The sequence below is a fragment of the Lithobates pipiens genome, unplaced genomic scaffold (genome assembly GCF_037356315.1).
Source record: "Lithobates pipiens isolate NorthernLeopardFrog02 unplaced genomic scaffold, aLitPip1_a1.2 Scaffold_1, whole genome shotgun sequence".
NCBI classification, from domain to species: domain Eukaryota; kingdom Metazoa; phylum Chordata; class Amphibia; order Anura; family Ranidae; genus Lithobates; species Lithobates pipiens.
In genome coordinates, this window is record NW_027507685.1 from 809,322 (window position 1) to 953,500 (window position 144,179).

Genomic DNA, 144,179 nt, shown 5'->3' on the forward strand with positions numbered 1-144,179 from the left:
CACACACACACACACACACACACACACACACACACACACACACACACACACACACACACACACACACACACACACACACGGACACTGGAGGGAGAATGCACACACACACACGGGGGGGACACTGGAGGGAGAACACGCACACACACACACGGACACTGGAGGGAGAACACACAGGGGGACACTGGAGGGAGAACACACACACACACACACACACACACACACACACACACACACGGACACTGGAGGGAGAAGGCACACACACAGGGGGACACTGGAGGGAGAACGCACACACACACACAGGGGGACACTGGAGGGAGAATGCACACACACAGGGGGACACTGGAGGGAGAACGCACACACACACACAGGGGGACACTGGAGGGAGAACGCACACACACACAGGGGGACACTGGAGGGAGAACGCACACAGAGGGACACTGGAGGGAGAACGCACACACAGGGGGACACTGGAGGGAGAACGCGCACACACACACACACACAGGGGGACACTGGAGGGAGAATGCGCGCACACACAGGGGGACACTGGAGGGAGAATGCACACACATAGGGGGACACTGGAGGGAGAATGCGCACACACACAGGGGGACACTGGAGGGAGAATGCGCACACACACAGGGGGACACTGGAGGGAGAATGCACACACACCGTGGGACACATGCGGGACACGCACACAGGGGGACACGCACACAGCACAGGGGGACATGCGCACACAGGGGGACACTGGAGGGAGAGCACACACAGGGGTACACTGATGGGAGAGCACACACAGGGGTACACTGGAGGGAGAGCATACACACAGGGGTACACTGGAGGGAGAGCACACACACGGGAACACTGAAGGGAGAGCACACACACACACAGGGGGACACTGGAGGGAGAACGCACACACACAGTGGGACACTGGAGGGAGAAAGCGCACACAGGAGGACATGCACATAGGAGGACACGCACACAGGGGGACACTCACACAGCACAGGAGGACATGCACACAGGGAGACACGCACACAGCACAGGGGGACATTCACACAGCACAGGGGGACACACACAGCACAGGAGGACATGCACACAGGACACTTACACAGCACAGGGGGACATGCACACAGGACACTTACACAGCACAGGAGGACATGCACACAGCACAGGGGGACATGCACACAGGGGGACACATGCACACAGCACAGGGGGACATGCACACGGGGACACGCACACAGCACAGGGGGACACTCACACAGCACAGGGGGACACGCACACAGGAGGGACACGCACACAGGGGGACATGCACACAGCACAGGGGGACATGCACACAGGACACACACTTACACAGCACAGGACAAGCACACAGGACACTTACACAGCACACAGGGGGACATGCACACAGGAGGGCACGCACACAGGAGGGCACGCACACAGGAGGACACGCACACAGGGGGACACGCACACAGGGGGACATGCACACAGGACACTTACACAGCACATGCACACAGCACACAGGGGGACATGCACACAGCACAGGGGGACATGCACACAGGACATGCACACAGCCAGGAGGAAACTGTGGGATGGGGGGACCCGGGGCCCATGCATCTGTCTGTACCCCCCCCCCCCCCATCATGTGTGGCGGCCCTGGTGTCTTGGCTTCACTCACCGAGTCACTGGATGCTGAGCCTGAGACACTTCTAACAGCGCGCTGCTCCCTGCCGGGCCCTCCACTCTTCTCGTCGGTCCCAGGTCAGGTGATGTCACGATGCATACAGTACAAGCACCTGGCCTGGGATGGACGGGGGGAAGGAGGGGCCGGCGGGGATCAGCGCACAGTTAGCATCTGCATCGCGGCATGTAATTCAGCCGCTGCAAGTGGCCTCTCATATGGCCGAGTCCGGGCCCCTAATGTCAGCGGGCCCTCGGGCAGCGCCCGAGTGACCGACTGGTCAGTCCGCCCCTGGACCCCATTAAATGTGTACAAATGTTATTGTTGTCCTTAAATTCATGAAGAGTGCCAGAGGCTTTTTTTGGGGGGCCCAAAATCATTTGGAACCCCCAACCGCTAAGTCAGCTGATAGCAATCCCCTATCTGCTGACTTTGCCAAACCCATACACACTATACCTAACTCTTTTGTGGTCAGATTTATGGAAGAATTTCTCAAAGCATTTAGTGCAAGGGCCTGCCTCAATACTTTCAAATGCTACTGTTTACATTTTTCGTCTCCTATTATTATCTTGATAGGTAATTGCAGAATCTACAAATGTGCTTCCATTTATTAATTTGTTTTGATGCCACTTCTTAATTACACTATTGGCAGCCCACTGGACAGGTAATAAGGAGGGGCTGGCCAAAGTAACACACATTACTTTGTTACTCCATTACATAGTGGAGAAGGTGGTTACCTGTCCAAAACATACCTCCCCCCCTAAAATATTTACAAGGGGGGAGGATCGGATAAGTGGACCTCATATTTTAGCCTTTAAATACTCTTTACAAGAAATGTTATACTGATGTTGGCCAACAATGTTTGTGTATAATATGCTTGTAATGTTTCTTTGCAAATTACTAATTTGATTTTTCTTGCTATACTCCACAGTTTCCTTCAACGCCACAGGAATGGCAGACTGTGGCCTCCCAGTTTGCCCAGCGGTGGTATTTTCCTAACTGCGGAGGGGTAATCGATGGGAAGCACGTCCACATCGCCCCACCACCCCATTCGGGCTCATTCTTTTTTAACTATAAGGGGTTTCATAGTATTGTGTTGATGGCGGTGGTGTCGGCGACATATGAGTTTCTATATGTGGATGTGGGGAGGAATGGATGGATGTTGGATGGAGGAGTATTTACCCGGACCGAGTTTTACCGATGTCTCGAGAGTGGTGGCTTGGGATTGCCACCCCCAGAGGAGAATGTCAAAGGACTGCCATTTGTCTTCGTGGCAGACGAGGCTTTCGGTCTGGGAAACCATGTCATGAGGCCATTCCCCCAGAGGACCCTCACCCCGGAGAAGAGGGGTTTTAATTTCCAGCTGGCCAGAGCCAGAAGAGTTGTGGAGAACGCGTTTGGGATTCTGGCAATCCGGTTCCGCCTGTTTCAAACGGCCATTAATATGGCGGAATACAAACTTAATACCATTGTCTTATCTTGTTGCATCCTGCATAACTTTTTGAAAAGAAATAACCCAAATGATGTGGTCACAGTTGGGCCTGATGCCGGACTTCAGCAAACAATGACGTCCCTGGAAGCGGCCCGTCCTGGCTTGCCCCCCAAATCGCCCATGAAGTGCGACAAAATTATTTGGAATATTTTTCAGGGAGGGGCGCCATTGCTTTTCCAGCACATTTTGAATACATTTTATATTTAATCTGCTAAAATCTGGTTTTTGATTTCCTGCTTGTGTTTCTTTTTTGTGTCTCCTAGTGCACTTGTAGTGCCAAGTGGTTTGTACATTATTATCTAACACCCATTGACACTGTAAACGCCAATGGTAAACGTAAATGGTATTGATCATTGAAAGAAGACGCCACACATTGTTGAGTAAAAATTATTTTACTCCATACACATTCACATGTGCGTTGTAAAACATTTTTTTGTAAAAAAGTATAAAATTTTGAGTTATCTACATATTCTTTTTTTTTTTTTTTTTTTTTAGGTTACATAAACAGCCATGTTTCAAAACAGAACATACAAAACTCTGGAACTTACAAAGTTCAACATTGAAAAACTTAAGGCAAGATCACACATTATATTGTCTAAAATGTGTGGATCTTGCCTTCAACAGATGGGGTGAAGTCACCCCTGTAAAAGCCTAATTTTGAAGATGCACACAAATTGGGACTCAAACTGGGGATTTGCATTCTGATCCCATGCCTAATGTCAACATGTGCTATCTCCCATCATGGGGGATAAATGGATGTGTTTTGGGGGTGCAACCCCTTCCTCTCACCTACTTGAGTTTTGAGGAAGGGGTTGCAGGCACAAAACGTGTACATTGATATCCCCTGATGGCAGATAGCACATGTTGACATACTGTGTGCATCTTCAAAATTAGGCTTTCTAAAATGTTGCCAAAATTTAACAAAAAAACACAAAATGGTGCCAATTTTTTGGTAAATTATATTCTTCCAAGGACATCAATCGTGTTCTTAAGTTTTACTTCAATATCCATAGTTTTTTGTTTTATAATGTCTAAATACTGACTACACCTCATGATGTCCTGGATTAGCCTTTGGGCACTGTCACTAGTGAAATGATGTGATTGTTCTTCCACATCACCTAAAAATCAAAAAAAACACACCATGTGTATTATAAATATGCAAGCATACATCTCTTATATTACCTGAAGCTGGGGTGTCAGACACTCACCTGTTGTGGTCTCAATCTCGACCACCTCTCCTTCCTCTACATCCTCTGGTTGTGACCTCTGTTCCCCTTGTTCAGGAGGTGAGGGGTCCCTGGTGACCTCATATTTTCAGATTCTTTGCTCCCCTATGAGAATGAAACAAAAGGTATACTTAGCACACAGATATTTGAGGCAACAAATATGAATGATAAACATTGCTTGGAAGTTGGTTACCATTGTCTGTTTGGGCAGAATTCAAAGCTGAAGATGTGATTTATTCCCTTACTAAAGCTGGAATACTTACCTTTTTTTGGACAAGTTTCACACCTGGAGACACCCCAAGTTTCCAATGGAGTACAGAAAACCCCCCTTCATCGCGGGGGTTACGTTCCGGACCCACCCGCGAAAAGTGAAAAACCGCAAAATAGAAAGACCCTATTTAAATACACCCTATGCATGTTTTGTTAATTTTTTAATAGCATTTAAAGGTCTTTAAACACACTTTTAAGCAATAGAAACACATAAAAGATAGAGAGAGAGGATTTTTAAAACACAAAAATATTGTGTTAACAGTATACTGTACAGTAAAAAATAGACTACAGTATTGTATGTACTGTACTCGGCAGAAAAGAAGATGACTACAGTATAAGCAGCAAATAAGAGCAGCTATTGTTCTTCTGAAGGTGCAGGTTCAGCAGGTGCTTTTCAGGTGTAGGTGGGTCATCATCTTGCTGCTCCAGAACCTCCACTTCTACATCAGAGGTGGCCATGGAGGTACTTGGGATGGATGTGGCCTTCTTCTGTTTTGTGAAGAATATAGTTATAGGCAGTTGCATTTCTTCTTTTGGGCGAGGAGGTTCTTGTACACCTGGATGGCTCCATCAATGCTGTTTTGAACGAACCATGTCAGGATCCCACTCAGCTAACATCTGTTTCAGGTCATTGGCTGTACGCATGACCCTGCCAAGGCAATCGATTGACAAGCCTTCATCTTCTTTCTCCTTCTCCTGTTCCTCCACATCCTCCTCACTCGCTGACTTGGTGAGTTCTATCAGATCCTCATCAGTTAGTGGAGCTGAATGGGTTTCAATTAGGTCATTGAAGTCGCCCTGGGTCATATCCTGAAAACCTTCACCTCCTAGCAACTTCGCCAGCCTAATTGCCCTGTCCACAGCTAAATGATGAACTTCGTCAGGAGAGAACCCTTCATAATCATGAGTAATTTCTGGCCAAAGCTTCTTCCAACAGGCATGCACAGTCTCCTTCTTCATCTCCTTGAGGGCCTTTTGTATGTTCTCCAGACAGGTTGCAATGGTGTAATTACGCCAGTAGTGCTTCAAATTGAAATTTTCATCATTGTTCATGGATTCTACAAGATGATTCAAGGAGTTGCAAGTGTACAGCGCCTTGAATGCTTGTATCACACCCTGGTCCATGGGCTGAATTAAAGACGTGGTGTTGGGTGGAAGGAACTCAACTTACACTCCTTCGTACGATAGATCTATAGCGTGGCCTCCTGCATTATCCATCAGCAGAAGCACCTTAAAATCAATGGCAAGGTAGACCTTGATGGCTGGGATGAAAAAATTATGGAACCACTCAGTTGTGAGGATTTTAGTCATCCAAGCCTTAGTGTTATGCATCCAATGAATCGGTAGCTGGTTCTTGTTTTTATGCTTCGGTGCTCTGGGGTTCTTGGCCTTGTAGAACAGGGCTGGCTTGATCATAAACCCAGCAGCATTTTCACACATAACCAAGGTTACTCTGTCCTTATAAGCCTTGAATCCAGGGGCTGGGGCTTCCTCCTTCATGATGTAGGTCAGTTTGGGCATTCTCTTCCAAAACAAGCCGGTCTCATCCATATTAAAGACTTCCACTGGTTGGTACCCACCCTCCTTGATGATACTCTTGAAGGTCTCATTGGTGTACCTTGCAGCAGCTTCTTTGTCGGCAGATGCAGCTTCACCTTGCAATGAGACGCTCTTCGACTGATAACATTTCTTCTGGAAGCAGTCAAACCATCCCTTGCTGGCAGAAAAACCTCCTGATGAAGAAGGCTGATCAGGAATTGTCGCTGTCTGACTGTTCCGCTGCGGCAGCGCCTCCTTCAGAGCCTCCTTGATTGGCAAAAGTGTCGTACAGCTTCTTTGCCTGAGTGCTGATGGTGTTACCATCCAATGTGATGCTTTTTTTTTCTGTAATCTTGGATCCAAATGGCCAACGCAGTTTCCATCCTAACAATGTATTTATTGCGGGAAGAAACATCTCTTTTTGCAGCTTGGTTGATGGACAGTGCAGCAGTTGCCCTGATATTCTTCTAATCCTTCTTGATGTAGCGAATCGTTGACTCATTCATACCAAAATGGCGGGTTACAGCAGCACAACTCTATCCTTCCTTTATCATATCAAGAAGTTTCACCTTCTCCAGAATCGTAAGGAACTTCCTCCTCTTTTTTGGCTCACCAGAAGCCATAGCCTTAGATGATGGGCGTTTGAGTGGCATCCTTGCGGCTATCCTTGCTTGGGGCAAAGTTACCACCCCCTCTAATGTCACCATGCTCAGTGCGGTCCACGAGCGAGGCATGCATTCCACCGCAGCCTCGCTCTGATTCACTACTACATAACTGCGGAATGGCGAAATATTACCGCAATATCAGAATAACAGGTCCTAATTAACATAGCGCGATATACTGGGACCGCAAAAACGGAACCGCGATAGAGCGGGGGTTTACTGTACCTGTGTTTGACACCCTAAAAAGTTTGTTCTTGTGTCCCACACTAGTGCACCTGAGTCCAGATGTGTAAACAGCTGCTGAGTGTCCTCTACATACATTACACTGAATTTAGTTTGCTATTCCTTCTAGGTTCAAACACATCTAGACAACAATGTCCTAAACCTCTTTTATTAAATAAAAAATTAGCATGAACAAATGTATTTAATCAGGTATCTGGGAAAACATTGTATTTATTTGGGAAAGAACGATGTTTACTACGACCGATTACTGTGCGTATGAACACGAAAGTAGACATTTTTAAATGTACAACACCATAAAGAAAAACACATGGCACAGCATGCAATATTAATAATAATTGAAAAAGTAAGTATTTGTCGTGTGTTCCTAAGAACTTTCTTGATCTTGCTATACTGATCCTGCTCCCTTAATTTAAGGTCTGACCAGCGTTTCCTCAGTTGATCCTTGGATCGTCGTACCATAAAAAATACCTTTACAGAGACTCTTTACAACTTTAGTCATGATCTTGGTCTTTCTTATATTTGGGTTTGGCTAAGGACCATAATTCCCATCATAGTCGTTCCTCCTCAAGATCTCGACCATCTCCAACATCTCAGCAAAGGACATATTTGTGACCTTAAATCTCCTGAGGGATCGGGGCGTTCCAGGCTCTGGGCTTTCCTCCTCCTCTTTACTGGAATTATGCACCTGCTGTGTCTCCGCCATGTTCCTCTCCCACTGTGGCGAAAGAGACCCGGGCGGGGAATATTCTAGAAAGAGTGTCAGGGGCGGGCAACGTGGGCGGAGTTTCACGCATGAGCAGTGTATATAAAGCTTAACACGTGTGTGTCCTAACTATGTTCTTTGTGCAGAGGAAGGAGGAAAGGAAGCAACGAACATTATAACGAAGGTAAGATTTTAACTTTGGTGACATGAGCGGACTATACTGAATCTAGATTGATGCCTATATTGGGTTAAAAGATTATCCTGAGATGAGTGTTTTTGTCTTTTGTTTGGTCTTGCAGAGAAAATGTATCCATTTAAAGACCAAGAATTCCTGGGCGAATTCCTGGGTAAATATCGTGATATGCGCAATTTATGGGAGGTGAAAAACCTGTTATATCACAATAAAGCAGCTAGGAAGGCAACGCTGGAGAATCTGCTTGAATTTGTAAAGACCCGGCCCCCAGTGCAGACATGAGGTCTCTGGAAACGAAAATTGGTAGCTTGAGAAGCACCTATAGGAAGGAGTATCAGAAGGTCCAGCAGTCCCTGAGGTCAGGAGCAGCAGCAGATAAGGTGTATATACCCAGTCTGTGGTACTACAACAGGATTCCGTTTTCTTGATTACCAGCTTGAGAGCAGGGAATCGCTTTCAACTCTTCCGGCACCCCTTCCCTCCAGCCTTCCATCCAGCCTTCCCTCAACCCCAGCTGAGGCTTCCGTGGACCAACCTGAGCCTTCCATCCAGGAAGAGATTGAGGAGACCAGTTGGAGTCAGGTATATGATTTTTATTATGTGAAAATGATTGTTGGTAACTAGATGTTATTATTGATAATAAAATTAATGAATTAACAAAAAGTGTTTCACATATCAATGTGACAGTAGTGGCCAAAATTGATGGGGGCAAGAATGAAAAATGCTGGGCTCAGAATGATAGTCTTTTCTATTTAGTAACATTAAATTTGCAACAGTCATGAGCTGAAAATTGTGTGTGTTGGATGAACAAAAAACTAAAACTATGTTGCTTTTTTCATACACAGGAAGACCTCAGCCAGGACGAGGCTCTGGTAAGTGGCACACAGGAGGAGGAGGGGGAAAGTGTCAGCCAGGAGGTGGAAGGGCCCAGTAACAACCAATCTTAGGTGCCTTCCCTCCTTCCATACAAAAGGCCCAGGAGGGGGACTAAAACAGGAGGTAGCACTGGCCCTCATCAAGGAGGCTAATGATGCCCTGAAATCCCCCCTCGATGCTGTAGAAGCCTATGGCATCTACATAGCCTCCAATTTACAGCAAATGGAGGAGGGCCAACGGCGCAAATGTGAGAAACTCATTTTTGCAACCATCCACAAGGGGTTGAGTGGCAAAATAACTGATGACGACCACCTGTGTGCACTCCCCCATCCTCCTCCTCCTGCCACAAGTCCACCTCCAGAGCCACAGCCTCCAGGGAAGGCTGTACGGAAGACAAGAATGTGATTGTCTGCCTTCAGTTTGGTCTGACAGAACACACAGCCTGTTGTAGTACCACAGCCTGGGTACATATATGTAATCTGCTGCTGTTCCTGTTCTCTGGGATTCCTGGACCAGATATACCTCCTTTCTATATGGACTTTTTAAGCTACGAAGTTTTTGAGCCACAAAGTTGATGTGTGCCTTGGGGGCAAAAGGCTTCGCAAATTCAAGCACTTTCTCCAGCGTTGCCTTCATTTTTATTTTGTTATTGTGATGGAAAATAAATTGTGATTTTTTTTTTTCATAAAATACTTGCCTATGTGTTTTTCTCAAAATAGCAAAAATAATTTTTTTTGGGTGAGTAGGCAGGTACATTTCAAAAATACAATGTCAAAATTAACAAGGGACACCAACACCCAACAGGTTTACAAATACAACATAATAATGGTGTTGTGGAAACGTGACATAAAAAAATAAAAAGGAGAGCACGAGAAAATAATACAATAATCCAAAAATAAAGAACTTTAAAAAAAACATATATATTATGTAGACCTGGCTTAAATTAACCAATTCAAAACCAGGCACTTAAACACCTTCCTGCCCAGACCAATTTTGAGCTTTCAGCGCTGTCGCAATTTGAATGACAATTGCGCGGTCATGCTACACTGTACCCAAATGAATTTTTTTCATTTTTTTTCCCACAAATAGAGCTTTCTTTTGGTGGTATTTGATCACTTCTACGGTTTTTATTTTTTGCTAAACAAATAAAAAAAGACCGAAAATTTTGAAAAAAAAATGTTTTTTTTTTTGTTTGTTTCAAAACTTTGTAAATAAGTACGTTTTCTCCTTCACTGATGGGGCTGCACTGACGGGCACCGATGAGTTGGCACCAATGAAGTGGCACTGATATGTGGCTCTGATAGGCAGCACTGATGGGCACTGATAGGTGGCAATGATGGATGACATGGATGGGAACTGATAGGTGGCACAAATTGGCACTGATAGCTGGCACGGTCTGGCATGGATGGGCATGGATAGGCGGCATGGATTAGCATGGATGGGCACTGATAGGCGGCACGGATGGGCACTGATAGGCGGCATTGTATTGTATTATATTGTACTAATGGATGGCAATCAGTGCCAAACAATAATGCATGCCAATCAGTGATGCCCGTTGTGGGCACTGATTGGCATCCATTGTGGGCACTGACTGGCATCCCTGGTGTTCTAGGGTGGCTTACCTGGTGTTGGGCATCCCTGGTGGTCTGGTGGCGTCCCTGGTGGTCCAGTGTGGGCATCCTCAGGGGAGCTGCGCTGATAATCGATCAGCACAGACCCCCCCCCCCCCGTCAAAGGAGCAGCCGATCGGCTCTCCTCTACTCGCGTTTGACAGACGCGAGTGAGGAAAAGCCGATCAACGGCTCTTCCTATTTACACTGTGATCAGCCGTGATTGGACACAGAGACTCTTTACCAAGATCGTAGTTGAGGGGTGTCAGACTGAATCAATGCGGGCCCCAAGGGGCACGCAGCAGCTTAATATCCTGATCACGTCATATGACGTCCAGTCAGGATATTAAAACCACTTGGCCACCGTCAATTTGCTATATGGCGGGCGGCAAGTGGCTAAAATAAAGATTATTCAGGGAATACCTATAAATAATAAAGAAATACGTTTATGATAACTGTGTGAATATGAGCAGCAAAACTACTTCATTCTTCTAGCATTATAAAGAAGAGAATGCGTGGTATTGAACAATTAAAAAATTTGCAGTGTGAAGAATCTGCTATCTCCATTACAAACGCTAGTTTAACCAGACCTAGCGGTTCCGTCTCGTACTGGATTCTGAGCATGCGTGATTTTTGGCGTGTCGGAATTGCATAGACATGATCGGAATTACCGATAGAAAGTTTTTCCGTCTGAAAAATTGAGAACATACTATAAATTTTTGGCTGGCGGGAATTCGGACAGCTAATTTCCAATGGAGCATACACACGGTCGCATTTTCCGATAAAAGGCTCTCATTGGTCTTTTTCTGGCTGGAATTCTGATCGCGTGTAAGCGGCATAAGGGTATTATACAGGTAAACTGAAATGCAATTTTATACATCTAAGGGTATTATACAGGTAAACTGAAATCAATGGTAAATGCGTAAACCTACATACAGTACTGTGCAAAAGTTTTAGGCAGGTGGGAAGAAATGCTGTAAAGTAAGTGCTTTCAAAAATATGTTTTAATTATTTTTATTAGTTTATGTAGCAAGGTCCCGTGCCTCCAGAAGCCTAATGGTGATCTCCAGCCTTAGGGACAGCTGACATCCTTCTGCGTAGAGTGGGTTACACAAGGCATGGTGTGTGTAATGCAAGGTAGATTGATGGGCGCCAGAACTGTGGAAGAGAGGGCTGGGGCCAAGACACCCTTAAGTAGATGCAATGTTAATTGTCAGACTCCTATAGGCAGACAGCCATGCAGGAAAATGCATCCAGCCCAACACCACATCTGCACAAGTAGGAACGCTGTATCCTATGGCAATAGTCTTGTAACAGAACTTCACTTCCACTGACCCCTCAGTCTTTCACTATACTTACTAATCCATTGCCACTGGATCCCTGGAGCTCTTCCAATTTGGCACTCGTTATCTTCCTTAAGCGTCACCCCCGCTTCACCGCTGGGTCCCTGGCTTGGCACTCGCAGATACCCAAGCTTCACCCCTGCTGACACATTAGGTCCCTGGCTGGGCACTCCACAAGCGTCACCTCTGCTTTCCTGCTGGGTCCCCGACTTTTCACTTGCTAAAGTTTTCCCACTTCTTCACCGTCCCCAGCTGGCGAGAAGTCTGCTCTGGTACTGGTCTCGGCTTTTTCACAGTGGTCTCCGGTAACAAGGTGGATGGTCCCTTAGTGGCGACAGCTTTCCTTCTACTTCCGACCACGACTGGTTCCCCGGCCAGTGGAACCGTTACCTTTGGTTGAACTGCAAGCCGCAATCCCAACCCTATGCTGCTCTCTTGCTTCTGGATAGGCCCTCAGGCAGTCTAGCAGCCAGATGCCCCCGAGATAGGCCCAAGGCCTATGGCCTAGCACCCCGGGGCATTACAACACACGTCCACCCAGACAGCCGTCCAGGTGGCACAGAACCCCGGTCACCTGACTCTACCCAAGTAAATAGGCTTTCCCAGCAGGCTAAAAGACCCATGAAAATCCCTGCCCATTGGCTGAGACACCATATTCATTCCTAATCTGTCCTTGCAATGCCCTTGTCTTATCTAATGTCACCAGATACCCGGCCATCTAGTGACAGAAGAGAGAAGTGCAGCAATTCCAGCATTAGGGTGAAATCAGTTGACCTATCAATTGGCCAAGGCAACTATCATCTGGCAGATAAATTGAATAGCCTCCCTGTCTAAACATTAGCGTGCTACATTTACAAAATTCAAAGCGAGTGAACAGAAGAAAAATCAAAATGAAATCAATGTTTTTGGTGCAACTTCCCGTTGGCTTCAAATTAGCATCAATTCTTACACTTCCACACTTTGTGCACTTGCACAAAATCAGGGATTTTGTACAAATAGTCAAGCGTATGATTAACCAGTTATACCAAGCAGGTGCTAACGATCATCAATTTCATATGTAGGTTTAAACGTGGTCTTTAACAGAAACAGCTGTGTAGGAGGCTTAAAACGGTGAGCAAACAAGAAATGAAATTGTGGCGCAAACAAATGCTAATGCTCCATCCACATAAGTTAGCCACTACCCCCTTAGATAAATGTGAACATACACTTTTGTAGAATAACTAGTTCATAAAAATCCCGTAGGAAGAGTATTGTACTTCAGTAGGCAGCTCCACCTGAGACAGGAACGAATGTCTGAAATTACAAAAAAAAAAAAACAAGGGGGCGCCAGCTAAGTGCAGCAACAATGAGTTTATTACGATTAATAAGTCAAATGCAAACTCACAGAAATATAAAATCAAAGAGCTTCTCTGCAGCCATGCCCCATTGGATGAAAGCCGTCCACCAGAAGAGCTGCTTGAGACAAGACAAGTGGCTCTCCTCACTTCCTGGAACATTGGACATGGTTTCCTGACTGAAAGCATGCTGTTTGCTGTCACAAGCGGCTCTTTTGGTGGACGGCTTTCATGCAATGTGGCTCTTTTGAAGGAGCACAAAGAAACGGCAATGTTGAGGACTGTAGGCGCAGTGGTCAGTCAAGGAATCCTAAAGTGATACTAAACGTAGAAGTGTTTATTGCCATAATTCATTCACATAAGTCATCCTTTTCAACACAGAGGAACCCTTGATATAACTTTCTGCTCTCGGGGAACCCCTACTAAAAATTACTATATATACAACTCATGATACATTAGTGTGATGGTCAGTGGGAAGAATGCTCCTTATACTTGTGGACACTGGGAAGAATTACCCCCCTTACAAATAGCTAAAAATATCAATGGTGTTAGTGGGAACTTATCTGTGAGGCCGCGTACACACGCGGGGACTGTTCGCTCAACTTTGTCCGTCAAACAGTTTCAGCGAACAGTCCGCTCAAAATTAGCATGGACGGACTTGCCCACACACGACGAACGAACAGTTTGCTGAAACCGTGCGCGATGACGTGAACGGCACGTACAACGGGACGGAAAATACGACGTCCTATACACTGCATTACAACTTTCGGCGTGTAAATCCTTTCTGAGCATGCGCGGAACTTAGTTTGACGAACAAGCCTACACACGAGGGGACTGTTCGCTGAAACCAAGTTTCAGCGGACAGTTTTTCGGAATTTCCGAAAAACTTTGTTCAGCAGACTGTTCGCTGAAACTGTCCGCTGAAAGCCCACACACGGGCGGACTGTCCGCCGAAACACTGTTCAGCGGACAAAGTTGGGCGAACAGTCCCCGCGTGTGTACGCGGCCTGAGAGACAGAAATTGCTCATTTCTCAAGTAGCCCCTAGCAACCATTGGAGGAACCCTGTTTGAGAAACCATGACATAAGTCATAAATAACACTCCACTGTATTGTGTGTGTGTGTGTTTTTTTTAATACTCTAGGTAACATTCCTGCAGCACTGTTGCGTGGTCACATGATCTTCCCCTGTTCTTTGAAGATCCTTGGGAGGGGATTCTATTATTCTGCTGATGTATGCTCTCTATGGTGTGAGTCTGTGTCTGCACAGCCCTGATTGGTGATGTGCTAGTCACATGACTAAAAATAACAGTTTCAGAAGAACAATTCAAATTAGATGATAAATATCAAATAACTGTTTTACAGCTCCCAATAAACCTTTATTGAACATCAAATGTGTATTTTTTGTGCAACACAGGTTTATTAGCAATTGCATTTATTTTATTTTATTCTGATTTGTACTCGAGTCCAGGAAACATAAGGGAGGAAGGTAGGAAAAGTGACCTGGGAGGTGCCGTTGTCATGAGGTCAATATGCCTAAAAGGGGGCAAAAATAAAAACAGTAGGATGAGAGAGAAAAGGGGGTTTATTTGAACAACTGCATAACAGATTAATTAGCCAAGTGTGAAAATGCATGAGACATCTCAACGTGTGGATCCGGGATATACCTGGAATAGCATGATGAATTCCACCTACCTAACTTTTTAATGATGTGAACGGGGACCCTTTGGTGAGAGGCCGCAGAAGCAGCGCCTATCCTGAAAGTATGGCCGGAGTATGATTTGGGGTCCAAACCTAGGTTCATCAGGAGGGTGTGGCAATGTTTGACAAATTGTGAGAGGGAACCTAGAGAATGGTAAGTGTGGACTAATCCTGGGTTTGTCCGATGTCTGCGCTATGACCGTATCTTGGGGGAATTGCTGCAGGCCTGTTCCGAGTGGATCTATGGTCACATCAGGTTGGGTGTCGGCTCTCCTTCTCCCTTAAAGAGGCATTCCACCTACAAAAAAAATATAAATACTACAGCTGCTGACTTTTAATAAATGGACACTCACCTGTCCCAGGGTCCAGCGATGTCGGCAGCCGAGACCGATCGATCGCTCGGCTCTTGGCTGCTGCCACCACCATTCTCGATGTGGGAATCAGGAAGTGAAGCGTTGCGGCTTCACTTCCCGGTTCCCTACTGCGCATGCAGAGTCGCGCAGCGCAATGGGAATGGCCCTCGCTGTCTCTGGGACCCGTGTGTGTCCCAGCAGACAGGGCGTCGAGACAGGAAACAGCATAGACTCTCACGGGAGTCTATGCCGGAAGTGGGTGCAAATACCTGTCTTAGACAGGTATCTGCACCCCCCTCCCCCTGAAAGGTGCCAACTGTGACAACGGAGGGGGGGAGGGTTCCGATGAGCGGAAGTTCCACTTTAGGGTGGAACCCCGCTTTAAGCATCCATATAGCAGCTGTCTGTACACAGGGTTCTTTGATTGGCTGGATGTGTGTCTATCTCTCTGAAGCTCATACAGGTGTGGACTTGCTTTTTTGAGCTTGGAAATACTGACCACCTGGCTTCATCACCAAACAACTGACTCAGGGCTTTCTTCAGTCTGGACTATGTTGGTGCAGTGATTTTCTGCACTATACAGTGGTCCCACTGATACAAGTTCCCATTTGGAGCTATTAATCTTCTATCATCACACAGTCCCCGTCTCTTCGGATCCTGGGGGAATCTCTGCGGGTCTGTTCCGAGTGTTCACATTGGGCTGGGTGTCAGGGAATAAAAATGCATGGCCCGCTGCGGGCTTATTTAAAGAGAGAGACAGTGCCGCCCACTGTCTCTCTCTTTAAACAAGCCCGCACTTTCTATACACCGATAACGTCTCATACACTCAAACAGTTATACTCTGTCTGGCAGCACAAAGTAACCTTCTGACAAGCAGCACTCAGAATACACACTGAAGCATCTGCTTCCTGATGCCTGCAGGCTACACTACATCTATTCAGACTTAACCGATTAACGCACATGGAAACAACCTGTTTATATTTATATAAAACCACAAGAACTACATTCCTCTACACTGGATAGCTGCAAAGCTAAGGAGTAATCATCACGTAACATGTGACTTCTCCCTACTAACCACTCCCCTTTCATGTTGGTCCACACTATATATATATATATATATATATATATATATATATATATATATAATCTTGTGTAGACTTATTATTGTTACTCAAGGCTCTGATGAAGAGGACATCCTCGAAACGCGTTAACCCACTTTTTGAATGCTTGTCCTTGTATGGGCATGCCTGTTTTTAAAAACAAGTTTTTAATGTGAATATGTTGTTAACCTGCTTTTATGAATACGTAGATACTTTGCATATGCTTTTATCATTATGTGAATAAACTGTATACATCTTTTGATCAAAGCGTCAGATCACGCGCCTTCCATCTTTTCTCCTTCACCTGACCAGCCGTCCTATTTATATTAAAACTAAGCATCTTTGTGAGTTTCTTAGCGATTGTAATCAGTCAGCATACTATATCCTGCCCCCAAAGTGTATAGCAATAGGAGGCCATTGAAGGAGGAGGGAGGGGAGTGTCATTTACCACTGTGTGTACACCCATATGTGTGACTCTATAGCAGGGATCCTCAAACTACGGCCCTCCAGCTGTTGCGAAACTACACATCCCATGAGGCATTGTAAAACTATGACACTCACAGACATGACTAGGCATGATGGGAATTGTAGTCCCTGAACAACTGGAGGGCCGTAGTTTGAAGACCCATGCTCTATAGTCATGAAGACTGCACAGATATAAAAAGGTGGAAATGACAAGCCTAGAAAAGAACTGAAATTTAACATGCTACGTAGAGAACACCAGCTGGTCTATGCATTCTTATCCGGCAATGGGGGCACAGAGAAGATGGGAAGGACCGCTGAATCAACCAGGTATATTTCACGCTACACAGAACACCTCCTTTAGTGCAGGGGTCGGCAACCTACGGCCCACCACCACTAAGGCTGGTTTCACAATGGTACAAAAAATGCTCTGATATTGGGAGCACATGTCACATGACATGTATAAATCAATGGTTCCCTAAGAGAAGCATCTTAACTGGTCTGACTTTGAAAAAGGTTCCTGCACTACTTTGGTCTGACTTTGATCCTACTTCAGCCCATTCAATATCACTGAAGTCGAATCATCGTCTTAACTGACCCGACTTTTGCTCTGAGGACCTAAAAGGGGAACCCCACGCCAAAATTAAAAAAAAAAATGGCATAGAGCTTCCCCTCCAAAACCATGCCAGACCCTTTGGTCTGGTTTGGTTTTCTAAGGGGAACCCCCCATGCCAAAAAAACGGCGTTGGGTAACCCCTAAAGTTTATACCAGACCTTATCCGAGCACGCAGCCCAGCAGGTCAGGAAAGGGGGAGGGGACGAGCGAGCGCCCCCTCCTGGACCATACCAGGCCACATGCTCTCAACATGGGGGGTGGTGGGTACTTTGAGTCAGGGGGGCCCTCTGCCCCCCCACCCCAAAGCACCTTGTCCCCATGTTGATGGGGACAAGGGCCTCCTCCCGACAACCCTGGGCAGTGGTTGTGGGGGTCTGCGGGCGGGGGCTTTATCAGAATCTGGAAGCCCCCTAGATCCTGGTTCCCCTACACCTAACAATGTGCACCCCATACTCATTCACATAGAGTGGGGAGGTGGTACCTGGGGGACCCCCTTGTTAAAGGGGCTTCCAGATTCTGATAAGTCCCTCGCCTGCAGACAGGGACAACATGGGGACAAGGTGCTTTGGGGTGGGGGGCGCAGTGGCTGGCCACTGTCTGGGGGCCAGCCACAAGGCGCCTCTTACATCTGAGTCCTCTTTACCTTAGTGTACTCACTCGCTTGGAGGCAGGAGAGAGAATGGAGGGAGGGTGGAGACTTCAGTCACAGACATTGAATGATGAGCTTACTCATCAGAGGATAGAGGCTCAGGCATCGACACTTTTCATCCACAATGTATCTGCCAGTTGCTGAGCTTCAAACTTCCAGTCCACACATCCAAGGCCGATGATAAGCCAGTACAACTGGCCCTGTTGTACCGGGCCTGGCCACCGGGGGGGGGGGGGGGGGGCGAGCAATCTGAAAAGATTGCAGAAGAAAAAAAAAAAGTATTTCTCCAACTCCCCCCCTCCTCTGCTCCTCCCTCAGCAGTTATTTAGCTGCTCTCAATGGGCACGCACTCTGGGCTAAATATTTCAGAGGCCAAGAGGTGGAGCCTGTGAGATACTGTAGTTTGAGTGGGCGGGAGGGGGTGTGGCCCAGGTTCTTCTGGTGTGCACACATGAGCTGCATTATGGTGGCAGTGGATCTGGATTCTCAGGGGACTGCAGGTTGGCCCAGGCACATTAACTGCAATGTAAAGTCTAATGTCTGTTTTTTTCATGTAGCACAGTTGTCCTGACTGTGAGAAATTGGGTTTTAAACTGCACTGCCTAATTTCTCACAGAAGTGCTACATGAAAAAGAAGATGCCATCAATGTCAGCAAACCACACTTTTTATTACTTCTATCTAAATTTTTAGATCACTGGATCACACCATGCCTGGAGCTGGATCACATAGGTGTAGCACTGACTCCTGAAGGAGCGGCTGGTTTTAATGGGCTTACCGTTACCTTCTTCCACTCACTCCTCGTGTCTAGGGGTTTCCCGTGGTAGATGGCCCAGGAACTTAGAAAACTAGAGACTGACGACAGATCCGCTTAAAGGGATTTTTATTTGCAAAAACGTAGTTAACAACAGTCTCTCAGTATAGGATCAGAGGGTTAGGTGAAAAGTCCAGGTACTCTAAGCCCTTGTACACACGGTCGGACATTCCGACGGAAAATGTCCAATCGGACCGTGTTGTCGGATAATCCGACTGTGTGTGGGCTCCATCGGACTGTTTCTGTCGGAATATCCGACGGACAACGTTTTAGAGCTGGGCTATAAAACTTTCCGACAACATGATCCGATCGGACTTTGTCCAATTGTGTGTAGAGAATTCCGATCGGACAAAGTGCCACGCATGCTCAGATCAAATTCCTAGACCAAAGCTATTGGCTACTAGCCTTAAGGTAGTCCCGTCGTAATGAAATAACGTCATCACGTTACGTACGATTGGATTTTCCAACAACTTTGTCCGACCGTGTGTATGCAACACATGTTTCGGACAAAATCCGTCAGAAAAAATCCGACGGATTTTGTTGTCGGAATGTCCGACCGTGTGTACAAGGGCTTAGTGTCAAAGTCAGTAATAAAGAACTTTCTTACTTTGAATAAATCCAGAGAATAGCCATTCACAGCTGGATGATCACTTTAGCTGGATAGTCCCTCTCTCACAAGGCCTAGCAGCCAACAGGGTGTTTGAGTCAAGAACAAGTCCCTGCCACGGATTTTGTTGTAGAACATGAATAAGGAAACTAGAAAACTTGTAGAACACTCGTGTGATACCAGTATCTTGCAGCCGGTCCGGTGATACCGTGGGAGATTGGATTCACTTAGGTCCTTCAGCTTTACCAGGCTCTTGCTAAGAAGCCAACCCTTGTGTGGCCTTCTTCTGAAGAGTCCTCCCCTGGATAACTACGAAATTGCTGGGCCTCTCCACAACTTGAGATGGCACCGGACCACTTCCGAATCCCTTCCTTTAGTTTCCCCGCCTCAGGCTAACCAGCTCAGAGACGTAAAGTTGGGTGGACCCGCACCCCAAGCCATAGACCTCCTGGGGGCTGGTTAGGAGGACCAGGACCATGGAGTCAGAACATACTTCTTGACCGGGAAACCTCGAACCACGTGACATTCACATCTTAAGTACCCTCTCCCAGAAAGCACAGCAAAAGTGACACTCCCACTGGGCTGGCTTCGAGAGAAAGTAACCTTAAAGCACCCAACCAGACTGTGTTTCCCTGCCTGCCAGAAGAGACAGCGCACCCCCATGGCCAGACTGAACACCCCATAGTCCAGTCAGACTGATGCTGAGGTCAAAATTTAGAATAATTATACCCAACCCAAACTACATTTCAGATGTAACGTTAAATTTCAAAAACATATTGTGTGCTCCTCAGGAGTCGGCGCTACACAGGAATGCACTGTGTGTTCCTGTTCAATTCAAATGCAGTCTGTGCAGTGCAATTTCAAGCTCATTCATTTTGAATGGGCTGAAATAGCAATGCACCAAAAGTAGTGTATGCACTTTTTTTTTTTTTTAACATGCACTGCAACCAGATCACATGGTAATCCAGGGCTGGCAGGTGCAGGGCAAACACACTAGGTTTACGACCTGCGTTTGAGGTGTCATTAACTTTTTATTGACACCTGCTGCAAATCGCAAAAGCGGTGCTTTTTGCATGCAGGTTGAATTGTACAGGAATCCACAGCACATTCCTTCGCAATTCAGATGCAGGCATGGTGTGAACCGCCCCTTAGACATAATATTACTTCTCATTAAAAGTTTAGAAAATATATATTTTTTTTAAAGTGGGCTTAGCCGACATAAATGGCATCTTCTTCTTTCATGTAGAACTGTTTAACTGTAACAAATTGGACAGTGCAGTTTTGAATGCAGCACAGTATCATCTGCATCCTTCACACAGTCATCTTAGACTCCAACCACAATCCCTTTAAGCCATGCCCAATAATTAAAGAGGAAGTAAACCCTTCCAAACAACTTGGACCTATAGGTAAGCCTAGATTAAGGCTTACCTGTAGGTCCAAGCAATATCTCCTAAACCTATATGGTTTAGGAGATATTTGCCCGAAAATGGGCACCGCTGTCTACGGCGCATGCGCCGTAGACAGCGGCGCGCAGGCGCACTAAATGCGGCAAATCCAAGAATGGATTTGCCTAATTTGTCGACTCCCGTGCGCATGCGCGGGAGTGACGTCATCGCGGCTTCGCCGTATGGCAGCGGCGGAGCTGCGAGACGCGACTCCCGTGCGCATGCGCGGGAGTGACGTCATCGCGGCTGCGCCGCTGTGATTCGTCGGAGCTGCGAGACGCCACCAGCAACATGGATGCGGCGGACTACAGGGGACAGCGGCGACTTCGCTGGCTCCTGTGTCAGGTAAGTGACACATAATGAGCTACTATGCGATGCATAGTAGTCCATTATGCTTTACCTTTGCAGGGAAAAAAAGAGGAAGTAAACCCATCAGGGTTTACTTCCTCTTTAAGCATCATTTAAACCAGTGGTCACCAACCCTGTCCTCAGGGCCCACTAACAGGCCAGGTTTTATGTATTTCCTTGGGGAGATGCAGACTAGAATACTGCAATCACTGAGCAGCAAATGATATCACCTGTGATGTATTTCAGTTATCTTGCAAACCTGGCCTGTTAGTGGGCCCTGAGGACAGGGTTGATGACCACCGATTTAAACCAGGTCCATTTTCCAGCTCTGTGTGATGCATATTTTAAAATTAGCCACGCCCACAATTTAGCCTTTATGTATACCCTAGCCGCTCTGTATAGGGGCAGTACCAATGGTGGGGCTGAAGGGGGCCCCATGATTTCTATTAGTGGCCCTGCACACATCCATTATCTGAGGCACAGAACACCAGGGATTGGAGTGTGGGTGAGCAGACAGAGGGGTAGGGGTGGAAGGAAGAGGAGCAGATGAAGCCCTCTCTCCTGTCTGTGTATGGGGGTGGGGCCCATGTGCACACCTATACACTCAGCGGTTGTGATACTTGGGGAGCCACAATCCATTCTGAATATTGGTGGTCTGAAACACGGACACATGATTCAAAACCTGAACTGTCCAGGTGAATCCTGGACAGATGGCAACCCTATTCAGATGCCCAATCTCATGTGTATTCTGGACCAATCTCTATGGTCTGGTGCTTGTCCTCTCTATACATCTTCACAATGCAATAAATAAAAGCAGAGATCTAGTCACAGTGTACATTTCCCAGTCTCCACAAACAATCCCCAGAGCATCCTGACCATTCCCTTGTTGTTGCAGTACAGCTGATGGCTCAGTGAAGAAACTTCAGAGAAGAAACCGAAGGATCACACCAAGCACCTGTCTTGGCAAAGCTGTGTCCTGCAGCAGTAGCATGATTTGTTGTAACTCCGCCTGTCCGCTGGGTGGCGCTGTGAGCGGGCTCCCGCCTTCCCCTGTACATACAATCCTTTAATTGACTCGGAGAGGGAAGCATAGAGGTGCTGGAATGATGGCAGAAGGGGGAGCGGAAACAGAGGCTGAAGTGAGGAATAAGCTGCAGGTACAGCACTTGTGTCTGGGAAAGCTGCCTGTAAACAAGCTGCAGAGGGCTGTGACCTGTGTGTAGCAAGCTCCATGCTGTGTGGGGGAGGGGGAGGATAAGCAGGCTGGTGTCATGTCTGCCCAGTCCTGGACATAGCTGTGTGTGTGGTAGTGGGGAGGGAGTGCACGTGGTGGCAGGGCTGGGTGCAGAGAGATGAGGGGGGTGTGCATGGCTCTGTCTTTTGCATTGCTCGCAGGGAAAGTTTGCTGCACACTTGGCTGTCACTTCTACCTGCTGTATGTTGTCATGGCAACAAGGCTTGTGGCCTGTCCTATAACCTCCATCCACTGTGACTGTGCATGTTATAATATGTTCTATGTATACCGGATCTTCACCTGACCTGGCTTCCTCCATATGTTCATTTCTTTTTCATCTATCAGTAATTGATATGCCATAGCTCCACACTATATCCTGGAGGAGCCCACTGCTATAGGACAGCATACTAATTCACTGTCTACATAATATACATTGCATACACCCATCAGCCATAACATCATGACCACTGACCGCTAAAGTGCTAACACAGATTATCTCTTTACAATTGCACCTGTCGATGGGATATAGTCGGCAGCAAGTAAACATGTTGCCCCCTGAAGTTGGTGTTTTAAAGTGGAGGGCAAACCTAAAAAAAAAACAAAACATTTATACAGTAACATTTTCTCTTCTCTCCCCCCTTAAACCCCTGTTGCTAGGCAGGCTTCCTAATCTGCCTCTTTCTGGTCCGCAGAGCTGTTCCATTACTTCCTCGTCTTTCGGCGAGCTCCCATGTTGTCTTCTAGGACCTGTGTGCTTCCCAGAAGACGGGGGCCATTCACAAAGCACTGCGCGTCAGGAAACGGCCAGTGAAGCCGCAAGCTTTCACTGCCAGTTTCCCTTAGTTGCAATGGCGGCGCCGGCACCTGATCCGATGGAAGGATCAGCCTCGGGGGGGGGGGGGGGGGGGGCTGGCGTCACGGGCTCGCTGGGCCGGTAAGTGCCCTCATTAAAAGTCAGCAGCTACAATGTGTTTGAGTTTTTTTTTTTTTTTTTTTTATTTTAACACTGGAACACCTGCTTTTTATTTTTACCTACAAGTAAGCCTATAATAAAGCTTACCTGTAGGTAGAATGAATATCTCCTAAACCTGCACCGTTTAGGAGATATTCATCCAGCTGCTGATGTTACCAGCACATGCGCTCTGAAGGTTCAGTATACTTTGCCAGAACCAAGGGCTCACACGTGTATGCGCGGGAGTGATGTCATTGCGGCTTCGAGCACTCACCGGGCCCCATGAACCTGGAAGAAAAGTCCATGGAAAGATGTCCGCTCTCTCAGCGGTGACAATGCACTGCTGGAAGGGCTTCATTCAAAAGTAAGTCATAATGTGCTAGTATGTGATGCATACTAGCACATTATGCCATTGTCTTACAGGTGTGCATGTGTGTTTAATTCTGCAATGGTTTATTACCACTTTAAAACAGAAAAAAACAAGCAAGTGTGAAATGCCCTGTACACACCATCAGATTTTCTGCTGATTTTTGTCTTCAGATTTCCCAAAACCATGTAGTGTAAAGGCCTGCCTGATTGCATACACATTGAGGCTGGTATGAGCTGATAGAGGAGCTATTGTAGCTCAAATTGCTGTTTACCCCTGCCCAGGAGTCCCCTTTAAAAGTTCCTAAAACCTGGGAGGATTGGCAATCATGTGGCCACTGTGATTGGCTGTCGCATGACTGGAAGCTGGTCCTGCCAGCTAACAATGTTTTTGCGGGCTTGAGAGCCGCTTTCGGCTGCACAGTCTTTGTGCAGGGAGCATGCTTCTAGTGCACAAACATTGCCTGCCCAGCGTCGTTACTGGAGAGTGAAGGGGTTAAAATTAAACTGGAAGTTCACTCTCAATCAACATTAACTATTTTTAACCCCTTCCCGACCAGCCAACCGTAGTTATACTGCGGCAGGTTGGTGCCCCTGGGCGAAACGTCGTAGCTATACATCGGCTCACCTTTTGACCACAAGGGGGCACTCGCGCTGCCAGAGCCGATGCGCGTGCCCAGTGGTCACCTTTGCTGCACACAGACAGAATGGAGATCTGTCAATGTAAACTGACAGATCTCCATGCTGTGGGGAGTGAGGAGAGTGATCTGTTGTTCATACTTAGTATGAACAATGATTGATCGCCTCACCTAGACAGTCCCATCCTCCACCCCACAGTTAGAATCACTCCCTAGGTAACACAGTTAACCCCTTAATCACCCCTACTGAAAACCCCTTCCCTGCCAGTGACATTTACACAGTAATCAGTGCATTTTTATAGTACTGATTGCTGTATAAATGACAATGGTCCCAAAAAGTGTCAAAAATGTCGATTAAAAATGGCTGATCATTGCCATTACTACTAATAATAAAAAAAATGCCTTTAATATTTCCCCTATTTTGTAGACGCTATAACTTTTGTGCAAACCAATCAATTGGGGTTATTTACAAAAGGCAAATCCACTTTGCACTGCAAGTGCACTTGAAAGTGCAGTCACTCTAAATCTAAGGGGTAGATCTGAAATGATTGAAAGCTCTGCTGATTTTATCATCCAATCATGTGCAAGCTAAAATGCTGTTTTTTTTATTTTATTTTCCTAGCATGTCCCCCTCGGATCTACAGCGACTTTACTTCCAAGTGTACTTGCAGTGGAAAGTGTTTTTTCCTTTAGTAAATAACCCCCAATACACGCTGCCTTATTGTGATATTTTTAGTAATAAAAAAAAAAAAAAAATGTAGAAGAATATATATCGGCCTAAACCTGAGGAGAAAATTCGCTTTTTTAAAAAATAAAATGTTTGGATATTTTTGATAGCAAAAAGTACAAAATATATCAATTTATATATTTTTTTTTTTTCAAAATTGACCCTATTGTTTTGTTTATAGCGCAAAAAATAAAAGCCACAGAGATGATCAAATACCACCAAAAGAAAGCTCTATTTGTGGGGGCGGAAAAAAGGATGTAAATTTTGTTTGGGTACAATGTCACATGGCCACGCAATTGTCAGTTAAAGCGACACAGTGCCCTGTCGCAAAAAAAATGGCCTGGTCGTTGAGCAGCCAAAACTTCTGGGGCTCAAGTGGTTAATGTGCAGGAATTTCCTCTCACTTCCTGTTTGGCTATGGGACATGAAGTAAGGGAAATTCTCTGCAATGGGACAGACAAAAGATCTGAAAAATGTTTTGCCTATAGTTGTACTTTAAGGCTGGGTTCACACTATTTGCCAAGTGGCTTGCAGCAGGGGCCCGGTGCATCCCTGTTCACTGTTTCGGGTCTGAGTTTTTGCCTGAATTTGGACCTGAAATGGAGCCAAAGACACACAGGACCCTTCTGCTGTGTGCTCTGTGGCCACCCAGGACATATGTGAACTGGCTCCATTGAGGGCCGGTCACACTCTCCTGTCATGTGAACTGGATGAGGGGGAACCTGCACCCAATTCACATAAGTGTGAACCCAACCTAAAGGATCTGCTACTGACTGTTTGGTTCCAGATACCACAGCATACCTTCAGGGATCTAGTGGTGTGCATGCCTTGATGGGTTATGGTGGGTGGTCAAAATGCTTTTGCTGATTGGAGTATGTTGTGTTATTACTTAAAGCGGTTGTAAACCCGCTGATGTGTTTTTTTTTTTTTTTTTTTCCTACCTGCAAAGGAAAAGGCATAATGAGCTAGTATGCACCGCATACTGGCTCATTATGAAATACCTTAGAACGAGGCCCCGACATCTGTTCTGATCCACGCCGAGGGAGCTGACATGTTCCCTTGGCGTTTCTTCTGGGTATCGCGGCTCCAGCGCTTTGAGTGGCCGGAGCTGCGATATCATCACGGCAGGGTCCAGCATCTGCCGGGATTTCAGCCGAGAATCCTATGCCCCATTGCGAGGGGAATATCTCCTAAACCGTACAGGTTTAGGAGATATTTTTTTTTTTACCTACAGGTAAGCCGCCTTTATAGGCTTTCCTGTAGGTAAAAGTCCCAAAAAGGACTATACAACCACTTTGATAAACAACAGTTTGTGCCACACTTTACAAACTAAAGTGAGACAGTAGAGCCCAATCCAATACAGGAGGATTAGGAGGACCCTGTTGATGAGTGCTTACAATCTTAGACCTCATGCACATTGGGCGTTTAGCTCCTGTATGTCAAATCCTGCTGTTTTCATACACCTAGAAGGCACAGGTGCAGTGTCCAGCACTGCTGCCTGCAGCCTGTCAGTCTATAACAGGCTAAAAAATGCTGCAGTTGGCGTGGTAAGTCATGTAGGGCCATATGTGTTCGGGGGCATACAGTATGTCCAGATTGCAGAACACATAGGGGCCTAAACACAAGTACACTTTGCAACGGCATCCAGTTGCAGCATATTGTAACCTGTCATTGACTGTGATATGCTTCAGGCAGAACACTGGCATTTGACACACGTGATGTGTCCTAGAAGCTGTGGGAGAGGGCAGGGCAAGTGGTGTCATCCTAGCCTGGGGGGGGGGGGGGGATTGCAGAAGTGGAAGCAGACCCTAGAAAATGAAAATGGTAACTTAGTTGCAGTCTCTGGGGAGGGAGCAAACCAACAGGACTTCACTTTTTGAGTGAAGTTTTTCTTTAAGGAGTTTAACCCAAATAAAATAAAAAAAACAGATCCTGTTCCCTAAGCATGTTTTACAATACAGTGATTGTGCTGTGTCATTTGGGTCCTCTGTATACCCTAAAAAAAAAAACCTGGCTTATACTGCCCGGCTATACCCTCGCCTCTTCAAAATGACCACGATAATCGTGGCTGCTGAGCCCTGACACTGTGGTCCCTTTGTTTGATTCTGTCATCCGCAGCCTGCTCTCTGAAGCTCTCCTGTGTCTCCTCTGTGAGCCTTTTAAAAGGAAAGTCTGCCTTGCCACAGCCAAAACAAGCCCCTCTCCTTCTCCGTCATTAACGGAAAGTGAGCAGTCTCTAGGACCTCAGAAAACCTTTCATAACAGAAACCTGAAGGAACCATTGCTGACTTCCTTCTAAAAATTCCTACTGGATGGCTGACTGGCTTCAGTGCTTTCAGGTGCTTACCTAAAACAAGTGGCTGACCAGGGAAATTGCAGAGAAGTCGAAACTTTTCTGCACACCTCCATTTCCTACTCCATCCAAAATGGTCTTTACATACTTTAAAGTGAAAATAAACCCTTATTTATTTATTGTACCTACTGGTAAGCCTATAACATGGCTTGCCTGTAGGTACAGTGAATAGCTCCTAAACCTGCACTGTTTAGGAGGTATTCACATAGCGTGCAGCTGGTGATGTCCCAGGTATATGTTCTCTGAAGGGACAGCATACTTGTGCCCTCCCTTCAGAGCACCATGCCGCAGTTCGTGACTCCCACGTGCAGCGAGGCCAATAGGACGGCTGGAGGACACACACCCAGAAGGAAGACCGTGTGGAGATGGAATCGGCAGTGGCAGCGCGCCGCAGAAGTGCTCCATTCTAAGGTTAGTATATGCGATGCATACTAGTACATTATGCCATTATCTTGCAGGGTTTACATTTTTTTTTTTTTTTTTTTTTTTAAGAGGTTTTAATACAAAGAATTTGCCTTTGGAATGAGGTTTTCTTATTTTCTCAGGTAAAAGTTGAATATTCACTTTGAACTTATTTAAAAATCTTGTGTGACCGCACATAACGTTTTACTAAAATTGACTATCCTGCTCACTGCATACATTGTAAGTGTATATCATTGTCAGCTGTAATGCTGCCACGGAGTTTAACACACGTTTCCTCTTTCAGGAACTTGTAGACAAGCTTTATTATTTTCGGGACCACTATTTTGACAGCCACAGTGTGGAAGATGCTATTCGTAAACAGTATGATGTGAAGCAGGAGATGGAGCAAACCATTTTTCTGATAGAGGAGATTGATGGTAATTAAATAGCAATCATGTGTATGCTTTTTGTAAGGCAATCCTTTTCCTGAAAGAAAAACAGTACTACTTTTTATTTTTGCTTTGTGTCCGTTCCTATAATGTAGATGTTTGGAAGAACAAGGCCTTCTTCTTGATGCTGAAGGGAAAAGCTCTGAATGTTACACCCAACTATTGTCCAGAAGCTGATGAGCTTCTGTCTAAAGCGGTTAAGCTGGATCCTGGGCTGGTTGAAGCTTGGAATCAGCTAGGAGAGGTGTACTGGAAAAAAATGGATGTATCATCTGCTAAGACCTGTTTTTCGGGGGCTCTCAACCATGTAAGAATCCATTTACCATGCCTGTCTTTCTTAGTTTTTCATGTAGTTTAAGGCTCTGTTCACATATATGCGAATTGGTTATGCAGCATCTGATTCGCATAACATGTGAACTGGCAGCCTTCTCAATGCATCCGGTTGACACATGTGCAGGATGGCTGCGGTGCGATTTTTGGGTCTGGTTCAGGTGCGATTTCAGGTAAAGATTTTCACCTGAGTCACACCTGAAAAGGTGACCAGAACCGCAAAGGACTCCTGCGCTAAAGCCGCGGCCGCATATGTGTGAACCCAGCCTAATTGTAAAGTTAAACACTTTTGTAAACCTAAGTAGACTTCTGGACACTTGTTTTTATTCCTTTGTAAGTGCATATGAAATGGTGTAATTTAAAAAAATTAACAGTTTAAGAAAAATTACCCAAAACCAGTGAATGTAATTGTTTAATGCATAATAAAAAGTGACGCACAAAAGAATATATGTAACATCAATGCATGACTCTCAGCGCATAACAGCATTCATCTAGAATAACACCTATGTGGTGATGACCGATTCAGACATAGATTGAAACTTCTGTGATAAAGAAGTCATGTGATCACGATGAAACGCGGCAGCGCTGAGCCTAGTGATGTCGTCATGCCCATCAGGAAGCACTTTGCTATACATGCTGGAATGGTGATGAGTCTTAGACTTAAGGGGACATACACCTGTATATACACCATTGCTTTTTAAGGAGTGTATTACTTTATTATTCAGGTGGTGTGGGAATTGTATATATTTATTATTATTATTTAATTTTTTTCCCCATACCTTCCTTTCATGTAATTGTTTGCTTAACTTCTACTTTACAGTGTAAGAACAAGGTCTCCTTGCGTAACCTGTCAATGGTGATGAGACAACAACGATCACAAGATGCTGATGAGAAATCCAGAAACATCATGGACAGCGTGAAACAAGCTAAGCAAGCTGTACAGATGGATACAAGAGATGGGACATCCTGGTGTAAGTATAAGGCAATCAATTACGTCCTTAAAGAGGAAGTAAACCCTGGCGGGTTTTAGTTCCTCTTTATTTCCCTGCAAAGGTAAAGCGTAATGGACTACTGTGCATCGCATATTAGTCCATTATGTGTCGCTTGCCTGACACCGAAGCCCGCAATGTCTCAGTTGTCCCCACTAGCAGGGAGCTCCATCTTCGCCCCTGTTCCTGTCCTTGAACCAGTTCAGTATTTTGGGTGTATCCAATACATCCAAAATCCGAACAGCTTGTTTGTGTTGCTCAGATGGCTCCTGGCTTTTGGTTTAGTTACCACCACTCCTGTGTATGTAAACATTTGCACATGTAAATGATTGTGCCACGTGCGATATATCATACACCAGTGAGAGCAGTGGCTCTCAGTTCCTCATTTACTGTTAACTCTAAATTAGTTGATGACATTTTAAACATATTAAGGCCTCATTCACACAATGGTCCAGAGACTTCCTTTTTTTTTTTTGTTTTTTTTTTTTTTTTTTTGCATTCTGCAAGGGCAAAAAAAATACAATTGTTCTCTATGTGCCCTGTTCACACCACAACACTGGTATCGCGTGCAGATTTTTTCTGCAAAGGAAACCTGCCATGACATCAACATTGGTGTGAACAGTGCGCAAAACTGATGCGCATGAAAACGTTTCTTCTTGCTGGAGGTTGCCATTTTGCTAAACCCCAGAGCCCCCTGAACAGCAGTAAATCATAAAGCAAAACTAAACCCATCGATTTTAATGGTTTCAAAAGCAGTTAAATTCCTGGAACGCTGGGATTACCCTCTGTCACATTTGCTTGTGTGCTTAACCAAACTGTCAAATCATCAAATTGCTGTTTTTCGATGGACAGTGGCGCTTTAGGAGCGGTGCATACACCGCTCCTACAGAGCTGCAAAGATGCGGCTTGCAGGACTTTTTTTTTTTTTTTTACCATCCTGCCAGTGCACAGCTCTAGTGTGAAAGCCCTTGGGCTTTCACATTGGAGTGAGAGGAGAGGTTCTTGCAAGGCGCTTTGCAGGCACTATTTTTAGCATTTATAGCGCCTGTAAAGTGTCTGTGTGAAAGTAGCCTAAAGGTGATGTAGCGCTACCCAATAATAAATAAATCTATTCAGTAGGACCTGCTTCTTAAAGTTATCCAGAGGCTAATCAGCCGCTCAGATCACTTGTGGCGATTAGAGAATCGCCGGCTGAAAAAAAACAATACCATGGTTATGGCATATTGCTGCAGCCATAACCCTGGTATTCCACTTCCAACCAAGGACATAATTTGACTATTGCCCGGTTGGGGAAGTGGGTAAAGCATAACCGATTCAAAATGTTAAAGCGGGACTAAATCCATCGATTTAACGGTTTCCCAAAACTTGCTTTCAAAGCATGTTGCACATAACTGTAATTTACTTGTGCTCTGTCAAGCCATCAAATGACTTTTGTCATAAATGAACACATATTCAGCACCATGACAACTGCAGATCTGTAATTTTTCATCATTTTATTTACCGTATTTATTTTTTTCCTCTTAAAATCAGGGGTAAATCACATGTTATACGGCAATCTCCGCTGATTGTGAGCGGAGCGATCGCCGCCAAGACACATAGCCGAGTGTGCTCTGCTCACAGTCACGCCCAGTTGGGGACCTCTGTTATGTCAATAATAGGGCCGGACTGGGCGTGACTGCGAGAGGAGCCGAGTACACTCGGCTATATGTATCTTGGCGGCGCTCGCTCTGCCCAATCCCTGCGATCTCCGCGGCACCAATTTTAAATCCATCCACTAATGCTGCTAAGGCTGCAATGACGCTGATGAGGCTGCATTGATGGGAATTTAAATGTAAGTGGTGCGTTTGCCTTTCGGGTGCGTTCTATACACTGATAAATACGGTATCTTTGTTTTTTGTTTTTTCAGCCAAAAATTGGGTTGCTGGGGGTTTATTTTTTATTTATTTTTTTGTGTGAAAAATGAAAACATTGCTTCAGAGGGGAAGGGGTTAATGTTCTTTTGGCCCTACTTGGATTGAATCTATTAATTATTTGAAGCCATGCAAAACTCTGTTGGCCAAATTTTGCCTGATTCCGCAGGGGTTGGCTGAATTTCGATCCATGTATGGGCACCCTGGTTGTACAGCAGTCAATCTGCCGATAGACTTCTGTACAACTAGCCTGTCGTATTTCTCTTACATTCACTGACTGACACAGCTCCTTTACTTAGACCATCAGGTTGTTATGCCACCTTCAGGAGAGGACTAGGCAGCCCCCAAGGGGCGGTCCTTTCAGTAACAACCCCCCAGCCTGCTTCCTGCAGCCCTGGTTTTTTTTTTTTTTTCTGCCTAGTGAAGAAGGACCCAGGAACCCTGCGGGCCCATCGGTCTGTGGATTATTATTTTTTTTTTTTTCTGCAGTAGTTTGCCTTTTTGCGCAAGATTAAGATCCTGTGATCTGTTATCAACAGCCGGCTGGGTTACAGGCTGGGTACCCTTATCCTTGTAGTCTCCCCAGCCTAGCCAGCGAGCGTGTGCAGACCAGAGCTCCGTGCTGGGTCAGCCACGACATGCCCCTCAGGCTCCAGGGGCGGCCAGTGAGCGTAATACTCCGGGGCACACATATATGACCAGACTGATGTCTGTGTCAGTGTACCGGGCCAGCAGCCACCCTGTACGGATCGGAGAGTGGGTCTGTGATGGAATGTTCCCCAGCTCATCAGGACTGGTAAGTACAGCTCTCCCTGCCTCCATGGGGCTGAGCAGCTGTGCATTCCCTGGGATGTCGATTCGGGGGTCCCTCTCCTCCCTCTCTTCTCTCCCTCTCTTCTCTCCCTATCTTCCCTCCCCTCCCCATGGGGGATGCTGCATGGGCTGCTGAGCGGGGTGTGTGCCACATAGACAGGGGCCCCCTGGTGGGGCTCTCACCTTGGGTGGGGGGGCTGCGCTTTATATGGCGGTGCGTTACCGCTTTGAGGAGAGCCTTCTCAAAAAATGGTCGGCTCCTCCCAGTCATGGGGCCCCCCAGTATCCAGGTTTAATAAAATAACCGCAATCCCGGTAGAGGGGACTCCTGCCTTTTAAGGACCCCACGGACAGGAAGTCCAAGGCAGTGGCCCGTTCCTTGTTTACAGTTGTGGGGTCAGCAATGCAAACCTTACTGGCCTCCGCACTTGCTGAGTGGGCAAAACTTTTGCACCACGAATTGGGGGAACAACTGGCTTTTCCTGTCTGCATGGAACTAGCAGACCAGTTAGTGCAAGGCCTTAAGTATTGAATAGTAGTTGTGGGCTATTGGCGCTACCTCAAACCCTATATTACCTTTTATCTTCCCTACAGACTCTGTGCAAACCAAATATGTGTTTGCTATAATGTCCCAATTTTTGTGTTTGTGTCCAACAGATTTTTTCTTGTTATCCTAGATTCAACCACGTGCCACTATAAACCATTTATATTGATTACCCTACAGTGGATAACCCCAAAAGAGATGGACACGTTCAATTATTCACCAACGTAGTCAATCAAAATCCCAAAGGGATAATTAATTAATTAAACCCTGAAGCACCCAAAACCACATATGAAAACCACCAAAAATTCAAGAGTACCAAGCAATATTCAAAATACTTTTGTGATACTAAATTTTTTTGTAATACTAAAAATATTTGTGATACTAGACAGAGACAAACACACTCTGTGTACAAAAAGCCCCTTATAGGGGAAAAAATTATAACACCTATAATTCCACTGCGCATGCGCAGTTCCTGTGCTGATAATTACTTTCACTGTGCGCAGTTTATATTTCCACTATAGTGCCCCAATAAATGAAAAAAGGGGGTATTGCAGTATAAAAATCAACAAAAGCAACCCAAAACATAAAAATTTAAAATAAAAATAAATGAAAAATAAACAGAATGTGCAGAGTAATTCTAACCCCCTTACGAATATATAAAAAATACAAAAAACCTAGGAAAAATGTGAATAAGGTCAGAATATTAATAAATGTGTATATATAGTCCACAAAATAGTCTCTTATGAGGTATTGTCAACTGTGCGATTATTCTTTTTCAAACAGGAAGGTGACTTTTGTGATTAAGCCTGCTTATTGGTGACTTCCGTGCTCGTTCCCCCTCAAGGGTCCCCACTCACCGAATCCACGCACCCCCTAGGATTCTTCTGATTGACTCTGTCTTCAACTGGTCCTTCCCAGGGTTTTTTGGAAGCGATGAGAGAAGGAGGCTTTGTTGTCCACCAATGGGTCCTCAAAATAGAAAAAATCTGCTCATGGTGTAGTATTTTGATAACTGGCCACTTGAGGGAAGGAAAGCAGGCTACAAAAAAGCTTCTTCAAAAAATATATAGCTTCTTCAAAAAATATATATGCCTTATTTATATATGTGTGTGTGTGTGTGTATATATATATATATATATATATATATATATATATATATATATATATATATATATATATATATATATATATATATATATATATATATAGCAGAGGACTGATAGCCACTTGAGATATGCTTTATTACAAAAAATGTATATAATTACAAAAAGGAGCTTTTACATATATTAAAAAATTATTTTGCAGCGCTTCGTACAAAAAGGTTCATTTACAAAAGAATCCCCTTATACCAAAGGTGTGATCTAAACCAATTGCACTGCAAGCCTGCAAATTTTATATATGTGTACCAGTAATGCAGCTCAAAAGAGTATGCCAATAAAAATGATGAAGTAAAAAATCAAATAAAAGTCAGAAAAAATTAAAAATAAAAATCAAATAAAAAATATATATTTAAAAGCAGCGGTACAATCCTTTTTTGTGCAAAACAGCACTATGCACAGTTATATGGAGCCTAAATCCCCAATTCTCTACCGTTTTTTTTAGGCACTGCAGGCTACCCATATACTGGATACAAAGCTACTTATCTTCATCAAACAGTTAGCCTCCTTGCATAAACGGAAGCTTGAAACACTTTAGCACCAGCCCGGTTCGCCAATCCACAAGGGTAGTCACCCTGATCGAACGGCGTGCGCTCCAGCTGCGCTCCACCGGGTCAGGCGCACCGGAAGTGACGTGGTGTACGTAATGACGCTGTATGCGTTTCGTCATAGACGTCCTCAGCAGCGATATCACGTACACCCATACCCACGTCTTTGAAGGTACCTGTACCGCCCATTCCCAGCCTCCAGCCAATCGCTGGTCTGGGTGGGGCTACAGGTTTGTTTGCATTTTGCGTTCCTCATTATATCAAGTGGGCCAATCCTTGTAACCATACTCCTAATTCTCATGTACCAAAAAAATGATGATTTCTGCCATCATAAGGGAACTTATAAGAATAGTGGTAGATGTCATCTTAATACTCCTTACTTTCTACATAATGTTTTTAAGGAGAAAGAGGACCGGACTTACACGGGAAAAAGAGGGGGGGTTTTTAATAGGATCTTTGATGTATCGACGTAGTTCGTTTATTTTAATTTTATTTCACAAAAGGGGAATTTTCCCCTTTTTTCTAAAAATATTTACTTTACAAATAGGTTCACAATTACCCTCACGGATTGTTTATGAGCCAGCATGGAACCATCCCTGCTTTATTTTACTACAGAAGATGCTCATCCCGGGTATCCCAGTTGTTTGACCCGGTATCGTTTTATAAATCTAGTAATGAACCGGAAAGGTACTGATTACAATATTAAATTCCCTAAGGTTTCTTGAATTCTTTTCCCCGGTTTGTTATCCCATTGTAATAGTTTCACGGGGATTCCTATTTTTTATTTTATATCCCAGATATTACCTTGTAAAACTGATGTTAATCAGGGAATTTTTATATTTTTATAAATTTTTTATATATTTTAAATATGAGCCTCTTATCAGTATTCGGAAAGTTCTTCCTGCTTGATGGCCATGTTTACCTCTTCATTTCCAGATAATAACCTATAGACCTCAGATGGGGGGCTCAGATCACCTGCTCTCATTATAATAAGTTATATTTATTTTCATAATATGATTATTCACATATCATTAGGATTTTAGGCCTCATCCCTTATTCCTATTCTATATTTCCGATGTTAAATGGTTGATATTCTATATATATATATATATATATATATATATATATATATATATATATATATATATATATATATATATATATATATATATATATATATATATATATATATATATATATATATATATATATATATATATATATATATATACATATACATATACATATACATATACATACATATATACATATACATACATATATACATATACATACATATATACATATACATACATATATACATATATATATATATGGCATATATATTTTTTGAAGAAGCTTTTTTTGTAGCCTGCGTTCCTTCCCTCAAGTGGCCAGTTATCAAAATACTACACCATGAGCAGATTTTTTTTCTATTTTGAGGACCCATTGGTGGACAACAAAGCCTCCTTCTCTCATCGCTTCCAAAAAACCCTGGGAAGGACCAGTTGAAGACAGAGTCAATCAGAAGAATCCTAGGGGGTGCGTGGATTCGGTGAGTGGGGACCCTTGAGGGGGAACGAGCACGGAAGTCACCAATAAGCGGGCTTAATCACAAAAGTCACCTTCCTGTTGTTTGAAAAAGAATAATCGCACAGTTGACAATACCTCATAAGAGACTATTTTGTGGACTATATATACACATTTATTAATATTCTGACCTTATTCACATTTTTCCTAGGTTTTTTGTATTTTTTATATATTCGTAAGGGGGTTAGAATTACTCTGCACATTCTGTTTATTTTTCATTTATTTTTATTTTAAATTTTTATGTTTTGGGTTGCTTTTGTTGATTTTTATACTGCAATACCCCCTTTTTTCATTTATTGGGGCACTATAGTGGAAATATAAACTGCGCACAGTGAAAGTAATTATCAGCACAGGAACTGCGCATGCGCAGTGGAATTATAGGTGTTATAATTTTTTCCCCTATAAGGGGCTTTTTGTACACGGAGTGTGTTTGTCTCTGTCTAGTATCACAAATATTTTTAGTATTACAAAAAAATTTAGTATCACAAAAGTATTTTGAATATTGCTTGGTACTCTTGAATTTTTGGTGGTTTTCATATGTGGTTTTGGGTGCTTCAGGGTTTAATTAATTAATTATCCCTTTGGGATTTTGATTGACTACGTTGGTGAATAATTGAACGTGTCCATCTCTTTTGGGGTTATCCACTGTAGGGTAATCAATATAAATGGTTTATAGTGGCACGTGGTTGAATCTAGGATAACAAGAAAAAATCTGTTGGACACAAACACAAAAATTGGGACATTATAGCAAACACATATTTTGGTTTGCACAGAGTCTGTAGGGAAGATAAAAGGTAATATAGGGTTTGAGGTAGCGCCAATAGCCCACAACTACTATTCAATTTTTAAACATAACCTGGTTAGCAGATTGTGTTCTTAGGGAGGCAGCAACCTCATAGCGATTAATCCAAATAGGTCCAACTTTCACATATGCATTTTGTATATTGTTACATTTCATAAGAACTGAAATTAATAATACATTATTAACAGAGCCTGGGGGAGGCACAAGCATTCACATATATCACTGTTTGACTGTGACCTACTCCATAAGCGCGGCCTTCCTTGTACAAAAGGCCTTAAGTATGTTTGTGACGCGGCCCTGGATACCCTCCCTCTGTTATCCAGGGCTTCAGTGTCAGCAGTGGTGCTGAGGCGCCTTATTTGGTTAAAATGCTGGTTGGCTGACCAGGCATCAAAAAAAGAAAGAAAAAGCCCTGACTGATCTACCCTTCCTTGGGAACGGCTCTTCGGAGCCTCGTTGGATGACATTAAGAATGCCACAGGTGGAAAGAGTGCTTGTACAACAGGCCAGGAAGGCTAAGGAGCCACGCTGAAATCAAGGGCCCTCTTTTCCCACTCACAAACCGCTTTTTCGTTCATCCGGGGCTTCGGCTAAACGTCCCCAGCCTGCTTGCGGGGTGATGGTACCTGTTCCGGAGCTGGAAAGATTCCAGGGGTTCTACTCCAATCTGTTTGTAGTCCCAAAAAAGGAAGGGGTACGTCCTATCTTGGACCTAAAAGCCCTCAACTGCTTTGTGAAAGTACAGAGGTTCAGAATGGAATCGGTTTGCTCAGTAGTTGCTGCACTCCATCAAGGGGACTTCCTGGCGTCCTTGGAAATCCAGGATGCATACCTGCACATACCCATATGCCTACGGCATCAGAAGCCCACTACCAGTTTGTGGCTCTCCCCTTTGGCTTGGCATCAGCCCCCCGAGTCTTTACCAAGGTATTTGGATCGCAATCGTAGGTTACCTAGACGATCTCTTCCTGAGAGCATCTTATGCCTCGGAATTAAAGGAAGATGTGGCGATCACCATGCAGACCCTGCAGGAATTTGGGTGGCTGTTAAACCTAAAAAAAGTCGGTGCTCATACCGACTCAGCGTTTGGAGTACCTAGGCTTACTGCTGGACTCCGTGGAAGCGAGAGTTTTTCTCCCTCCAGACAAGCTGCAGAATCTGAGCCGTGGTAAAACTGTTGATGAACCGCAGGTGGTCGTCGCTGCGCTTCTGCATGCGAGTCCTGGGGCTCATGGTGGCCTCCTTCGAAGCAGTGCCTTACACCCAGTTTCACACCAGAGTCTTGCAGAAGGAGATGTTGACGAAATGGGACAAATCTCTGTTATCCTTGGATCGGCAGATTCAGGTGAGCCAGTCAGTCAGGGACTCCATATGCTGAGATCCCTGGCACTTTGGTCCAGGAAGTCATTCCTACCTCTACAGTGGACGGTGATCACAACGGATGCCAGCCTGACCGGCTGGGGTGGGGTACTGGGGGTACAGCCAACCCAGGGCCTCCGGTTGGAGGAGGAATCCAAGTTGCTGGTCAATGTGCTCGAGCTACAAGCGATCAGGCGATGCCTCTCCACATGGTCAATGTCACTTTGAGGGCATCCGATCAGGATCCAGTCAGACAACGCCATGGCGGTGGCATACGTCTATCATCAAGGAGGAACAAGAAGCTCGGCTGAAGCATGGGAGGTAACTCGCATCCTTCAGTGGGCAGGGCGACATGTACCGGGCATTTACATCCCAGGAGTGGAAAACTGGCAGGTGGACTACCTAAGTCGCCAGATGCTGGACCCAGGAGAGTGGTTGTTGCATCTGGAGGTGTTCAGGCTCCTATGCCTACTATGGGGAGCACCAGACGTGTATCTACTGGCTTCCCGTCTCAATCGGAAGGTGCCAAGATTCGTGTCAAGGACAAGAGATCCTTGGGCAGACGCGTCAGACGTGCTGGTGGCTCCGTGGGGTCAGTAGCTTTAGTGGAGGAAAGGCGTAGATCAGTTGGTACTACCACGTCTGCGCCACAGAGTGGAGAACGAGGGGATTACAGTAATTCTGATTGGCCTCAGCGTCCCTGGTACGCCGACCTAGTGCGCCTGGTGGAGGACGCCCCCTGGCGACTGCTGTTACGAGAGGACCTTCTATCTCAAGGTCTGATTCTCCATCCTGCTTTACCATCGCTGGTTTTAACGGCATGGCTGTTAAGAGCCAGGTACTAAGGAACCGGGGTCTATGTTGAGAGCACGGAAATCTTCTCGGAAGCTATATCCTTGTACCTGGAAGGCCTACATCTCTGTGTGAGGAGAGAGGATGGCGTCCACGCTCCTATTCCATATCCAGGATCTTGCTGTTTCTACAGCGTGGAGTAGACCAGAAATTGGCTTTAAGCACCATTAAAAGACAAATTTCAGCCTCGGTCTTATTATTATTATTATTATTATTATTTTATTTATTTTTTTATTTTTATTTTTTCAGCGACCGCTGGCGTCTCGCTCTTTTTAGTGAGCACCTTTTTTGTTCAGAGGGTTCGGCATGTAGTTCCTCCTGTGGGATCTGAACCTGGTGTTATCGGCGCTCCAGAAACCGCCCTTTGAGACTATCCGAGAAATTCTCTTGTTGACTCTTTCCCAGAAAGTGGTCTTTCTAGTGGCCATTACATCGGCCAGGAGGGTTTCGCAACTGGTGACCTTGTTTTGCAAGTCGCCTTATCTGATTGTCCATAAGGATAAGGTGGTATTGCGTCTGCAACCTTCTTGTCTGTCAAAGGTGGTTTCGGCGTTCCACATCAATGAAGACATTGTGTTACCATCTTTGTGTCCTAAGCCGACACATCCTAAAGAGGTGGTCCAGGCTCTAAGGGTGTACCTGTCTGCCACTGCTCCCTTTCGGAAGTCAGACTCTGTTTTGTTTCGGTAGCTGGTTCGAAAAAAGGCATGGCGGTCTCATCGGCCACCATTTCCAGGACGATCAGACAGACTGTGGTTCAGGCCTACGCCTTGAAGGGGCAGGTGCCCCCCTTTCTGGTCACGGCCCATTCCCCCAGGGCAATTGGAACCTTTTGGGCCTTCCGACATCAAGCGTCTGTTGCTCAAGTGTGTAAATCGGCGACTTGGTCGTCGGTTCACACCCTTACAAAATGATACAAGGTAGATGTTGGTGCATCGGCTGATGCCTGTTGTGGCTGCAGAGTTTTGCAGGTGGCCCTGTAATTTGCGATTACACTATTATTATTTTTTTCTTTTGACAAACCGCTTTTTAAGTTAAATGCACTGTTGCATTGTTACTGCAAGTTCTGATACGGTTAAATAAGGTGGTGACTCCCCTGTTAGGGAGCACTCTGTTTTTTGTGGGTGAAGTTTTTATGCTGTTTCCCACCCCTCGTTTTGACACTGCTTGGGGACGTCCCGATGGTCTAAGTAAAGAAGCTGTCAGTTAGTGAATGTAAGAGAAAAAAGGATTTTTGTACTCGCAGTAAAATCCTTTTCTCTGTAGTTCACTGACTGACACAGCACCCTCCCCTCCTTTTTTACATTATACTGCTTGTTGACATTCTGAGGCTGCAGGAAGCAGGCTGTGGGGTTGTTACTGAAGGGACCGCCCCTTGGGCGGAACTAGAAAGTTCTTCTTTTTTGTACATGTTAACATGTTCTGCCTAGTCCTCTCCTGAAGGTGGCGGAACAACCTGATGGCCTAAGTAAAGGAGCTGTGTCAGTCAGTGAACTACAGAAAAAAGGGTTTACGGTGAGTACAAAAATACTATTTCCCCCCCCCCCATTAATTGGTGCCAGCAGCACTGATCAGTGTGTTCTGACTGAAGGGAAGTCTCCCTGCCATTGGAATACAGTAACACAACGGGAGCGGTTTAACCCATCCAACGGGAATGTGTGGATGAGGGAATCGGATTTTTTTTATTTTTGCTAGTTGAACAAAAAAATAATGATCCATGTATTGCCAGCCTAAGTTTTCTATCTAAGAGCTACATACAGACACGCCTATCAGACAGCTTAGTTAGGTTAGCGAGCTTGCTTTTCTGCTGTGCAGTTAAGTAATAAAGTTTTTAGTTACTTATTCACAGGTCGCTAATTGAGCAATCAAAAATTGTATCCACATTGACAAGACCACTACACTGCTCCCTACGCCTGTCTGGATGTTTTCACTGGCAGGCTTCGAGGAGCTACACATACTGTCGATTTTTAATATTAGGACACTTGCCTGTCCTGGAATCCAGCAATATTGGCTGGGGTGCCGACAATCTCCATTGGCTCTCGGGTGCTGCCACTGCTATTCGTAGTAAGGAAACCTTTCGGCTTCACAGCTGATCCCCCTCCTGCACATGTGCAAAGCGAGCTGTGCTTCGTGCCGGCAAAGGAAGGGGGGTGGAACTTTTGAGTGATCTCGCCGAAGTGGCGACAGTTACCTGTCAAACACCGGAGGAGGGAAGGAGGCTGATAAGCGGATCTTCCACTTTTTTGGGTGGAACACCGTTTTAAGCCAGGCATAGATGGTGCACTTTTCTTCACAGTCAGAGTGGGGGTGGCGGGAGGTGCTGTCCCTACCAGGAGAACACCATGATTATTGCTAGTGGCTATAATTGCATGAAAAATCTAACAGGCTAATTGTACCAAAGTCATATCAACTTGGGTACAGTCAGCCTGCCCATATATAGTTCAAATCTCAGCTAGTCTTAAGCCAGTATTAAGCTGCCTATGGTCGGCGTAATAGTGCTGTAAATTGCAGTGCAGTTGGCTTACAGTGCTTCCCTGCTCTCCCCCAGGCTGAGCCCTACTCTGCAGGGCATCACAGGAAGCAAATCTAGTGTGTGTAGGCTAGCTGTTTTTTTTTTTTAAATATATTTTAATGAATGCATAACTACAGTAGTTTCAGTTTATTATTTTCCTTTTTTTTTTTTTTTTTATGCGGACACATGCATTTGTTGGTGACCTATATTTAAAGTAGGGCTTTTTATGGGTGCAGTTAATACTAGATTGGTTATATCTTCTGTTTGTGTAGGAATGCCTTGAAATGTATTCAAAGATCTGCAGTCTCTGGCCAGGCAAAGCAAAACCTGTCTGCCTTTACTGAGCCTTCTGACCTTCACCTCCAGTAGAACATGTTGAGTGAAAGATGGGATAATTATCTGTGATTGTATAAAAGTATTACTGGGATTGTTTTCATGTTGAAAGTGTTCTCATTCAACCTGTGTTACACCAAAGGTGCCAAGACTGGGGAGCAATAGGCAGTTTGGCCTTAACACAAAACTGTTTATTACCGCTGTGCTATGTAAATGGGCACTGTGCTTGAATGGGAATTCAGACTCAATCAAAGCCCCATTAAAATTAATGAATTAGGGGAAGGGGGTACCTGGGAGGAGGAGAGCCTGGTCATGTAACCTGTTGGCCATCTGATTGCCTTTGCTCCAATCAAATAGAGCTCTTTGCTGCATTATGCACAGAGCATTCATGGGACACCACAGGCTCACATTTTTATGAATTCAAAATTCATCATCAGAAAACCAAACAATATACTGTTTTTTGTCTTCATGCCTCACACTGTCATTTTTGCAATTTTGCTTTCTCAGACATCCTGGGCAATGCATATCTCTCTCTGTTCTTCTGCACTGGACAGAACCCAAAAATTTCCCAGCAGGCTCTTAATGCCTACCTGCAAGCGGTGAGATTCTTTTTGGTTATTTCAATGATGAAACAGATTTTACGTTTTGTACATACAATAGTAATGGATGCAGGATTCGGGTCAACATTGTGTGATTTGTATTCTGAATGAAAAGTCTGCTATTACTATGCTCATTTAAAGGTACAGGTGGTCCCCTAGTTACAAGCATCCGACTTACAAATGGAGGGAGACAACAGGAAGTGAGGAAATCTACCCCTAGGAAGGCAAATTCACTCCTGTAAGAGTTATGGGGAAAAAGGTACCTCCAGTGATGCTTTTATCACCATGGCTTGTTTCCACAACAACCCCAAATTTTTAAAAATCCAATTGGGACAGAAAGTGAGGTAAAATCTTCTGAACAGGGGCACAGACAGCAAAACAAATGTTACAGGGGTGTTGACCCTTCCCTATGCTATCCAAAAAGCTTAAAAATATTTTTTTGGTCTGGAGTTGCATTTAAAAAATGTACCTGTTCCGACTTGCAAACAGATTCATTTTAAAAACAAACCTGATCTTGTTTGTAACCTGGGGACCGCCTGTATATTTCCTTAGTAATTTGCAATTCCTAAACATTACTTTTGACTCAACAAGCATAGGTATGTAACATCGGCAATCCAGACAAATAATATCCTAGACTCCGTTTTTACAACTGCTGTCTGAATGTGGCCAAAAATCAGGAAATATGAATATTATAGCCCATAGGCAAGTGTGGGAGGCATTAACTAATTTGTAAACCCAACATTTCATATTCGTGATATGTGCCTGCTGTACCATGTACTTGTATGCAAAAGTCTTCTTTGTGTTGCTTCCCTTGTGTGAAATCCCTGGTGTTCCCGCGAGTCCCTCTGCTTTCCAATTTATAAACTGACCACACTAAGCAGAACACATCGTGGTCAGTTCTCTAGACATGCTGGGAACTCTGCCTTCTTCAATGATCGGACTTGCTCCTTAACCACTTGGGATCCGCGCTATTGCCAAATGATGGCATTAGCGCGGACCTACTTTTCCGGGACTACGTCTATTGATTTTTTTTTTTTTTGTTTTTGTGACTGCGACATTGTGGCGGACACATCGGACATTTTTGGGACCATTGTCATTTTATACAGCAATCGCTGCTATACAAATGCAGTGATTCCTATGTAAATGACACTGGCAGTGAAGGGGTTAGCCAGTGGGTGGCAGTGTAGGGGTTAAGTGTTCCTAGGGGCGTGTTACTAACTGTGGGGCGCTGGGCTTTTTGTTAGTGAACACTGATCTCTGCTCCAATCACATGTAGCAGAGATCAGCGTCACTTGTTGCTAGGCAGAACGAGGAGATGCTGTTTACAAGCCTCCCCGTGCGGCGATCAAGTCCGCGGGACCCGCGACCGGACTCATAGGGGTCCCAACCAGCACGCAAGCGCGCCGCCGGCGGGATTTGGCAGGGCGGCATTTAAAATTGGATGTACCTGTACGCCAATATGCCTGCCCGTGCCATTCTGCCGACGTACATCGGCGTGCACCAGTCGGGAAGTGGTTAATAAATGTAAGAAATTTTCTGTCCCTTTTTATGAAGGCTGCTTTCACACTGGAGCAGGCAGGCGATTTTTATGAGATGAAGGGGGATAAAAGGGGAAAAAAAAAATCGGCCTAACATATCGTCCCAAAAAAATCGGCATCGTATATCGGCCACCATGATTTCTAAATATCAGCATCGGCCAGAGAAAAACCCATGTCGGTCGACACCTAGTCAGGAGTAAGGACCTAGTTCAGCTAGGGAATCTCCCAGAGGTAGATCTGATGGCATCCTGAATCTACAGGAAGGTGCAGAGGTTTGTTGCCAGGTCTCGGTACCCTCTGGCGAACGCCTCGGACGCTCTGGTCACACCGTGGGGGCCAGTATCATCTGATCTACACCTTACCTCCTCTCAAGCTTCTGCTGCGGCTTTTGCGCAGGATCAAGGCCGAAGGAATTCTAGTGGCCCCAGACTGGCCTCATCAGCCCTGGTACGTCTGGTCGCAGAAGCCCCCCTGGCTGCTGCCTCTCGCGGAGAATCTGCTATCCCAGGGGCCAATCTTCCACCCTGCTTTACTGTTGACTTTAACGGCCTGGCTATTGAAAGCCAGGTGTTGAAGGATAGGGGCTTATCTGCATCGGTAATCCAGACACTGCCCAAAGCTAGAAAGTCTACTTCCAGGAAGGTATATTGGCGTATGTGGAAAGCGTTTGTTTCATGGTGTGAGTCAGTGGGGTTTCACCCACGTTCCTTTTCAGTGACTTGCATTTTGACTTTTCTTCAGAGGGGCGTTGAAAATTTCGCCTTGAGTACTGTCAAGGGCCAGGTGTTCGCCTTGGTGGTTTTCTTTTAACGCTCCCTGGCTTAGCATTCCCTGGTGCATACCTTCATTCAGGGAGTGCGACCAGTGGTTCCACTGGTATGATCTCCCTTGCCACTGTGGGACTTGAATCTTGTACTTTCGGTTCTACAGAAGCCTCAATTTTTTTCAAATATTCCAGAAATTTCCCCGCCTCACACTATGAAACAAGGTGGCCTTCTTGGGGGCTATTACTTCTGCTCACAGGGTGTCGGAGTTGGCGTCGCTATCCTGCCGCACGCCATACTTGGTGATTCATAGGGTGCTTCGTCGTTCTTTCCTTCCAACGGTTGTCTCTGATTTTCCATTTAAATGAAGACATCGTGTTGCATTCTCTGTGTCCCAGGCCGTAACTTCTGAGGGAATTTGCCTTGCACACTTTAGATGTGGTACGGCCTGTCAAGGTGTATTTTGGCGGCCACTGAGTCTTTTTAAAAAAATCAAGACTCCCTGTTCGTGATCACAGATGGACCAAAGAAGGGACCATCTGCTTCCTCTGCGACCATTTCTAGATGGATCGGGCAGACAGTGACTCAGGCCTATTCTATCAAGGGTTGGGTTCCTCCCTTCCCGGTGAAGGCACACTTGACTTGGGCGCTGAGTGCCTCCTGGGCCTTCCGTCATCAGGCATCAGTAACACAAGTTTGCAAGGTGGCCACCTGGTTGTCGGTGCACACTTTCACAAAATTTTACAAGGTTGATGTACTTACATCTGCGGATGCTTATTTTGGCCGCAAGGTTCTGCAGGCTGCGGTCTAGGGGTTTTTTTTTTTTTTTGTCTGGTTGGCCTGTTTTTTTGTGGGCTGCCCCACCCTTCACGTTTGGCACTGCATTGGGACATCCCTATGGTTCTGAATAAAGAAGGCTGTGTCTGTCAATGAACAAATGGGATTTTGGACTTTCTCGTAAAGTCCGTTTCTCAGAGTTCAATGAAAGACACAGCACCTGGCCCTATATGGAGTTTTAATGCCTCTGATACCGATTGTTACATAACTGAAAGCCTATAGCAGAGAGGGCGGTGTATCACCTAGGACTGTCCATGGGTGTAGCCAAGTCTTTTTTATTTTTTTTTTTATTTTATTTTTTTCCTGCCTAGTTTCCTCTTGTAAGGGGCGATTTATAACCTTATGGTTCTGAATAAAGAAATATGTGTGTGTCAGAACGCAGAGAAACAAATTTTACGGTAAGTCAAAAATACTATTTTTTTTTTGGTCGGTTTTTCAGTTTATTTAAATCGCAACTTACCATGAACTCCAAAAGATGAGTTTACTTTTTGTTTGCCTGCAAGGATACAGTTGCCTATAATTGCCCTCCATAGTTAAAGCTCAACTCCAGACAGAAATGTTCTTTATGATATTTACAGTGGTGCTTTCATACCTTACACACGTGGTGCTGTAGGAATATTGAACACGAGATATCCATTGTTCTTCAGCTTTGCAGGTCTGATTTGCCTACACATCCGCTTTGTAAGACCGGTGGCTGCTGTACTCTCTATCCTTGCAGGCTGGTAATGTCCACACTGTAGTTCTTCTGCAGCGCACGGTGATGTAATTATGTCTCAGACTCCCGGTCTGATCCCCCCTACTGCACCTGTATGGTCAAATCTTGGCTCCGCCCTCAACTCGGCTCCAGCCCTGACCTCTTCTCAGCCCAAACCCCGTCCGCATCCAGCTGTCACTTCCTGCATTTCCCATTGCATTATGGGAAATGTAGTGCTGGTTCCCCACACGGATGCGACATGTGAGAATACAGAAAATACTCCTCCCAGGGCAAGGAAGTGCTTTGGAGGAAAAGATGTCACTGGGAGCTGAAACTTGAGAATTGATGGTAAAGTAAGGTTGTATTTCAAATATTTGGCAGCCATTGCTGATGTAGAACCTCTAAGTTTTTATAGTCCATAGTGCCTGAGAACATAAAGAAACACACAAAAAGCAAGATCCTGCAGCATAAGATATATTTATATTTTTGTCACACAGGCTTTTGCTTGTATAAAAACCAGTTTAATGTACAAACATTTACAAAACTTTTGCAGAGATTTCGGGAAGCTTTGTTAAAGCCTTTAAATCACCATAAAACTACTGTATGGGAATATGAAACGCAGATCTTAATGGAAGTGCTGAATGTTGCTGCTAGTAAGCTTCAGCACAAATTGAAACTTGTCAAAGCCTTTTGAAACCTGGCAGTCACTCGTTTAAAGTGACAATCTGTACCCTATTCGGATTCCTATTTGGTGTTCACAAGCTGAAACTGAAGAGTACTTTTAAGTCTACAATAAAACTTAAGCTTGTGGAAAGCTTTGCAAAACCTTGCTCTACACACTGATTTTATACAAGCTGATTTGAACTTCAAATATCTGTGCTACTACGTGCAACCAAAAAAATTTCTTGAATGCAATAGTGTGTGTGTGTGTGTGTTGTGTGTGTTGTTTTTTTTTTTTTTTTTTTTTTTTTTTCCATAAAATAGCTGCCAAAAAGACTAATACATTAGGCCTGGGTTCACACTGATGAGAATTTACAGTGGGTTTGATGCGTTTAGGAACATATTCCCCGGTCATGTAAAAAGCCTAGCACTCAATGGCGTTGGTTCACATCTATGCGTTGCGAATTGGGGGAAGGGGGGGGGGGATGGGTCCTGTGCGTGTTAACTTCGGGTGTAATGCAAATTTCTATGGTGCAGTGTGAATTCATAGGCTTCAACTGAAAAGACAGAAAGGGAGAGGCGCCTCTGGGTGTAGATATAGGACAATGTTTTAATGTAGATAAAGTCACAGGCAACTCACATTTGCATGGTTAAAATGAGCATTTGTCCCAACATATGGGGTCTAGTCAGTGCAGTCCCTTCCTGTTTTGTGGGCGCTCTAGGCCCGCTACAGACACTGCTGGGATGGTCATCGGCCGGCCACAGTGGAGGTTTACTCGGAAAGAGGCTTAAGGCGCAGATGGTTTCAGGTGAGGAAGGATAACGTCACTTCCTTGCCTGAAACCATCTGTGCCTCAGGCCTCATTCTGAGTAAACCTCCACTGCGGCTGGCCGACCACCATCCCAGCAGTGTCTGTAGCGGGCCTAGAGCGCCCACAAAACAGGAATGGACTGACTGCACTGACTATGTCCCCTATGTTGGGACCAATGCTCATTTTAACCACATAAATGTGAGTTGCCTGTGACTTTATCTACATTAAAACCTTGCCCTATATCTACACCCAGAGGCACCTCTCCTCCCTTTTTGTGTCTTTTCAGTGTAATTGGAGCATAGTTTCTGTTCCTGACCCAAGTGTGGGACCCTCATTCTTTCATCACCCCCATATGGTTTGTGGACTTTTATTATGTTAACTGCATATATTTATATATGCCCATACAGCACATTATTTAATACTGTGGGATATTTATTGTTCTAGTTCTCTGCGCCTTTTACTTTTGTGTGTGTGTGTGTGTGTATATATATATATATATATATATATATATATATATATATATATATATATATATATATATATATATATATATATATATATATATATATATATAATAGGTTTCAATAGAACTTGCAGCACACGGTTCACATCTCTGTGAATTGTTCACTGTCTGCCTCCTGAAATTTTGTGGTAAATTTGCACCTGTCCACCTTCAAAACGCAAGGCAAATTCGCACCTCACACAGGACAAAAAAACAGATCAAACTCGCAGTACATCGCATCGCAGTAGTGTGAACCTAGGCTAAGTCTCTAAAGAATATAAGAACAAATTGAAAAGCAAATAATAATCCTGTGTAGGAACAAATATATGTGCTTGTAACTCTTCTATCACTGTGCGCTAAATATAATGCGATGTTCCCCATATATAAATTTCACCAGTTGTCTTTCTGTGAACTCCAACAGCAGAAGTGAGACTCCTGTATGTGCCAGATCATCCACCACCATTGACTTGGAAGCAAAGGCTTACCTGAATGATGGACCTCAGAGCTTAAAGGTCAATATTTGTTTGAGAATACAGTCCATGCACAGGATTAGGAATATACCTTAGCTGCCTTTACAACCTCCAACACTATATCAGTCCACGCGTATCCAAAAAAAGATTCTTCAACAGTGTAGTTCATTAAAGTTTGCATGTCATCCACTGTTTGCAGCATGTGTGATCTCATCGGTTTTGACGTAGGAATTCACAGTAAGAGCACTGGTGGAAGTTATGCACATGGGACGTTGCGTTGCATTATATATATTTTTTTTATTTAACGCGAGGTGGTGGAAGAGTTGCTGGCATATACTTGTTTCTAGAACCTTTCAATATATGTACTGCAATAGCTTGAGGCTTCCATTTAAGGTGGTTGCAAATCTCAGACATAAAAAAATTATCAAAGCGCACCCTATATTGTGTACAAGCCTCAGTCCAAAGCACTGAATACGATTCCTCTCTTATCTGCATGAGTCACTGAGAGAATTCTAAGCTGACACAAAGACCTTCAGGGCAACAACACCCCCCCCCCCCCCCCCTCCTCCAACACACAGCAGGTGACTCATAGCCTCAACTGTGTATGTTTGTTTTTCTGAGCTTGTGTACAATTTGGGGTGTCCCTTCCCTCCATGCAGCCATCAGAACACAAGGAACCCTGTGCTCTAGTTTTGCAGTGTGTGTGCCACAAATCCCTGCTTTCTGCTGCTGAAAAAAATCCTTTGATCTGTGTGTTTTTTATAGAAGGTTCTACAGGAGAAGTGACTGCAGATAAACAGGTACAACACATGTAGGAAAATGTGTTTAAAGTGGTTAAGTCACTCTAACATTTTGTGCACCATCAGTGCTGTCTCCTATTGTAATATCCCCCTCTGTGTGTGATTTATAAAATAAATGCTGTAAATACCTAATTTCAGAGCCGCAATCACCGGCCGGCTCTCTCCTTTTCTCGTCTGGCAGATGCAGCAGGTGGTGCCGAGATTTCCCCACTGATGTCGTTTGGGAGGAGAGAGCTGGCTGGTCATGGGATCGCGGATCGCCGCTCTGAAATTAGGCCTTTACGTTTATTTTTCTATTATAGAACGAACACACACGCACACACACACACACACTACGAGACTGCTCTGATGGTGTATAAATGTTAGTTATTCAAGACGGGGTGGGGGGGGGGGCACTATAATTTGCTGACAAAGGCAGGGAGGGGGAATGAGGACAGACAGGAGAGCTGCGGATGATGGAGGCACATAAACTGACCAGTGTCAGGGCTCAGCTGCCATGATAAACCATTGTCAGTTTACATAGGGGGGGGTAGAAACTGGCAGTGTTCAAATGATGACATTGCACATGCACTGTATAACATACTTTAAAGAAGCAGGATCCCTGCCCCCCCTTTTTTTGTTTTGCTAACAAACGCTTTAATCTCCATGTTACCTGAGGCACAGTCGCTTCACTAGATATATGTAAGCATACGACCGATTACTTTCTAGTAGTCTAAAGTAGTGTAGCACCCATCTTGTCTTTAGTCAGGTCTAAGATGCACAACTGTTTCTAAACTACAGTCCACCCTGAATCATTGTTCTACTATCCTCTCTAGGCTATAAAGACAAACTAGTATTGAGGTCACATTCGAGTTTCCAGGTCTGTCCACTTTCTGCGGATGTTACAAGGGGTCTTGGTCTCTCTTGTTTTAGCTTTTATTTATGTTGAAAGGTCAGGTATAGAGACCTCATATTGCGGGGTGGAACAACTAGATATTCAAGGTATAAATATCTTGCTGCTGAATGTACAAGTAAGAGAAGTTGTGGATTATTTGGCACACTTTCATCTGCCCATAATAATTAAAATGAATAATAACTAGGGGTAAAAAAAGACACATGCATTCATACCATTTTATTCACTATTTTCTACTGCAGGAGAGAGTTGATAAGACCGCTTCCAGTAATCCAGATCTGCACCTCAACCGAGCAACTGTAAGCAATATGAGTGTGAATTTAGGATGATTTTACATTTCATCATAGCAATTTAATCCACAATAGTCATATACATGTGTAATTGTATGGTAACATTGGTGATTATTCTTGTTGATATTGTAACAAGGGGCCAAAATCTTGTGTGTATATGTATGTATGTATGTGTATATATATGTGTGTGTGTGTGTATATATATATATATATATATATATATATATATATATATATATATATATATATATATATATATATATATATATATATATATATATATATATATATATATAATATACAGAGACCTAAAATGTCCAAGTAAAAGGGTTGTGAAGAGATATCCATGTTAGTCTATTACTGTAAGCCTCTGACAGCTCTTACTAATGTGGGGCTAATTAAACGATACGTTCACCTTTTCATCATGTTACACCAATATTCGGGGTGTAACGTTATGAATTCACTGGCCCCCCCCACCTCCTGCTTTCCTGTTGTGACAGCTAACGGGGGATCATCTCCCTCCCCCTGCCTGGTAGTGTCACTCATTCACAGAATTCTGTAAATGTAAAGCTACAAGGTCCAGCAGTCTTTGCGGCTGTTGGCTCGTAGTTCTGTGGTAGTTACATTCTGACAGGAAGAACAAATTATCGGCTTCACTGACACTGACAAAATTGCAGCAGAACTGCATAGCATAAGTGATCTGCTGATTGCTGGTGCAGTGCCTTTTTTTTTTTTTTTTTTTTTTTTTTTTTTTTTAATCAGATTTTTTTTAAAGAACTTTCAAAAATACAGAGTGAAAGAAACTTGTGCATAGTTGTCAGACAATATAATTGTAACAGAATCATATGCAATAGAGATGAGTATTAAACAGGTATGCAAGTACAGTGCCTTGCGAAAGTATTCGGCCCCCTTGAACTTTTCAACCTTTTGCCACATTTCAGGCTTCAAACATAAAGATATAAAATTTTAATTTTTTGTGAAGAATCACCAACAAGTGGGACACAATTGTGAAGTGGAACGAAATCTATTGGATTTTTTTTAAACTTTAACTAATAAAAAAATGAAAAGTGGGGCGTGCAAAATTATTCGGCCCCCTTGCGTTAATACTTTGTAGAGCCACCTTTTGCTACGATTACAGCTGCAAGTCGCTTGGGGTATGTCTCTATCAGTTTTGCACATCGAGAGACTGAAGCCTGAAATGTGGCAAAAGGTTGAAAAGTTCAAGGGGGCTGAATACTTTCGCAAGGCACTGTAGTTATGCATACTGCATATATAGTATTCCAAAAATGAAACTATCTGAAGAAAGTCAAGATATACATATATAGCAATATAAATGGTGTGTGTGTGTGTGTGTATATATATATATATATAATTAATATTAATTTTATTTTAAAGGTGGTCTCTATTGAACATGGCCTGCTTGCTTAGTGCTTATGATTTTTCATTCACATGTTGTTATATTTGTGCACCCAGCATCTCTTCTGATTCCCTGTAGTCACCCTATTAACTTGTTCTCAGTGAATTTCCTCTCCTAGTGAGTAAGTGGGTCACCAGAGTCCTGAGTTTCCAAATGAAAAGATAGGGGCACACTTATATAATCTCTTCCTGAATCATTTATTTCAATGGCACAATAAAGAGGTTTTTGTCAATGAGGGGTCATTTCATACTACTAAACTGTTAGAAATGTTTGTGTGTAGATCAGCTTTTTGTTTTGAGCAGTGGAGAGTTTTTGATTGATGCAGGTCTTTCCTGCTAGTTGTGTAAATACGAAGAGAACTACCAGGGAGCTCTGGATGGTTTCTCACGAGCCGCTGCTCTGGAGCCTTCATGGACTGAACCTGTGATGAGGGAAGAACAACTGTTGGATTATCTGGGCAGACTGTGTGGCCTGCTGAACAACAAGGTATTGTCACTCGATCTTCACCGCATGCTTTCTACTTGCCTTAATAGTTTGCTGCAGGCTTTACTTGTCGTTTGTATAATCCTAATTCATGTGCTTTTGTTCCATTTTAATTTTGACAGGGAAAGATACGTGGGAAGCGACTACAGAACATGCTAAGTAGTTTAGGTCCTGTTCTTCTGGGTCATTATGGGGGCCTCCAGCTGAAACCACTTGGTGCTCTGCAGCCAGGAAGAAACCCCGGTTGTGTGGTTCTTGGAAGAGTTGTGTTCAGCCTAATGCCTGAGGAGCGAGTGCCATTGTGAGTATAACATTATCCCCGCGTGGCCTAGCTGGCTTTACATTCTGCGCTTTGTGTTGTAACATGCCCAAAAAAGTGATTTATAAAGAAATTCAATACTAATAGAGTGATGAACATGGATACGTTACCTTATTAGAAAGGTAAAGTTGTGTTGCTATTACAGATGTATTCGCTGCTATAGTTTCCACAGCATTACCGTTATGTTTTCTTTCACTTTTATAAATGCTACATGTTTTTGTAACATGTTTACTGACTGAATTTCGATCCACGTTTGGCTGTTCCCATTCATGAGAAGTCTATCAATTAGTGTCTCATGAATGGGCTTGTTGGCATATTTTTGCTTGATCAGCACATGCAGTCGATATGACACATCGCTGACCGGTGTATTCTGTTGGTAGGGGAGTTCCGCCGTCAGGATACAAAGACCCAGTGGGGAGGATTTCCTCATCCACCTTGAATGTGTGGTTGGGGAAATTGGTACAATTTTTGACAGGTACCGGCACCAACTTCCGCCCAGATCTCCTAGGCAATCTGAGTGGAATATTCAGTCCTCCAGCCCCTCCTCACCGGTCGAATATTGCAAAAGGTAGTGGTGTGTGTGTGTGTGTGTGTGTGTGTGTTGTTGTGGTGTGTGTGTTTTTTTTTTTTATTTTTATTTTTTTTTTATCTCGTCTGAATTCTGCTTTAAAGTTATTGTTGAAATAACCTTCCTTTTTTTCTTTCTTCCCCCCATTAGTACATTTGGGCTTGTGGATGCAGAGGGGACGTGTTATTCTATAATGGTTTACAACATGGTGGAAAGCTGGGGAGTCTTGATTGCTGATTCTGTGACCATCCCAGAGCCCCAGCTTAAACATCACAATGTACAGCATAAAGGACAGGTGAGAGTTCACTCCAAATGTTCTGTATATAAGCTCTGTCATGTCTTGGCAATGGAACACAAAATAGGAGGTATGGATGAATTCATAGCTGGCAGAGAAATGTGCCAATTTTTCAGCAGATTTCCTTCCCCACCATCTGATGTGTTTTCCCATAACCTTCTTTAGAGTCATGTCACAGAGCAATGAAAATTCACTGTCGAGCAGAAACTAGTTAATGGAAGGACAACAGTGTTGGCACCCAACCACTTGTCTAGGGATCAAGCGCTGCACTCTCCCGACTGGGTCTCTTCACTGTTGTTCGGTCCACAGCGCCGGCATCCTAGCTGTGGGCAGCTGACCATGACTGTTTGCAGCTGCACGGCCGGCTGCAAAGCCACATTGCGCCTTCTGACAGGTTTTGCAGTTTCTTGGGATCTGTGATATATCCCAAGAGGCTGCAGGGAGAGTGGTTGACCAATGTCTGCTCTGATTGCCTAGGTTGAAGTGGGCTTGGGTACCTGTCAAAACCAGTTACCTGCTCCTCCCCCACCCCATAAAAAAAAAAAGCCAATTTTGACAGCTGAACTTCCCCTTTTGGGTGAAGTTCTGCTGACAGTCCACTGTTCCTTAAAATAACACATCCCACCGGTTACTGAATATTCAAATGTCCAGTAAAATAATTCTATCCTAGGTACACCTTGCAGGATTTGTACGTCCCCTTTTAAAAAAAAAAAAAAAAAAAAAAAAAAAAAAACTTTCTGTGCATTATCATTGCACAGTGCAGTGTACAATACCAGCCTATTCTTGGCCTCTGTGAAAGTCAGGACAATGTAACTCCAGCATGCATGTGCATATTTAGTTTGTCGATGGCTGTCCAATGGCAGACCCGGAAAAAGACCAGAGGAAGATGTCAATGGAATTTGAATGGAGCTAGGGCACATTAGAGGGTAGGTCTGCCATAATGTGCAAATACACTTGATGTATCATACCGAATGAAAGGTATTATTGTAGTCCATAGCTGAACTGATTTATAAAGGGTAAACGAGTGCAAGGAAAGAAGTGACTAGCTACAATACCTAGTAAGTAAATTGGCATTCTAGTATATTGTGCTTGCTTTCCCTATATTTTTCCATTTGTGTGTTGAGTAAATTAGCAGGTTTGCAAGCACAATTAAAACTGAAAAAAAAAAGCAAAATGGGAACAATACAAGAGAGCACAGACTATTGGCACAGTACCTGTTTTTTTTTTTTTGTCCATTCATTTCTGCAGTCCAACTTGGCCACTTTTGGTAGTTTGAGCCTGACATGTACCTGTATGCCTTGTATTGTTGGAGCACCCACTGCAGGCTCCTTGTACATACATACATACATACAGAATGCCTAATGTAAAAAAGAACCAAAAACGCTACATTTGTAGTGATCTGCTTTAAAACGTGCCTTTTGGAAGTTTATAAGCCAAGAGGGAGGAAGTGACTTGGCAGAGACTTGTGCAGTAAATACTTTCTCCTTTCTCCTGACCCTGAATAATGCATTTGCTGTTGATTTACGGAGAAAGCATAAGGGTAAACTTGAACAAGCTTCATGACTGAGCTGCAGCGTTTACTTATTGGCATTAGGCATTTCTTATTGCTTTCTTATGTTGCCTGAAATTGCTCTTTAACTTACTGTGTTGTGTTTTTGTTTTTTGTTTTTCTTTGACAGACTTTTGTTTTCCAAAGTATACGAGTTGACTCTCCAGTTCAGTTGTTAGTGAATGGCAAGCCCCAGGGACCAAGCACACAGGCTAGTGCGACCGTGGCTTACAGACCCCAGAGCGAGTGATTTCAGGACTGTGAGATTTCCTGCTGTTAGCTGTGAAAACTAGGCATTAGAGCAGGATGGTTCAAGCTGGCGATGGCCCTTTATGTTCTGTGCTGAAGTGAAAACGCTCACAGGGATAGAAGAGACTTACAAAATGCACTTACTTTGGTACAATAGTTCACTTTTTCTAACTCCTTGTTGAAAGCCTATCCTCCGAGTAAGAGAAGTCTGTACCCCTCCTTTTTATAAGACCTTTCTACATTCCCCATTGCTTCTAATATGTGCCATTTCACTCAGCTCATTGTTGTTTTACTGGCTGGTAGATGTATTTATAAAGCAGATTCAGATTGTGTTTATTTATTTTTGCCAACGCCTTTCATTGCCCTCGCGTTTAGAGGAAGATTAATATTTCTTTTTTTGTAAAAAAACAAAAAATAAATTTTGCATTTATTTGCTAATAATTTACATTACATTATTGTCCATATTGATGTTTTAATGATTTCTGTCTCATCTTAGCTTTTCTCTGTTGTTCTCATTTATCATATGTATTACAGAGCTGTAAAAATATAAGCCTTTAAAAAACAAAAACAAAAAAAACCCAGATTGATATTTTCTAAATGGATGATCTCCTATAATTGTAACTTCCTAAGAAAAGGTATTGCTTTCTGTGAAAAGCCCTTTAGTGTTTATGGGTACTCCCATAATTCTTAAAATCATATGTTGCCCCTTGTCTTGTCTTGTTTGAGCAGGTCTGAATCTGGAACAAACAGCCCTGCAGTGATGGGAGCGATCTCAAAGTCTGGCTCCAATTGACTTCCACTGATTTTAAAGTAAACCAGTATACTTGAATTGCAGCTATAGGCATGTTGGATAGAGCATGGGAAGATTATAACCCCTGTCAGATCATTTTATTTTATTTATTTTTTGCCATCTGTCCTATTGCTGAGATTTCCCTTCACTTCCTGTCCCATAGCCAAACAGGAAGTGAGAGGAAATGCCTGCAAATTAGGAGTTTCCTTGGGGACCCCACACTCATTAGAACTAGTGTCCCCATTAAAAGATTTCCACTCTATTTTCTGGGGACAACCCAAAATTTGGGATTTTCCTTTACTTTCAATGGTAAAAATGGTAAACAAGACAAATAGAGAGGGGGAATCTCCCCAATGGGAGCAAAGACCGCAGTAAAGCTGACAGGTGTTCTAATCCTTCTGCAATGTATATGAAACTAAAAAACAGTTTTTTGCTTTTAGTTATACTTTAAGCCACTAATGGATCGAAATTTGGCTGGTTCAACAGAGACCAACTGATCGTCGATGCATCTAAGGCTATACCTGCTTGACAGAAGTCCATCTAATAACCAATTTCTGTTGAACAGGACTGTTGAAAAATGTATCTCGATCAGCTGGCTGCAGCCACTAGTCGGTGTATTGTCACAGTGGAGGATTCCTGCTGTGAGGTTACAATGGCAGCACGGGGAGGATTCCTCCATCCACCTTGCTTGTGTGGATGCGGCTTGTGCATAGGATCAGGGCCGCCATCAGCGGAGTACTGCCCATACACTTGTAAGCCGACTGGCAGGGATGTGAGTATGTACGGGGGGGCCCCGTGTACATTTTTCTGTGTGTACATGCCTGTGAGTGTACGTGCATGTCATATATACACATGTAAGTGGGGGGATCAGAGCGTACAGGGGGGCTGAAGCACTGAAGGACTTGGTGGGGTGGCTAGTGGGCAGATTTGGTAGGATGGCCATTGGGCGGCACCTTGGGGAATGTTGGGGCTCAGGCCTAAAGGCTGTACTGGATCGAGGACTCGCTCTCTGTTTTCCAACAGTAACATCTCTGTGTACCCGATGATGGGCTGTTAAGGCATCCAGTGTTGCATCGTGGGAGGAGTGGCTAAGAGTCTTCTGAATGGGGTGGTGGTGGTGGTGGTGATAGGGTGGGGGCAATCGAGTTAATGATGTAAGAAAGAATAGTTCCTTTAAGTAATCCTGTTTGTTTTTATCCCGAATGCTAGGTTCACACCTATGGGTATTTAGTTTGTTTTGCAGTTTGCACTAAAGTCCATTTAACATGGATTCCTATGGTACACCTTCACATTTATGCATTTTTCAGCCGGTGTGTTTTTGGAAAGGGTCAGGAAAGGGTTATTTTGCATGTAACAAACTTCAATAGACCCGCACCAAAAATGTAAGTGTGTTGTGTTTTTTTTTTTTTTTTTTTTTTTTTGTTTATGCATTTTTACATGCGTTTTGAGTTTTGCGGGGCTGTTTTTTTTTTTTTTTTTTTAATTCCTCCATAACAAACTGTTTTTATAGCTGGTTAAGAATGCCGGATGGCAAGCTGGCCGCCACGTCCTTAACAACTGATGTGCCATCGGCTGTGAGATGAGTTCCCCTCTGACAGCTAAATGTGAAAACAAGAATTGCCAGCAATAAGAAAAGACTGCGTGGGGCGTCTCCCCAATCCATATGGATTTTGAGGGGTCCCCTCCCAAAAATCCACACCAGACACTTATCTGAGCATGCAGGTCTGGAAAAGGAGGGGATGAGCAAACACAACCACCCCACTCGTGAACTGTACCAGGCCATATAAATCTGAGACCAATGAAGTTGCCAATAAAAGGTGGGAGCTCAGCATGGAGTCGTAGCTGGACACTATCCCCTCTTGCAAGGGTTGCTGGGATACAGGTCTCGGGAATCGGTATGCCCCCTTCATCAGTCACTGATACCGGTATACACAAACCTTAGAATAACCTGTGGTCCTGGCTTTGCATTTAGTTTAGGATTTTATTTTTTGTTTGTTTAAATGGCAGATGTTGCATAAATCATGCTGAAAACTCAAAATTTACTAGGTTATGTAAAAAAATAAATAAATAAATAAAAATAAATAAATGCATTTACAGAGTATACAAGAGGACTGCACAGAAATGACTGTAAGAGAGATGGCTATGAAATGGTCACCAACCATAGCATAGATCAGACTTTCTCAACCTTTTCAACACAAGGAAACTCTTGAAATATCTTTCTGGTCTCGGGGAACCCTTGCTAAAATATCTACAACTCATGATATATTAGTGTGATGGTCAGTGGAAAGAATGTTCCTTATACTTGTGGTCATTGGTAAGAAGTACCCCCTTACAGATAGCTAAAAAGATCAATGGTGTTAGTGAGATCTTATCTGAAAGGCAGAAATTGCTCATTGCTTAAGGAACCCCTAGCAGCCTCTGGTTGAACCCTAGTTGAGAAACCCTGGTGTAGAGGTACAAACTATAATTGGAACTAATTATGTGGGAAGAAGAGCAGACCAATAAACACTCTGGTGCTGGGATACATTGTAATGCAAAGGGCTAAGGAAATCCTTTAGAATTGCAACCCATTTTTGGGATCTAATAGCATAACATTTAATATGGAAATGGTAAGTGTAAAACACTGTTTACACCACTATAGGCTTCTGGTCAGTGGTGGCTGCTCCATGGATTTCAATGGGTGTTTTTTTTGTGTTGCATTTGATTAGAGCCTGAGGCTCTAATTGGCTTAAAAAAAAGGGTGGGCTTGGGGCATTCAGTACTGTGCCCTAAGCCCACCAAGTTGTGTGACAATAGCAAATTAATATTCGCTATTGTCTTCATGCTTCTCATCCCGGCCAATCAGGAAGCAGCTCTTAAGTGGATGTACGGGGAGATCCAGGAGATGGCCATCCTCACTGCCAATACACAAACCAGAGTCCAACTGCGGGAGTAATACTTTCCCTCCCCCCCGGAAAAAAATTAGAACACCAGCTGCCACAGCTTCTGGTCCCTCTGGGCGTTTGCATCATTATTTGGCCCTTCATATTTGCTACTGATGTTTGAATTCATGCTGAAATAAGTATTTGGATAGAATGTGTACTTAGGAGATATAATTTCTAAAAATAACAATGACACACCTGCATCCCTAATGGTGCAATAAAAATATGGGTATCACTCTTTGGGACTTTATATGAGGTGTGCACAATTGGCCGATGCAATTGACAATATAAAAAATATTTACTGCAGAAATGATCACACATAAGAGTAGCATAAACAAAGGCAAAGCCGATACAATTATGTATATGCAATGCAAGTTTAAACCATGTCCATGAGTATACATGACACCCAATGTGTTTTGCGAGATGTGACTTGTTCTTCAGGGTTGGATGCATGTAGGATATATCTGAAAATGAATGACAAAAAAGATAATTTAACACATGCATAGCTGATGGACAAATGATAAGCGGGGCCTTACAGAAAAAGAAAAGACCACATTCTCAACAATCGGCAAGGCCTAAATGGATGTGGCTATGTTCACCAAGGATGGCAGCAATAGATGCCTGGGAACGGAGCCAACCAAATATCCCGACCAAGGAACAACAGGAAGGCAGACATGGCATGGGTAGAAATTAGTGACTTTGGAGTCTAAATAATCTGGTCAGGCATCAACTAAAATAATAATTTGTATATAAATAAACATTGCTACATTGGCAAATAATCATGAAGTATATAATGGAATGCATGTATACACCAACCTGTTGTGATGGAAGGACGGATAAAGGCCAAGGAGGAATGTGTGCAAAACTGCAGATATGGGAAAATGGATGTCAAAAAAAGGCAATCCCGGAAGGGAAAAGGGGAAATGTGAGAAAGTTTGAATATAAAAAACATAACCAGGTAGAAGGGCATGCATGAGAAGGATGAAATATGTATACTTGTGTAGAATCAGTAGAGTGAGCTGTCCCATGTGAAGTGAGTGAGGCCGGGTTCACACCAGTACGACAAACGCTCCGACATTGGGAGCTCATGTAGCATGATGTGTGAAAATCAATGTTTCCCTAAGGGAGCCGTCTTAACTGGTCCGACTTTGAAAATTCTCCCTGCACTAGTTTGGTCTGACTTTGATCCTACTTCAGCCCATTGAATATCACCAAATTCATATCGCCATCTTAACTGATCCAATTTCACAATGCGACTTGTGCTCTGATGATTTTGAAGGGGGAACTCCACGGCAAATTTAAAAAACGGCATGGGTTCCCCTTCCAACAGCATACCAGGCCCTTAGGTCTGGTATGGATTTTAAGGGGAACCCCCACCCTGAAAAAACTGTGGGGCTCCCCAAAATCCATACTAGAGCCAAGTCAGGAAAGGGGGTTGGGACGAGCGAGCACCCCCTCCCCCTCCTGAACAGTACCAGTCTGCATGTCCTCAACATAGGGGGGGGTGGGTGCGCCCCCTTACCCCAAAGAACCTTGTCCTCATGTTGATGAGGACAAGGGCCTCCAGATCCCGACCCCCCCCCCCCCCACCCCTATGTGAATGAGTATGGGGTACATTGTACCCCTACTCATTCACCTAAAAAAAAGTGTCAAAAATAAAACGCAATACACAGGTTTATAAAGTAATTTATTAAGGCAGCTCCGACGTCTCTTCCGACTTCTCCCCTCTCTGGCTCTTCTGCCTTCTCCGCTGATGTCTTCTGCCTCTGCCGGTTCTTTTCCCCTCTCTGAGTCTTCGCTGCTCTCTCTGGTTCTTCTCCCTCTGCTGTCTTCTGCCTCTGCCGGGTCTTCGCTGTATTCTCCCTCTTTTCCTCCGATGTTGACTCGATGCTCTGTCCCGCTCTAATGCCGGCTGTGTGGTGGGCCACTACTTATATTGGCATGGTGTGGGGACGCCATGTGATGTCTCTCAGAGCCCCCACCCCTTATGATCCCACCGCCCCATGCCAATATAAGTAGTGGCACACCACGCACCCAGCATTACAGCAGGAGAGAGAATTGAGTCAACAGAGGGAGAAGAAAGCAGAGAAGACAGTGGACAGAGGGAGATGAACCAGCAGAAGACATCAGTGGAGGAGGCAGAGCCACAGAGGGGAGAAGAAGTCGGAGGAGACACCGGAGCTGCCTTAATACATTACTTTAAAATCCTGTGTACTGCGTTTTATTTTTGACACTGTTTTTTTAGGTCAATGGTAGGGTTGCACCGATACCACTTTTTTAAGGCCGAGCACAAGTACCAATACTTTTTTCAAATACTCGCCGATACCAATCACTGATACTTTTTTTTTTTTTTTTTTTTTTTTTATGTCAAGTGACAGTTTTCAATACACAATACTAATCAGGCAGTGATGGCTGGCACTGATAGGAGGCACTTACTGATGGGCACTGATTTGCAGCACTGATAGGTGGCATTGACTGATGGGCACTGATGGCTGCCACTTATAGGTGGCATTTATGGGCACTGGTATGTGACACTGAGTGATGGGCACTGATGGCTGGCACTGATAAGTGGCAATTATGGGCAATGATAGGTAGGCAGTGGCCCTGATAATTGCTGGCAGCCTGGCATTAAAAAATGTAATCAACGCTATAAAGAGAGTAACTATACAAGAGCCCATCTTGATACACCCTGCATTCGGCCTCAAGCCTAGTCGGAATGCAGCAGTGGCCATCTTGTTACACCCAGCCCATATAATTGGTAAACTATATGGGCTGGGTGTAACTGGATGTCCGCTGCCGTCTTGTGAGTGCTGGCTACTGAGGCCGAGTTCAGGGTGTACTAAGATGGGCGTTGCCGTGTACAGCCTCTGACGGAGACTCAAGCCATCACTCCTGCTAATGATTCTGATGGTCTGGTCACCGATATACACAGCTGTGAGTGACCCACACCCCTGCCTAGAGGCTTACCTTCGGAGCTCTGATGCTTTGCAAGGACTCGGACTGTGCCGCACTCAGCCTTCTCCCACCCACTCCGCCCGCCCACTTACTTCTGGTATCGGGTGAAGCATCAGAAGTATTTGCCCGAGTACAATACTCGGTATTTGCGCAGATACCAATATTGGTATCAGTGCAACCCTAGTGAATGGGTAGGGGTACAATGTATTGTCGGGGATCAAAGTCGGATCCCTGTTCATTGAAGTCAGATGCATGTCGGACTTCAAGTCGCAGGGCAAAGTCGTATCCTAAGTGGTATGACTGTCGCGTCGCACCGGTGTGACCCCGGCCTGAAATTGCCTTTATCCATCTTACCATCGCAACAGGTTGGTTTATACATGCATTAATGCATTCCATTATATACCTCATGATTGTTTGGCAATGTAGCAATGTTTATTTATATACATATATTATATTTAATACCTGAACGCATAATTTAGGACATCCAAAGTCACTCATTTCTACCCATGCCATGTCTGCCTTCTCGTTGTTCCTTGGTCAGGATTTTGATTGGCTCCGTTCCCTCAGCTCCCTTCCCAAGCATATATCGCTGCCAGTGGCGGCTGGTGCGCAAGAAAACTGAAAAATACTGAAACCCCCCTCCCCCATCAATTGCAGCCTCACTGTACCCATCAAATGCAGCCATTGTGCGCATGAAATGCAGCCATTTGTGCCCATCAAATGCAGCCACTGTGCCCACCGACCCCCCCCCCACTCGAGCTGCATCCGCCCCATGCGTGTGGATCGTGGCTCTGGGACTGGAGGGGGTGCCAGGGCCGTGATCCGCATGTGAGGGGGAATGCAGCTGAGGGGACTTACTTCTCAGAGCGGTGGCGACTTCCGGTCCAACGCGAGTCTCCTCGCTCCTTTTCCTAAGCGCCAGGCATCCAGTAGGGTGGCCTGGTGCTTTGGCCAATCAGGAAGCAGGTCTGACGTCCTGCCTCCTGATTGGTGGAGAGGAAGGTTAGTGTGAAAATAGCGAAAATTTATTCGATATCGGCACACAATTGGGTGGGATCAGGGCGCACTCTCTGCGCCCCGACCCCACCCTATTTTGAAGTCTATTAGAGCCTCAGCCTCCAATTAGGTGCTTCAAAATGTACCACCCCCACCATAGGAATCCATGCGTCTGGCATCCTGAAAGGGGCCTGGCGCAAGGATGGGGGGACGGCGCCCATACGCCCACAGTGCACTGGCCGTCACTGATGCTGCCATCCTCGGTGAACCTAGCCACAGGCATCTAGGCCTTGCCGATTGGTGAGTATGGGGTATTTTCTTTTTCTGTAAGGCCCCTCTTACCTTTTGTCCATCAGCTATGCATGTGTTACATTACCTTTTTGGTCATTCATTTTCAGATATATCTTACATTCATCCACCCCCGAAGAGCGAGTCACATCTCGTGAAACGCATCAGCGTTATGTTTCAACCTGGTGAGATTACTTTGCAACCTTGCTTTATAATTGGAAATGACGTGTGTGTGTAATATGGATTCAAAATCATACAAGCAAGACTTGACATTGAATTTAAAAAAAAAAGTGCAAATACTGACTGATTTGGTAAAACTGGGAAGGTGGACAAGTGGTAGAATCAATAAAGCTAAAACAGTGCAAATAGATCATTTATGGCGAGATCAGCTGATCAAAAGCCCACAAATATTACCAAGTGATCTGAGTATTAAAGTCTTGTTTTGTTAATTTAAATATATCAAACATGTTATACTTACCTGCTCTGTGTAGTGGTTTTTCACAGAGCAGCCCAGATCATCCTCTTTGGCCCTTCTGGCCCCTCCCCCATACCAATTGCTCTCACAGGAAACAGTCTGCTATGGGGCCGCGGGCCCGACCCCCTCCCCTACCTCCTCATTGGCGCATTGACAAATGCTGCTCCTTTGCTGTCTCAGCCAATCGGGAGTGAGAGTTCCAGCAGCCGATTCTCTCAGGCAACATCGCTGGATCGAGATGGGGCTCAAGTAAGTATTAAGGGGCGCTAAGGGGGTCTGCTGCATGCAGAAGATTTTGTTATCTAACTGCATAGAATGCATTAGGATAAAAAACATTCTGCTGTTAGAATCACATTTTAAAGGGGTTGTAAAGTCAGAAGTTTTTTTAATCTTAAAGCGGTTCTTCACCCTAAAGGGGAAGTTCCGCTAATCTGATCCCTCCCCCCCTCCGGTGCCACAATCGGCACCTTTCAGGGGGGAGGGGGGTGCAGTTACCTGGATAATCCAGGTATCTGCACCCACTTCCGGGCAGACCGCCGCAGACGCCCCGCACCACCCCCGCCTCCCCCCCCCCCGTTGTGTTCTGGGAAACACACAGTTCCCAGGACACAGCGGGGGACCAGAAGAGACGCGCAGCGCGACTCGCGCATGCGCAGTAGGGAACCGGGCAGTGAAGCCGCGATGCTTCACTTCCTGATTCCCTGACCGAGGATGGCGGCGGGGGCAGCAGCGAGACGAGCGATCGCTCGTCATCTGCCGCCGACATTGATGGACCCTGGGACAGGTAAGTGTGATTTTATTAAAAATCAGCAGCTGCAATATTAGTAGCTGCTGGCTTTTAATATTTTTTTTTTTAGGTGCAGAACCACTTTAATGCATTCTGTACATTAACCACTTACCCACTGGGTACTTAAAGCCCCTTCCTAACCAGACCAATTTTCTGCTTTCGGTGCTCTCACATTTTGAATGACAATTGCTCAGTAATTCAACACTGTTCCTATATGAAATTTTTGTATTTTTTTCACACAAATAGAGCTTTCTTTTGATGGTATTTAATCATTATAAAAGAAAAAAAGACTGAAAATTGAGTTAAAAAAAAATGCATTTTTCTTTGTTTCTGTTATAACATTTTGCAAATTAGTAATTTTTCTTCAGAAATTTTGGCCAAAATTTATACCACTACATATCTTTGGTAAAAATAACCCAAATTGGTGGATATTATTTGGTCTTTGTGAAAATTATAGAGTCCAAAAGCTATGATGCCAATATCTGAAAATTGATTGTGCCTGAAGTACTGATAGCCTATCTCATTTCTTGAGACCCTAACAAGCCAGGAAAGTACAAACACCCCCCAAATGACACCTTTTTGGAAAGTAGGCAATCCAAAGTATTTAGTAAGAGGCATGGTGAGTTTTTTGAAGTTGTAATTTTTTTCCCACAATTCTTTGCAAAATCAATATTTTTTTCTTTTTTTTTTTTTCACAAAATTGTTATATTAGCAGGTTATTTCTCACACACCGCATATACATAGCACAAATTACACCCAAAAACACATTCTACTATGCCTCCTGAGTATGACAATACCACATGTGTGAGACATTTACACAGCGTGGCCACATACAGAGGCCCAACATGCAGGGAGCACCATCATGTGTTCTAGGAGTATAAATTACACATATAATTTCCTTACTACCTCTTGCACTTTTGAAGGCCCTGGAGCAACAGGACAATGGAAACTCTCCAAAAATGACCCCATTTTGGAAAGAAAACACCCCAAGGTATAATCTATGAGGCATAATGAGTCTTTTGTTGAACATGCCATTTATTTGCAGAAGTTTTTGGAAAATGTGGAAAGAAAATGAAAGTGCATTTTTTTTTTACACAAAATTTGTCAATTTATACAATATTTCTAACACATAGCATGTACATACCAAAAATTACACCCAAAAATAGATTCTCCTACTCCTCCCAAGTATAACAATACTTTTCCACAGCCTAGCCACATACAGAGGCCCAACATGTAGGGAGCACCATCAGGTGTTCTAGGGGCATAAATTTCAAATCTAATTTGTCTACTTATTACACTTTTCTGAGGCACTGTAGTGGCATGGATGAAAACTGATGTGGCATGGATGAGCCGTGGATGAGTATGGATGGGATGACTGAGCATGAATGGGTATGGCTGGGTACGGCTGAGTTTGGATGGGGGGTGAATGGGATGGCTGAGCATGGATGGATGGATGAGTATTCCTGAGTATGGATGGATGGCTGAGCATTGATGGATAGATGAGGATTGCCGAGTATGGATGGATGGCTGAGCATGGATGGATGGATGAGTATTGCGGAGTATGGATGGGATGGTTAAGGATGGATGGATGAGGCTGGAATGGTCACAGAGCAGCGCTGTGGGCACTACAGATTCAGCCCACATCGCTGCAGCACCCGTTCTCTCCCCTCTCTGCTCACACTGTACCCCTCTCTGCTCACACTGTACCGATTGATTTAGAGAGGGGAGAGAGCAACCAGACATGACGCCGGTTTGTTTACAAGTGATCACTCCGTCATTTGATGGCGTGATCACGTTGTAAATGGCCGCTGTCACGCATAATCCCGTGTGCACATCCAGGGGGTGTGCGGGAGCACAATTCTGGGAGGACGTCAATGCATGCCCGCCCAGAATTAACGAGCCACGCTGCAGCCGTCATTCGGCTATGGTGCTGTCGTTTAGTGTTTAAGATAAAAAGCCTTCTGTGTGCAGCGGCCCCCCACTAATACTTACCTGACTCTCATCTTGATCCAGCGATGTTGCATGAGTGTCTTGGCCATCCGGGACTCTCCCTCCTGATTGGCTGAGACAAAGCAGTGGTGCCATCGGCTCCCGCTGCTGTCAATCAGTCAGTTAGCCAATCAGGAGAGAGAGAGGGGGCATGGCTGAAACGCAGCTCCGTGTCTGAATGAACACATGGAGCTGTGACTTGGTGCCCTCAGAGCAAGCAGCCTGCACTCAACAGCAGGGAGGGGACTGGATAGCCAAAGAGGGACCCAAGAAGAGGAGGATCCAGGCTGCTCTGTGCAAATCCACTGCACAGAGCAGGTAAGCATAACAGGTTTGTTATTTTTTAGAAAAAAAAAGAGAGAGACTTTACAATTACTTTAAAGCGATTGTAAACCTTTGTTTATTTTTTTTAAAATAAAAAACATATCATACTTACATCCACTATGCAGTTTGTTTTGCACAGTGTGGCCCCGAACCTCGTCTACTGGGGTCCCCCAGTGGCGCTCACGGCCCCTCCTCGCATCGATAACCCCCTGGGATAAGCGCTCTCTCAGGAGGTTATCTTGCAGGCACGCTCTCGAGTCCAGCATTTGCATGTATAGACACAGAATACCAGACTCAGCCCCGTCCCCTGGTGCCCACATCATTTGATTTGATTGACAGCAGTGGGAGCTGATGGCTATGCTGATATCATTCTATCCAATCAAAAGCCGAGAAACCCGAGCAGAGAGGAAGAGCACATCTCCGCTGAGGGAACGAGGGGCTTAGGGCTGGGGGGGCAGTCACTGTCAGAAGTTTTTTATTCACCTTAATGCATAGGATGTATTAAGGTGAATAAACACGAGGGTTTACAACCCCTTTAACCTACCTGGCGGTATGATTATTTCAGATTTTAGGTGCTGAAAGCTGTACAATTATTTTGCATGAAAATTTGGCATTTTATATTGTCCTGTAATTCTTAGGAATAACTCAATTAGTCTAGCAGACATCCCGATAAAGTTTGAAAAATTAAATCATGAATTATAATATAATAAATAACTATAAATAATTATACCAAATAATAATATAATAATAATAAAAATTATTCAATAATGTAATCAAATCAAAAACACTGAAAGTTGCTCAGTTGCAGAATTGTCACTGTCATTACTTTTCAGTATTTGATGACGAATCTCCCCACAAATCACTATCGCTCAATTCTGCGAGTGATTCTAATTTATTATCGCTGTTTTCTAGCTGGTCTAAAATCACTTTTGATGTAAAGGGACAGTTTTGGTTGCTATGGACAATCTCCAGTTTCCAGGCAGAAAGAACAGTTTCTATAATATAAAACTGCATGCAGGGCACTGGGCAGACCACTAGGGACAAAGGGGATGTGAAATAATTACATACAGCAATGTAATCTGTAAGTGTGTGTTTTACTTTTTGAATTTGGCGCCGTTCTCTGTCCCCATGCGTCACAAGGATCGCAGGGAACGGAACCCGGCGATGTGATACATTGTGCGGAGGACGAGCTGCTTGCAGTGCGGGGGGACATCGCTGGATCCAGGGGATAAGGTAAGTAAACTCATCCTGGATCCAGCGATGCGATCCCGAGTCTGGCTCGTGGTTACCTCTAATGGTACTGAATTTTCACCCCGAGACAGACTCGGGAATACCGCCAGGGGGGTTAAGCCTGGTACACACTATCAGTTTTTGTTAAAATCCAGTGGTCTGAACGAGAAAAAAAAAGTGAAGAGCTCGGAAGGAGGTCCTGTTATAACAATCTGATTTTAGTACAGCGATCTCCCCGCTGAGCTATTGGGTTCTGACTGGGATGCCCACTCCACCTGCTAGAACACCTGTCAGCGCTCTCAGCAGACCTTTTCTGTCACGCCACTCTGATTAACCACAAATAAAGTTCAGCTGTTCTAGTAGGTCATTTTCTTAGTAGCATCCTACAGCAAAAGCCATGGTCTGCAGAGAGCTTCCAAAGCATCAGAGGGATCTCTTTGGTAAAAGATATCAGTTAGGAAAAGAGTACAAAAGAATTTCCAAGGCATTAGATCATGGAACACAGTGAAGATAGTCATCATCAAGTGGAGAAAATATGGCACAACAGTGATATAACCAAGAACTGGACGTCCCTTCAAAATTGATGAACAGATAAGAAGAAAACCGGTCACGAAGGCTGCCAAGTGGCCTATAGCAACATTAAAGGAGCTGCAGGAATATGTGACAAGTACTGGCTTCATATGTCTGGGCTATGGGGTAGTGGCAAGATGGAAGTCTTTTCTTATGAAAACAACATCCAAGCTCGGCTAAATTTTGTAAACACACATCTGAAGTCTCCCAAAAGCATGTGGGAAAATATGCCATGGTCTGATGAAACCAAGGTTGAACTTTTTGGCCATAATTCCAAAAGATATGTTTGGCGCAAAAACAAGATGCACAGCACCAAAAGAACGCCATACCCACCGTGAAGCATGGCGGTGGCAGCATCATGCTTTGGGTCTGTTTTCCTTCAGCTGGAACAGGGCCTTAGTCAAGGTAGAGGGAATTATGAACAGTTCCAAACCAGTCAATATTGGCACAAAACATTCAGGCGTCTGCTAGAAAGCTGAACATGAAGAGGAACTTCATCTTTCAGCAAGACAACGACCCAAAGCATACATCCAAATCAAGTAGGGCTGTTACTGATTAAAATTTTCGTGTTCGATTAATCAATTTTTTTCAAATCGATTAATCGACTAATTTCAATTAATTATAACGCACATACAGATCCAACTACTTTTAGCTGATCTCCTTGCATTGAAACTCTGCATTAGTCAGTGGTAAATGTCGTATACACTATATACAATCACCCGACACTAGTTAGTTTCCACAATCCATGACTTAACTTCACAGTTCACACAAGGTCATGCAAGCGGGTATCAAAAGGGTTAACACGGACCATAAACTTCTCTCACGTCTCCTTAGATCTCAGCAAGGACGCCAGGTCATGGGTAGAAGTGCTCACCGCTTAAGTATAAGATTTCATTTTTGTGTTCAAACACAAACTACTCACATAAAGATGATAAAAATACAGCATGTAAAGCCAATCATGTTAGTTTCGTAGGGCAGCAGTGTATGACGTCATGCGTAGCTCCTCCCCTGTTACGTTCAATCAGAACTTCAATGTTACCGGACTCCTCCCCTCTACCCTTCGTTAGCAGACGGAGGCACTTGCGGAAGGAGGGGGGGGGTGGGGAAGTCCAGTGACGTCGATGTGTGTGACGTCACCGGATTTCCGACGGAACTTCCTGAAAACCCGGAAGCTGGCGGAGAGGTGAGTATTTTGATTGATCAAAAAAAATTTGATTGATCAAAAAAATTAACGATTAAACGAGGAATTAATCTTTCATTTCCACAGCCCTAAAATCAAGCATATTATTTTAGTTTTTTTAGTTTTAATTCTCTCCACCTAAAAGATTTCAGTTTGTTGTTAAACTGAGTTGTACAGTTTATAGGTCACATTAAAGGTGGAAAAAGTTCTGAAATTATTTATCTTTGTTTCATTTGTTTACATTAGGGAAACCTGACATTTTAACTTTTTATAGCCACTGTATATACTCATTGGCCCTCATATTTTAGTACTAAAAAAAATGTCTGTACCATGTACCCAATAATCTAATTAATTTGTGCCTCAAAAAATTACAGTCGGGATATGAAAGTTTGAATCTGGTGGTTACGGGAGGTATCTCAGTTATTAGAACTTTTATTTGGACACACAATGATAATAATGTCCTGTAGCAATAAACTGATTGCAGCATTGTGAACTACAGAAGGGCAATCACTTGTGGCTGATCCAGAGCAGTAGAATAATATAGAGATTTTTCTGCACACTGATATTTTGCAAACCGTATTTTCGGTATTCAAATACTGAACCTGATGCCACTGGAGCAAAATGTGTAAGATAATGGTCATTTCATGGATGGCTAGATTTGTTTATAAGACCCAGTTTACAAGCTCTGCTTTCTTGGCAGTGTGTTGGTGCACATACTGCGATTCAGAGATTCCTAGGCAAACAATGCATTTACCTACTGAACCAGTCAACATGGTTACAACTACAGTAAATCCCCTACTTACAAACAAGTTCCGTTCCAGGAGCTTGTTTCTTAAATGCAATTTGTTTCCGTAATGCCTCATACACACAATCGGAATTTTGGTCTGAAAAAGCTCTGATGATTTTCTAGACGGAATTCCAACGGTATTTCATTCAAGCTGTCTTGCATACACACAGTCACACCAAATTCCGACTGTCAAGAACGCGGTGACGTACAATGCGTACGATGGGACTAGAAAAAGGAAGTTCAATACCCAGTAGCCAATAGCTTCCATCTCCTAGTTAAATCTGAACATTGCGATAGTTTTTGCGTGTCGAAATTGCATACACACAATCGGAATTTCCGATAGAAACTTTTTCCGTCTGAAAAATTGAGAACATGCTCTCGAATTTTTGCTGGCGGGAATTTCGGCCAGCTAAATTCCAATGGAACATACACACGGTCACATTTTCCGATGAAAAGCTCTCATCAGTCTTTTGCTTGACAAAATTCCAATCGTGTGTACGCAGCATAAGTCCAGCAAAGATCAGCCCTTGCAGGCAAAGGCACCGAGCACTGACTGGTGTGTTCTGGCGGGGGGAGCCCCACAGTCAGAATACAAAGGCACAGCATGGCAGAGCGCCACACCAACATTGCTTGTGTTGGCACAGGGATCTGGGTTTTTTTTTTTCGTTCCACTCTGTTGAATGATAAAAAACTGAGTGTGTACCAAGCTTTACAGGATTGGACATGCAAACACTTTTTCGTATCATTGAAATTTTGCAAGTTAAATGTTCGTATGTAGGGGACTTACTGTATTGCATGTGATTGTTGTAGAAGACCATCTGTGTTAAAAAAAAAAATGTAATTGTCCTTTTTAGGACTTCACATTCAGTATATACTATGGTATGGTGCAAATGGTGGAATTCTGTGTTCTTTTGTACTGTATATATGCTGTATCATGTACGTGAAGATTTGCGTGTAATACATGACAGTTGTGTTTATCATGTGTCCCATTTCCATTTTACAATTATGTGTATATAGTCTAACAGAGAAAGGGGTAGTTTTTTATATAGTTCTGTTTGATGATTTTTCTTACTTTCTCGTTCCTTAGTGTATACACATAAGGGTTAAGCAATGGTACAATGACAGTAGTTAAAATTGCAACCATTTTATCATAGTCCCTGAATTGCCCCTGAGTTGGTTTTATATATGTAAAAATACAGCTGCCATAGGCTAAAGATACTACCAATGCATGGGAAGAACATGTGGAGAATGTTTTTTTCCTTCCCTCCATAGATGGAATATTTAAAATAGTCTTCACTATATATACATAGGAGATCAGAGTAACTAGTAGAGAACTAATTAGTGTAATGGATGAAGCGACAATTTCCTGCAGCTGAATTGAGCTTGTGTTGATGCAAGAATTCATTAACAAGGGGATGACGTCACAGAAGAAATGGTTCACAAGATTGGAACAAAAGGGAAGTCTCATTATCCTGATGGACGGAATAAGTACAACCAAAAAAGCCAAAATAAATACGCTTGCAATGAGCTTAATGCACAGTTTTTGATGCATGATGGCTGGGTAATGTAAAGGGTGGCAAATGGCAACAAAACGGTCAAATGACATAATGGCCAAGAGAAAGAAAGTTGATACCCCTACAAAGAAGAAAGTATAAGATTGTGCAAAGCAAGCCAGCAGTGAGATGGTCTTTCCACCAGGCAGAAAACCTTGAAGCATTTTTGGGACTGTGGTATTGATAAAACAAATATCCAAAACGGACAAATTACATAGAAATAAATACATGGGGCTGTGTAGTTGCTGATCTGAGAAGACTAGAGTCAGGATGAGAAGGTTGCCAGCCATGGAGAAAAGGTATAATACTAGGATTAGGAAGAAGAAGAAGGGGAGGGCAAAATTTGGCATGAAAGAAAAACCCAATAAAACAAACTCAGATTCCAGTGTCACATTTCTCCCAATCAGAATGAAATAGATATCGTTCCTACCACAGTCGCCTACACTGGACAGCATCATCATTAATACAGGGCAAGGGTTTTATAAAGTTGATGATGATGGATGGAGGGATTAGTTAGAGATTGTAATCTACGCAAAGTGATTATCTTATTCTTATGTGCTACATGTATTTTCTCCTCTCTTGTGGATTTTTTATTTCTAAAGTTCTATTACCATCTTTGTACTTCAGACTTTATAGAGTTTGCAAAGTCTGTAGAGATTAATTAAGCATTTATTCACAAAAGATCTGTTATTGCCACTAGAGGATTTACTTACAACTTAACGTTGCCAACAAATTTTTAATTGTCAAAAGTAAAGTTGTGATATTTACTCACCTGAAAAGTTCTGGATTGGTTTATAGAAGGCAAACAAGGGATTTAGCAATGTGCATCCAAAGGCTAATATTCTATTGTGTTGTGATGTTAAAAGGTTTGTTCACCTTTAATGACTTTGATCCATTGACGTGATTGCTGTTACTAATCAAAGCGTTCACCCATCGCATTTTACAGCCAGCTTTCTGTTTCCTCTCACACACCAATTTACTATGAGAAGTAACAGTGTCACCAGACCCCTTCAGCCCGGCCCATACCACCACACCAGCACTGTATCACCAGACAAGTGTAGCCAACCACATCATCCCTGATTACTGGCCACATAAGTACACAGTGTAACTAGACATGTGTAGCCAACCACATCATCCCTGATTACTGGCCACATAAGTACACAGTGTAACTAGACATGTGTAGCCAACCACATCATCCCTGATTACTGGCCACATGAGTACACAGTGTAACCAGACAAGTACAGCCAGCCACAGTGTCACTGGTCGCTAGCCTCACCAGTGTCTCCAGACCCATGCAACCAGCCACAGTGTTCCTGTTCCCCTCCACACCAGTCCCAGTGACACCAGTGTAAGCATAAGCCAGCAACAGTGTTCCTGATAACTACCAGTGCAGCCAGCAACAGTCTTCCTGATTGCTGGCCACACCAGTCACAGTGTCCTTGAAAGCTGCCACACCAGTGAAGCCAGCAACAGTGTTCCTAATTTCTGCCACACCAAAGTGTCACCAGACCAATGCAGATAGCCACATTGTCCCTGATCATGACACACAAGTGCCAGTATCACCAGACCAGTATAAGCTTGCAACAGTTCCTTACCACTGCCACACCAGTCACAATGTCACTAGACTAGTGCAGCCAGCCACAGTGTCCCTAGTTGCTACCACACCAGTCACAGTGTCCCTGATAGCTGACACACCAGTGTCACCAGACAAGTGTAGGCCAGCAATTGTGCTCCTGATCTTGGCCACACCATTCATATTGTCACCAGACTATTGCAGCCAGTCACGATGTTTAGTGCCAGTGTCATCAGAATTGGTTAAAGCCAAAAACAGTCTGCTGATCACTAGCAGCGCCAGCATCACCAGAGCCAGTGAAGCCAGAAACATTTTCCAGATCACTAGCCACACCAGTGCATGTGTCACCAGAGCCAGTGAAGCCAGTAACAGTGTTTTGGTGGCTAATATCACCAGAGCCAGTTTAAGCCAGCAACAGTGTTCCTGATAGCTGCCACACTAGTATAGTACAGCATAAACAGAAAAGTGCAGCCAGCCACAATGTCCCAAATCGCTGGCCACACCAATACACAATGTTAACCGGACCAGCTCAGGAAGCCACAGTGTCTCTGATTTCTTTCCTCACAAGTACCAGTGTCACTAGATCAGTGCAGCCAGCCCAAGTGTTCCTGTTCTCCACCACACCAGTCCCACTGTTGCCAGACCAGTGTACGTCAACAACAGTTTTCTTGAATGCCACCAGACCAGTGCAGTCAGCAACAATGTTCTTGATTTGCCACCAGACCAGTTCAGTCAGTAACAGTGTTCCTTGATAGCTGCCACACTAGTGCAGCAAGCAACAGTGTTCCTGATTGCTGTCTCACCAAACACAATGCCACTAGACCAGTGCAGACAGCCACAGTGTCCCTGATCATCGACACAAGTGCCAGTGTAACCCAACAACAGTGTTTCTTTCCACTGCCACACCAGTCGCAATGCCACCAGATAATACAGTCAGCCACAGTGTCCCTGATTGCTGACACATGTTGTGGAAATTTTATTATATGGACTCATGTGGACATTTTATTCTAGGATGTGTGTTTTATAGATTGTCACCCGTCTCTCTGTGTCTGATTTAACCAAGGAGCGCTCTAGCAGAGCGCACTTGGGTTGAATTGGGACCAGCGGTAAAACCGTCAGTATGAAAACCTTCTCATGGGCTTGGAGACGTGTTCTCTGTGTGTGTGGGCATTTGTCGGTTTGGAAGTATCAAGCATAATGCGATGGGCTTCTTGCCTTCAAATGTCTATGCACATTAGAGAAGCGAAGTCCACATAACATAACATAACATATTATATCTCTGTTGTGGCTACGCTATCCCTTTTTGAATACATATCTGCTTTTATAAGAGGACATTGATATCGGCCTTGTCAGTATACTCGTACCGTATATTGACAACAGCAGTAGCAATGTCCCCACATATCTTCTCAAGCCTGTAAGAACAAGTACAATGATCTTACTAGATACTGGTTCTGAGCAGTATTGAGTGGGCTCCATGCTGACCAAGATGGTGGATGTGCATGCATGTGGCTGGGCGGAGGGCAGTGTACATGCCTTAAGTGGATGAGACATGCACTTCTCCCTCCCACTCCTGGGAATGTCCTCCCCTTTACTGTTGTCATTTCCTGTGTTGTAATTTCCTGTGTGGTCATTTCCAATTATGTCATTTTTCATGGAGGAAGCGATTGGCTGTTGGGGCCATGACTTCCTGTTTGTGATTTTTTTTTGTTGCCGATAAATAAAAGGTGCCTCTGCTCATGAGGGCAGGCAGTCGAGCCATGGAGCTAAGAATGTGAGGACAGTGACTATGTCTGTTTACTTGGGGAAATGTGGGAGACACGGGTTTAATGAGATCATTATACCAAAAGGCTGAAAGGGCGTTTAGTAGCACAGGAGACATGGATTGCACATAGCGCATAGCAAAATCTCCACGTCACACACCAGTGCCAATATTACCAGACCAGTGTAGGCTAGCAAACTGTGCTCCTGATCACTGCTACTCCATTCACATGTCACCAGACTATTTCAGCCAATTACAGTGTCCCTTGTTGCTGCTACACCAGTGTTTCAGTAGAACCAGTGTAAGCCAACAACAGTGTTCTGATCACTAGTCACACCAGTGCAAGTGTCACAGGAGCCAATGAAGATAATAACAGTGTCCTGATTGCTAGCCTCACCAAAACCAATGTAAGCAAGAAACAGTGTTCCTGATTGCTGCCATACCAATACAGTGTCACCAGTGATAGACAGGCCAGCACCAGTGGAATTTGCGCACGTTCAAGTGCTTTGGTACACTGCGCCAGCAAATTCTTAGTAAATGTCAAGCCACGTAGATTCATTTGCATAAGTTGAACAGGCGCACCTCTCAACTTGACTTTTTTTTATTTTACGCTGGTTCATTTTTATGTTTTTTTTAAGGCTATTTGCACACAGGTCATGTTAGCATTAAGAAAAAAAAATGCTTGTGGGTCCCCCGAAATTCCATACCAGACCCTTCAGGTCTGGTATGGATATTAAGGGGAACCCTGCGCCAAAAAAAAAATTGTGTGGGGGTCCCCCTCAAAATTCATACCAGGCCCTTCGGGTCTGGCATGGATTTTAAGAGGAACCCCCGTGCCAAAAAAATAAATGCCGTGGGGGTCCCCCTCAAAATCCATACCAGACCTTTATCTGAGCATGCAACCTGGCAGGCCGCAGGAAAAAGGAGGGACGAGAGAGCGCCCCCCTCCTGAACCATACCAGGCCACATGCCCTCAACATTGGGAGGGTGCTTTGGGGTCCCCCCCAAAGCACTTTGTCCCCATGTTGATGAGGACAAGGGCCTCATCCCCACAACCCTGGCCGGTGGTTGTGGTGGTCTGCGGGCGAGGGACTTATCAGAATCTGGAAGCTCCCTTTAACAAGGGGACCCTCAGATCCCGGCCTCCCCCCCTGTGTGAAATGGTAAGGGGGTACAAAAGTACCCCTACCATTTCACCAAAAAAGTGACAAAAGTGTTACAAATGACAACAGACATTTTTTGACAATTCCTTTATTAAAGTCTTCTTTCTTCTGGTCTTCTTTCTTCTTCTTTCCTTCATCCTTCAGTTTCTTCCTCCATCTTCTTCTTCCTCCGATCCTCTGCTTCTTGCTCCAGTGTTCTCGTCCGGCATCTTTCTCCATGGCGTCTCTTCTTCATTCTCGGGCCGCTCCACGCAATGGAAGGCTCCCGCTGTGTGACGCTTCTCTTCTTCTGACAGGTCTTATATAATGGCCACCCGGTGACCCCGCCTCCTCTGACGCACGGTTCCTTTATATAAGTGTCAGAAGCAGAGAAGCGTCACACAGCGGGAGCCTCCCATTGCGCGGAGCAGCCCGAGAACGAAGCGAGGAAGAAGAAACGCTGTGGAAGAAGATGCAAGACGAGAACACCGGAGCAAGAAGAAGAAGATGGAGGAAGAAGAAGATGGAGGAAGAAACCAAAGGAAGAAGACCCGAAGAAGATGAAAGAAGAAGACTTTAATAAAGGACTTGTCAAAAACTGTCTCTTGTCATTTTTTAACACTTTTGCCACTTTTTTGGTGAAATGGTAGGGGTACAAACCATTTCACACAGGGGGAGGCCAGGATCTGGGGGTCTCCTTGTTAAAGGGGCTTCCAGGTTCCGATAAGCCCCCCGCAGACCCCTGTAACCACCGGCCAGGGTTGTGGGGATGAGGCCCATGTCCTCATCAACATGGGGACAAGGTGCTTTGGGGGGACCCCAAAGCACCTTCCCAATATTGAGGGCATGTGGCCTGGTACGGTTCGGGGGGGGGGGGGCGTGCTCGGATAAGGGTCTGATATGGATTTTGAGGGGGACCCCATGCCATTTTTTTTTTGGCACAGGGTTCCCCTTAAATTCCATGCCAGACCTGAAGGACCTGGTATGGATTTTGAGGGGGACCCCCACGCCATTTTTTTTGCTGCGGGGTTCCCCTTAATATCCATACCAGACCTGAAGGGCCTGGTATGCTCTTGGAGCGAAACCCATGCCGTTTTTTTGTTTTTTTTTTAAATTAAAGTCGCCCCAAGTTGTGCTGTGATTCATACTCAAGTCGTGTCCAAGTTGCCTCCCAAAGTCACACTGGAAGTCGTGTTGCCTACGTGTGAATGGACTGTTAATGATATGGTGTGCGCTATTATCAATGGGAGATTATTATCGCGCGCCGGCATATTATCTGTCGCGCTTATGCGTGCGCCGGTTCATACGCTCACGTAATAATTTATCTGGCGCACAAATTGAGGTATGAACCGGCAACAGCGCATTCATCTTAGTAAATCAGCCCCATTGTTTGATATATCAGTTCAGTGTATAGGAAGTGACAAAGATACAGGGGTTGATTTACTAAAACTGCAGAGTGCAAAATCTGGTGCAAATCCTCGTCCTGCACCAAAATCCAGGAGACTAACTTTAAGGTCCTAAACCGTTGGTATTTAACCCCCTCTCGTCTGAGTAAATGCTTCCCTTCCTCCTCAGACCGGTGCTGGCGCTGCAATGAGGAGGAGGGTACCATACTCCATATCTTTTGGACATGCTCCAGACTGAGGGAGTTTTGGGATGGGGTACGCCGCATCACTCAGCAATTTACGACATATGAGGTTCCAAATGAGGCGGCCTACTTTTTACTACACCACTCCCCGACACCAGTCAAACAGTATAAGAGATCTCTGGTCTGCCACCTTCTCAATGCGGCCAAAGCGTGCATCCCTCTGTATTGGAAGCAAAGCTCTCCCCCAACTGTGGCACATTGGTTGAGGAAGGTGGAGGACGTGCGGAGGCTGGAGGACGTGATTCTCACAGCGCAACACAAACAAGAAGTCTTTAAAAAGACCTGGGACATCTGGTGCATATTTATATTCTCGACCGAAGGTCAGCGTCTATTGTCGCCCTGATTCTTCTCCACCATCCCGAGTGGGAGTGGGCTGGGGCCACCGTTGTGTCCATGCTAGTTCTTCCCCTCTAATCTCTTTTATGACTGATCCCTGCCTTTCTCTTCCCCCCCCCCCCCCCTCTTTCTTTTTTTTTCTTTTCTTTTTTCTTCCCTTTTTCTTTCTCTTTCCTTTTCTGACCCCTCTATGTCTTTAGCTTCTATTACCTTTTGGTCCCGAGCTTCCCTATTTAGTAGCTCGGGACGTCCCCCCCCCCCCTATTTACAGGGGGGGGGGACATAGGGGTCGACTTGTGCTCCGATGCTTTCCAACTGAACGTTGACAGGGGCTACTAATAATTATCCTCCTTCTTTCTTTGGGTTGCATGTACAACGGAATATTATTTGTTATCACCTGTCTTATGACTTGATTTTTGTACTGCCTCTTTGGTAATCTTTGCCCTGTGTATATGTTTTATTATATGTACTGAGGAGCTTCGACCCCTCTGGAAATCAATAAAATTATATATTTGAAAAAAATCTGGTGCAGCCTGTCCAAGCTAGCCAATCAGCTTCTAACTTCAGCTTGTTCAATTACTCTTTGACAAAGAAACCTGGAAGCTGATTGGTTTCTATGCAGAGCTGCACCCGATTTTTCACTCTCCAGTTTTAGTAAAATAAACTCCATTACATTTCTGGAAAGCGGTATATTTCTGTAGTGTAGAAAATGTATTTAGTCTGAAAAAAGAAAACAAATGCAGCCACCACATCTAAGGGCCGGTTCACACAGCGAGGCGCGGCGAGGCATCTCCGACTTGCCTCGCCGCGACCTGCGGGGATCTCAGCGGCGACTTGCAGAGGACTTCTGTATAGAAGTCAATGCAAGTCGCCCCCGAAGTCGCCCAGAAGTAGTACAGGAACCTTTTTTCTGAGTCGGAGCGACTCGAGTCGCTCCTCTCAGAACGGTTCCATAGTACTGAACGGGGGCGACTTGCGGGAGCGAGGCGAGGCGAGCCGTGTCGCCTCGCATCGTATCGCTGTGTGAACCGGCCCTAAGGACTGGTAGGCTGAAATATATTACATATTTTTTTTTGTTCTTGGGGTTTATAAACCAGTGAATCAATATTAATTATATATGGAAATAACTAAAAAAATAACATTACAAACCAGCATTTTATTGTGCAGTTGTTTTTTTTTCTTTTAAACTTTTCAGGGTCAGAAAAAACAAACAAACAAACAAAGTAGCAAAGGCAGCTGTGCGTAGATAACATTCTAGTAAATTGAGGATATTGATTGAACAGTGTAATATAGTCTGGTGTCATGGAGAAGGTTTCTCTCTCTCCTGCCACTAGGGGGAGTCATCCATGGAATAAAGAATAAGTCCTTTGCTAGAAAGCCCTAAAATATCACTAGCAGTGACTCATGAAGGGAGGAGGTCCTGCTCTGGGGCCACCGGCATGAATTAGAACAGATGTGTGCTGAGCAAAGCTACAACAAGACAGACTCCTGCAGAGGAAGAGTAAGAAACATAAAGATCTGAGGACCCCTACACAGCGTATAAAGTGACGTAGACCACAAGTGAGTCCTACAAACGTAGATAATTGTGTATGTGTGAATACGTGTGTGATGAGACGTGTCCTCCGACTGAAAAGAAGCGAGTGGAGATTAAACAATGACGACCCATAGCTTGCTATTGTAGTTTTACACAGTGTAGTATTTCTTTTCAGTCATGCCCCATCGACAGAAGCCGGCCAGCTTCTGTCCAAAGCAGTACACACAAGCTGAATGTCAGCCGGTTTTGAACCACCCAATGCCGCCTGATATTCAGCCCCTGTGTACTAGGCTTTAGGCTTGGCATATAATATACAATTTACCAAAACCATATAATATGAGGTCAAACCTAAACACTTTCAATGTGTATGCAATCAGGCAGGCCCTCACACTACATAATTGAAGGTAAAGCTAATGCAAATTGAATAATAGGATAATAATAAGAAAATTGTATAGTGTATGGCCAGCCTTAGGCCTCATGCACATGGGAGCTTTAGACCGTACAAAGTGAATAATAGGTGTGCTTCTGCACCCGAGAGACAAAGCCGCAGCACATGGCCACTCCCTGTACTGAGTAGCTGTATGTTTACATCCCTGAATGCAGCTTGTGTGCACTTGTCCCTGTTATATTCCTCAAAGCCGAGCTGTGTGGTTATATTTAGGAAGTGTTAACCACTTCAGCCCCAGGAGATTTGGCTGCTTAATGACCAAGCCATTTTTTTGCGATACGGCACTGTGTCGCTTTAACTGACAATTGCATGGTTGTGTGACGCTGTACCCAAACAAAATTGCTGTCCTTTTTTCCCCACAAATAGAGCTTTCTTTTGGTGGGATTTGATCATCTCTGCGCTTTTTATTTTTTGCGCTATAAACAAAAAAATAGCGGAAATTTTGAAAAAAAAACACACGGGGGGTTATTTACGAAAAGCAGATCTTGGAAGTGCAGTCGCTCTAAATCTAAGGGGTAGATCTGAAATGAGGGAGATTTTATCATCCAATCATGTGCAAGCTAAAATGCAATTTTTTTTTATTTTTCTTGCATGTCCCCCTCGCATCTACAGAGACTTTACTGTGCACTTTCCTTTAGTAAATAACCCCCAATATTTTGTACATTTTGCTATAATAAATACCCCCAATTTTTTTTTTTAAAACCAATTTTTTTCCTCAGTTTAGGGCGATATGTATTCTTCTACATATTTTTGGTAATAAAAATCACAATAAGCGTATATTGATTGGTTTGCGCAAAAGTTATAGTGTCTACAAAATAGGGGAAAGATTTATGGCATTTTTATTATTATTATTTATTTTACACTAGTAATGATGGTGATCAGCGATTTTTATCGGGACTGCGACATTATGGCGGACAGATCGGACACCTTTGACACATTTTTGGGACCACTGGCATTTACACAGCAATCAGTGCAATTTTTTTTAGCACTGATTACTGTGCAAATGGCACTGGCAGGGAAGGGGTTAACAGTAGAGGGGCGATCAAGGGGTTAACTGTGTTACCTAAGGAGTGATTCTAACTGTGGGGGGGACGGGACTGCCTGGGCGAGGAGAGCGATCGTTGTGCATACTTAGTATGAACAACAGATCACTCTCCTCACCCCTGACAGCATGGAGATCTGTCTGTTTACATTGACAGATCTCCATTCTGTCTCTGTGTTAAGCGATCGCGGGTGCCCAGCGGTCATCGTGTCAGTGCCCCCTAGTGGTCAAGAGTTGAGCCGACGTATAGCTATGACGGTTCGCCCAGGGAAGCCAACCTGCCACAGTATAACTGCGGCAGCTGGTCCGGAAGGGGTTAAAGCCTAAGTGCAGACAAAATTCAGCACAAGAGATTGCTTACTGTGGGTATGATGTGACCCTTGTGCTGATTCCTCTTCTGTTAGTAGTAATCCTCCTTTGTTGCAAAAAATTATTGTACCCCCAAATTCTCCATGGTGATGTTTTAAAAGCCTTTACAGGTTACCAGTTTAGAGTTAAAGCGGAGTTCCACCCATATAAAAGTCAGCAGCTACAAAAAGTGTAGCTGCTGACTTTTAATAATTGGACACTCACCTGACCCCACGGTTCAGCGATGTGGGTGAACGAAGCCCCACTCCTCTCTCCCCCCTCTCTGCTGGCGCCAGCATTCTGATTGTGGGCGCCCGGCTGTGGCCTTACAGCCGGTCAAGCAATGCACATGTGCGAGCCGTGCTGTGCGCTGTGATTGGATGGGCAATCTTCTGGGACTTGTGACGTGTCCCAGAAGATTGCACTCAGGAAGGGGGCAGAGGTGAACTTCCTTCCGAAGACGCGGAGCCCCGGGAGAAAGTGAGAGCTATATGCCTCTAAAAAGAGGGTATCCCCCCCAAAAAAAATGACACTACAAACACTAGCTGCTGACTTTTAATAAGGACACTTACTTATCCAGCGAGCCCGCGATGTAGGCTGCCCCAAGGACGATCCGTCCATCGGATCGGCTGCTGGTGCCTCCATCTTAATGAAGGGAAATAGGCACATGTCCCAGAAGGCAACGGGCCCGTTTGCGAAGAGGAGGAAGCGCTGCGGAATAGGAAGAGGCAGATTAGGAAGACTGCCTAGCAACAGTGGTTTCAGGTAAGTTAAAAAATGTATTTATTTTTTTAAGAATATTAATGACATTTTTTATTTTAGGGTGGCCCTCCACTTTAAAGCAGAAGTTGCATTTTTGGGTGGAACTCCGCTTTAACTGTAAATTATGGCTCCAGAATGATTGCTCTAACTTGAACGTTTACATACACATGCTTGCGCTAAGCTGCCCTTTTTATATGGGGTGTGTACAGGGCTGACTGGGGTGCTTTAACATTTTTTTTTTATTATTATTATATTTAAGGGCTCATGCCACTTGTAAACACACCTCTGTGTTATTCTATGTGTCCACGCACACATAGGCATTTACAGGCATATGTAGAAAACCAAAAACATCACCAGCACATACAGGGGAGCTTTTAGGCAGAAAAAACACAGAACACAAATAGATGCTAAACACATTTAGGCGATCAGCCTTACACTTGCAATATGTGACTTTTTCCACGTTGTTTAACCACTTGCTTACTGGGCAAATTCTGACACGTCTCATATATATGCTACAAAATTACTTAAAACCCCAAAACATAATACCGTATATACTCGAGTATAAGCCGAGATTTTCAGCCTCTTTTTTGAGGCTGAAAGTGCCCCCCTCGGCTTATACTCGAGTCATCGCTGTCTGCCCGCTCGATCAGCGTGTCGAGCAGACAGACAGCGGCCATTCTGATTCAAAAGCCGCGCCTCCGGCTCCGCCTTCGCCTGTGATAGGGGGAACACTGAATTTCCCAGCAGCCTGTGTTCCGCCTATCACGGGCATCTTCTCATCCTCGTACTACGGACGAGGATGATACGACGTCCGTGATAGGCGGAACACAGGCTGCTGGGAAATTCAGTGTTCCGCCTATCACAGGCGAAGGAGGAGGCGCGGCTTTTGAATTTTACAATGGCCGCCGACGAAGAGGGCACGGGACGGAGGCAAGGCAAGGCACGGCACGGGACAGGACGGGACGGGACGGGACGGGACGGGACGGGACGGGACGAAGGCAAGGCACGACACGGGACGGAGGCTCGGGACAAAGGCTCGGGACACAGGTAGGCTGGACACACACACACACACACACACACACACACACACACACACACACACACACACACACACACACGGAGACACACACACACGGATGGATGGATGGATGGAGACACACACACACACAGGGATGGATGGATACACACACACACAGGGATGGATGGATGGATGGATGGAGACACACACACACAGGGATGGATGGATGGATGGAGACACACACACACAGGGATGGATGGATGGATGGACACACACACACACAGGGATGGATGGACGGACACACAGGGATGGACGGACACACAGGGATGGACGGACACACAGGGATGGACGGACACACACACAGGGATGGACGGACACACAGGGATGGACGGACACACACACAGGGATGGACAGGCATGTCTCACCCTCGGCTTATACACGAGTCAATAAGTTTGCCAGTTTTTTTGGGGGTAAATTGGGGGCCTCGGCTTATATTCGGGTCGGCCTATACTCGAGTATATACGGTATATATATATATATATATATATATATATATATATATATATATATATATATTACAGTTGTGCTCATAAATTTACATACCCTGGCAGAATTTATGATTTCTTGGCCATTTTTCAGAGAATATGAAAGATAACACAAACATTTTTCTTTCACTCATGGTTAGTGTTTGGCTGAAGCCATTTATGATCAATTAACTCTGTTTTCTCTTTTTAAATCATAATGAAAACAGAAACTACCCAATTGACCCTGAACAAAAGTTTACATACCCTGGTGATTTTGGCCTGATAACATGCACACAAGTTGACACAAAGGGGTTTGAAAGATGCACAATAAGGAGGCACTTGAAGAAAGATGGGCTGCATGGTCGAGTCACCAGAAGAAAGCTATTACTAGGCAAATGCCACAAAGAATCCCACTTACAATACGCCAAACAGCACAGAGACAAGCCTCAAACCTTCTGGCACAAAGCCATTTGGAGTAATGAGACCAAATTTGAGCTTTTTGGTCAAAACCATATGCGCTACATTTGGAGAGGAGTCAACAAGGCCTATGATGAAAGGTACGGAGGTGGATAGCTGATGTTCTGGGGATATGTGAGCTACAAAGGCACAGGAAACTTGGTCAAAATTGTTGGCAAGATGAACGCAGTATGTTATCAAAAATACTGGAGGAACATTTGCATTCATCAGCCAGGAAGCTGCGCACGGGACGTACTTGTACATTCCAACATAACAATGATCCAAAACACAAGGCCAAGTGGACCGGTCATTGGCTGCAGTAGAATAAAGTGAAGGTTCTGGAGTGGCCATCTCAGTCTCCTGACCTCAATATCATTGAGCCACTCTGGGGAGATCTCAGACATGCAGTTCATGCAGGACAGCCCAAGAATTTACAGGAACTGGAGGCTCTTTGTCAAGAGCAGTTGGCAGCTTTACCATCTGAGAAGATAAAAAGCCTCATCCACAAATACCACAAAAGACTTCAAGCTGTCATTGATGTTTAAGGGGCAATACGAGGTATTAAAAACTGGGGTATTTAAACTTTTGATCAGGGTCATTTGGCTAGTTTCTGTTGTGATTATGATTTAAAAAGGGTAAACACAGTTGATTGATAATAAATGGCTTCAGCCAAACACAAACCATGAGTGAAAGAAATGTTTTTGTGTTTATCATTCATAGTCTCTGAAAAATGGGCAAGAAATCATAAATTCTACCAGGGTATGTAAACTTATGAGCACAACTGTGTATATGTACATATATATATATAATTTGCAGGGGCCCTATAGAACAGTGGTCATCAACCCTGTCCTCAGGGCCCACTAACAGGCCAGGTTTTATGTATTACCTTGGGGAGATGAAGACTAGAATACTGCAATCACTGAGCAGCAAATTATATTACCTGTGATGTATTTCAGTTATCTTGCAAACCTGACCTGTTAGTGAGTCCTGAGGACAGGGTTGATGACCACTGCTATAGAATATAATGGTGGATGTTGCAATTGTTTATGTCACACAGTATTTCCACAGCGGTTTTTAAAACGCACAGGAGAAAAGATGTGCAGAAGAGCTGAACAAATGCTCAGTATGCATGTGGCCTAATTCTTTTTTTTTTTTTTTTTTAATTTTTTATTTAAAGAATGCAGATTATACAAACATATAAAAAACGACATGACAATCAGCTGGAATTTACAATAATGAATCATGAGGGCTCACACCAGTCCAAATATACTGTTAAGAATAAATTGATGAAGTCTATCCAAACATACTGAAGGAGTGATGCGATTAGCCGTTATCAATTATATGTGTCCAAGAGCTCCAGTCTAACCAACAATGCTATCTACTGAGCAGGAGGGAATATCTAGGTACCCAAAACATGTTGCACATATATCTGTGCTGCATTCGTATTCTGGGCGATCACGTGTAGTAGGGCACCCCCCAAAGGGAGGACTATCGTGTCCCAGGTTACTTAATGAAATTGACTGGAGCAAGTCCCTGTCGTTTTAGGTTATGGAGCTCGCACCCATGAGGCTGGGGGCGGCACCAAGCTGAGGTATCGCATTCAGGAGGATTTTCATTTTTATGGGGAGGAAAGATGAACGACACCCATGGTGTCACGAGAGAAAAGAGGGGGTAGCTTATAAGAAAGAATAAGGATGGGGAGGGAGGAGGGGGGGAGGATAAGGTGAGGCCCCGGCGAGGCCGCCGACCCAAGGCCCCATTGCCCCTAAGGGACTGTCTGTTCATGTGTAAGATTTGTAGCCATCTGAATATCGAAACAGATCCCAGTGTGACCACTGCGCACTATGTTCCTCCTCTCTTTCCCCTATAGCCGCCGTTAGACGTTCCATACGCTGTATATCGCTAATCCTGGCAAACCACTGCATCACTATCGGAGGGGACCTCTGCTTCCACATACTGGGAATACATGCCCTGGCCGCATTGAGAAGGTGCTTCAGCAAAGATTTACGATAGCGCCTACTGGACATTGGGGTCAAATTCAATAGTATTGCCGCTGGGTTGTCTTTCAGATCAATATCAGTGAGTTTATGGATGATTCCTAGTACCTGACTCCAGAAGTGCGTCAGCACTGCGCACTCCCAGAAGATGTGTAGAATCGTGCCACTCTGAGTTCCACATCTCCAACATAGGGGGCTGTGTCCTGGGAATATCGACGCTAGCACCGAAGGGGTCCTGTACCAGCGCGTCAGCACTTTGTAGGAGATTTCTTGGTATTTGCTGCATAAAGAGGACTTATGCGCAAAAAATAGGATTCTACTCTTCTGGTCATCAGTAAACTGGACATTAAGATCCCTCTCCCATTTCCTCAGGTATGGGGGATCATCTAGGGAAGCGCTGGTCTGCAAAATATTGTATGAGTAGGAAAGGGATTTCCGGACTGGTTCCTCTCCCATACACAGATCTTCAAAAGGTGTGCGTGGTCTGCGAAAGCCTGCCGCATCCGGCAGGGATCTGAGAAAGTGCGAAAGCTGTAAAAGTTTCCATCTTCCTAGCGCGGTCAAGCCCAAGCCAGGGTACATGTTTGAGAGGTCGTTCCAATCTGAAGGTCCGGAAAATGAGGAGGCCCTAACGATGCTCTGCTCTGGTCTGATCCGAAAAGACCTGTCAGAGAGCCCTGGCAAGAATTTCGGATGTCCGATTATGGGTGCCATCGGAGAGGGAAAGCTGGGCGTCTTGGTAAATCTAAAATATCTGTGAAGTTCCTGTAGAGTGGTTTCTATTAATGGGTGGGAAGGGAAGGAACTAAGAGGCCCCCCTCCACTCCATGGCAAACCTTCAAGAGGTGCTAGTACCGATTCCTGTTCCAGACTGACCCAAAGCTTATGTGATTTATGCCGGCACCAGTCCACTGCCCTGTTCATATGAACTGCTGTGCAATATAGCGCAGGGTCAGGGAGACCCATCCCCCCTCTAAGTTTGGGTCGGTGCAACAGGGAGCTTTTAAGCCGCGCAGGCTTGCCTTGCCAGATATATTTGGTCATTATCGAGCGCATTTTATGGAAAAAAGTCCGTGGTAGCCTCACTGGCAGTGCTTGTAATAGATAAAGCAACCGTGGCATGATATTCATCTTCAGTACGTTGCTTCTACCAAACCAGGAGATTGCTAGGTTCTTCCACCTCTCTAAGTCTGAGGAAAAGGTGGTCAGAAGTGGCTGAAAATTAAGTTGATAGACAAGGTGCAGCTCCGATGGGATTTTGGTGCCTAAATATTTAATCGCCTGGGGAGACCACCGGAAGGGAAAGTTGCTGCCAAGAGAAGCCCGGGAGCTGGGGGGTAGGGAGACATTTAGTGCCTCAGATTTCTGGAAATTAATTTTGAAATCTGAGAGCGTCCCGTAGTGGCGTATTTCCGACATCAAAACTGGTAATGAGGTGTGGGGATTGGCGACATAGAATAGCAGATCGTCTGCGTATGCCGCAACTTTGTGGTGGTAAGTGCTCGTTTCGAGTCCTCTTATGTCTGGGTTGAGCCTAATATGTTGTAGCAGGGGTTCTAGGGAGATTATGAACAGGAGTGGCGAGAGTGGGCAACCCTGCCTCGTTCCGTTACTGATCTTAAATGGGTTGGAGGCAACCCCATTCACTCTGACCGATGCGGAAGGGCAAGAATAAATGGCTGAAACCCAGGACATAATGGAGGCTGGCATTCCCATGCGTCGTAGGGTGGCCAACAGAAAAGTCTAGTTGACCCTATCGAACGCCTTTTCAGCGTCTGTCGATAGTAGGATCAAAGGTACATTAAGGTGTTTGGCCCTAGCTACCACATCAATCGTCCTAATTGTGTTGTCTCGCGCTTCCCTGTTACGGATGAAGCCGACCTGATCTAAAGGGATTATACGTTGGAGGACAGACCCTAATCGTTCCGCCAATATTTTAGTAAATAACTTCAGATCGCAATTTAGTAGAGAAATAGGCCTGTAACTGGCGCATAGAAGCGGGTCTTTCTCAGGTTTTGGGATAACCGATATGCTGGCTTGCAGCAGGTCTGGTGGCATAGTATGATCATCCAGTATTGCGTTAAAGGCTGTGATGAAGTGGGTCGCCAGTTGAGTCTGGAAGTGTTTGTAGTAGGCGTTGGTAAAGCCATCTGGACCTGGTGCCTTTCCCTTCGGAGCCCCGGCTATAGCTTTTGACAGTTCCTCCACAGTTATAGGCCGCAAAAGCAATTCCACCTCTTCCTCATTAAGCGAGGGCAAGTCTGCCGCTGCCAGATAAGTCTCAATAGCATCCACACTACCCTGGGGACGGTCTCCTACGGGATGGGAATGTAAGTTATAGAGTGTTTCGTAAAAAACCCGGAAGGCCTCCGCCATTTCCGCCGAGTCATGAATTTTATGTCCCGTGGCGGTGGATAGGGTCGGAATATAGGAAAGGTTACGCTGGGTTCGTATGGCGTTCGCTAGGGCTCTACTACATTTATCCCCGAATTCGTAAAACGTTCTGCGTACCTTTAAAAGGTTGTTCCTGGAGTGGAACAGAGAGTGTTCTCTAATCTTCTCACGGAGGTTAATTACCTCTACTTCGAGGTCCCTATCTGGGCGGTGCTTATGGCGTTTTTCGCATTCGTGTAGCTTTGCCAGCAACTCGGACAATGTTTTCTCCCTGGCTACTTTGAGTCTATGTCCATGTTTTATGAACATGCCCCTTATATAACATTTATGCGCCGACCAGATTGAAAGGGGGTTAGAGACCGAGTCCTTATTACTCTCAAAGAAGAGTCCAAGTTCCCGTACAATGTCCGCTCCGACCTCTGGGTCACGCAGAAGGGACTCATTTAGGCGCCACGTAGCCGTTTTAGTTGGTGGACGTTGTGTATTCAAGGTAATGGAAATCGGGGCATGGTCTGAGAGCGCAATATGCCCAATCTGAGCTCCCATGACCAAAGGGATCGTATCGTGGGAGATCAGGAAAAGGTCGATCCTGGAGTAGGAGCCATGCACCGGAGAGAAGAAGGTGTAGTCCCTCTCCCGTGGATGGAGAACACGCCAGATGTCAACTAGCCGATAAGAATGCAGTAGATCCCTAATGCGGTCTCGGACCCTCAGGGAGAGGGCAGAAGAGCCCGTCGATGAGTCCCTCCTGGGGTCAATAGTGAAGTTGAGATCACCTCCCAACACCAGCGTTCCTTCCGTGAAGGAGGCCAAAGCAGCCAGGCAAATGTCAAGAGCTGGCAGTTGGTCCACATTCGGCAGGTAGAGGTTTGCGAAGGTATAAGTATGCGACTGCAGTGTACCCTTAACAAAAAGGTATCTGCCTTCCAGATCAGCATGGACGTCCTTCAGCTGCCAGGGCAAAGTGTTGGCCATGAGTATACTCGTGCCCTTTGATTTTGAGGAGGATGAAGCACTGTGGTACGCCACTGGGAAACGCTTATTGGTAAGTTTGGGAATCTTGTCTGCCCGAAAATGGGTCTCTTGCAAAAAGACCACTTGCGGTCTCTGTCTCCAGAGATCCGCCAGGCAACTGATGCGTTTCTCTGGGACATTCAGTCCCTTCACATTCCATGACACAATTTTCAGAGACATCCCAGGCAGGTCAGGGAGGGGCCGCCGGGACTCGCCGTTGGCTCGGAAGAAAAGTAGGGTTCAGGGGAAGGAAGGGAGCAGATGGGGTAGGGGGGCTAGAAAGAGAAGGAGGAAAGAGGCTTAGAGGGATTACAAGACTGGGAGGACAGAACAAACAGGAGTGAAGGGGGAAGTTGGGAGAAAACTAGATCTCCAATCGGAGAACGACTGCCTCTGTTGGCAGCAAAGGCCTAGTGGGGGAAACGGTAGGGCACTTCGGGAGCCAGACCCCCGGAGCACGGGGCTCTGCCAGGTACTCCTTGCTGTCAGCGATCTCAGCAGAAACCACTGTGAAGTACTCAGCTACCCAACAAAAATAAAATAAAAAACGAAAAGAGCAGCATTTGAAAACAATACAGAACGTAACATGAACCTTAAAACCTCAAGTTAACTTATTTCTTTAAATGGCAATATAACTATGACAATCAGCAACCAACTTAGTGCACCAGCAACCGCATTATCAAGAGGGGAGATCGTCCAACCCTCCGGGCCAGGGCCTCCTGATACCAAGTCGTGTCCCCATGACCCGCCCCTAATGCCCAACCGAGGAAGTACCTACGGGGACCTCCCCCATGTTCCCAGACCAAGCTGTTATAATAGCCATTGCCCCTTTTGTCCCTGGCTCACAAGTACCAACATATAGAGCCAATCCCGATCTATCAGGGGGCATACAGGTGGGGGGGGGGGTGAGGAGGGTCGCGATGCCATAGGTGGAGTAGTATCCTTCCCAATAGGTCAGAGGTACCTCAACTCCGCAGAATTAAAACTCCACAACCCAGGCAGTAGCCCACCCATCAAACTCCCCGGTCCTCCCCCCCTCCCCATGTGCATCCGGGTAAGGGTAGAGCAGGGTAAGGTCAGTGTGTCGAGGGCCTCATGTTGGGCGGGCCAAGGGGGGCCACCGCCAGGGAGCCTATCTCTAATCCAATCATTGGACGGTGGGGTGATGCCCCTTTCGCCCGTATGTCCATACCCCCGGCTATAGGAGGGCCTGCATTTCTACAAACCCCACATCCCCAAAAAACGGACCAAGGCAGGAAAAGAAAAACAAAAAAAAAATAGATTACATAACAGAATAATGAGGAAATGTTCCGGCCTGAGACCAGGGGCTCACGGTTTAGCGTCCTACGAAGTCAGCGAGCATCCGTGAGATTGGTTGAGCTCTGTGCCGCTAAGTCAAAAACGCTGTACCTGTGCAAAGGAGAGAAAGGAAGACCGAGAAGAGGAGGAGAAAAGGAGCAACAACCACAAGGAGAAAAAAAAAAAAAAAAAAAAAGAGAGATTAGCCACAAAACACAGCAAGCACTAATCAGAGTTCGTTGTCCTGCGGATTCTGCGACTGTCTGCGTTGAGAGCCACGGTTGCGTCTTGATCTTTGGGGTCTAGACGTGTTTCTAGCAGGTGGGTTATCATTGCGAGCCGGAAGATCAAATGCGAGCCAATTGGGAATTTGCAGTGGGGGTAGACCCAGAGCCCGGAGAAAATCGGGGACATCAGCTGGATGTCGGAGGGTGTGTGACCTGCCGTCCTTACGTACAATCAGGTGAAAGGGGTGGCCCCACTTGTAGGAGATCCCCCTCTCATTGAGTCTCTCAAGCAGGGGTTTCATGCAGCGGCGCATCTGGAGGGTCCTCCTTGAGACATCCGGTAGCAGGACAACTGCGGCGCCGTCAAAGTCGATGCTCCCTCTGTGCCAGGCCTTTTGGAGAATGTCTTCTTTGACGGTGTAATTGTGCAGGCAGCAGAGTACATCCCTGGGTCTGTCTTCTGTGGGGCTCCTGGGTCCTAGCGTTCTATGAACTCTGTCAATCGCAATTGGCGTCTCCGGCGGTTGTTCAAGGCAATTATTGAAAATGGCCGTTACTGTCGCTTTGAGGTCAATCTGTCGGGTCGCTTCGGGTAGGCCGCGCAGTCTTATGTTTCGCCTGCGGTTGCGATTTTCCAGGTCGTCTGTTGCGAGGTATAACTGTGCGATTTGGTCCGTCACTTCTTGCCTGATATTCCGCAGCTCAGCGACCTCTTGTCGGAGGACTGAGGTGTCTGTTTCCAGAGTGGCTACTCGTGTTGTCATTTCCGTCACTTCTTTTCTTATTCCCGCAATCTCTCCCCTCAGCGCGCCTTCAATTCTGGACACCACTGAGTCCAGGTCTTCCCTGGTGGGAAGTTTCTGCAGGAGAGCCCAGATAGCCTGTTCAGTGCATGTTATGGGAGCCTGCATAGACACAGCCTGTGCAGCATTCAACGCTTGGTGCTGTTGCAGTGTGGAGGGGAGCTGTGTGCCTGTGTATGAGGGCTGTGAGGCTAAAGTGCCATGCCTTCCCCACTGTAGAGATCCGCTATGCTCTCCCTCTGGGCTGTCCAGCGGCGTTAATGTCAATGAGCCAGGGAGACAGGGGGAGAGATCGCTGGGCGGGGAGAACGGTGGCAGGTCATTACACAGTGCAGTTCTCTCACCTCTCCCCGCCGCCGATCCGAGCTCCGTCCTCGTGGCCGACGCCATCTTGGCCGGGTCCGGTGTAGACGCTGGTGGCTGCAGCGGGACGAGATACCGCTCCATGCGGGCTGCGGCGGTGCTGGATTGAGCGTCCTGCTTCCCCACGATGTTGGGCACTGGCGGGGAGTACAATTAAATGATATGGCTACAATGTACGTTCCCTGAAGAGCCTCGGCCCGGGAGCCTCAGAGAGATGCGGCTTCACCCGTCCATGCCGAGACCACGCCCCCATGTGGCCTAATTCTAAGCAAGTTAAAAAGTCTTCTATGTGCAGCTCCCCCCTCAGACCCATCTAGATATATAGCGATGTTGCACAAATGACTCGGCTGTCCGGGACTCCCCTCTTCATTGGCTAAGACAGCCATTGGCTCCCACTGCTGTCCATCAAGGTGAGACAATCAGAAGAGAATGGGGGTGGGGCCTGGCCGTGGCTCTGCGCCTGAATGGACACATGAAGCTGCAGCTCAGATCGAGTGCCTCCATAGCAAGCTTCTTGCTGTGGGGGCACTCAACAGGAGGGAGGGACCAGGAGTACCAAAGAGGGACCCGAGAAGAGGAGGATCTCGGCTGCTCTGTGCAAAACCACTGTAAGTAAGTATAACAGATTTTAGTATCACTTTAAGTTAGTATAACATCTAAACACACTGATCTTGGTGTGAGCAGATACTTTTATCTCTCCATAAAGAGTACATGTCACTAGCTATTGCTGTCACCAGGGATGTTTAAATTCCTTTTAACAGCAATAAAACTGATTAAAAATTAATTCGGAAACAATGTAAAAAAAATATACAGAATAATAATTAATACAAGTGATCCCATCCCCCTATGCTCATGCACAAAGACGAACGTATGCATTGGTCACACATGCATGCTTAAACAGTGATTGCACCACACATGTGAGGTATTGCCGCAAATGTCAGAGGGAGAGCAATAATTCTAGCACCAGACCCCCTTTGTAACTCTAAACTGGTAACCTGTAAGGGCTCTGTGAGCATTAAAAGGTATTTTTCTCAAACATTTGCATTAAAAAAAACGATGCACAAATACTGTATGCCATAAAAAATTGCAAAACCCACCATTTTATTTTCTAGGACCGGGGTAGGCAATCTCGGCACGCTAGCTGTGGTAAAACTACAAATCCCATCATGCTTCTGCCTCTAGGAGTCATGCCTGTGATTGTCGGGGTCTTGCAGTATATCATGGAACTTGTAGTTTCAAAACAGCTGGAGGGCCGAGGTTGCCTATCCCTGCTTGAAAATGTATGTATGTATGTATGTATGTGTATATATAATTATATATATATATATATATATATATATATATATATATATATATATATATATATATATATATATATATATATATATATATATATATATATATATATATAATGTGTATGTATGTGAAAACAGAAAAAAAGCAGGGGGCGCCTATATCTAAGTGTGGAGTATTGGAGTGATCTCTGCTAAAGCTCCACAGATGACAAGCTGATACTTCCTTCATCAAATGTGAGTGCTATATTTATTCATCATCACCAAATAGCTGTTTCCAATGCTCCACACTCAAATACAGGCAACCCCCTGCTTTTTTTTCTGTTTTCACACACTGGGTTTACTCAGGACCCATATAGAGGAGCTATATAGGGGATCCCTTCATACGTTGATCTTTTTAACTCTTTACACCCCCCTTTTCATTCTTCACATCCACCCTGCTGCATTATTGGTCTGGCTACAGCAGCGCCATAGTTTTCCCTTACTGGTTAACTGTGTGAGACTAGTTAGATTAATAATTTTCAAATCGATGGCTGGGCACCTGCTGAGCAGGAGGGTTGTTTGTATTTCCTTGTAAAGCTTGTGGATCTCCCTGCAGCGCTGCCAACTTTCTTCCTCGACTGTCCCAATTTTGCAGCAGGGGCAGCTGCTGAGTCTTTGCCGTTCCCTCTGAGTCTGGGTCCTGAAACAGAAAATACCCCCACCCTATTCATTTGAATGGGCTGCTCTGCGTGGGGCAAACACACCATACAACCCTTTTTCTTTTTTTTTTTTCATGCGTGCACCTTTTTTAAGTTTGCCACATGACAAAAAATGCAGGTCTGCCAACTGCTTTGGGGTGCTACTAACAATTAATGGCAACACAAGCACTATGCCCATTTGCGGTGCGTTTCCTTTGGACATTGTCACACATTTAGGAAACGCCAAGCATGAATGTGGACTGAGAGTTTAATGGGACGCTCTGCAACTACCAGCCAAACACTTGGCTCACAGTTGCTGCACAGTCTCACAATGTAACATTGCCATTCAGCAATTTTAAAAAAGTAAAAAAAAAAACAAAAAAAATGTTTTTCAGGCAGCAATGGTAACGAAGGTATCATTTATGCTATAACTGCAAAGCATAGTATCGTGACTGTGACATTTTAAAATATAATTTGATATTTTCAGAGGGGGTCCTGTCAGTTTCTAACAGCAGCCCTGGCCATATGCTAGGGTTGGCCATGTGAATTTTTGCAGACTGGTCTAGCAGATGTTGACTGTCTTTTCTGTATCTTTTTTCTTTTCAAGATCAAGATGTCATTGGGTTGGTTTGCCTTCTTTCTTCTTGCCATTTTTGGCAGCTTGTCTATAATTAGATGTCAGAACTTCAACACATTTAAGGACAAGCACATTGTTCAAGATCAAGAGAACATAAACTGCAACCTCACCATCAGTGAACGGAAGCTCAATAAGAATTCTTGTAGATATCACAACACTTTCATCCATGATACCGATGCAAGGAAGGTGCGCTCCATGTGTTCATCACACGTGTCTTCTACAGTTGTTAGCAGTGGATCCTTAAAGCTAACTGATTGCAAGCTGCTAAAGTCTCAGTCTGCTCCAAGTTGTGCCTACACACAGAAAAGAATGACAGGAATAGTGTATGTAACCTGCGAGAAGCAGGTACCAGTCCACTTTGTCAAATTTGAGGAAAGCTCCAGTCCTTCTTGGTCTTCCTGCATTTGGAATCTGATTCTTCTCATTCTTCTAAAAGAACTGCTGCTAACTCATTTTTAATTAGATATTCAACAGGGAATGAGCACAATCTTTTAAACCAATTACAGTCATATTTTATTGTAGTGACATTTTATTTCTCACACAGGTTGTTACTTCTATTCTTTATCCCAGGAGATCTTGGTTCATTTAAAACCCACAGTGCAAGATCTGTGTTAGTGTAGCTTGAGCCCGCCGATTGCTACATGTCGGGTTTCAATTTAGCCACCGTTGTGAAAGGTAGCATCGCAAGATGTAATCATCCCCCTCCGATGCCTCAGCCATACATTTTTGCCACCCCCCCCCCCCCCCCCACCTGAAAGTCTAAATGAGGCCTAAAGGTCATGCAATCAGGAAGCAGACCTGGAGTAGAAAATAGATCCCTAATCCACATTGCCAGCTTATAGTAAACACCTCCAAGTGCCTGTGATTGAGATCCATTATCCAGTTCAGTCTCCCCAGATGGCCAAATCCATGGACAATCTGATATGCATATATCAATCTAGCTGGATTCTAATGCTCATTTTTGGATTTTCACAAGGACCAGCCGTGAAATTTAGGAGTCAAGAAAAGGTGGGGCCAGTCTCCTATACCATGAAACTAGGTTGATTTGCTCATATCACAATGCCCAAGGATTCACAGCACCCTAGGGACTTTAAGCCTTAAGTGCAAGGTACCTGGTGCTGCTATTATGAATCTTCATGTTCTACTTTAGGTTCACTTTAAGGGGTTATTTACACTTGCTTAGACTTCAACAAACATTAAAGTGCCTACCGCTTCAATATGCTTTTTTGATGTGTTTTTGATGCTTCAGTGGTGCTTCGATGATGCCTTTTTCAAGCTTTATTGAAGCTTGGCAGATGCTCTATGTGTGTGTGTTGATAACTCATGCCTGCAATTTCACCAAAACAAGCTGAAAAAAAGCCTCTCAAAGGCTTTAAGTGTTTCAAGCAAGCTTTGTAGTAGACTTCTATGGAGGCTTTGAAGATGCTTTGAAGCACCACTAAAGCACCACTAAAGCACCACTTTGTTTCATTTTTGAAACAAAGCAAATGCAAGGTGTAAACAGGACTGTAAGCTAACCATTTTAATTAGTGACAGGGGCTTTGACTGGCATTTAGAGAGCTTAAAAAAAGCTTGTCCGAAGTCATGTTTTGAAGCAAGTATAAACAAAATCTAAATGTGTTTAAAGGGTAATTCCATATTTGTACAACTATTCTTTAATGCAACACAGGCCAGCATCCCCCAATTCATACAGCTGTCAATGCTGCCGCCAGATCCATGGTGCGCAATTCTCTGAGAGTCAGACAGCCGCCACTGCAAAGCGTATTCTTCTTCTGTGCAATCATTTCTATAGAAAGGCCTTCTGCCATTGAGACATAATACATGGCCTGTCAATGGTATTGATTGGGATTTTCCTGCATATGCATAGAAGAACAACTGTGAAAGAGGACAGTGATCCTGTAAAGATTAATCAGACTTTCAGGAAATAATTAGGACATGGTGGGGAGCTGCAGTGATGGGGTGCTTGCACTGACTGCATTGAATTTCATTCAGCCTAATGCCTGATTTGTCTTCCAGAGACAAGAGGCTGGATACTGATGATGTTTTCAAGAACTATATCATGACAGAATTCATTCCTATACAGGCCAGTAATTACCAAAAATGCATCACCCAGCAAGTAAAACAAAACCACATTCTTTTTCATACAGCAACGGTAATCTTTTAAATCACTAGGATGTGCAGTGGCTTGGGGTCAGCACATAATGTATGCAGTGCCTGCACCAGGACACCAAGGTGTAAAAGTAGGTCTTAAAGTAGAACTAAATGCAGAACTTTTTGGATAGATTAAGGGAGGGTTATAACCTCTGCCAGGAGATTTCCCTTTACTTCCTATTCCCTAGCCAAATCAGGAAGTAAGACCAAATCCCTCCAGCATGAGAAAATCCCTGGTTGTTACCAAAACTAGTGTTGGAAGATTTTCCCTCTATTTCTGTTCTGAGGACAACCCATAATTTAGGATTTTCTTTCACCTGTGATGATAATGGTAAATAGGACAAATAGAGAGGGGCAATCTCCCTTTATCCAAAACTAAAAAAAATGTTTTGCCTTTTAGTTATATGTTAATCCCATTGAAGGCTCACAATCTTTATTTGTCCTGCTGCATAACACATAAAGAGTGTGGCATGATTTTTTTTTTTCTATGTACATGTGTTTAACTATATTAAGCTGTCCTGTGCTGTATACTGTAGAGCTGCACCACTGAGCCTACATAGAGCACAGCGATCCAGGTCCCCAGAGGTCCAACACACCCCCTCCTCAGTACTCCAATCAACAACATCTATGCAGGGGCGGACTGACAACTCATGGGGCCCCCGGGCAATAGGAGATTATGGGGCCCCCTGGGCAATAGGAGATTCCACACAGTATACACATACACACACACACACATACAGTATACATACACACACACACACACACACATAATATACGCACACAGTATACACACACAGAATACACACACACACTGAAAAGGTACTGGAGAGGCGGGGCAGCTATAATCTTGGGATTTTAAAAAAAACGCAGATTTTTACATGTTGTCCCTGTTTTTTTTTGAGGCTGACAATCCTGATGGGGCCCCTTAATGGCATGGGCCCTCGGGCAGTGCCCGAGTGCCCTAATGGTCAGTTCGCCCCTGCATCCATGCTTCCTAGGTAAGCCTTGTTTATTAAAATACTGTCCAGTGTTGCTGCCAGCACAGGACAACTTAATAAAGTAAAATACCAAAAATGCCATATGCTTAAATGCATAACAGGTAATAAAACAAGTCTTCCACTGGGCTTTAATTAACATTCCCATTTGTGATGTAACTTGTTACATTTTAATCACCAGTATTTGATTTATTTTTCTGTATTACAGTCAGGTCCTTTCACTATTTTCAGTTTCCATAAAGGAGAGCTGCCGGCAAGCCTGGATTTTCTATAAGCCCCTGTACACACGGTGGGAAATTTCGACAACCAAATCCGTCGGATCTTGTCCGGCAGATTTTGCCCGTTGGATCATGTCCGAAACTGTTGCATACACACGGTCCGATCATTCAGAACGTGATGACGTAATTTTGTTACGATGGGACTACGTTCAGGCTAGTAGCCAATAGCTTTGATGTAGGAATTTGATCTGAGCATGCGTGGCACTTGGTCCGATCGAAATTCTCTACACATGATCGGAGTATGTCTGATCGAACCAGTTGGTCGGAAAATATTTCCAACAAGTTGGAAAATTGGGTCTGGCGGATATTCCGACGGAATCAGTCCGATGCATACCACACACAGTAGGATTATCCGACAACACGGTCCGATAGGACACATTCCGACGGATTCTCCGACCGTGTGTACAAGGGCTTAGAGTGCTTCTTATAAGTCAGACCACAGACTTGTCCTCTAAATAGCCTCCATAAACACACGTGCCTAATAGTAAACTTCTATTTTTTATTACATGCCAGCAGCATCGGTGACCACAGCCTACTATGTCCACAAAGAGATCCAAGTGCTTGCCAATTTCTCAGTGGGGATCATTAAAGAATTAATTAATTGGAATGTAATATTATACCACAAACTAAAAAAGGTGTATTTTTTTCTTAATACTTCTCCATCAAAGGGAGCTGAAATTAGGCCACAATTGAGCTACCATATCTGACTCTCTAAGTAGTATGGACTGTGTACATTTAACTGTATGTCTAAAATGTCCTTTTACTTATATGTTTTTACAGGTTCAATTTACATTTCTGCTTTTTATTTTTCTGTTTTCTGAATTGTTTATTAAAATAGCAAATACTCTTGTCCAAATCAGTATTATCCAGGAAGAGACAGGAGTTAAAAGGTTGTATTATTGGGTGAAGGTCCCTTTTAGGTTCACAATATAACAGAACAGTGGCAAGAAGATGCAGATCACTCTATAATGAACAAAGAAGAAATAGCCATTAGTAGGATTCCTGCCCTGTGACTGCTCAAAATGCAGCTGTCTATCTTTTCATATTACAGGGACTCCTATTTCATTTACTTGAATGAAAGAATTTATCAGCCACCAGTGTCATAGCTGAGAAGTTTATGATCATCATTTCTGGGTTGTTAAATACTGCTAGTGCTCAACAAATTTAAGCTCTGATAAAGCATGTCAAAATTTGAATTCTTACACTCAATGACATATACATGCACCTCCCATTCGAAAAAAGGCAAGGCCTGCTTTAGAAGAAGTTGTACCTAAGAAGATTTGTAGGTACAAGGGAGCTGCATATAGTACCAATTTATATTCTCCCCTCTAGGTGTCAGAAATATTGTTGTGCTAGCTTAAAGGAAGCCTCTACTGAAAAAAATCTATTTTCTCTGTTTTGTCTATTTTTTATAAGGCTTCAGTTGTTTTTGAGTATGCAGACCTCCCTCATTAATAAATGAGGCCAGAGACAGACAGGCAACTAGTATGAGAAGGAAGACTGCAATGGCAGCTGCCAGTACAGAGTTCCTTTAACCGTTTCAAGACCAGACCTTCTTCTGACACTTTTTGTTTAAATCTAGTATTTAAATAAATTTGAACACCCAAACATTAAATATATATTTTTAAGCAGAGACCCTATAGAATAAAATGGCGGTCACTGCAATTTTTGTGAGAACAATAAAGTAGGACAGGTCCTCTTCATGGAGACATCTGGGGTCTATAAGACCAGATCTCTGCTGTACCCTTGAAAGCATCAGATAAATAAACAAAACCCATTGATCTGATGCTTTCCAAAAAAATTGATGTTTTTAATGTTGCTTCTTGGGGCATCTGGCATTGTTTTTTTTTTTGTTGCCGCTTAACTCCCCTACATGTTAGGTTATGTGTCCATGCACACATAGGAGTTTAGAGTCAGAAAAAAAACACTGCTAGTGCATCCAAGAGTAGCAGAGTTTTGGCAGAAAAAACAGTATTCTGGCCACTGAAATTAATGCCCAAGCAATTGATGCGCCTGGAGGTGTTTTTTCCTGCTGAAACGCCACTGCCAGGAGAGATAGAAAAATGTCCAGTGTGCTCAATGCCTTCATTTTATATACTGTTTTTATTAGCCCTGATGAAGGGGATACATTTCCCCCAAAACACATTGGCATGTACTTTTTTTATCCTTTTATACTCAAATAAAACTGCAATTGAAGATTAATCTACTTTTTAATGCCTTATCTCTTTGTACTAAATCACCAAAGCTTGACTTGAAGATGGGTAAAGTTACTTGATTTGTAAAAGACTTCTGATGTCATTTATTCTAGTAAAGTTTTTGTAGATGCTAGAGAACTAAATCACTTGACTTTTTCTTATATTTCCCAGTAGGGATGAGCTCTGGTGTATTCGCACACTCCACGTGCAGAGCCCACCAGGAAGTCGGCACGGTGCTGCGCTAATCACAGGCAGTGAGACATTTCCCGAGCTCTGCAGCCGCGCATCGGGGCAATGTCTCACTGCCTGTGATTAGCGCAGCGCCGTGCCGAATTCCTGGCAGGCTCTACACGTGCAGTGTGCGAACACGCAGCAGCTCATCCCTGTTTCCCAGGAACCCTTTGTGCTACCAAGCACTATGCTCTGCTGTGGCCATTATAAGGGGCCCGACTTCCCTTTTGAATTTTATAATATAAAGAATTCAATAGCAGGTGCTGAAAGTTGCAAAGGTAGACAGGAACAGAGTTGGTTATGGTAGGGAGAGCTTGCTGATAAAGTGTTCAATACATATAAGAAGCCAAGATTTGATTCACCTGTCACTTTTTAAGTGTACTATACTTTTGGCCTGGAAATGTAGCATCAAAAATTATAGGTGCAGAGGTGTCAAATCTGAAAATGAACATAGAGTATGCACATAGAGAGCTCCTGTTCTCCTATGGCTTCCTATTTATTTCAAACACTGGGGCCACACAAAAACTCCTCAATGCCAGTATTTGGGGAACACAATATCTCACTGCATTAAATTGCATGGCCTGTAGATTTCTGTTCCCCTCCCCCAAGTGACAATGTCTCTACCTGTGTAGCGCCCTCTATTGTCTATTATATTCGTGCCCCCTCCCCCATCTTTTTACCTCAATTTACCCACCTTGCGTCATGGTTCTCTCCTTGAACCCCAAACCCTTCAAGGCCTCCTTCAGTTGTGGATTAATTTTTGGCTTCTTAAAATAAATTGGCTTGTCTTAGGCACCTTATGCCGCGTACACACGACAGGACTTAAGTCCGGCAGACTTTCGATGGAGTTCTGACGGAGTTCTGACAGAGTTCTGATGGACTTTCCGAATGAACGGACTTGGCCACACACAATCACACCAAAGTCCGACGGATTCGAACGTGATGACGTATGACTGGACTAAAATAAGGAAGTTCATAGCCAGTAGCCAATAGCTGCCCTAGCGTCGGTTTTAGTCCGTCAGACTAGCACACACACGAGCGGATTTCTGGGTCCGGCAGAGTTCTGTCGGAAAAATTTGAAACATGTTCCATTTTTAAAGTCTGTCAGACTTTTGCAAATTAAAAGTCCGCTGCAGCCCACACACGTTCGAATAGTCTGCCGGAATCAAGTCTGGTCGTGTGTACGGGGCATGAGTTTTGGTGTGAATATTTTTGGCACACACAATTCCAACTTTAATATCATCTACCACATATGTAATACACTTATCACTCCCAAAAAATTACAGTGCTTTGAAAAATATCATACTCCTTGAAATTTTCCACATTTTTGTTTTGTTATAACGAAAAACTTAAATTTTATTGCCATTTTATGTGATAGACCAACACAAAGTGGCACATAATTGTCAAGTGAAAGAAAAATGCTAAATGGTTTTGAAAATCTTTTACAAATATTTGAAAAGTGTGGGGTGCACTTGTATTCAGCCCCCCTGAGTCAATACTTTGTACAACCACCTTTCACTGCAATTACAGCTGCAAGTCTTTTTGGGTATGTCTCTACCAGCTTTGCACATCTAGAGAGTGACATTTTTGCCCATTCTTCTTTGCAAAATAGTTCAAGCTCTGTCAGATTGCATGGAGAGTGTCTGGATTTAGGTCTGGACTGGGCCGTTCTAACACATGAATATGCTTTGACCTAAACCATTCCATTGTAGCTCTGGCTGTATGTTTAGGGTCGTTGTCCTGCTGGAATGTGAACCTCCACCCCAGTCTGAAGTCTTTTGCAGACTCCAACAGTTTTTCTTCTAAGATTGCGCTGTATTTGGCTCCATCCAGCTTCCCATCGACTCTGACCAGCTTCCCTGTCCCTGCTGAAGAAAAGCATGCCCACAACATGATGCTGCCACCACCATGTTTCACGGTGGGGATAGTGTGTTCAGGGTGATGTGCGGTGTTAGTTTTCCGCCACACATAACTTTTTGGCTTAAAAGCAAAAACTTTCAATTTTGGTCTCATCTGACCAGAGCAATTTCTTCCACAAGTTTGCTGTTTCGCCCACATTGCTTCTCGCAAACGAGACTTCTTATGGCTTTATTTCAATAAGGGCTTTCTTCTTGCCACTCTTCCATAAAGGCCAGATTTGTGAAGTGCACGACTAAGGCTATGTTTCCACGAATGCGTCCCCAAAGTTGCACAATTTTTCTGTGATTTTTTTTACCGTGACTTGAAGCAATGCCTGTGTATTCTTGAGGTCTATGGACATCAAGTCACATCAAAGTGGGACCAAGGTAGTGTAGGGACTACTTTGAAGTCGCTGCATCTTGAAGTCGCACAGATATGAACGGTACTCATTGGAAATCATGGGGTACGACTTGTCATGTGACTTTTCAGTCCCAAATCGCATGAAAAGTTGCACTAGTGGAAACCTAGCCTAATAGTTGTCCTGTGGACAGATTCTCCCACCTGAGCTGTGGATCTCTGCAACTCCTCCAGAGTTACCATGGGCATCATGGCTCCTTCTCTGATTAATGCTCTCCTTGTCCGGCCTATCAGTTTAGGTGGATGGCCTTGGTAGGTTTACAGTTGTGCCATACTCTTTCCATTTTGGTTAATGGATTGAACAGTGCTCCGTGAGCTGTTCAAAGCTTGGATTATTTTTTTTATAACCTAACCCTGCATTAAACTTCTCTAAACTTTATCCCTGACCTGTCTGGTGTGTTCCTTGGCCTTCATGATGCTGTTTGTTTACTAAGGTTCCCTAACAAAACCACCGAGGGCTTCACAGCACAGCTGTATTTATACTGAGAATAAATTACACACAGGTGGACTCTGTTTACTAATTAGGTGACTTCTGAAGGCAATTGGTTCCACTAGATTTTAGATAGGAATATTAGAGTAAAGGGGGCTGAATATAAATGCACGCCACACTTTTCAGATATTTGTAAAATGTTTTGAAAATCATTTTATCATTTTCTTTCCAGTTTTCAATTATGTGCCACTTTGTGTTGGTCTATCACATAAAATCCCAATAAAATATGTTTACTTTTTTAGTTGTAATATGACAAAATGTGGAAAATTTGCTCTCTAATAAGAAAATTTAGGTAGTCACCTAAGGCTTTGCACTCACAGGGACCTCGCGGCCTAATTTGCCTAATAGAAGAGTCGCCTCTGGGTATTTAGGACCGTGGCTGACAACAATGCTGCGGCTGCAGAGGATTAATGCTGCCTGCGAGCTCCATGGCCAGGCAATGGAGAGAGAGTAAGGGGGTTTGTAGGTCGCGCTATGGATAGTGGTTTGGGTAAGAGCAGCCCCTATTTAAATTCCTACCCAGTAAGGGAAGGAATAAAATGAAATAGGGAGGGGGGGGGAAATAGGATTGGCGCTATACCCTTTAAAGGTTGGAGACTAAGGTATACAATTAGCAAGAAATTTCCAGCAGGCTGGATAATAAAATAAAAGTAAAATAGATGTATGTGTCAATGAGTGTCAACAATTATTGTGTCCTTTAGAGACCATAAGTATCATAACATATCCTAAATGCATAAATCATTAAACAATTGTAACAGCATAAAATTATATAAAGTGCAAGGTGCTAGTGAATAAATTCTGGTAATTGTGACAAACCTATATAAATGAAAAGTAAAGCTTAGTGTATAGAAGAAATATGTATACAAAATATATATATATATAAATATAAAAATAAAAATAAAAAATATATAAAAAATCGATTTATCTGTTACAAGTCCTCACGTAGTGTAACTGTGATGAAAGGTACATATTACATAAGTGGAAAAATACAAAAAGGTGAAAAAATGTGGTAAAATTTAGCAGTAAAAAAAGCAAAAAATGGAAATAAGAATGATAATTAAAAATATTAAAAAGTTAAAAAGTAGTAAAGAGTGTCCCTCAAAAAGGTGATTATAAATTAGTGGGGTGTCCACTGCGAGTGAAAGTGAAGTAAAGGGTGGAGGAAATTTCAGTTGTTGTTCCCGATGCTCTGTGGCTATTTTTATGCAGTTGCTCTCACCAGAGTTAAGGCCCCTTCCGGGGTGGATCAACCTTCACAGTATCAGCCACTGTGTAGCTCTCTGGCTGGCCTCTGTTGCAGTTCCGGGAAACCTTCGTTCCTCCGTTCTTATGCCGTGTTAGGTTATATGTAATGAATAAGAGGCATATCCATGGTGCAGTACGTCTTATAAAACTTCGTATTTATTGTATAGGCAAAAATATTACTCACAAACATCCGTTCATATGCTTATATTGAGAAGGAAAGATTCCGTTCGGCTAGCCCGCTTTCTGAGTTAGCAGTGTATGCTTCGTGGCCACGCCCTACGCGTTTCGTCATCAAAGACGTCCTCTGGAGCGGCCATTTGCATACACCTTTTCCCATTTATAGGGTGTAGTGTGTCACCACGCATGTGCGGATAATCCCGCGGCCATTTTAATTGAGGGAATGCCCTCTGTTGGTTTTATACTGAAAATTTAAACTGAAAATTTAAACCACGCATGTGCGGGTAATCCCGCGGCCATTTTACTTGAGGGAATGCCCTCTGAAGATGTAAACGTAAATATAAAAGTATGTATTGCCGGGACACACTATTCCCTAATGTATAAGGGAAAATTAACATTCCAAATATTGCATATAGTTTAAAAACAAAAACAAAAAACAAAAAACGAAAACAAACACCGATTATGTGAAATTAATTAAAACGAAGCGAGACCAATTTAAAATGTACATAATTTAAGTATAACGAAAAAACCTCAATGTTATGATACCGATATGTATTAAAATTATTAATATTAAAAATATATTTTATTTATTAGAGATATTCTACCAAAAGTGTGTGTTTGTTACTGGAGGAGGTTATGTGAATATTAAGATTGTGGGAGGAGAGTAAAAAATCTTTAATGGGCTAAAAATATTAGAACTGGAGAAAATAAGATATAATAGACTGGAAAAATATAATTGGTAAAAATTATAATTGGTAAAAAATATGAAAATATAATATCAAAAATATATATATATATAAAATATATATAAAAAGAGTATAAAAAAGAGGGAAATGTATGTGATAATAATGATAATAGTAATACTGTATTAAGAAGTAGGTTAAAAAAGTAGGTTAGGAGAAAATATTGAAAGGAACCAAACACCAAAATGGTGTGTACTTAGTACTTATTTGTTACGTTAAGGGGATAGTTTGAAGAGAAGGAGGATGGACTATGCTTTTGTGGATTATTTTTTATTCTTTATTGGGAACTTTGAATGAATAACATTCGACCCGTTTGTAAAGTGGATGAAATAGGTCCAGGGTGGGGGTAAACTTAAAGATGGATATAGTGGGAATGAATATACCTTTAGTAAAATTAACAGTTAAAAAATGCAGGTGTTCTAAGATTTATGGTTGAATGTATTACATTTGACCTGTATAGAAAATCAAGTAATTAAACATTAAAAATTAGTTAAAAAGCAATTAAGATCTAAATCGATATTCATTCCTGCAGGATGTAAAGTTTCCATGTTAAAAATCCATCTAGTTTCATTCTGTGAGACTTTTATGGTTTTGTCTTCACCCCTCCAATGACCTTTGATTTTGTCGATTGCGTAAAAAATCATTTGTCTGGGATCCTTATTGTGATAGTCTCTGAAATGCCGTGAGACACTATGTTTGTCAAATCCATTCTTAATGTTAGTAATGTGTTCCCTAATTCTTTCGTGTAGTTCTCGCGTGGTTCTTCCCACATATTGCTTGCGGCAGGGGCATTCTATAACATATGTGACATGGGTGCTTCTGCAGGAAATAAGTTCTTTTATGGGGAAAGTCCTACCATTGGTAGTAGAGGTGAAAGTGGTGGTTTTCCTATTAGTTTTTCTACTTTTACGGCAGGGGAGACATTGACCGCACTTGAAAAATCCTTTCAAGTGTTTTGCAATCTTTATTTCTCTTGGTGGGTCAATTGTGTTTTTGACCAGTTTATTTCTTAAGTTAGGAGCTTTTCTGTAGATAAAAGAGGGGTTATTGGGTAAAAATTGTTTCAGAGTGTCGTCTACTTTCAAAATGGGCCAGTGTTTTTTTATTATTCTTTCTACTTCCTTGTGTTGTCTACTGAAACCCGTGAGGAAAGCTGTCTCTATATTCTTTGTTTTTTTCTTGATTGTTGCATTTTCTAACAGTTTTTTCCTTTCCATTCTTGTTACACTCTCTTTGAGGTTCCGTAACTGTGATTCTTTGTACCCTTTCTTCAAAAATCTTTCAATAATCACTTCGGCTTGTGTATCAAAGTCCTCTCTATTTGTACAGTTTCTATATAATCTCAGGAGTTGCCCTTTGGGTATGTTGCTAATCCAACGTGGATGATGGCAACTTGAGGTGGGTATGTACCCATTCCGATCTGTAGATTTGAAATAAGTCCTTGTACCCAAAGTACCCCCTGATTTAAAAATCTGTAAATCCAGGTAATTGATGCTCCATTCATCCCAGTTTCCTGTGAAAGTTATGTCATATATATTCTGGTTAATTTCCTCTAGAAAAGATTGTAGTTCTGATTGTGTGCCACCCCATATGATGATAATGTCGTCTATGTACCTTTTGTACATTTTAAGGTTCCTTCTCGGTATGCCGTAAATCTGCTCTGCTTCCCAATGGTTCAGGAACAAGTTTGCCACGCTGGGTGCATATTTGGCACCCATGGCTACACCTTTTGTTTGTACATAGTATTTGCCTCTATACCAAAAATGGTTATGGCTCATTGCGAGATCTAATCCTTCCAATATGTATTCAATCTGTTCTTGCTTGAGTTTGGACTTGCTATGTAGGGCCCACTCTACTCCGTTTAGTCCATCCTTCTGTTTGATGTTCGTATATAAGGAATTCACATTGATTGTTACTAGTATGTCCTTCTCTTCGATGTTAATGTTTTGAATATCCTTCAGCAACTGTCTACTGTCCTTCAGGTATGACTTGCCTTCAACCACTAATGGTTGAAGGAATCCATCAATGTAGGCGCCCAGTCTTGAAAATAAAGAATCTATGCCACTAACAATGGGTCTCCCCGGAGGATGTGTTTGATTCTTATGAATCTTTGGGACATAGTATATTACTGGGGTTTTAGGTGCATTGGGTACTAGGTACCTTGCTTCCTTTTTATTCAGTATGCCTTTAGTAAGTCCCTTGTTGACATAGTTGTTCAGCTTCCTATTGTATTCTTCTTTTGGATTTTTCTTCAGTACTTTGTATGTGTCTGGTGTGTTGAGGAGCCTGGTCATCTCTTCTTCATAGTCTGTTTTATTTAGTATGACCAGCCCTCCTCCCTTGTCGGCCGGTCTGATGACTATGTCTTTTTTCTTTTCCAGTTCTTTAATGATCTTCCATATTCCCTTTCCTTTTGTAGTTCTTATTGTCAAGTTCCTTAAATCTTTTTCTACCATCTTCTTAAAAACTTTTATTCCCTCATTCTGTTGTTGGTTGGGGTTAAAAACAGAGTTATTTTTCAATTGGGAGTGTTTAAATTGTAACTCCTCTTTTTCTTTCTTATCCGAGTTCTTGGAAGCAAAAAATTTTTTAATGTTTAATTTTCTAATAAATTTCTGTAAGTCTATAAAAGTTTCAAACTTGTCCAGGTCCTTGTCTGGGGCGAATTTGAGGCCTAGATCCAAGACTCTCAGTTCCTCTTCATTAAAAATGGCTTGGCTTAAATTATAGATGCCTTCTCCTAATACTCTCTCCTTCTTTTTCTTGAGGCCTCCTCTCTTACCTCTCTTTCGCTTTCTCCTGCCCATCTTGGGGGCCTGTATTCCCTCCTCTGGTTTTCTCGATGTTCCGAATATTCCATGTCTTCCCTGGGCACGTTTGATGGTCCTGTCCACCTGGGGTTCCAACCGCCATTTCTTCTGGGTTGCCACTGGTATTGATTTCTTATTGGGTACCGGAATGGTTTCCAACCTCCTCTCGGGCCATATGGGGGGATCCCTGGTGGTCTGTGACCTTGGCCTCTCTGAAAAAAATCCCTTTGGTATCTATTGTTGTGAGGGGTAGCTCGCGGATATTCCCTAAGAGGGGAATATCTATTTTGGTGTGTCGGAATGTTGAATGGGGCTGTTTCATAATTTTGATTGCCTTCAACAAAAAAAGCAGAAAAAATTCCGGAGAGACGTGTTAGATTACAAAAATCAACAGGTGTACAAATGGCAGATGGACACCACTTACATAGAGGAAGAAAATGACATATCCATGGGAGAAGACTCTGAGGAAGAACAAACCAACAGAGCAGATGAAGTATGGCAACAACCCATACCAACACCAAATAGAATAGGCAGAACAGTGGAACCACAAACACCAATTCACAGAAGACCTGCAACTAGTAATAATAGGAATTACAGAAGAAGAGAATGGGACCCTCCTAAAGGCAATCAAAATTATGAAACAGCCCCATTCAACATTCCGACACACCAAAATAGATATTCCCCTCTTAGGGAATATCCGCGAGCTACCCCTCACAACAATAGATACCAAAGGGATTTTTTTCAGAGAGGCCAAGGTCACAGACCACCAGGGATCCCCCCATATGGCCCGAGAGGAGGTTGGAAACCATTCCGGTACCCAATAAGAAATCAATACCAGTGGCAACCCAGAAGAAATGGCGGTTGGAACCCCAGGTGGACAGGACCATCAAAACGTGCCCAGGGAAGACATGGAATATTCGGAACATCGAGAAAACCAGAGGAGGGAATACAGGCCCCCAAGATGGGCAGGAGAAAGCGAAAGAGAGGTAAGAGAGGAGGCCTCAAGAAAAAGAAGGAGAGAGTATTAGGAGAAGGCATCTATAATTTAAGCCAAGCCATTTTTAATGAAGAGGAACTGAGAGTCTTGGATCTAGGCCTCAAATTCGCCCCAGACAAGGACCTGGACAAGTTTGAAACTTTTATAGACTTACAGAAATTTATTAGAAAATTAAACATTAAAAAATTTTTTGCTTCCAAGAACTCGGATAAGAAAGAAAAAGAGGAGTTACAATTTAAACACTCCCAATTGAAAAATAACTCTGTTTTTAACCCCAACCAACAACAGAATGAGGGAATAAAAGTTTTTAAGAAGATGGTAGAAAAAGATTTAAGGAACTTGACAATAAGAACTACAAAAGGAAAGGGAATATGGAAGATCATTAAAGAACTGGAAAAGAAAAAAGACATAGTCATCAGACCGGCCGACAAGGGAGGAGGGCTGGTCATACTAAATAAAACAGACTATGAAGAAGAGATGACCAGGCTCCTCAACACACCAGACACATACAAAGTACTGAAGAAAAATCCAAAAGAAGAATACAATAGGAAGCTGAACAACTATGTCAACAAGGGACTTACTAAAGGCATACTGAATAAAAAGGAAGCAAGGTACCTAGTACCCAATGCACCTAAAACCCCAGTAATATACTATGTCCCAAAGATTCATAAGAATCAAACACATCCTCCGGGGAGACCCATTGTTAGTGGCATAGATTCTTTATTTTCAAGACTGGGCGCCTACATTGATGGATTCCTTCAACCATTAGTGGTTGAAGGCAAGTCATACCTGAAGGACAGTAGACAGTTGCTGAAGGATATTCAAAACATTAACATCGAAGAGAAGGACATACTAGTAACAATCGATGTGAATTCCTTATATACGAACATCAAACAGAAGGATGGACTAAACGGAGTAGAGTGGGCCCTACATAGCAAGTCCAAACTCAAGCAAGAACAGATTGAATACATATTGGAAGGATTAGATCTCGCAATGAGCCATAACCATTTTTGGTATAGAGGCAAATACTATGTACAAACAAAAGGTGTAGCCATGGGTGCCAAATATGCACCCAGCGTGGCAAACTTGTTCCTGAACCATTGGGAAGCAGAGCAGATTTACGGCATACCGAGAAGGAACCTTAAAATGTACAAAAGGTACATAGACGACATTATCATCATATGGGGTGGCACACAATCAGAACTACAATCTTTTCTAGAGGAAATTAACCAGAATATATATGACATAACTTTCACAGGAAACTGGGATGAATGGAGCATCAATTACCTGGATTTACAGATTTTTAAATCAGGGGGTACTTTGGGTACAAGGACTTATTTCAAATCTACAGATCGGAATGGGTACATACCCACCTCAAGTTGCCATCATCCACGTTGGATTAGCAACATACCCAAAGGGCAACTCCTGAGATTATATAGAAACTGTACAAATAGAGAGGACTTTGATACACAAGCCGAAGTGATTATTGAAAGATTTTTGAAGAAAGGGTACAAAGAATCACAGTTACGGAACCTCAAAGAGAGTGTAACAAGAATGGAAAGGAAAAAACTGTTAGAAAATGCAACAATCAAGAAAAAAACAAAGAATATAGAGACAGCTTTCCTCACGGGTTTCAGTAGACAACACAAGGAAGTAGAAAGAATAATAAAAAAACACTGGCCCATTTTGAAAGTAGACGACACTCTGAAACAATTTTTACCCAATAACCCCTCTTTTATCTACAGAAAAGCTCCTAACTTAAGAAATAAACTGGTCAAAAACACAATTGACCCACCAAGAGAAATAAAGATTGCAAAACACTTGAAAGGATTTTTCAAGTGCGGTCAATGTCTCCCCTGCCGTAAAAGTAGAAAAACTAATAGGAAAACCACCACTTTCACCTCTACTACCAATGGTAGGCCTTTCCCCATAAAAGAACTTATTTCCTGCAGAAGCACCCATGTCACATATGTTATAGAATGCCCCTGCCGCAAGCAATATGTGGGAAGAACCACGCGAGAACTACACGAAAGAATTAGGGAACACATTACTAACATTAAGAATGGATTTGACAAACATAGTGTCTCACGGCATTTCAGAGACTATCACAATAAGGATCCCAGACAAATGATTTTTTACGCAATCGACAAAATCAAAGGTCATTGGAGGGGTGAAGACAAAACCATAAAAGTCTCACAGAATGAAACTAGATGGATTTTTAACATGGAAACTTTACATCCTGCAGGAATGAATATCGATTTAGATCTTAATTGCTTTTTAACTAATTTTTAATGTTTAATTACTTGATTTTCTATACAGGTCAAATGTAATACATTCAACCATAAATCTTAGAACACCTGCATTTTTTAACTGTTAATTTTACTAAAGGTATATTCATTCCCACTATATCCATCTTTAAGTTTACCCCCACCCTGGACCTATTTCATCCACTTTACAAACGGGTCGAATGTTATTCATTCAAAGTTCCCAATAAAGAATAAAAAATAATCCACAAAAGCATAGTCCATCCTCCTTCTCTTCAAACTATCCCCTTAACGTAACAAATAAGTACTAAGTACACACCATTTTGGTGTTTGGTTCCTTTCAATATTTTCTCCTAACCTACTTTTTTAACCTACTTCTTAATACAGTATTACTATTATCATTATTATCACATACATTTCCCTCTTTTTTATACTCTTTTTATATATATTTTATATATATATATATTTTTGATATTATATTTTCATATTTTTTACCAATTATAATTTTTACCAATTATATTTTTCCAGTCTATTATATCTTATTTTCTCCAGTTCTAATATTTTTAGCCCATTAAAGATTTTTTACTCTCCTCCCACAATCTTAATATTCACATAACCTCCTCCAGTAACAAACACACACTTTTGGTAGAATATCTCTAATAAATAAAATATATTTTTAATATTAATAATTTTAATACATATCGGTATCATAACATTGAGGTTTTTTCGTTATACTTAAATTATGTACATTTTAAATTGGTCTCGCTTCGTTTTAATTAATTTCACATAATCGGTGTTTGTTTTCGTTTTTTGTTTTTTGTTTTTGTTTTTAAACTATATGCAATATTTGGAATGTTAATTTTCCCTTATACATTAGGGAATAGTGTGTCCCGGCAATACATACTTTTATATTTACGTTTACATCTTCAGAGGGCATTCCCTCAAGTAAAATGGCCGCGGGATTACCCGCACATGCGTGGTTTAAATTTTCAGTTTAAATTTTCAGTATAAAACCAACAGAGGGCATTCCCTCAATTAAAATGGCCGCGGGATTATCCGCACATGCGTGGTGACACACTACACCCTATAAATGGGAAAAGGTGTATGCAAATGGCCGCTCCAGAGGACGTCTTTGATGACGAAACGCGTAGGGCATGGCCACGAAGCATACACTGCTAACTCAGAAAGCGGGCTAGCCGAACGGAATCTTTCCTTCTCAATATAAGCATATGAACGGATGTTTGTGAGTAATATTTTTGCCTATACAATAAATACGAAGTTTTATAAGACGTACTGCACCATGGATATGCCTCTTATTCATTACATATAACCTAACACGGCATAAGAACGGAGGAACGAAGGTTTCCCGGAACTGCAACAGAGGCCAGCCAGAGAGCTACACAGTGGCTGATACTGTGAAGGTTGATCCACCCCGGAAGGGGCCTTAACTCTGGTGAGAGCAACTGCATAAAAATAGCCACAGAGCATCGGGAACAACAACTGAAATTTCCTCCACCCTTTACTTCACTTTCACTCGCAGTGGACACCCCACTAATTTATAATCACCTTTTTGAGGGACACTCTTTACTACTTTTTAACTTTTTAATATTTTTAATTATCATTCTTATTTCCATTTTTTGCTTTTTTTACTGCTAAATTTTACCACATTTTTTCACCTTTTTGTATTTTTCCACTTATGTAATATGTACCTTTCATCACAGTTACACTACGTGAGGACTTGTAACAGATAAATCGATTTTTTATATATTTTTTATTTTTATTTTTATATTTATATATATATATTTTGTATACATATTTCTTCTATACACTAAGCTTTACTTTTCATTTATATAGGTTTGTCACAATTACCAGAATTTATTCACTAGCACCTTGCACTTTATATAATTTTATGCTGTTACAATTGTTTAATGATTTATGCATTTAGGATATGTTATGACACTTATGGTCTCTAAAGGACACAATAATTGTTGACACTTATTGACACATACATCTATTTTACTTTTATTTTATTATCCAGCCTGCTGGAAATTTCTTGCTAATTGTATACCTTAGTCTCCAACCTTTAAAGGGTATAGCGCCAATCCTATTTCCCCCCCCCCTCCCTATTTCAATGGAGAGAGAGGACAGAGCCTGCGCTTTGTTGTCCAGGGGAGGAGGATAAGTGGAGGAGAATTAAATATTCTCACCCAAAGCACCCTGTCACCCCCCCACTGGAGTGCTCTGCGGAGCCATATTCGCACACCCGGAGGAGGCATACTGGAAATGACCCCATTTTGGAAAGCAAACATCCCAACGTATATTCTATGAGGCATAATTAGTCTTTTGAACAGTTAATTTTTTTCCACAAGTTTTCAGAATACGTGGAAAGAAAATGAAAACATTTTTTTTTTTTACACAAAGTGGTCAGTTTATAAGATATTTCTAACTCAAAGCATGTACATAGCAAAAATTACACCCCAAAATACATTCTGCTACTCATCCTGAGTATGGCGATACCACATGTGTGTGACTTTTACACAGCGTATCGACATACAGAGGCCCAACATGCAGGGAGCGCCGTCAGGTGTTCTAGGAGCATAAATTACTCCTCTAATTTCCTAACGACCTATTACATTTGTGAAGGCCCCGGAGCACCAGGACAATGGAATTATCCACGAAATGACCCCATTTTGGAAAACAAACACCCAAAGTATATTCTATGAAGCATTATGAGTCTTTTGAACGGTTAATTTTTTTACACAAGTCTTCAGAAAATGTGGAAAGAAAATGAAAATCTTTTTTTTTTTTTTTTTTTACACAAAGTTGTCCATTTATAAGATATTTCTAACAAATAGCATGTATATAGCAAAATATATAGCATATATATAGCAAAAATTACACCCCAAAACACATTCTGCTACTCATCCTGACTATTGTGATACCACATGTGTGAGACTTTTACACAGCCTGGCCATATACAGAGGTCCAACATTGAAGTAGTGCCTTCAGGCGTTCTAGGAGCATAAATTACACATCTCATTTCGTTCCTACCCATCACACTTTTGAAGGTCCTGGAGCACCAGGACAATGGAATTACCCCCAAAATGACCCCATTTTGGAAAGTAAACACCCCAACTTATATTCTATGAGGCATGGTCTGCAAATAGGTACTCGGGTACTCTGACTGGCTGGTGACAGGTACTCTGTTACTCCGACGAACTGGTAACAGGTACTCCGTTACTCCGACGGGCTGGTGACAGGTACTCCGTTACTCCGACGGGCTGGTGACAGGTACTCGGGTACTCTAACGTGCTGGTGACAGGTACTCGGGTACGCCTACAGGCTGGTGACAGATACTCGGATACTCCTACGGGCTGATGACAGGTACTCGGGTACTCCTACGGGCTGATGACAGGTACTCGTGTACTCAGATGAACTGTGGCAGGTACTCGGGTACTCAGATGAACTGTGACAGGTACTCGGGTACTCAGATGGACTATGACAGGTACTCAGATGGACTGTGACAGGTACTCGGGTACTCAGATGGGTTGTGACAGGTACTCATGTACTTGGGTACTCAGATGGGCTGGGACAGGTATTCGGGTACTCAGATAGGCTGGGACAGGTACTCGGGTACTCAGATGGGCTGGGACAGGTACTTGGGTACTAAGATGGGCTGGGACAGGTACTTGGGTACTCAGATGGGCTGACAGGTGCTCAGATACTCGGGTACTCAGATGGGCTGACAGGTGCTCAGGTACTCGGATACTCAGATGGAATGTGACAGGTACTCAGAAGGGCTGTAACAGGTACTCAGGTATTCGGGTACTCAGATGGGCTGACAGGTACTCGGGTACTCAGATGGGCTGACAGGTACTCAGGTACTCGGGTACTCAGATGGGCTGTGACAGGTACTCAGGTACTCATATGGGCTGGGACAGGTACTCGGGTACTCAGATGGGCTGGGACAGGTACTCGGGTACTCAGATGGGATGGGACAGGTACTCGGGTACTCAGATGGGCTGGGACAGGTACTCGGGTACTCAGATGGGCTGACAGGTACTCAGGTACTCGGGTACTAAGATGGGCTGTGACCGGTACTGGGGTACTCATATGGGCTGGGACAGGTACTCAGGTACTCGGGTACTCAGATGGGCTGTGACAGGTACTCAGGTACTTGGGTACTCAGATGGGCTGGAACAGGTACTCAGATGGGCTGGGACAGGTACTCGGGTACTCAGATGGGCTGGGACAGGTACTCGGGTACTCAGATGGGCTGGGACAGGTACTTGGGTACTCAGATGGGCTGACAGGTGCTCAGATACTCGGGTACTCAGATGGGCTGACAGGTGCTCAGGTACTCGGATACTTAGATGGAATGTGACAGGTACTTGCTCCGGTGGCGTTTTGCAATCGGATTTAACCCCTTTTCTGGCCAAAAAGGCGGCCAAATAGCGCCATTAAAACAACGGTAAAAAAAATAGCGCCGCTTTACCGATGACGGCGGCTCAGTGTGAAAGGGGTCTTAAAGTGCATATTTAATTTGTGTCATTCTGAGTTTTCTGCATGTTTTTGCAGAAAAATATTAAAATTATGAAAAATTGACGTTTACCTTCACCATTCAGTACAAGCATATAATATTGCATTAAAAAAATTAAAATATGTTTACGTTTTTAGTTGTAATATGACAAAATGTGGAAAATTTGCTCTCTAATAAGAAAATTTAGGTAGTCACCTAAGGCTTTGCACTCACAGGGACCTCGCGGCCTAATTTGCCTAATAGAAGAGTCGCCTCTGGGTATTTAGGACCGTGGCTGACAACAATGCTGCGGCTGCAGAGGATTAATGCTGCCTGCGAGCTCCATGGCCAGGCAATGGAGAGAGAGGACAGAGCCTGCGCTTTGTTGTCCAGGGGAGGAGGATAAGTGGAGGAGAATTAAATATTCTCACCCAAAGCACCCTGTCACCCCCCCACTGGAGTGCTCTGCGGAGCCATATTCGCACACCCGGAGGAGGTGTGGCATGACAGGTGGGCTGACAGGTGCTCAGATACTCGGGTACTCAGATGGGCTGACAGGTGCTCAGGTACTCGGATACTTAGATGGAATGTGACAGGTACTCAGAAGGGCTGTAACAGGTACTCAGGTATTCGGGTACTCAGATGGGCTGACAGGTACTCAGGTACTCGGGTACTCAGATGGGCTGACAGGTACTCAGGTACTCGGGTACTCAGATGGGCTGTGACAGGTACTCATATGGGCTGGGACAGGTACTCGGGTACTCAGATGGGCTGGGACAGGTACTCGGGTACTCAGATGGGATGGGACAGGTACTCGGGTACTCAGATGGGCTGGGACAGGTACTCGGGTACTCAGATGGGCTGACAGGTACTCAGGTACTCGGGTACTAAGATGGGTTGTGACAGGTACTGGGGTACTCATATGGGCTGGGACAGGTACTCGGGTACTCAGATGGGCTGTGACAGGTACTCAGGTACTTGGGTACTCAGATGGGCTGGGACAGGTACTCGGGTACTCAGATGGGCTGGGACAGGTACTCGGGTACTCAGATGGGCTGACAGGTACTCGGGTACTAAGATGGGCTGTGACAGGTACTGGGGTACTCATATGGGCTGGGACAGGTACTTGAGTGCTCAGATGGGCTGGAACAGGTACTCGGGTACTCAGATGGGCTGACAGGTACTCGGGTACTCAGATGGGCTGACAGGTACTCAGGTACTCAGATGGGCTGTGATGGGTGGTGACAGGTACTTTGATGGGTGGTGACAGGTCCTCTTTATTGGGGGGGGGGGGTAATCAGTGTGTGTTGGTGTGTACACTAGGCAGTAACGAGATGTTACCACAATCTCTTTCTCACACACTATCAGTGTGTGAGGAGGAGAACCCGGTAACATCTCATTACCGCGGTTTGTTTACATTCTGTGACAGGCTGTGATTGGACACAGCCGGACACGTGGTAAAGAGCCAGTTTCATTGGCTCTTTACTGCGATCGGGGTTGGGCTGTGTCAGGGTGACAAGCCGCATCCCCGATCGCCGCTCTGCATACGCCCTAGGTGCATGCACGAGTGCTGTGACTGCACAGTGCATGTGACCGGCTGTGATTGGACACGGCCGGTCACGTGTATCGGGGGGGGGTGGATGGGGATGAAAATCCCACAGATCAGGGATGGGCTGTGTCCGAGTGGCACACCTCATCCACAATCGCCGCACTGCGGGCCCTCGGGGGCCAGTAGGAATGGCGAAATACAGAGGCCGTCATATGACGTCCACCCAGGATGGGAGATCCCATCTGTGGGCATCATTTGACTATGGCCCGGTATTGAAGTGGTTAAGAAACTGTGTTATCTTTTGAATAAATATCCCAAAAAGAGGATCCAGTGTCAGTTTCTACAATTCTTTGGGCCATCTACCACGGGAAACCCCTAGACGGAGGCGAGATCAAGAAGGTAGCAGTAAGCCCAATCAAACCAGCAGCTCCTTCGGGGGACAGTGCTACACGGTTATACGTCATCACCAGCACACCGGGATGATCGTCCACAACATGCACTTTTCAAGCATACAAATGTGAATGAGCCGTAACTGAGATCACATCCTAAGGGCAAATCTAAATTCATTTGTACAAGCCTTATGCTCATTATTCTATGCTTTTTAATTTGCTTTACCCCTTTCACATTGGAGCTTTTTGCAGGCTCTATAGCGTTAAAAATAGCGCCTGCAAAACACCCTAAAACAGCTGCTCCATTCACTCCAGTGTGAAAACCCGAGGGCTTTCACACTGGAGAGGTGTGCTGGCAGGGAGTCAGAAATGTACTGCCAGCAGCTTCTTTGGAGCGGTGAAATGAATGGGGCAGCGCAGCGATACCACCGACAAAATTCTGCTCCGGTGGCGTTTTGCAATCGGATTTAACCCCTTTTCTGGCCAAAAAGGCGGCCAAATAGCGCCATTAAAACAACGGTAAAAAAATAGCGCCGCTTTACTGATGACGGCGGCTCAGTGTGAAAGGGGTCTTAAAGTGCATATTTAATTTGTGTCATTCTGAGTTTTCTGCATGTTTTTGCAGAAAAATATTAAAATTATGAAAAATTGACGTTTACCTTCACCATTCAGTACAAGCATATAATATTGCATTAAAAATATATATTTTCATTAATTCCTATGGGCCTCCTTAAAGCGGAGTTCCACCCATAAGTGGAACTTCCCCTCATGGCACCTTTCAGGGGGGAGGGGGGTGCGGATACCTGTATAATACAGGTATCTGTACCCACTTCCGGGAATAGTCAAGCCCCTTCCTGCACCCCCTGCTGTCTCCTGGGAAACACACAGGTCCCAGGAGATAGCAGGGACCACTTGCGACGTGCACATGCACAGTAGGCAACCGGGAAGTAAAGCCGCAAAGCTTCACTTCCTGAGAATGGCGCCGGCAGCAACTGAGAGCCAAGGGACTCCAGTAAAAGTAATTGTCCATTTATTAAAAGTCAGCAGCTGCAGTATTTATAGCTGTTGGCTTTAATATTTTTTTTTTAGGTGGACTCCCTCTCCCTCTCCCAAGACACATTACTGCAAAAAAAAAAAAAAAAGGAAAGTGCAGGGATATTTGTGCATTGCAAAGCAGTGATGGAAATAGCTTACACTGACATTCTTTTTGACTGTTCCTGCATTTAACTAAAGTAAAAAAAAAACTGCATTATGCTACAGGCAGACCCTATGATTAGTATTGAGCATTAATTTCTTTACTGCACACACTGCATCCAAGAAAACCAGTGACCTACATGATCCTTTCATATCACAAAGAACAAACTAGATTTCTTCTGCAGGGCAATACAGGAAAGTGATGGGGCCTGGTCTATCTTAGTCAGCCACACCAAATTAGGTAATATATTACAAAGGAAAACATTGGGGGTTATTTACTAAAGGCAAATCCACTTTGCACTGCAAGTGCACTTGGAAGTAAAGTCACTGTAGATCCGAGGGGGGACATGCAAGGAAAAAAAAAACAGTATTTTAGCTTGCACATGATTGGATGATCATGATTGGATGATAAAATCAGCAGAGCTTCCCCTCATTTCAGATCTACCCCTCAGATTTAGAGTGACTGCACTTCCAAGTGCACTTTCAGTGGAAAGTGGATTTGCCTTTCGTAAATAAACCCCATAGTCATGTAAAGGAATACATTCGCTTGATGAAAATACTGTATTTATCGGCGTATAACACGCACTTTTTTCCTCTTAAAATCAGGGGAAAATCGTGGGTGTGTGTTATACGCCAGTCCCCCGCCGATTGTGAGCCTCTCGGCCAATCTCGTTGCCCCGCGAAAGCTGTCGTGATTGGCCGAGTAAGGCCGAAAGCCACTGAGAGCATTCGAGAATGGCCAAGAGCTGCCGAGAATGGCCGAGTGCCGCCAAGATACACAGGACATACGGCTCTGTATCTCAGCAGCGCCATTTTTAAACGGCAAGGCTGAAAATTACACAGACAAGGCTGCAAATGACACTGACAAGGCTGCAAATGACACTGACATGGCTGCAATTGACACTGACAAAGCTGAATGACAAGGCTGCATGAAAAGGCTGCAAAAGACACTGACAAGGCTGCATGACAAGGCTGCAAATGACACTGACAAGGCTGGAAATGACACTGACAAGGCTGCATTGATGGGCATTTAAATGAAAGTTTTTTTTCCTTAAACTTCCCTCCTAAAAGTTTTTTTCCTTAAAATTCCCTCCTAAACTTGGGGTGCATGTTATACGCCGGTGCGTGTTATACGCCAATAAATACGGTAATCTTATCAACCTGTATTTGAAAGCCTTGTTTTTTTAGTAATTTACAATTATATAAAATATGTGCATGAAATAAGTCATATCTGTTAAGCCATTGGCTGAGAACGCTGATCGGATGCTGATTGGCAAATCTTTTTAGGTCCAAACAGCTGGCTTCAGTTGGACTGACTGCCATACATACGGGCCGATTCTGCCTGATGTGTACTAGGCTTTAAATTCATAGACAGGCTTTGCGTCTTGCGTTGTAGTGATACACTGATTGCTCCCTACTGCTTGCTCTCACTCAGTGTATATATAGTCAATATATTGAGTCACGTAACTAGCAGAAGCTTAGCTTCCCTGCAGTTTTTATATTTCAACAGTTATTTGTGGCTAAATTCTAGTGTACAAAAGTAAATAAATAAAAAAAAAATGTTTTTTTTTTTTGAAAATACAATTTCAAAAGGACATCCTTGGCATTTCAGAGTTACATGGAATGCCACAAATTCTTTAAATATATTCATCGTACAAATGTGAGGACAGGATGTGAATATTGGGAGTTGGTAATAAGGAGATGTCAGATTTATTCAATGATTTTTATCTTTTTTATACAAATGAAAAAGATGGGTTTGATAGTAAAAAAAAAACCCCGCAACATACAGTGATATACAATGTAATACTGACATATAATTTCACACATAGGTTGGACTTGATGGACTTGTGTCTTTTTTCAACCTCGCCTACTATATAACTATGTACTGTATTTATCGGTGTATAACACGCACAGGTGTATAACACGCACATTCATTTTAAGAGGGAAGTTTCAGGAAAAAAATTACATTTTAAATAAGGCAGCTAAAATTGAAGTATTGGTGTATAACACGCACACGTTATTTGCACCCAGTTTTCACAGTGAAAAAGTGAGTGTTATACGCCAATAAATACAGTAACTATGTACCCAAAATAATAATGCTAACAACAATGAACTGGAGGTACTTCTGTGGCTGCTGGAGATCCATTTTCAAAATAGATTGGATAAACTTAATGTGAATAAATAACCAGGACCAGGTGGCTTAGACCAGCGGTCTCCAAACTGCGGCCCTTTGCTTGCCTTGCTGGCCCTTGGGACACTATTCCACCAACTGACACCAATGATGGAGCACCTTCTCCCTACTGACTCCATCAATAGGGTGCTATTCTTCTCATTGATTTTAACAATGGGGCACTGTTCCACCCATTACAACCAATGATGGGGCACTGAGACTGGGGCATTTTCTACTCCCACTGGCCACAGCCCGGCCCCTCTTAAGCCTGAAGGACAGTAAACTGGCCCTTTGCTTAGAAAGTTTGGAGACCCCTGGCTTAGACCATTGTTTTTAATTTATTAAAAACACCTTACTGATTGGAATGATACCCCCTGATAGGTGTAGAGAAAATGTGGTACTAATATTCAAAAAAAGAGTCAAGATGTATGCTAGGAAACCTAAAATCAATAATATATAAAAACAGAAAATTGTTTAATACTTATCGTCATTTTCTTTTCCTGGTGCCTTTCCATGGCAGCATACCTGTGACAAGCTTTGCCTTGGCTCCTCCATCAGGACCAGTGACTATTATAAAAGAAAAGGATTAGTGCACTCCCAGAATTCTACGTAATATAGCATACCGAGGGTGGGATTGTATGCTGCCATGGATAGGTACCAGGAAATGAAAATTACAGTAAGTATTAAACAATTTTCTGTTTTTCTGGTGCCTCTATGGCAGCATACCTGTGACAAATAACTAGCTGAAATGGGTGGGATGATGCATAGTAAAAGATTTATTTGAAAAATAATTTAAAATGTGCAAATGCCAGCCTGATAGCCTGTCTGCCAGTTTCTACAAATGAGAAAGTTGCCGGGTCTACTCTAACGTCTCGTAAACGCATGTTGGGATGACCATGATGCTACCCTTTAGATCGTTTTGATAGATACATCTGTTGTGGCCATCCAAGAAGCAGGAAACAACCGGGTGGCATACAGCCCAACTGAAGAGGGGGTTCCAGTCCCTTATCCCTTTACACCTTCTTAACCAACTTGATTATCCATGAAACTATTGTACTAGAGGAGGGAACTGCGAATGATGGCTCCCTAGCTTCCGCAGAACCACATGTCCCATGAGGCACTGCAAAGCCCAGACATTCACAGACATGACTAAGCATGATGGATACCACAGATCCAGAATGGCCGGAGGGCCCAGATGATGCCTTTTTGCCCCTGTCTTTTTTTCTTTTTTTTTTTTGATGCGACGACCCCAAGCCATGAGCAATCATGAGCAGGAGACACAGAACCGGGACGAGTGCGTGTAAACACACACTTCCCAGCTCTGAGAGGAGTGACAGACCGTGTGTTCCTATTAGCTAGGAACCACGATCCATCACTTCCTCTAGTCAGTCCCCTGCCCCTTCAGTTAGAATCACCTCCCAGGCAACACAGTTAACCCCTTGATCGCCCCCTAGTGTTAACCCCTTCACTGCTAGTGAAATTTCTACAGAAATCAATGCATTTTTATAGCATTGATTGCTGTATTAATGCTAATAGTCCCAAAAATGTTTCAAAATTCTCAGATGTATCCGCCATAATGTCACAGTCACCATAAAAATCGCAGATTGCCGCCATGACTAGTAAAAAAAAAAACTAATAATAATAAAAATGCTATAAATCTATGCTCTATTTTGTAGACGCTATAACTTTTGCGCAAACTAATCAATATACACTTATTGGGATTTTTTTCCCAAAAATATGTAGAACAATACATATCGACCTAAACTGAGAAAAAAAAAATTTTTCTTTAAAAATGGGGATATTTATTATAGCAAAAAGTACAAAGATGTTCAAATACCACCAAAAGAAATCTCCATTTGTTGGAAAAAAGGGCGTAAATTTTGTTTGGGTGCAACGTCGCACGACCACACAATTGTCAGTTAAAACGATGCAGTGCCGAATCACAAAAAGTGCTCTGGTCAGGAAGGGGGTAAATTCTTCCAGGGTTGAAGTGGTTAAATTGGAGTCTATTCATCTGTCTAAAGGATTCTCAATTGAGTCTGAATTATAGATTGGTGAGATTAAATTATTTGTTATAAGAACCACTCCCGCTTCTACCTCCGGACCGCCTGGCATTGCAGAATCTTGTTCCGAACGTGGATAAAGTTTTCCTAGGCAATTGAGAAAAAAAAACATTTTTTTTTTCCTTTCCTCTTGCTGTCTCTGATATCATCCATCAGAGTAAGCCTATGTTTCCACTATTGCGACCTAAAAGTTGCACGATTTTGCAACGATTTTGATGCAACTTGAAACAATGCCTGTGTATTCTTGAGGTCTATGGACCTCAAGTTGCATCAAAGTGGGACCAAAGCAGTGAGGGACTACTCCTGAAGTCACTGCGACTTGAAATTGCACAGATAAACTGTACTCATTTGAAATAATGGGGTACACCTTTGCAGTCTCAAGTTGCATGACAAGTGGCGATAGTGGAAAACGAGCGGAAAGAAGGAAACCTGCTTCTTTGGAAATGGGAAGTACATCTTTTGACTCCTCAGATGTAGCATCAGCTTTCTCCCAGCCAATAGCTGGCTATACAGGCTGAACTAGGAAAAAGTTGAAGTCTAAGGGCTGAGCTCTTCTGAGGTATCCTCAGATGGCCCCCCATCATCCTGATGTCTAGGAGGGATACTTGCTGCGTGGTGAGCGGATTCTCTCGAGGATGGGCCAGGAAGAGTTAACTTCTCTCGAGGAGGTTGAGCTAATTGCTGCAATGGAATTTCTGTTTGTTCCGCTATGTATCCCCTGCCCATCTTTGAGTAGGACAGCTTACCTGTTAACCCTCTGACTCTGTCTGCTGCATAGACTTTAAGGCTGGATTCACACCTATGCATTTTTTGTGCTTTTTGCATTTTGCAGATTTGAACTACAGAACGTGTTCCATAGGAAACCATGTTAAATGGACTGTAGTGCAAATCTGCAAAATGCAAAAAGCACTAAAACTGCATAGATGTGAATCCAGCCTAAGGCTAGGTTTCCACTATTGCATCCCCGAAGTCGCACGATTTTGTCACACCTTGAAGCAATGCCTGTGTATTCTTGAGGTCTCTGTACCTCAAGTCTCAAGTCTCATCAAACTGGGACCAAAGTAGTGCAGGGACTACTTTGAAGTCGCTGCGTATTGAAGTCACACAGATATGAATGGTATTCAATGTAAATCATGGGGTCTGACTTGTAATGCAACTTTTCATTCCCAAATCGCATGAAAAGTTGCAATAGTGTAAACCTAGCCTTAAATCAGGGACCCTCGTCCAGGTGAGTGAAAAAAAAGAGCACGTATGCTGGCATGTTTATGTATTTCAGCCTTGTGCACCAGAAGAACTCCAAGTGGACATCAAGGCAACATAAACAAACCTATGAAGGCCCCAACCAGATCAGGATACCATGCAAGCGTTCATCTGTGAAAAGAATAGTTCTTCACGTTCACCAACTCTCAAATCCCTAAGGCTAGGTTTCCATTAGTGAGACTTTTAATGCGATTTGGGACTGAAAAGTCACATGGCAAGTCGTACCCCATGATTTTCATGAGTACCATTTATATCTGTGCAACTTCAAGATGCAGCGACTTCAAAGTAGTCCCTGCACTGCTTTTTTCCCACTTTGATGTGACTTGAGGTCCATAGACCTCAAGAATACACAGGCATTGCTTCAAGTTGCGGCAAAATCGCGCGACTTTGGGGGCGCAATAGTGGAAACATAGCCTAAATGTTGGAGAGGGTCTTGTTCAAGTGGCGTACTGCTTATTTTAGGCAACAGACAGAAAAAGCAGCTAGAGAAAGATAAAGGAGTTAGCAACTGGTATTTCAGCTGGAGCAAGGAAACAGTATTTCTGAGTAAAGAAAAAATAAATGACATTTACTATTGGCAAAAACAGGGTCCTCTCCATGGGCTCCCTGCATAGGCAACCTATTTAGATGACAACAGGCTGCCCTGCTGAAAGTCCCCAGTAATAAACAATGGAGAGGGGGATATCTTGTGGAAGATACAACCTTCTAAAAATTATTTTGACAAACAAGGGCAAAAAAATGAAAAATTTGGCCCCTTTTCAAGATGGCCACCACGACCTCAGGCCAGAGCACGCATCTGCAGCTGGCAGCACTAGGACCTATGCGGTCCGCCCACCGAGCTGGCTCCTCCTGACGTCTGTGCATGTGCAGAGCGGGCAGGAAGATGCTGAGGGACTCAGAAAAGCTGGTGCGAGGTGCGTGCCACCCACTATAGTAACCAGGAATGAAGGTACACTATCACAAGGAGGGGAAGGCGATGGGGGAGGAAGAAAGCAAAAAAAAAAGACAGCGAGGAACGCAAAGAAAGGAAAGCAAGAAGGAATGGATGACAGGAGGGAGAAATATAAAAAAAATAGATATAGCTGCTTTCTCTGCTGCAGGCTTGAGCAAATGCCAATATATAAATGTAGATGGGAGCTCTTAGAGATAACTGCTGTCCCAAAAGACCCACAAAAGGGACTCCCTATCTTATCAGCGCATTTAGCTGCCCAAGACTAGGGACTGCACCTGGGAGAAACTTGAACCCAGCTGGAAGCTGCGAATTGCAGAGGTAATGGACGTTCGACCACCATTCCCTGACCATGAGGTATGAGGGGTAGAAAAAAAAAAGAGAATGCTGGAAATGCACTGATCCTTTTATTTTATAATATTCACTGGTCCTGAGGGAGAAGTGAAGGCGGAGCTTGTCACAGGTATGCTGCCATGGATAGGCACCAACAAAGTATTTTATTGAAGAAAAATTGAGAACAATTCCCTGTGGGTTTTTTTAGCAGCAATTTGAAAGACACAAAATTTCATAAAATATATGAGTCTTATTAACAAAGAGTGATTGAATGATTGTACATCATAAAGAACTAGAAATAGTTAAACCATGAGCTCTGGTATTCGCAACAAAAATACAAATATTGAAAAAATCTTTCACATAATACGTCTCTACTTAGATCAAATATTTTGACAGTAAGTTCCCATATTTATAACTTGAAGAACCATTTGGTGTTTGGAAATACCCCAATGCATTTCAACCTAGAACAAGTAGTGGTCTTCTTCAGGGGGTTCTCATATTTCTGTTAATACAGCAAATGGATAATTTTTAATATTAACCACTTTCAGACCGGACCATTTTGCTGGTCAATGACCAGAGGTCTTTTTACAATTTGGCACTGCGCTGCTTTAACTGGTAATTGCGCGGTCATGCAATGTTGTACCCAAACAAAATTTGCGTCCTTTTCTTCCCACAAATAGAGCTTTCTTTTGATGGTATTTGATTGCCTCTGCGATTTTTATTTTTTGCGATATAAACGTAAAAAGACCGCAAATTTTGAAAAAAATATGATATTTTCTACTTTTTGTTATTAGAAAAATCCAATAAACTCAATTTTAGTCATACATTTAGGCCAAAATGTATTCAGCCACATGTCTTTGGTAAAAAAAAAAGTCAATAACTGTATATTTATTGGTTTGCGCAAAAGTTGTCACATCTACAAACTAAGGTACGTTTTCTGGAATTTACGCAGCTTTTAGTTTACGACTGCCTATCTCATTTCTTGAGGTGCTAAAATGGCAGGGCAGTACAAAACCCCCCCAAATGACCCCATTTTGGAAAGTAGACCCCCTAAGGAAATTGATAAGTGGCATGTTGAGCCCATTGAATATTTTTTTTTTTGCCTCAAGCGATTGAATAATGACAAAAAAAAAAAATTTTTTTTTTTTTTTACACAAAGTTGTCACTAAATGATATATTGCTCACACATGCTATGGGCATATGTGAAATGCCCATAGCATAAATAAATTCTGATGCTTCTCCTGAGTACGGGGATACCACATATGTGGGACTTTTTGGGAGCCTAGCCGCGTACGGGCCCCGAAAACCAAGCACCGCCTTCAGGCTTTCTAAGGGCGTAAATTTTTGATTTCACTTCTCACTACCTATTACAGTTTTGAAGGCCATAAAATGCCAAGATGGCACAAAACCCCCACAAATGACCCCATTTTAGAAAGTAGACACCCCAAGCTATTTGCTGAGAGGCATGTTGAGTCCATGGAATATTTTATATTTTGCCACAAGTTGCGGGAAAATTACAAACTTTAATTTTTTTTTATTTTTTTTTCACAAAGTTGTCACTAAATGATATATTGCTCACACATGCCATGGGCATATGTGAAATGACACCCCAAAATAAATTCTGCTGCTTCTCCTGAGTACGGGGATACCACATGTGTGGGATTTTTTGGGAGCCTAGCCGCGTACAGGGCCCCGAAAGCCAAGAACCGCCTTCAGGTTTTCTAAGGGCGTAAATATTTGACTTCACTCCTCACTACCTATTACAGTTTTGAAGGCCATAAAATGCCAAGATGGCACAAAACCCCCACAAATTACCCCATTTTAGAAAGTAGACACCCCAAGCTATTTGCTGAGAGGCATGTTGAGTCCATGGAATATTTTATATTTTGCCACCAGTTGCGGGAAAATTACAAACTTTTTTTTTTTTTTTTTTTTTTAACAAAGTTGTCACTAAATGATATATTGCTCACGCATGCCATGGGCATATGTGAAATGACACCCCAAAATAAATTCTGCTGCTTCTCCTGAGTACGGGGATACCACATATGTGGGACTTTTTGGGAGCCTAGCCGCGTACGGGGCCCCGAAAACCAAGCACCGCCTTCAGGCTTTCTAAGGGCGTTACAGTTTTGAAGGCCATAAAATGCCAAGATGGCACAAACCCCCCCAAATGACCCCATTTTGGAAAGTAGACACCCCTAAATTTAGGGGTACACTAGTGAGACTAGGTAATAAATGGCGGGTGCCCTGAAACTATAAAAAAATAACTAACCAACCAGCGTCACCTGTAACAGTTATATGGTGATCACTGGTGAAAGGGTTAACTAGGGGGCAATCAGGGGGCTTTATGCGGTAGTATATGGGGGTCCCTGGCGCTATAAAAAGCTGCGGCGAACCTAAATACCTACCTGCCTAACTAGCGTCACCTGTGACACTAATACAGCGATCAGAAAAATGATCGCTTATTAGGCTGGGTTCACACTGGAGCGATGCAGGAACGCCACGAATCCGCGGCGGGTTCCCGCATCGCATGCCTCCCGGCGGCAGTTCACACTGCCCTATGCGAACTGCTGGGAGTGTCAGTGAAATGTTAATGACACCCCCAGATCAGTTCGCATATCGCAGTGCGATCTGCAAACTCGGATCACATGGTGTGAACACCCATGCGATCCGATTCTGCTGCGGACCAAAAAAAGGGTCCCATGCGAATTTGCGGCGGGTGCGGCGCGAATTCAGCCATACTATCTGTATGGCTGAACTCGAATCGCACAGAGATCGGATGTGATTTGCACTGCAGTGCGGTGCGAATCACATTCGTTCTCATAAACCGCTGCAATGTGAACCCAGCCTTAGTGACACTGGCGACGGGGGGTGATCACGGGGTTAAACCTTTATTGGGGGGGTTAGGGGGGTACATTAGAACTAAAGGGGGCTAACCCTAACTGCCCTAACAGTTATTACAGTCACAAATGACACCAATGCAAAAAAAATAAAAAATGACATTGGTGTCACTGTGACTGGGGGGCAGGGGTAATTGGGGGGGTGATCGGGGGGGGGTGTGAGTGTGCCTGGCATGTTCTACTGTGTAGTGTCGTGTTGGTGCAACTCACCGATCCTCTCTCCTCTGTGTCGGAACGAAAAATACCGACACGGAGGAGAGATTACATCACTTCCTCTCCTGTGTTTACATTACAGGAGAGGAAGTGATGTCACGGAGCATTTTCATTCGTCGGGAGCGATCGCGAGAGGGTGGCCATGAATGAATGGCCGCCCCCTCATCCCGGATCGCTCCCGAACGAATACCGACCGCCGCAGGCACCGGGGGGGGGCCCGATCGGGCCCCCCACCCGCGGGAAGGCAGGGACGTACAGGTACGCCCATATGCCTGCCCGTGCCATTCTGTCGACGTACATCGTCGTGCGGCGGTCGGCAAGTGGTTAAACAACATTTAAAATTCTATTGATATAAATATCTACCAAGGAACAACAATATTTACCCCTTTCATCAAAAAGCTGTGTTAAAACCAGAGACTTTCTTTAAAACCATGTATCTCACTCAAAGGTAATCCCAGAATCCGCTGCACTGTCAACCGTGTCCATGAAAAGGAACCCCTAGAGTGCCTACAAGCGGTCACGGTGCAAAGCAGCTCCCTCAGAGATCATGACCACTAAGTGTGCTACAGTTATACACTATATAATATGAATACACTTTAAAATGTGACCAATCATTGCTTGAGTGAAGAGGAAAATGAGTGAAATGTGTGTATTGGTGCATGAAAAATAAGTGAATGGGCACCAGATATTTTATATGTGCCACATAATAATAATAATACTGTAGCACACTTAGTGGTCATGATCTCATTAGATATATTTTACAATATACATTTACATTTATTACTATTCTCTGCATGCTATCTTATTTCCCCCTTCCCTCCTTCCTCTCCTTATATTTTCAAATGTCCATATAACTGATTTCATATAATGAATCCTAGGTGTTACCACCCTTTTCTCTCCACCTGAGGGAGCTGCTTTGCACCGTGACCACTTGTAGGCCCTCTAGGGGTTCCTTTTGCACATTCCCCCCCCCGGGGGGGGGGGAGGGTATTCATGGACACGGTTGACAGTGCAGTTGTGTCATGGTCATCGTCTCCGGAATCCAGTGGCTCATGGAAGATCCATCCATGGAATCCCTTTGTTGAGCGTTAATAGGTTTCCATGGGCGCGCGTTGGCGCGAACGGACGCACGCGGGTGCGAGCAGGTACGAACGGGCGCACGCGGGTGCGCGAGGTTGCGAACGAGCGCACGCGGGTGCGCAATGTTGCTAACAAGCGCACGCGGGTGCGCGGGGTCACGAACGGTTGCACGGATTCACGTGGGCGCGCGCGGGCACGCCGTGCGACCGTTCTTGGCGCCCAGAGGGCTTCTTAAGGAATCCGTTCCAGTGCCTCGGTGCTGTCCAGTCTACAGCGTTCCGGTTACTTGCCTCTGCTTACCTGATTGTTCCTGTTCTGTTCTACCCGGCCTGCTCCTGACTATCCCTGCCTGCTGCTAGCCTTGACCCTCGGACTGTTTGACCTCCCTTCTGCCTTCTCCTGCGTACCGCTGCTGCCCGCCTGTTGACGACCCGGCTTGTATCTGACTCCGCTTGTTCTGCCAGCTGTTCTGGTCTGCCATCCGTGCTGCTGCTGTCTGCTGCCTGCCTGCCAGCTGTTCCGGTCTGCCATCCGTGCTGCTGCTGTCTGCTGCCTGCCTGTCAGCTGTTCCAGTCTGCCATCCGTGACCGCTGCTGTCTGCTGCCTACCTATCAGCTGTTCCAGTGTGATCACCTGTACCCGCTGCCAGCCGCTGACTGCTTACCAGCTGTTCCAGAACCACCTACCAGTGTCTGCCGCTGTCTGCCGCCAGTTCCAGGGCCAATCCCACTATTCACCTGCTTGGCACTTGTGCCCTCTGAACTCTAGAATCCCTGTTCCCACTTCCAGGGAATCTCGAGCCAGAGGCTTACGAGAGGCCGCTCCCTGCACTCTGGGCTCCTTCCACCAGGTACGTAACAGTACTGGACAGCCATGTCCGAGCCCACGCAGGGAGCCTCTCCTATGGACGAGCTCTGTCGCCACCTTGCAGGACTCACTCAAGCGGTGAAGAATCTACAGGAGGGCTATAGCCAGCTGGAGGAACGGGTTCTGGCCCTGTCTACTTCCACTCCAGCTGTTTCCGGGACTTCTGTTACTCCTTCCATGGTGATGTTGCCACCTGAACCTAGGGTACCCACACCCGAGAGATTCTCTGGAGACCGTGGAAAATTCCGGACTTTTCGCAACTCCTGTGAGCTTTTCTTTGCTCTCCAACCCAGGACCTTCTCCCTTGAGGCCACCAAGGTGGGATATGTCATTTCTCTATTAACTGGCGAACCTCAGTCCTGGGCTCACCGCTTACTAGAAAAGAAGGACCCTTCCCTTGAAACCCTGGACATCTTCTTTCAGGCCATGTCGCGGTTATATGAAGATCCACAATTGACCGCCACCTCTGAAGCAGCCCTGCACTCACTACAGCAAGGCCGTCGTACCGTAGAAGACTATGTGTCGGAGTTCCGACGCTGGAGTTCTGACACAGACTGGAACAATGCGGCACTACGTTACCAGTTCCGTATGGGTCTCTCGGAACCCTTGAAAGACGAGCTAGCCCGAGTGGGCATTCCAGAGACTTTAGAAGCCTTAGTGGAGCTCGCTATCCAAATAGACAGACGGCTAAGAGAACGTCGTTTGGAGCGGTCCACGACAACCCCTTGTCCAGTGTGGATGCTTCCTCGGGTTTCCAGCTCCCCTCATCCAACCTCTTCTGCTGCCACTACGGTGAATCAGGATCCCCCCGAGCCCATGCAGTTGGGCTTACTTAGACCTTCCTTGACACCTGAAGAACGCCAGCGCCGTCGGGTGGGAAACCTCTGTTTATACTGTGGAGAACCAGGACATTTCGTGCGCACTTGCCCTGCCAAGCTCCGTAAGTGCCTCTCCGTGTCTCCTGCCCTTACTTCTGACTTACCAAGTACTACTTCCCATCTGACTGTGTCCATTTCCTTGCAGCTACGAGGAGGGAACGTCCGGACCAATGCCATTATTGATTCGGGAGCTTGCAGCGGCTTTATAGACTTATCCTTCGCCTCAAAACATAATGTTCCCCTTCGGCCCAGGGCAAAGGGACTTTCTATACATCTGGCCGATGGCTCCACTCTCAAGTCCGGTCCTGTAACCCAGGAGACTCAGCCCTTACTGACTTCCATTGCCGGGATCCACCAAGAGTTGCTGTGCTTGGATGTCATCACATCCCCTCTTTTCCCTATCATACTCGGCATGCCCTGGCTGAGGGCACACAACCCCCAGATTGACTGGTCCACCGGAGAATTGAAATTCTTTTCACCTTACTGTCTCCAGCACTGCTTGTCGGGAACCGATCAGGCCTCCTCCTCTTTGCTCTGCCTGGAAGTTGACGCAGAAACCCGTCAGGCTGTACCTCCTGTCTACCACGACTTCCTGGATGTGTTTAGCAAGAAGGGTGCGGAGACCTTACTCCCTCACAGGCCATACGATTGTCCTATAGAACTGCTTCCAGGGGCAGAAATTCCCTTTGGGAGAATCTTCCCACTATCAGAGACGGAGTTGGTGGCCTTGAAAACTTACCTGGATGACAACCTAAGAAAGGGATTCATACGTCCCTCCACTTCACCGGCGGGTGCGGGAATCTTTTTCGTGGAGAAGAAGGACCAAACCTTGCGCCCCTGCGTTGACTATCGGGCACTCAACAAAATAACTATTAAGAATCGTTATCCTTTGCCACTTGTGCCGGAACTCTTCCAAAGACTGGGGTCTGCAGCAGTGTTTTCGAAGCTGGATCTTCGGGGTGCCTATAATCTTGTTCGCATCCGAAATGGGGACGAATGGAAGACTGCCTTCCGTACTCGCTTTGGGCATTTTGAGTACCTAGTTATGCCCTTTGGTTTATGTAACGCCCCTGCTACATTCCAGCACTTCATCAACGACATTTTCAGAGACTATCTAGATCTGTTCGTCATCACCTATCTGGACGACATCCTGATCTTCTCCTCCTCCCTGGCTGAACATCGGGAACACGTCAGGAACGTATTATCCCGACTCCGACTTCACGGGCTATACGCCAAACCGGAAAAATGTACCTTCGAACAACGAAGTATTCAGTTTCTGGGGCTGATAATTTCCGTAGATTGCATCGAGATGGACCCTCAGAAGATCTCTGCCATTCGTGATTGGCCCGCTCCCAGGGACAGAAAAGGGGTCCAGCGATTCATCGGATTTGCAAATTTTTATAGAAAGTTTATTAGAGGATTTTCTACCATTATAGCTCCCATCACGAGATTAACTAAGCAGGGCCTGAAGTTCCAATGGTCCCCAGAGGCTCAAGAGGCCTTCACCATTTTGAAGAACTTGTTTGTGTCGGCCTCTATTCTTAAACACCCTGACCCGACTCGGCCTTATATTCTGGAGGTCGATGCCTCCGAGATAGCGGTTGGGGCGGTTCTATCACAAAGACATGGACTTAGATCCCTTCTGCATCCAGTCGCGTTCTTCTCCCGCAAGCTATCCGAGGCAGAGGCCAATTATGACGTCGGAGACCGGGAGCTATTAGCCATCAAAGTGGCTCTCGAAGAATGGCGCTATCTACTGGAAGGAGCCACGCATCCAATCCTTATTTACACGGACCATAAAAATCTGGAATACTTAAAGTCCGCCAAGAGACTGAGACCACGTCAGGCCAGATGGGCTCTCTTTTTCTCCCGATTTTCATTCCACATAACTTATCGCCCTGGGCCAAAGAATACCAAGCCGGACGCTCTGTCCCGAATGTTTAACGAGCCCGAAACCTCCCCTCATCCAGATACCATTCTGACCTCAGGGAATTTCCTCCTTCTCCAAGAAGATCTGCTGTCTCTGATCAAGCAGGCTTCCTCTAGTGCTGCTCCCCCACCTGATGTCACTCTTCTGGCCAAGGACGAACTCCTCTGGTATAAAGACAAAATTTTTGTTCCTCAGGAAGCCCGAGTTCCAGTCCTCAGTTCGTGTCATGATCATCTGCTGGCCGGCCATTTTGGAGCCCTCAAGACCTCCGAACTGGTTCAGCGAACCTTCTGGTGGCCACAGTTAAAGTCAGACTGTAAAAAGTACGTGGAGGCATGTGTCACCTGCATCCGGAACAAAGGCAACAAGTCCAGGGCCTGGGGTCTGTTGAAACCACTACCTGTCCCAGAGAGGCCTTGGCGGATGATCTCGATGGACTTTATTGTTGAGCTACCACCTTCAGAAGGCTGCTCCACAATCTTTGTGGTAGTGGACAGGCTATCTAAGATGGCCCACTTTTTGCCAATGAAGGGCACCCCCTCCGCCGCGGAAACAGCCAAGATATTTATCAAAGAAATAGTGAGACTACATGGCGTCCCTGCAAATATTACATCGGATCGGGGAGTACAATTCACGTCCAAATTCTGGAGGGCACTTTGTAGGGCCCTGAAGATCGATCTCTGCCTCTCGTCTGCTTATCACCCTCAGACCAATGGGCAAACTGAACGGACGAACCAGACGTTGGAACAGTATCTGCGCTGTTTCTCGTCATTTTCTCAGGATGACTGGGCTCCTTTGCTTCCACTAGCGGAATTTGCATACAATAACTCCATCCACTCTGCCACAAAACAGTCCCCGTTCTTCGCTAACTACGGCTTCCATCCCTCATTTCTGTCCAACGACCTTCCAGAAAGCCCGGTACCAGCGGTTCAGGAGAGTATTGACTTCTTCAGCTCCAGCAACAGACTTCTGCAGGAGACCATGACAAGAACCCAGAGGTATAATAAGGAGGTGTTTGACAAGAAGAGAAGGGGAGAGCTTGAACTCAAAGTCGGGGATCAAGTTTGGCTCTCCACGTTGAACCTGAAGATGGCTTGTCCAACCAAAAAGTTGGGGCCAAGATTCGTGGGTCCTTTCCCAATCGTGAAAAAGGTGAATGACGTGGCGTACGAGCTGAAATTGCCAGAATCATTCCGGATTCACCCTGTATTTCATGTAGCCTTGCTCAAGCCAGCCTTCCCAGATCCCTTTGACAGCCGGAGGGTTGCTCCACCTGAACCTGTGATCATCGACCGTGAAGTCGAGTATGAGGTGGAATCTATCCTGTAGGCGTAGACGCAATCAAGTCCAATTCTTGGTGAAATGGAAGGGGTACGGGCCTGAAGAAAATTCTTGGGAACCTGAATCCAACATTCACGCCAGAAGACTGATACTCGCCTTTGAGAGGGCCCATCCGGGTAAAATGGCACAGTTGGGCATCCGGAGGCTGCCCCTTGGGGGGGGGGCAATGTCATGGTCGTCTCCGGAATCCAGTGGCTCATGGAAGATCCATCCACGGAATCCCTTCGTTGAGCGTTAATAGGTTTCCATGGGCACGCGTTGCCGCGAACGGACGCACGCGGGTGCGAGTAGGTATGAACGGGCGCACGCGGGTGCGCGAGGTTGCGAACGAGCGCACGCGGGTGCGCGATGTTGCTAACGAGGGTGCGCGGGGTCACGAACGGTTGCACGGTTTCACGTGGGTGCGCGCGGGCACGCCGTGCGACCATTCTTGGCGCCCAGAGGGCTTCGTAAGGAATCCGTTCCAGTGCCTCGGTGCTGTCCAGTCTACAGCGTTCCGGTTACTTGCCTCTGCTTACCTGATTGTTCCTGTTCTGTTCTACCCGGCCTGCTCCTGACTATCCCTGCCTGCTGCCAGCCTTGACCCTCGGACTGTTTGACCTCGCTTCTGCCTTCTCCTGTGTACCGCTGCTGCCCGCCTGTTGACGACCCGGCTTGTATCTGACTCCGCTTGTTCTGCCAGCTGTTCCGGTCTGCCATCCGTGCTGCTGCTGTCTGCTGCCTGCCTGCCAGCTGTTCCGGTCTGCCATCCGTGCTGCTGCTGTCTGCTGCCTGCCTGTCAGCTGTTCCAGTCTGCCATCCGTGACCGCTGCTGTCTGCTGCCTACCTATCAGCTGTTCCAGTGTGATCACCTGTACCCGCTGCCAGCCGCTGACTGCTTACCAGCTGTTCCAGAACCACCTACCAGTGTCTGCCGCTGTCTGCCGCCAGTTCCAGGACCAATCCCACTATTCACCCGCTTGGCACCTGTGCCCTCTGAACTCAAGAATCCCTATTCCCACTTCCAGGGAATCTCGAGCCAGAGGCTTACGAGATGCCGCTCCCTGCACTCCGGGCTCCTTCCACCAGGTACGTGACAAGTTGATTCTGGGATCACCTTTGAGTGAGATGCATGGTTTTAAAGAAAGTCTCTGGTTTTAACACAGCTTTTTGATGGAAAGGGTAAATATTGTTGTTCCTTGGTAGATATTTATATCAATTGAATTTTAACAGAAATATGAGAACCCCCTGAAGAAGACCACTACTTGTTCTGGGTTGAAATGCATTGGGGTATTTCCAAACACCAAATGGTTCTTCAAGTTATAAATATGGGAACTTACTGTCAAAATATTTGATCTAAGTAGAGACGTATTATGTGAAAGATTTTTTCAATATTTGTATTTTTGTTGCGAATACCAGAGCTTATGTTTTAACTAGTTCTAGTTCTTTATGATGTACAATCATTCCATCACTCTTTGTTAATAAAACTCATATATTTTATGAAATTTTGTGTCTCTCAAATTGCTGCTAAAAAAACCCACAGGGAATTGTTCCTAATTTTTCTTCAAACTGTTTATCGGGGTGTGCAGCTTCCTCTGACCTAATATGTGTGTCCATTCCCCATACAAAGTATTTTATTGAAAGGTAAGGGACTCTATTCAAGAATTTGTCTGCAATAAAGGTATCATAATTAGAAACCAGCATGGATTTATAAAAGGACAATCATGTCATACCAACCTGGTAATCTTCTATGAAGAAGTGAGTAGAAAGTTATATAGTGGAAGGCTAATGTACATAGTATATCTGGATTTTGCTAAAGCATTCAGATCAACAATGAGGTTCAGTTTTTTACAATGTAAAGTTATGCACTTGGGTGCTTAAATATGCATGATGAATATGGATGAATATGTAATGGAAAAAGATCTGGGGCCCTTGAAGATCACAGTATACAATAAGAATCTGCAGCTAACAAAGCTTGCAAAATACTCTTGTGCATTAAAAAGGACATATATTTAAGAGATAAATCTGTCATTCTGTCCCTTTTATAAAACACTGTTTTGACCTCATCTTAAGTTCAGGTTTGGTCACAAGTCCAGAGGAAGGCCCTTTCACACTTGAATGACACGACAGTCGTACCACTGTGGACCCAACTTTGCTCTGCGACTTGAAGTCTGACATGAGTCCGACTTCGATGAACAGGGATCTGACTTTGATCCCCGACAATACCAGACACTGTCCAGTATGAATCTTTAGGGGGAACTCCACACACAATGTACAAAAAAAAAGGCATGGGTTCCCCCTCTAAGAGCATACCAGGCCCTTCAATCTTGTATGGATTTTAAGGGGAACTTCCATGATGAAAAAACTTCGCGGAGATCCCCCCGAAATCCATACCAAACCCTTATCCAAGCAGACAGCCCGGTAGGTCAGGAAAAGGGGTGGGGAAGAGTGAGCCATACCAGGCCGCATATCCTCAACATGGGGGGGTGCTTTTGATGTTGATGAGGACAAGGGCCTCTTCCCGACAACCCTGGCCATTGGTTGTCAGGGTCTGTGGGCAGGGGCTTATCGAAATCTTGAAGCCTCCTTTAACAAGGGGGCCCTCAAATCATGGCCCCCACCCTATGTGAATGATTATTGGGTACATTGTACCCCTACCCATTCACCTAAAAAAGTGTCAAAAATAAAACACAGTACACAGGTTTTTAAAGCTCCAGGATCTCTTCCAACTTCTTCTTCCCTCTCCGGCTCTTCTGTCTCCTCCACTAATGTTTTCTGCCTCTGCCAGTTCTTCTCCACTCTCCGGGTCTTCTCCACTGATGTCTTCTAGCCCTCTCCGGTTCTCTGCCTTCTCCCTCAGTCTTCTGCCTCTGGGTGTTATCAGCTGTCTTCTTGCTCTTTTGTAGGGTCTTCTCTGCTGTCTTCTCCCTCTGTTCTTCTTCTGATGTTGACTCAACACTCTTTCCCTCTCTATTGCTGGGTGCGAGGTGTGCCACTCCTTATATTGGCATGGGGAGGGCATGTTGAGGGCATGCGACCTGGTATGGTTCCGGGGAGGGGGGGAGTCGCTCACTCATCCCCACCCTCTTTCCTGACCCGCCGAGTTGTGTGCTCGGATAATGGTCTGGTATGGATTTTTGATTTTTCGGCATTGGGGTTCCCCTTACAATCTATACCAGAGTGAAGGGCCTGGTATGCTCCTTGAGGGGGAACCCATGCAGGGTTTTTTTTTACATTTATCGTGAAGTTCACTCTAAAGATTCATAGCAGACAGTGCCTGGTATTGTCGGGGATCAAAGTCAGATTCCTGTTTATTTAAGTCGGATGCAGGACAAAGTCGGGTCCACAGTTGTACGACTGTCATGTCGTACGAGTGTCAAAGGGACCTTAAGAAGATGTTGTAACAGTGTGGTGCCATGTGTTGGGCTACATGTTCACCACATGTACTCCTAAAGTGGCTATAAAGACAAAAAATTGGTTATACTTACCTTCATTTCAGGGATGCCCCACTGGCGCCCTCTACATTTTCTCTTCTATGAGTGCCCCCATAGCAAGCCAGCTGCTAAGGGGGCACTCCTGCAGTCGAGCCCCTGAGCTTGGCTATGTGCATTTATAGACATACACAGCTCTGCTTGGCCCTGCACCTGCTCCATCCTCACAGGATTTGATTGACAGCAGCATGGCTCCCACTGCTGCCTCTGTGTCCTGTGAAAAGAGGAATAGAGAAGAGCACTGCTGCAGATGGGCACAGCACTTTATTGAGAAAAAGCTTTCATTCATGGTAGTGGTTTCCCCTAAACACCCTGAGATACTTTGGCATGGATTTCCATGGGGTACCCAGAGACTTTGGAAGCTTCCATTGCTTGCTTCTTTATGTGAGCCCACCAGAGCAGGCTTGACGAGAATTCTCCTACTGCTTGTCTGCATACAGTACCTGCTACAGGCTTTATAGCAATGACTCTCCACAGCAGCCCACACTGACACACATTTGTTACCAACAGTCATTCCCAACAGAGGTTAGGAGACGGAAGAGTCTAGAAGTATATGGTCTTTTTCAATACTTTACTGACAAATCTGTTAAATCCATATACTGTATACACAATTCATCCTGGTACTAAGTGATGTCACATTGCTCAGTTACCCAGTGTTCTGCATCCTATGGAGGGGATTTGTGTTATCCGAAAAGTCCTGCTCCATTCTTTACATGCTTGGACCAGTTCCCATAATGAACCCCTGGTGGCTCCCTGCTAAAACTATGTATATCCTATCCCTCTACCTACTGTGCCCCACTACTGCAAGAGGCACCACTTCCATTAACTGAAAGTGATCTCTACCTATTACTGGAATTCTGCCTATAGGGGCCTCTACATTGTGCACATCTGTGCCCTTACCTTATAATGACACAAGTCCATAATTTGACATTTGACAAAAGGAGGTTTAATCTCAAATTGTGCAAGGGGTTCTTTATTGTTAGAGCAATGAAAATGTGGAAACTCCTTCCTTAGGTAGTAGTATTATTTGAGAGTATTGATCATATCAAAAACTTTTGGGCTTAGGGCGGCTTCACACTGACTTCTATGATGTCCCTCAGTTTTGGTGTGGTTTCAGAAAGCGCACCAAATATGCAGCATGCAGGAGTTTTGGTGCTTTCTGAAACTGCAGTAAATCCACAGGACCTCATGAAAGTCTACAGGAAAGAGCAGCTAACCTGCATGAAAACTGTGGGTTAGCTGCCTTATGGGCTGTACACACGATCCGAAATTCGGACGAAAAATACAGATTTCGGTGCCATTATACGATAATCGGATTGTTAGTACAGAGCTTTCGAGAGCCGATCACAACAATTCATCCAATATTATTAGATCAGACAAGCATGAAAATTTTCCTTTTCATTTTTGTTTAGTCAGTACAATTGTCGTCTGAAAATACAATACAATTACATTACAACACATGACCTCACTTACGATTTTTTTTTTCTTCTGTCGTACGAGAATTTATGTGACTTTAGTAACCTATTCAATTTCTACTTGTGACTATTAAGCGAAAGAAGTCAGGCGATCTGTTGTCTGATTTTCAGATCGTGTGTACATGCCATTAGGCTGCATTCAAACCTGAGCGTTTTAAAGGTGCGCGTTTTTGCCGCAAATTTGTTCAGGTCACCAATGTCAAAGGCAGTAAAATGCCTGTAATCGGCCCCAAAGAAGCTCATGTCCTTTTTTGACCTTAGGGTATTTTTCAGGCGTTTTGCTTCAGGTGACAAAACGCTCAGATGTGAACATGTGCTATTAAAATGAATGGGATTTTGCTTGTTGGGCGTTTTTTCTGGCGTTTTACAAGCTGAAAACCCTCAGGTGTAAATGCAGCCCCATACACACTATCAGATTTTCTGCTTCTCAGAGTTTTTCCTTCAGATTTACCAAAATCATATAATATGAGGTCAAACCTTAGGAGTTTCAATTTGTATGCAATGAGCTAGGACCTTGCACTACATAGTTTTGGTAAATCTGAAGACAAAATCAGCAGAAAATCTGATAGTGTGTATGGGGCTTTAAAGTCTGTACACAAGGTCAGAAAATCTGAAGATAAATTTTGTCCGATGAATGATCTGTCAATTTTCTGATCATTAGAATGCTGCTTTTGACAGCTTACGAATTTTCGGCAGACAAAAACTGCATGTTCAGGCTTGAAAATTTTTGATGTGATGTCTACGTCTGATTTTCTTTTCATTAGTACGGTTTTCTGACAAAAATAAATAAATCTGAAGTGCAAGACTAGGCATGCTCAAAAATGAAAGAGCACATACAAAATTATTCAACACATTACGTCACTTCTGACATTGAATTCTGTCATCAGAAAATTTTCTGATGGTGAGTACCCTCTTCACTTTAGATTTGAGACTAACATCCAACAAAAAACTGACGAAAATTTGTCCAATAATCTGATCATGTGTACAAGGCTTTAAGGCTTGCAATAAACCCCCCTGGTGTCAGAACACATAGATCAGCAGCTGCAGCTAATCAGCTGTTGCCACTGATCGGCAAATGTTTTCTAGCATGTCCCTTCAACAGACGTCAACTAAACAATCAACTTCTGGGCAGAGAATGCCACACATTGGTCAATGTTTAATCAGTGTGCGGCCGGGTAAGTTCTCAAGTGTGGCTGAGGGACAGTAAATAATGTCAATTGATCTGTGTTTTTTCCTGCTCCTGGCCACCCACTGACAACTTAGCATTGCAGCTGGACAGAAATGTGAACACCTGCGATTATTATACTCAATATCACTATACAGCATGCTGCAGTTAAATGCTCAGCCCCTGAGCATCCAATGTAATAGAAAGAATATAAGGATGCAATGTTCCAGTAGGTAAGTAAAGTGGCAGAAAAATATATAAACGTTATATATAAAATACATTTCTATAATATATATTATAACAGTGCATAATTCATAAACCTATATAAAAATAACTCTAAATAAAGTGCAATAGCTCTATATGGACACGTAATTTGTGCAATTGACAAAACTTTGGTCTTAGTCATAGACCACCATAAGGTGCAATGCCATGGCTACCATAACAATTAGGCTGCTTTCACACTGAGGCGCTTTACAGGCGATATAGTGCTAAAAATAGCATCTCTCCTCTCACTCACTCCTGAGGGCTTTCACACTGGAGCGGTGCGCTGGCAGGACGCAAGCAGCATCTTTGAGGCCCTGTAAGGCCCTGAAGCGGGTGCTTTTAACCCTTTTTTGGCCATTAGCGGGGGTTAGAAGCACCCCGCTAGCAGCCCGAAAAGCGCTGCAAAAACTACGGTAAAAACGCTGCTAAAAGTAGCGGCACTTTACTGCCGACGTCCACCCAGTGCTCTTATATCAGCATATAATACAATGTGCAATACGCATGACATGCCTGTATCTCTATCAGGGAAACGCATGACCACACCAGCACAGATTTACTTCTGTGCTTATCGTGGTCAGTTTGGAAATGTGACTAAGAGGAATTGGCAGGACCACCAGGTATTTGTAATCCAAAAGCACATACTGAAACACAATAGACTGCTATTTTTTACAGAAATCTACTTTAATAAATCTATATATGCAACAATAATTGAAGGCCTGGTTTACATTAGTGTGATGTGATTTTAATCCAAATAGAGGTGCGATCATGTAGTGTGATTTTTTTGCGATTTTGAGGAGATTTGAAATTTTATGGCTGTGCATTTTTGTACTACTACTGCTACTACTACTCGTACTACTACTGCTACTACTACTACCTCTAATACTTCTTTTGGGGGACCAAGGATTTCCCTGGGAGGAGAGTTGAGAATTAAAAAACATTAAATCGCTTTTCAAAACACATTAGAATTATATATATAAATTTGATTTCTGTGAATTTCTATTGAGGTCTTTGGGACCAAAATCACGCTGAAATCGCACCATGCTCAGCTGCATTGATATGAAAATGTCCACTATTGAAAACAATGTGGTTTCCATTGTTATGCTATTCTGTGCAACTTAAGCCACATCTGTGCACTAGTATGAACCAGGCCTTATGGGTAACATATAATGCATCCCATTTATGGAAAAAAAAATCTGATGCTAGGTCCATTTATTTGGAAAGCAGAATGATAACCTTGTGCTCCCTCTAGTGGCTAATCTACAAATCTCAACATTAAATTACTGTTACA

The 144,179-nt window shown here is 44.2% G+C and overlaps 2 protein-coding genes and 1 long non-coding RNA gene across 3 annotated transcripts; 2 read left to right on the plus strand and 1 right to left on the minus strand.

The window, feature by feature from the left end:
* Positions 1–22,267: 22,267 nt before the first annotated feature.
* Positions 22,268–56,299, plus strand: TTC5 (tetratricopeptide repeat domain 5). Its single transcript, XM_077460231.1, has 10 exons — positions 22,268–22,408; positions 28,228–28,360; positions 28,468–28,679; positions 29,523–29,673; positions 42,619–42,710; positions 50,922–50,978; positions 52,726–52,872; positions 52,992–53,170; positions 53,907–54,051; positions 55,731–56,299. Exons 1-10 carry the CDS (start codon positions 22,355–22,357, stop codon positions 55,848–55,850), a joined length of 1,290 nt encoding a protein of 429 aa, XP_077316357.1. The 5' UTR covers positions 22,268–22,354; the 3' UTR covers positions 55,851–56,299.
* Positions 56,300–67,523: 11,224 nt separating this feature from the next.
* LOC143936701 (olfactory receptor 6M1-like) lies at positions 67,524–73,390 on the minus strand. The gene has a single exon (XM_077460790.1). The coding sequence runs from the start codon at positions 73,153–73,155 to the stop codon at positions 72,160–72,162; it is 996 nt and encodes a 331-aa protein (XP_077316916.1). The 5' UTR covers positions 73,156–73,390; the 3' UTR covers positions 67,524–72,159.
* Positions 73,391–80,370: 6,980 nt separating this feature from the next.
* On the plus strand, positions 80,371–101,616 carry LOC143938268 (uncharacterized). Its single transcript, XR_013263750.1, has 2 exons — positions 80,371–80,712; positions 95,961–101,616. It is a non-coding gene; the product is annotated as an uncharacterized LOC143938268 (long non-coding RNA).
* The last annotated feature ends 42,563 nt before the right edge of the window (positions 101,617–144,179 follow it).

Excerpts from the sequence above, each read along its gene's own strand:
- TTC5 (XM_077460231.1), top strand. The coding sequence starts at position 22,355 with ATGATGGCAGAAGGGGGAGCGGAAACAGAGGCTGAAGTGAGGAATAAG. Across the intron at positions 29,674-42,618 it reads AAGAGATGGGACATCCTGGT|ACATCCTGGGCAATGCATAT; the intron begins GTAAGTATAAGG and ends TTGCTTTCTCAG. Across the intron at positions 54,052-55,730 it reads ATGTACAGCATAAAGGACAG|ACTTTTGTTTTCCAAAGTAT; the intron begins GTGAGAGTTCAC and ends TTTCTTTGACAG.
- LOC143936701 (XM_077460790.1), bottom strand. The coding sequence starts at position 73,155 with ATGATGATGCTGTCCAGTGTAGGCGACTGTGGTAGGAACGATATCTAT.